At 37.4% G+C, this 144,179-nt stretch overlaps 1 pseudogene across 1 annotated transcript; it reads right to left on the bottom strand.

The window, feature by feature from the left end:
• Window positions 1-37,029: 37,029 nt before the first annotated feature.
• Window positions 37,030-143,099, bottom strand: LOC308415109 (eukaryotic translation initiation factor 3 subunit L-like; annotated as a pseudogene). Its single transcript has 2 exons — window positions 143,069-143,099; window positions 37,030-38,674 (listed from the first exon to the last, which is right to left on the bottom strand). The product of its transcript is annotated as a eukaryotic translation initiation factor 3 subunit L-like (transcript).
• Window positions 143,100-144,179: the final 1,080 nt, after the last annotated feature.

Raw genomic sequence — 144,179 nt, 5'->3', positions numbered from 1 at the left:
TAAATGTACAAATTTTCGGCATTTTGGCATAAAAGTATACAAATACATTTTTAAGGTTGTAATTAAGTATTTGTGGGTACATATACATACACATATGTATATATGTGACAATAATAGAGGAAAAGAGGCTATTAATTTGAGGGGATAGGAGAGAGACTAGGAGGGGCTGTAGGGAGGAAAGGGAGATGTGATACAGTTCTATTTTGATTAAAATATATTCTTTTTTTTTTTTTTTGGTTGAACTACACACAGTCTGTGAGTTGTTTCTGGGGTGTTCAGAGCTTTCTGGGGTTAGTATCCCATTATCAGTGACTGCATATTATGTCTGTCTTTTTGTGACTGGGTTATCTCACTCAGGGTGATATTCTCTAGATGCATCCATTTTCTTAAGAATTTCGTTAAGTCATTGTTTCTGATAGCTGAGTAGTACTCCATTGTGTAAATGTACCACAATTTTTGTATCTATTCATCTACTGAAGGACATCTGGGTTCTTTCCAGCTTCTGGCTAGTATAAATAGAGCTGCAATAAACATTGTGGTGTGTGTATATTTGTTGTATGTTGGAGCATCTCTGGGGTAAATGCCCAGAAGAGGAATAACTGAGTCTTCAGGTAGTACTATGTCCATTTTTTTCGGAGGAACTGCCAGACTGATTTCCATAGTGGTTGTATCAGTTTACAACCCCACCAGCAGTGGAGAAGTGTTCCTCTGTCTCCACATACTCAGCAGCATCTGTTGTCATTTGAGTTTTGATTCTTGGCCAATCTGACAGGTGTGAGGTAGAATCTCAGGGTTGTTTTGATTTACATTTCCCTGATGGCTAAAGATGTTGAGCACTTCCTTAGATGTTTCTCAGCCATTCGATATTCCTTGACTAAGAACTTTTTGTTTAAGTCTGTACCCCATTTTTTAATAGGGTTGTTTATTTCTCCGGTGTCTAGCTTTTTGAGTTCTTTGTATACCTTGGATATTAGGCTTCTATTTGATGTGGGGTTGGTAAAGATCTTTTCCCACTCTGTTGGCTCCCATTTTGGTTTCTTGACAGTGTCTTTAGCCTTACAGAAACTTTGCAATCTCATTAAGTCACATTTGTCAATCTTAACCTTAGAGTTCGAAATATTGGGGTTCTGTTCAGGAAATTTTCTCCTGTGCCTATGAGTTCTAAGGTCTCCCATACTTTCTCATCTAATAGATTCAGTGTACCTGATTTAATGTGGAGATCTTTGATCCACTTGCACTTGAGCTTTGTACAAGGAGATAAGAAAGGGTTTATTTCTTTTCTTCTGCATGCTGAGTGCCAGTTGGACCAGCACCATTTGTTGAATAGGCTGTCTTTTTTCCATTGAATGTTTACAGCTCCTTTGTCAAAAATCAGGTGACCATATACTTGAGGGCTCATTTCTGGATCTTCTATTTTATTCCATTGATCCACATGCCTATTTCTGTACCAGTATCATGCAGTTTTCTGCACAGTTGCTTTGTAATATAGCTTGAAATCAGGGATAGTGATTCCCGCAGATGTTTTCTTGTTTTTGAGAATGGATTTCACTATTCTAGGTCTTTTGTTATTCCAGATGAAATTGCACATTGCTCTTTCCAACTCAATGAAGAACTGGATTGGAATTTTGATGGGGATTGCACTGAATCTGTAGATTGCTTTTGGTAAGATGGCCATTTTTACAATGTTGATCCTTCCTAGCCATGAGCATGGGAGATCTTTCCATTTTCTGAGATCTTCCTCAATTTCCTTCTTTAGAGGCTTGAAGATCTTGTCATACAGGTCCTTCATTGCTTAGTTAGAGTCACACCAAAAATTTTCATATTGTTTGTGACTATTGTGAAGGGTATCTTTTCCCTAATTTCTTTCTCCACATGTTTGTCCCTTGAGTAGAGGAAGGCTACTGGTTTGTTTGAGTTAATTATATATCCAGCCACTTTGCTGGATTTGTTTATCAGCTGTAGGAGTTCTCTGGGGGAATTTATGGGGTTGCTTAAGTACATTATCCTGGCATCTGAAAACAGTGATGTTTTTATTTCTTCCTTTCCATTTTGTATCCCTGTGATTTCCTTTTGCTGTCTAATTGCTCAAGCCAGGACTTCCAGTACTATGTTGAATAGGTAGGGGGAGAGTGGGCAGCCTTGTCTAATCCCTGATTTTAGTAGGATTGCTTCAACTTTCCCACCCTTATGTTTGATGTTGGCTGTTAATTTACTGTATATTGCTTTTAATTATGTTTAGGTAGGGGCGTTAGTTTCCTGTTCTTTCCAAGACTTTTAACATGATGGGGTGTTGAATTTTGTCAAATGATTTCTCAGGATCTAGTTAAATGACCATGTGTTTTTTTTCTTTGAGTTTGTTTATATGATGGATTAAATTGATAGATTTCTGTATAATAAACCATCCCTGCATCCCAGGGAGGAAGCCTACCTGATCATGTTGAAGCCAACCTGATCATGTTGAATGATTGTTTGATATGTTTTTTGATTTGATTTGCAACGACTTTGCTGAGCATTTTTGCATCAATGTTCATTAGTAAGATTGGTCTGAAGTTTTCTTTCCTTGTAGGGTCTTTGTATGGTTTAGGAATGAGGGTTATTGTTGCCCTGAAAAATGAGTTAGATAGTGTTCCATCTGACTCTATTTTATGGAATAATTTGGAGAGTATTGGTATTAGGTTGTCAATAAATGTCTGATAGAATTCTGCACTGAACCTATCTGGACCTAGGCTTTTTGAGGTTGGGAGGTTTTTGATGACTGCTACTATTTCTTTAGGTGTTATGGGATTATTTAGATGGTTTACCTGGTCCAGGTTTAACTTTAGTATCTGGTATATATCTAGGAATTCATCCATTTCCTCCAGATTTTCCAGCTTTGTTGAGTATAGGCTTTTGTAGTAGGATCTTATGATTTCTTGAATTTCCTCAGTTTCAGTTGTTATGTCTCCAATTTCCTTTCTGATTTTGCTAATTTGGATACTCTCTCTTTGCCCTCTAGTTAGTGGGGGTAAGGGTTTATCAATCTTGTTAATTTTCTCAAAGAACCAGCTCTTGGTTTTGTTGATTCTTTGAATGGTTATTTTTGTTTCTATTTGGTAAGTTTCCTCTCTGAGTCTGATTATTTCTTGCCATCTGCACCTCTTGGGTGTATCTGCTTCCTTTGGTTCTAGGGCTTTCAACTGTGATGTCAGGTTTCTAGTGTATGGATTCTCTCCAGTATGTTTTTGGAATCACTCAGAGCTATGAGTTTTCCTCTCAGTACTGCTTTCATTGGATCCCATAGGTTTGGGTATGTAGTGTTTTAATTTTCATTGAATTCTAGAAAATCCTTAATTTCTTTCTTTATTTCTTCTTTGACCCTGCTATCGTTTAATAGAGCATTGTTTAGTTTCCATGTGTATATGGGCTTTTTGTTGTCTTTGTTGTTATTAAAGACCAGCCTTAGCTCATGGTGATCTGAAAGGATACAGGGGACTATTTTGATCTTCTTGTATTCATTGAGGCTTGTTATGTGTCCAATTATATGGTCAATTTTAGAGAAGGTGCTGTGAGGTGCTGAGAAGAAGGTGTATTCTTTTACTTTAGGATGATATGTTCTATAGATATCTATTAATCCCAGTTGGTTCATAGTCTCTGCTAGTTTTACAGTGTCCTTGTTCAGTTTCTGTTTCCATGATCTGTCCATTGGTGAGAGTGGAGTATAAAAGTCTCCCACTATTATTTTGTGGGGTAAAATATATTTTTTGAGCTTTAGTAGGGTTTCTTTCATGAATATGGTTGCTTTTGTATTTGGAGCATATATGTTAAGGATTGAGAGTTCCTCCTGACAGATTTCCCCTGTAATGAGTAAAAAGTGTCCTTTCTTATCTTTTTTTGATAACTTTTGGTTGAAAATCTACTTTATTTGATATTAGAATGGCCACTCTAGCTTGCTTCTTGGGGACATGGGCTTGGAAGGTCTTTTTCCCACCATTTTTTCTGAGATATTGTCTGTCTTTGTCTCTGAGATGAGTTTCCTGTATGCAGCAAAAGGCTGGATTTTGTTTATGTATCCAGTCTGATAGCCTATATCTTTTTATTGGAGAGTTGAGTCCATTTATGTTAATAGATATCAAGAAATAGTGGTTGCTGTTTCCTGTGGGGCGCCGCCTGCACATTCTCCATTACAAGATGGCGCTGACATACGGCTGGAGTTAGCAGTAAATAAGTCATGTGCGCACGTGCTGGGTAACTTTCCACTCCTTGAGCTCTGCCTCTCCCGTGGCGTCATATGGCCTGATGAGTTTCAACCAATCAGGGGGCTCCACGTCCAAGGCAAGGACTGATTCCTATATAAGGGGACGGGCTAGATAGTTCGTGGTCTTCACTTCTACTTGATGTAAGCTTATGCTCTGCCTCTCGAGAGCATTAAAGCTATACCGCAGAAGAATCCTATTTTGTGTGCCGAGTCGTTCTTGCTGGCGAGACGGTTGCGCGGGACAGTTTCCTGCTATTGTTGCTTTGGTAGGATGAATTGTGCCTGTGTACCTTTCTTCTTTTGGTTTTCTTGCTTAGAAGTTTCTTTTTTTACTATGAGGTGGTTCCCTCATTGTATTGGGTTTTCCACCTATAATTCGTTGTAGTGCTGGGTTTGTGGTCAGATATTGTGTAAATTTAGATTTGTCTTGAAATATCTTCATCTCTCCATCTATGGTGATTGATAGTTTTGCTGGGTATAGCAGCTTGGGCTGGCACTTGTGCTCTCTTAGGGTATGCATGATGTCTGTACAGGCTCTTCTAGCTTTCATAGTCTCTGTTGAGAAATCGGGTGTGATTCTGATTGGTCTGCCTTTATATGTTACCTGGCCTTTTTCCCTGACTGCTTTTAGTATTCTTTCTTTGCTTTGGGCACTTGACGTTTTGACTATTATGTGTTGGGAGAAATTTCTTTTTGGTCCACTCTATTTGGAGTTCTGTAGGCTTGTTTTATGCTCATGGTCATCACATTCTTAATGATAGGGATGTTTTCTCCTACGATTTTGTTGAAGATATTTACTGTGCCTTTTATTTGATATTCTTTGCCCTCCTCTATTCATATTATCCTTAGGTTTGTCTTCCCATTGTGTCTTGGATCTCGTGGACATTTTGGGTTAGGAACTTTTTGGTTTTTGCATCTTCTCTGACTGTTTTGTCTATGTTTTCAATGTTGTCTTCAGCCCCCAATTCTCTCTTCCATCTCTTGTAGTCTGTTGGAAGTGCTTGCATCTGTGACTGCTGATTTCTTTTTTAGGATTCCTACCTCTAGGGTTGTCTCTTTTAGTGTTTTCTTTATTGTGTCCATTTCTGTTTTAAATTCCTTCTTCCATTCCTTCATCTCTTTGGTTCTGTTTTCTTCTAGTTCTTTGAGTTCTTTGAGTGTTTTTCTTGTTTCTTCTTTAAAAGCTTCTAATTCTTTATGCTTTTCCTCCCGTTCTTATTTAAGGATCTCTATCATCATCTTGAGGTAGGATTTCATGTCTGAGTCTTCTTTTTCTGGAGTGTTTGGCATTCCGCTCTTTTTTGTGATGAGAGACCTGGGTTCTAGTGTTGCCAGGTTGTCCTGGTTTCCCTGGGGTATGTTCTTTTGCTTTCCTCTTGCCATCTTGTTTTCAGTGATTGGTTCTTGCCTTTCCCTTGTACCTGGCCTGTGTCCTTGAATCTCTGCTGTCCCTAGTTGTGGATGTTCCAAGCACCTGTTGTGCACCCTAGAAGCCGCTGACTGGGAACAGAGGGCCCAATGCTGCCAGGTTCCTGGATCCCTGAATCAAGCTGGGCAGGCGCACACTTTCTGTGTGCCCCGCTGAGATCTCTCTGCTCCCTGGTTAGTTGGATTCCCTTCTCACCTGGTTCTCGCCAGTCCTGTGTGTCTGGGTCTCCTAAACTCTTCTTTAAATCACTTTGGATCATGGTATTTCAACACAGCAACCAAAAGAACTGATTCGGTGTTATTAACCTGGATAAAGAACTACCCCTCTGGAAGGTCAGTTCATATTAATTTACACTAAAGAAATAGACATAATAATGATTTTTAATAAATTATGATTTTAGCTGACAAGGATTTTCACAACCCCTATAACCCCATAAGTCTGTCCACCTTTCCCAGTCCTAACATTTTAACTTTTTCTTTTCCTTTATTCTCTCTTCTTTCAGATGCTCACCAAAACTCAAAATGTGCTTTTGTCTGCTATATTAGGCTGACTTAACCTTTCTCTAAAGATTCTATGTTAACTCTCTACCACAGGACTGCCTGCTATCAAATGGTCGACTTCCATGACAGTCAGGAAAAAAAAAAAAAGGGCAGGTTTCCTTACCACATCCATTTTCTTCCTCCTGATAGATGCTGGTACATACATCTTGTTTGTCTAAGAGTTGTTTTTCTTTTAAACTATAATATTTTCTTTGAGTTACTAAGAATATGATTCTCGCTACATCAATTAATAAAATCAAAATAACCTGTCATACAAGCATAACCGGAGGCCTATCTCCCCGATAAATTTAGATCTTATGAAGCAGAACCCAGTTTCAATCTATATTAAATATATTTTATATTGTATATGGTTTAATATTCTTGTTATACAAATTTGTATTCTCTGTAACAGATGGTACTGGATATTAAACGTTCAAGAATAGGTTTTGTTACAAAAATATTGCGCTCTAAATACACACAAAATAAGAAGTATTTTACTTCTTATATACAAGTAAACAGGCAAACTAATTGCAGCATGGAACACAAAAAACATGAAAATACAACCTAACAATGCTTTCAAACAATAATAATTCTTCAAGTAATGAATCCAACCACACTGGATTCTGAACAAACTTTTCAAAAGTTTTCTAATAAAATTGAAAAAAAAGATTACTTGTAAGAAGATGACCTCTTAAAGAAAGCCAGCCACAATGAGTTAATAAAAAGCACAACAGATGAGAAAATCAATGATAGCAAAGAAAAAGTCAGCAATGTAAAAGAAAAAGCAGCAAGTGAATTGAGAGTTTGGACAAGAACAACAATAAAATAAAAATGTTGACGATCACAAATTGACTCAACCAGGCAGAAGAAAGACTCGGGATGAGTTACAAGTTTAATGATAAACAAAAACAAGCATAAAAGTAATTTTCAAGAATATGGAATGCAATATAGAAGATAGACTAAAGAAACCTTTATATATCCATGTGTTGAAAGAAGTAGCTAAGAGCCTGCAGACTTTCTGCAGTTCTGGAGGGTGGTCCACAGATTGCTAGGCACCCAGAGGACGTGCAGAAGCATTTTAACTCCTGAACCTACTGGGGACTCCACACTTCCTCTCCACTGACTATCCAGAGAGAGACCACCCAGAACTCTCAGGGTGCAGGTAACAGGGCTGCCTGGGAACAGACACTTCTGGCCCAAGGCCAGAGCCAGATCAGTTTCATCAGGACTGGCAGCCTGACTGCACATTGCTGGGCACCCAGAAGACCCGCAGGAACATTCTCACTCCTGAGCCCACAGAGGAGTCCACAAACCCTCTACTGACCATCCTGAGAAAGACCCCCAGGAACACTTAGGGCATAGTGCTGGCTAGGAACTGACTGTTCGGGACCAAATTCAGAGTCTGGACACTGCCATCAGAACTCAAAGCCTATCCAGAGGGCCAAACACTTTGGAGTAAACTCCATCTGGGGCCCACGGGGACCACAAACCCACAGGAAAGACAAGCTCCAGTCAGAGAAAAGAAGATCACCTAGCATCACCAATAACAAGATGGCAGGAGGCAAGGACAAGAACCTAAGAAAGTAAAACCAAGACAACTTGGCAACATCAGAACCCAGTTTTCCCACCACTGCAAATAGTAGATACTCCAACTCAGCAGAAAAACAAGATTTAGACATAAAATCATACTTTATAATGATTATAGAGGACCTTGAGAAGCACATAAATAACACACTTTTAAAAGTACAGGAAAGCCAGGATAACATACACAAACAAGTTGAAGCCCTTAAAGAGGAAACATAGAAAACACAAAAATCACTTAAAGAGCTACAGGAAAGCACAACCAAATAGGAGAGGTAGTTGAAAACAGAAACAGAAACAATGAAAAATATCATAAAAGGAGAAAACCCTGAAGTTGGAAAACCTAGAAAAGAAATCAGGAGTAAATCAGGAGTCATAGACAAAAGCATCACCACAGAATACAAGAGATGGAAGAGAGGATCTCAGGGTGGTCTAAAGACAACATAGAAACAACTGACACAACAGCAAGAGAAAATGCAAAAATTTTAAAGCTCCTAACCCAAAACATCCAGGAAATCCAGGACACAATGAGAAGACCAAACCTAAAGATAATAGGTGTACAAGAGACCAAAGATTCCCAACTAAAAGGCCCAGTAAATATCTTCAACAAAACCATACAAGAAAATTTCCTAACCTAAAGAAAGAGATGACCATGAACAAACAGGAAGGCTACAGAACTCCAAATAGATGGGACTAGAAGAGAAGTTTGTGCTGACAAATAATAGTCAAAACAATTGCTCAAAACAAAGAAAGTATACTAAAAGCAGCAAGGAAAACAGGACATGTAACATATAAAGTCAGACCAATCAGAATTACACCAGACTTCTCAAAAGAAACTATGAAAGATAGAAGATCTTGGACTGACAACATGTAGGCCCTAAAAGAACACAAATGCTAGCCTAGGTTATTAGATCCAGCAAAACTCTCAATTACCATAGATGGAGAAACCAAGATAATTCAGGACAAAAACAAATTTACACAATATCTGTCGACAAATTCAGCCCTACAAAAGATAATAGGTATAAAATTCCACCATAACGAGGGAAACTTCACACCAGAAAAAGCAAAAAAATTAATATTTTTTCAAGAAACCCCAAAGAAGAAAGGCACATAAACATAATTCTATCCCTAATAACAAAAACAGTAAGAAACAACAATCACTATTCCTTAATATCTCTTAATATCAATGGACTTAATTCCCCAATATAAAGACAGAAACTATCAGGGTGTATATGTAAACAGGACCCAGAATTTTGCTGCATACAGAAAACTCATCCAAGAAACAAAGACAGGAACTACCTCAATGTATAATATTGGGAAAAAAACTTTCCAAGCAAATGGTCCCAAGAAACAAGCCGGAGTAGCCATCTACTATTGAATAAAATAGATTCTCAACCAAATTTCATCAAAAAGATAAGGAAGGATACTTTTTATTAATCAAAGAAAAATTTATCAAAATAAACTATCAATCCTAATTATTTATGCCTACATTCATAAAAGAAACTGTACTAATGTCAAAGCATATATTGCACCACACACAATAACAGTGGGAGACTTCAACACCCAACTCTCATTAATGGACAGATCATGGAAACAGAAACTGAACAGTTTCACAGTGATACTAACAGAAGTTATGAACCAAATGGATCTAACAGACATCCATAAAATATTTCATCCTATTCCCTCAAATTGATAGCCTCTTTTCCTACATTATTGTTACATATATACATATGTGTATGTATATGTACCCACAAATACTTTATTACAACCTTAAAAATGTATTTGTATACCTTTATGAAAAAATGCTTAAAAATTTGTACATTTATCTTCGTTTTTTAAAATAAAGTTTTTCGATAATAAAAATATTTCATCCTAAAACAAAAAAATATACCTTCTTCTTGTCAGCACCTCATGGAACCTTCTCCAAAACTGACCAAATAGTCACAAAACAGGCCTCAACAGATACAATAACATTGAAATAATCACATGCATCCTATCAGATCACAATGGACTAAGGCTGGTCTTCAACAATAACAAAAACACAAAAAGCTTACATACTCATGGAAGCTAAACAATGTTCTACACAAAAATCGCTTGGTCAAGAATGAAATAAAGAACTCAAAGACTTTTTAGAATTTAACCTAAATGAAGGTACAATAACTTCATGAAATTCCTAGGCAAATGGATGGAACTTGAAACTATCATCCTGAGTAAGATAATCCCGTCTCAAAAGAACACACATGGTATGTACTCACTGATAAGTAGATACTAGCCCCTAAAGCTCCCAATAGCCAAGAAATATTTCACAGAACTTATGAATCTCAAAGAGAAGGAAGACCAAAATGTGGATGCATTAATCCTTCTTAGAAGAGAGAACAAAACACTCATGGGAGAAAATAAAGGGACAAATAATAGAGAAGCAGGGATTGGAGAAAAGATCATCCAGAGGCTTCATCACCTGGGGATCCACCCTATATGCAGCCACTAAACCCATGTACTATAGCTGATGCCAAGTAGTGCTTACTGGCAGTAACCTGATATGGATGCCTCATCTGAGTCTCTGCCAAAGCCATACTGATACATAAGGGGATGCTTGCAGTTAACCATCAGACTGAACACGGGGACACCAATAAAGGAGCTAGAGAAAGGAATGAAGGTGCTGAAAGGGTCTGCAACCCCCATGAGAAGAACAAAATGATCAACTAACCAAACCCACCACAGCTCCCAGAGACTAAAATACCAAACTTCAAGTGACCCACGGCTCCAGTTGTATATGCAGCAGAGGAATGCATTTTCTGGCAGCAATAGGGGGAGATGTCTTTGTTCTAGCTAAGGCACGTTCTCTCAGTGTAGAGGAATGCCAAGGTGCTGAGGTGGGAGACGGTTTTGGGAGAGGGAGCACCTACATAGAGGAAATAGGAAGAGGAGGGGTATGGTATTGGCGGAAGAGGATAACACCTGAAAATATACAGAATATCCAATAATTAAAAAGAGAAAATTTTAAAGAAGAAAAAAGAAGTAGCTGAAATTAAAAACTAAATGCATTCCAAATGTAATCAATAAAATTAAAACAAATTTCTTGATGTTTAGATGAAGAAATTATTTCCCAAACTCAGGACATATTTATATTGTCCACGTAGATATAACAAGAGAAGAACATTTCCATAGCATACTGTAGTCATGATTCCAAAAAAAGCGATCAAGGAAAGAATATTAATAGCTATAAGACACAACCACAAACTAACATACAAAATCATGAATGTCCCAGTAACAATGATGCCAACACTGGAACTTCTTATAGCCAGAAAACCATTGAATGTCATATATAAAGTTCTAAAGTTAGCGATTATCAAACAGGTTGGTATATCTAACAGAAATATGTTTTATAATTGACAAGTAAATGAGGACATTTCCATTCAGAGAAACACAGAATAATGATAGTTTCAATCATAAAATACAAAACAAATTTATTAGAGGATTATATGAACAAGAATGAACCATGAAGGGATCATCACGTATAATCAATAAACAAATAAACCCCTAATATCAATAAAATATAAAATAAACAGCAAGCAGTAATCTATAACAGTCCCATTAAACCAAAAAATAGAACTATTAATCATCTTTTAATAATACATTTAAATATAAATGATTTCTATTTACCAATAAAAAAATGAATACCAGCTGACAGGGCTGAAATTAAAACCAACTGTCTGTTTTCTCAAAGAAACACAAATCATTGGTACAGCATTGATAGACAAAAAGATGGAAACAATCTAACAAGTAAGCATCTATGAAAAATAAGCCAATATAACTATTGTGATAATGTGTTAAAATAGACTTCAAATCAAAATTAGCAAGAAAAGATAAATACAGTAGCTAAAGTTTAGTAAAATAAATTTTTACTAATCTATTAAGAACATATAGCTATTATGACCAGAAGTTACTAAGTATCTTTGCTCTTAATTTCACACAATGAACACTTTAGAAAAAGTCATATAGGTCCTAGTATAATAATAATAAACAGTAATTTCAATATTAGTAATGATAGTGTCTCCTGTTTTGGTAGCTTGACTGATTTCAGTACTAAAGTACTGAAAAAAGTACTAAAGTACCTGGCAAAAGCAACATAAAATATTAAGAGTTTATCATGACTCACCATTCCAGAGCATGGTCCATCACAGCAGAGAGTCATGGCAGCAGGAGCTTTAAGCAGGTAGTAATTCTGCATCTACAATCAGGAAGCAGAGGGGGATGAATGTTGCTATTCAGGCCCACTTTTTCACTGTAATTCAGTCCTGCAACCAAGGGCATAAAAAATGTGCCTCCTATATTTAGAGTGAGTTTGCCTACTTCACTTAAGCCAATGGAAAGAGAAAAACAATTCCTGACAGATATACCTGGAGGCTAACTTAATCTAGATAATTCCTCATAGGCATGTCCATAGGCTTCTTTCCTTCAACATTATAGGTCTGTTAGATAATGCACATAAAACACCACATCATCCAAATATAAACTAACAAAGAAACATCAGAGCTTGACTAGACCATATATAGAATGGACTTAACAGATATGAAATACATATTTTCTTGGCATCTCACTGAATTTCCTCTAAAATATCCCACATTTTACTTTACAAATTAAGTCTTAATAAATGTAAAACAATAAACATAGTTTATCTTATAAAATATAATAGAATAAAACCAGAAATAAATAACAGGAAAATCATGGAATCTCTGAGTATGTAGATGCTGATCAATATACATGCTTCACTAGATTATTTACCTAATTTCCCTATTTATTTGCTTATTTTATGATTATAGCTATTTTGGTGCACACATGTCTATGCATCACATGCAAAATTATATGCATAATTCTGAAGAAGGTATCGGATCTCACAGGAACTGAAGTTACACATAGTTGTTAGCTAGTATGTGGATCTGAAAATTTATCACAAGTCTAGAAGAGTAGTCAGTTCCTTTAACTGCTAAGACATTCCTCCAGCCTTTCTTTTTCCGTATCATTCATCTGCCTGTATAGACATCCCAGATCCCATAATTTCCACATATTGGTTTCTTTCTTCTTCAGATAGTTCTCTGGTGGTGGTCTGAATGATATGTCTTTCCTGTTCTCAGGTATTTGAATACTTGGCCTGCAGTTGGTGGCTGTTTGAGGGAGTCTTAGGAAGTATGGTCTTGATGAAGGAAGCATGACATTAAGGGAAAAAATTGAAAGTTATAAGGCGCATAGCATTTCAAGTTTTCTCTCAGCTTCCTTCTGTTTGCTTGCAGTGGGAGCTCAGAGCACCATGCCTGTTCCTTGCTACCATAGACGTTTCCCCACCACGATGAACTCCTATCCCTTTGGAATTATAAGCCAAACAAATATGTCCTTGTACCAGTTGCCTTGTAAATGATGTTTTATTATACCAATGAAAGAGTAATAATTATACACCCTTTATGTTTTTACATCATATGTATTCTGTTATGCTTTTCTAGTTTTCCTCTGAAGATTTATTTTCAACTCCCATGCTTTGTTTTCTAGTTTAATGAACAACCCCCACCCAACTATACACATGCATGGAAATCTATAAAAATTAAACCTCAAAGCCTTTGTATTACTTCACCTAACATAATAATCTTTGATTTCATTCATTTTTCTCCAAATGCCATGATTTCGGCTATCTTTTCAACTGACTAAAATTCCATCATATGCATATATATATATATATGTATGTATATATATGTATATATATTCAGCTGAACCTGGAAAGAAATGGGGTTCTATTTTATAGTAATTGCAAATATTGCTGCAATAAGCATGCATTGAAAATATATCAGTAGTAGGACTTAGGTAGGGTCTTTTGTGTATTTGTTCAGAGATATAACAGCTAGGTCACATAATAATTCTATGTTTGGAAATCTATGTACTGATTTACACAGTGCAGGGATACAAATAGGAAAGGAAGAAGTGTAATTATCTATATTTGTAGAAAATGTAATACTGTGCTAAAAAGTCTTCAGCAGAAAACTCAGCAAGCAAAGTGGCATGGTACAAAATCAACATTTATAAATCATCAGCATCCTATATGACAATTAAGAAATTTCTGAGAAAGAAAAAAAGGAAGTAAAAAGCAATTCCTAATAAGATTTTAAAAAATAATAATAGGGGCTAGAAGATAGCTGAGTTGATAAAGCACTTGTCACACAAATGTGAGGGCAAGAGTTAAAATATCCAGTTCTCAATGGAGTGAGTGTGTGGCTAGCTGGTCACCTATACTCTGGAGAGTTGGGAACGTGGCATCCTAGGGACAAGCCGCCTAGCTAGACAAGCCAAACCCCACTTTAGTGAATAATAGGTAGAGTTATCAAAGACACCCAACATTAACATATGGCCTCTATATACACATGCACACACATACCCATACACCCATATATATGCACACTTCTACTTCCATATACGAAAACACATTACACAAACATGCTACTCTCTCTCTCTCTCTCTCTCTCTCTCTCTCTCTCTCTCACACACACACACACACACACACACACACACACATGAGGTGGGGTTAGGGGAACATAAGCAGGAAGGAAAAACTAAGTCAAGCTACCTGAGATGATGTCTTCTCATTTCCAGAGGATTCTACCAGGAGAAATAGCAGAAAAGCACATGGGTGATTATTTAGACAGGCACAATGCTTGAAAGCAAAGGACCCCAGGGCCCTACTACATATCCAGAATCTCTTAACTGCCTTCCAGTCTCAAGTGTCTTCTATCCCAAATGTATAAAGTTCTTAATTTAGTTTTCAATAAGGCTTGATCTTTCAACATTTCCTGTGAGTCCAGGAAATAAATATTGCATTCACCAAGACAACATCTCTCTCCCTCCCTCCGTCCCTCCCTCCCTCTCTCTCTCTCTCTCTCTCTCTCTCTCTCTCTCTCTCTCTCTCTCTCTCTCTCTCTCTCTCTCTCTCTCTCTCACTCTCTCTGTTTGTGTGTGCATATAATGGAAGTGACCATCGTTGTCACTAAGGCAGTGGCACAGCGAAATTAATAGATGATAACAAAGTGTCCCTGTGCTTCTGAATGATGGAAGTCTTATGAGCTGTGTAGCCAAAGGGAAACAGAAATCATTCACAAAACTAAAAGACAGTACACAAACAAACAGACACCTTTCATCCAGCAAGAACAACAACAACAAAAAAAAAAAAATACTGCTCAAAGAAAACCAACAAGGTGTGCAACAAGCAAACCAAATTTCTCTGTCAGTAAAATGGTATCTTCATACATATTCTCAATTTTAGACGTTCTCAGTGTATCACCGGTTACACAAACATGACCTTTCAAAGAATCAACTGACTAAGGCTTTCAAAAATCATTCTGTGCAACTATGCAACAGCTGTGTCATTGGAATGAAAGTGAATGGACCATGCAGAGCCACTAAAATAAGCCATTACACAAATTGTGCCTTCAGGAGAATTATATGACCTTCCAAAAGTAGGGACCCAACATGTTAACTGTGACAGACAAAGAAATTGTCTAAGGCCATAGTGCTACATTCAGGAGTCCAAGCATGTCTGTGTTCTGAATCTGTGCCCTTAATCAAACATCAATAAAGGTATTTGAGAAACAAATTGCATCTGTACTATAAGATTATTATTCTGTCCTTATCTCTGAACAATACCTATAATAGCATATTATTTGCGTAATAACAATATTGCACTAAGTATTATTCAGTCATTCATAGATGTCTTTCAGCATCCAGGAAGACTTTCCCAGTCGTCACAAATTTATCTAGGATAGGTCATCTTTAAAATACAGAATATTTGTAATGTAAATTCCATGGATTCTATATTCTATTCACATACTATCAACTGTTCTTTCCCTATCACAATACACAAGTGACTGTCTACCCCCCAGTCTCTGAGGATCGAGGGTCAGGATCAACCTTTCCCATTCAGTTATGAGGCTCCAACAGACATCACTGCAACACTGACCCTCCGGTTAGAGGGTTCTATCCTGGTGCAAGGGGACTTGGGACCACAGTCTCCTAAGCACCCCCTTCCAGGCATGCTGCTCCTTCAGCAATCCCTTGTCATGACCCCTGACAGTGGGCTCCAGACCAGGTAGCGGTTTGGACCTGAAGGAAGAGGGTCCTCAGCGTCCCTCCTCATTCAGAAATCTTGGGCGATTGCCCCGCTACTGCAAGCAGAACTGCCAGGTGAGGCAGCTCGCAACTGGCGCGTGCAGACCGAGGACATCCTCTCTCGAGCTTTGCTTGATTCCCGAGACCCACGGTCACTCGAGTTCTGTGAACTTCACCTGCAGGACGTGCCCAAAGTTCTCGGGAGAGAGAGCTGCTCTCAAAGGATACTGCCAAGCTGCTTCTTGTGAGCATTGCCTGCTGGACGTGTCCACGGTTCTTGAGAGAGAGCTGCTCTCAAAGGATTCTGCTCAGTTGCTTCTTGCCGCGAATTACTATTGGCAAGTACACTCGCTGCCCGTTCAAGGGGTAGTAGCCCATTTCCCATTTCTTGTTCGATTTCCTTAATGACTAAGTGGTCAGACTTGTGGAGAGAGGCCAGAGAGCCTCAGCCCGGACTTTACCCTCTGATCATAGACTACTGGTTTCCCAGCCTCCATGGCCTAGGACCCCCTTCAGTGTCCCTCAAACAAATTATGCCACCCTACCACAATTGGGGAAGCACTTGGCGAGTTCCCAGCTTCCAGGGCCTGGGACTCCCTTCAGTGTCCCCCAACCGAATTATGATACACCTTACCCCAACAGGGGAAACACTTTAATGGTTCCCAGCCTCCACAGCCTGAGACCCTCTTCAGCGTCCCTCAACTGGATTATAACACCATATCCTAACAGGGGAAGCACTTGAGCAGCAGAGACCCAAGGGACATTGCACCTCTGGGGCTCCTTAGACTGACTCAGCACAAGTATTGGTACCCAAAGTCGAGATTCAAAAAAAAAAAACTTGATGCTCATGTCGCAGAAAGGCTACAGAAAGTCAAAGATCTTATAAAGGCTTCAGCCAATAAGAGGACCCTGGACCCTCTGAGGGAACTGAGAGAGAGCAAGAAAGACATTTCCACTTCCTTTGTGGGTTTCTTAGGGCATGAGTAACCCTGACCAGCCATACCAGACCATCTGCTTTATGGCCTGCTAACAGAAAAAGTGTGCCCTCATCTTCTATGGTCGTACTGGGGAAGGTGAAGAAAACCAAGGTTATGTCCACTGGGTTTGAAGAACCTATGGACTTTGATCAGATGGATGACAGGGTGCCTATCGACAAAACACAGTAAAAAGTTCAAAGAAGATCATACCATACCTGGGCCACCTTCTGCTGACTTTTCTACTGACCAAAATGGACAGATAATTTCCCCACATATTCAAGGTTCCCTACACCCTTCCCTATCTAGTTATGGAAATCTGGGACGTTTTACTTTCCCCAAAATGTTCAGGAATTGTCCCTATCCACTCAAGAGGTTCTGGAACTAACTGAATGTTTCCAAGGGTCTATAGGACCATATCCACCCAGGTGTTCCAAACTCTTTCCACTTGTGCTGAAAGGAAAACCATACAATCTCCTCTCCCAAAAGTCTCAAAAGTTTATCCCCTACCCTACAGGTATCCGATCTTTCCAATTCTCCTCCAAGGTCTGTTAGATAAGACCCCTCTGGTCAAGGGGGTCTACAACAGGTCCCATCAGACAAGGAGGGTTCCAAACCTTCTTCTCCCAAAGCTCAGTGATTTCTCATTTTTCACAAATGGACTAGGTCCTACCACCTCTCTGCAAGAGACTTTAACACCTTTTACAGCTGCCAAAGTAGGGCAGAGCGGTAAGTCCTCTCATAAAGACAGCCAATGATGTTCTCCCTCTCCCTCAAAGTGCCCTATGCAATATGCTTCTAGTAAACTGAGTTTGAGACCAGATCCTGCTGACCAAGTGAATTTCAGAACTTCCCTATTAAACCAAGAGGGCTTTCAAAGTCCACCACTACTAAAATCTGGGCTTAACTTATCTCTTATAGTCGAAAGGAGACAAAATGCCATCATAGTTCCCCAAGTGAACCTCACACTGATCATACCTGCCCGAGCAGAGACAAAACTTTCCACATCTACACCAATAACTTAAGAATCTTTGCCATTTTCAGAAGGGGTTCTTGAGAGTTCTACACATAAAAACAAAATGTGGTAGAAACTCCTGAGTCCACCAAAGGGACTCTTGTGCCTTCTGCACATACACATCTAGCACCTTCACAGTCTTCCCCAGGGGTTCTGAGACCTTCCAAATCTGTCAGGGTAGCACTAGGGTTATCCACCTCTATAGAAGAGGGTCAAATACATCTTCTCAAATCAGCTCTCCCACACAAAAAGAGATTCAAATATTCTCCTGCAATGAAGAAGGACCCTAAACATTCCTATTTTAGAAGGAAAATGAAAAATGCTCCCTTTAAACAAGGGGTCTTCACAATGTCCCTAGATGGCATAGAATTATTCAAATATCCCCTACTAGCCAAAAGGGCCATCCTGACTTGTCATCAGGCCCCAGAGAGCCAATGTTGTGCCAAAACACTCCCAGTGAGACATGCAAGCTTTATATATGTATAGTGTGCTGAGACAATACAACCTTCCCTACCTTCAAAGGGAACACTGAGACATTCTGTATCCACAGGGGAGTCTCTAAAAATATTAACATATACATCAGAAAAACTAGGATTTTTCAAACCAGTTAAGGATTCCCTGAGTACTACCCAATCTCCTAAGGGGTCTGGGTGACTGGATACATCTAAAGAAAAGTTCTAGCCACAGTCCCATCTTTAGAAATGGCCCATAGATATGACATGTCTACAAAAGATGTTCTAGCACATATCCCATCAGGCTTAACAGTTCTGGATCCAATCCTATGTGAATGAGAAGCAGTGGGACATGATATGCATACACAAGTGTCTGTAGCCATGAGGCTCTCAGACCTCTCACATATGTCCATGATGCTTTAGGAGAGGCCACATCTACACAGGTAGCTCTAGTACTTTCCCCTCATTCTGCAGCCACAGTCAAGACTTCCACTCATACACAAGGTACATTAAGACCTTCCACATGGAATAAAGATGCCTTAGGATCTACCATATCTGAACAGGGTGCTTTACAATTGTTGCCATCTACAAAAGAGAGTTTATTTCACATGCACTCTCAGAAAATATTAGATATTCTCTCTCTACCAAAGTGGACCTCAGTCATCTAGTTTCTAGGAAAAACAAACAGGTTAAGAGTTGATCTTTCTGATGGAGACATTAGAACTTTCTCATCTGATGAAGACAGTTTCAACCTTCCTCCTGCTGCAAAAAAAGGGGAGCTTTCACCATCTACTTATGCTAAAGAAATATTAAAAGCTGCAGGTACTCCTCAGGCAAGTCTCACACTTTTCTATATCTGTACAAAATGCCTTGAAATGATCCAGAAATGAACAAAAGACAGTGAGAAGTTGCCAGTCTGCTCAAGGGCATGATGGATATGCCATATTCTCCCAAGAGGCCCATCAGTCTTCTCAAAAGGCTCTAGTATGATCACCATCTGCCCCAGGGTTTCAGGAAATTTCTTCTTCTCTCTCAAGGGTTCCAAATCATGTTCCCCATGCTCAAGGTGATTTATGATTTTGCAAATCAGACTTTAGAGCTGCACAACCTTCTCTATATTTCCAAGGATCTGAGGGAAATTCCACATCTAAAAGAAATGGTCTAGAACTTGCGCCATTAGTCCAAGTGTATTGAAAAACTTCCATGTCTTCCAAACAATCTAAAAATCCTTCTGCCTCTAGCATTTTTCCTGGAGAACATTTACCATCTGCCCTAGAATCTCCAGGACCATCAAAATCTAAGAAGGGTTATTTGGAAACTTTACAAGCTGTTCCAAGGTCCTTAGCATGGTCAGCAACTTCCCCAAAAACTTTGTGTTCTCAGAAAAGAGGAGAACCTTTGCCATCTGCCCAAAGTGTTCAGAAAACTTTTCTGACTTCAATAAGGTATTCTGGAAATTTGCTCCAATTTCTAGGATATCAGCAACCTTTCTGATATTAGCATAAGTTTTAGGACATGTCCCCAATGCTCAGGGGGCCCCTTTTATGTTTTTGCAAAGGCCTGTGGATATTTCCACAACTACCTAGAGTATCACTGCACCTTGACCAACTATTCAAGGGGCTCTAGAAGCTGCGTTCTCTCTCTCAAGAAATCTGGGAACCGGCCAATCTGACAAGAGATGCTAGGACCTTTGCCACCTAGACCAGAAGCTCTGGTATTTCATCTTCAGCTTTTATGTCTCCTGGACCCTTACCAGTGGCTCCAGAGCCTCTGGGTCTCTTTCAATTATGTCAGGAGACTCCATCATATTTGCCTCATGTTCATGGAGTTATAGATTTATCACAGCATTGCTCAGGGTCTACCCTAAATGTAAAGTCACCTATCCAATGGCAACAGGGAAGTTTCTTATACTCAGAAGAAAGTGTAGCACCTTTGTCCTCTGCCCAAGGGGCTATGGAGCAGTCACTATCTTCACAAAAGAAATTAGAAGTCTCCACATTTACACGGGAACTCTAAGAAATTTTCTGTCTTGTCCCGGTGATATGACAACTTCCCTGTCTTCCCGAGGATCCAAAGGACCATTGCCAACTGTGCAAGTGGATATGGTGATTTATTTACATGCTCATAGATCTTTAGGACATTTGACAAATGTCTTAGGTTTTCCAAAACATATCCTGTCTGACAAAGAACCTGTGGGAAATGTTTTTACCTGCTAATTGAAGTCTAACACATTTGCCATCTTCTCAAAGAGCTTATAAACTTTCTCTCTCAGCCTCTCGAGCTCCAGCACTGTCTACCTTAGGACAAGGGTCTATACAACTTTTAAAACCAGCTGAAATGGATTCTGTGAACCCTTCTTCTTCTCAAGATCCTGTAAGACATTTTCAGTGTACCCAAGATGCTGGAGAATATTTTCTCTCTAATGTAGAAGCTCTTAAATACTTCATGATTGATCAGGGAACTCAGAAACTTTTGACATCTGCACAAGAGGCTCATGACACTTTGCCATCTAACTCTAAGGCTGTAGAAAGTTCTCCAGGTGCATGGGGTCTGCAACCCTCTCTGTCTGCTCCAAGGGCTCTTGAACATATGATATCTGCTAGAGAACCTGCAAAACTTTCCATGTCTGCACCAGGGTCTCTGCGTCTTTCACTATCTACCCAATAGTTTCCAGAATGCTTAGCACCTTCACCCTGGAATTTGACACCTTGACAATCTGCCAAGGAGAGACATGGAACTTTGATACTTTCAGAAACTGTTTTGCAATATTCTCCAAGTATTTCAGGGACACATGACGAGTTGTCTTTAGCTTCAGAGCATACAGGACATTTTTGTATTAGAAAATGAGGCACAAGAACATTCAAAATATACTGAAAGGATTGTAAAATTTTCCTTTGCAACAGGCACTCAAGCAACTGTGGTCTTTCCCTGAAAGTCTTTAGAAAATTTCTTATCTGGACAAGGGAGTAGTGATTCATTGACATCTTCTTAAGCAGCAAGAGAACATTTACTTTTTACCTCACTGGCTGTGAAAAAGCCCAAGTTGACAAAAGAACAAACAGAAAATTTATCATCTCCTGAAAGGCCAGTGAAACCTCTTTCTGCTTTATAGGAGCTTTCTATATTGATCCAAGGTCCTCACCAACATTGAAAGTCTTTCTCAGGGCCTCCAGGACCTTACCAATCTGATAGTGGCATTCAAAGACCTTGGCCATCTCTTTGCAGAAAATTCAGCAAGTGCACCAGGTGCTTTGCAACCTTGCCCACCTACCCTACAAGCTGCAGATCATTTGCAAACTGCCGAAGAAGCTGTCAAACTATCTGTGCCAGAAAAGGGAGTGTTAGATTCTTCACCATCTACCCAAGGGTTTCTACAACCTTTGATATATCCTCCAGGAATTGTGAAACTATCAAAATTGTAATACAGAAAGCATGGACATAGGTCAAATGTGCGAAAAGCCATAGAAAATTCTCCATCTGACAGAGGATCCAAGGAGATATATCCTCCACATTCATCACCTGCTACGAAAGCTTTGGTGTCTTCCCCATCTTGCCAAGGATCTCAAGGGTATTTACTGTCCAACAAAGAAAGTGCAAAACACTCACTCTCTGCACCAGATGCACAGAAATCTTGTCCATCTACTGCATGGACCTTAGAACCTTTGGTAACTGCCTAAGGACCATTGCAGTTACACACCTTCTGAACAGAATCTGTATTCTTTGGCATCTATACAAGGGAATTTCCCTTTACAGAGAGGACTCTTGAAATGTCATCACTGGCACAAAGGACCCTAGAGCCTTCGGTATCTGACCAAGGGAAAGGGACAAAATACCAATTAGAAAAAGACTATGTGGGACAGTCTATATCAGTGCAGGGGACTGTAGGACCATCACCATGTAAGACAGGGCTTTAGGATCTACTCGACATGCTCATAGGAAGGCATGAATATTGCCATCTAATCAAGGGGCTGAGAAACATTCTATGTCTTCTAGAGGAGCTATGGAATGATCCAAATCTGAAACTAGGATGCTAAAATATTTGCCATCTGAACAAAGACCTGTGAAAAATTCCACTTCTTTTCAGAAAGCTTCTACACATTCTCTATCTATGCAAGATACTATGCAACATTCACCATCTGCTATAGGAGCTCTGATATCTTCTTCATCTACCCAGGAGACCAAAACATCATTGTTATCCACCTCAGGGAGTATGAAAGCTTCTTCATCTGCACCACATGCTCAGAAATCCACCCAAACAATGTAAGGGACTCAAGCAACTGTGAGACCTAAGCAAGAACCTTGATAACATTCTATGTCCATTCAGGATACTGTGGGTATATTCTTTGCCATCTACCCCAGGGTTTCTAGAGCATTCATCATCTGTCCAAAAGAAGCTAGGACACTCATCATTCACGGTAGAATCTCAGGATACCTTGCCAACTGCATAAGGAACTACAGGGCCCCTTGCCATCTCCCTCAGGGCCTACATGACATTTTCAATTGGATCTCAGTCATATCCTTTAGAAGTCTCAATGGACCTAGCACATTTGTTATCTACAAAACTTTGCATATCTGCTCAAGAAACTCTGGGCCCTTCACCATATAGTCAACAGTCTCTCCAGCAGTGATTATTTTCCCAGAAGATTCTGGGAACATCCGAGTCTGCCCCATGTATACATAAGCATTTGTCTTCTGTCTCGGGTTCTTCGGGAATGACTTTATTTGTGTCAAGAACTACAAGAACATTGCCACATGTCACAAAGTGTCTTGGCCATTCCTCACCAACACAAGCAAGTTTAACCACTCCCCCATCCTTGCAAAAAGCTATGACAAGTTTCTTACATTCAGAAGCAACTCTTGAGATGAATACATCAGGACAAATTTCTGTATTACCCTCACCATCAACTCAGGTGCCTGGACAAACTTTCCTTTATGCAAAAGCCACTTTAGGGCAGCCCATTACTGCATATATGATTTTTTTATTTTTTGGTTTCTTGCTCAGGGACTCTAGGTCATAAAGAAAGTGACAAGCAGGAAGTGAGAATTTTTCCATCTGCCCAAGTTCCTCAGGTAAGATGGAATTCCTTACCTGCAGGAGGAACTTTAGAATCTTTGTAATCTGCACAAGGGCTTCTAGGTACTTCCCTATCTGCTCAAAGGTCTCTGACACTGTCCACATTCAAACAAGAAACAGGAATTGTGCCATCCACTTCAAAGTCTTTGAAATATCCAACTCCTTCACAGAAGGCACTTAAATTCTCTCCATCTGTTCAACATACTGTACAATGCTTATCCCCACAGACTATTTCCCCACAGACATCACATTACCCATAGACTACTGGACCTGTCCCATCTATCCAGAATAATCTGGGAACTGTTTTGTCTTCATAAGGTTATGCAGAATACTACATATCTCTTCCAGGTGTTCAGGTACAAACACTATCTACTCCAGCAGCTGTAGGACCTTCGCTCACTTCACAAGGGCACATGAAAACCTTCACAGCTACAAAGTGAACCTTGACTGTGCAAAACTCTCTGTCACCCATTCAGAGGAATCAAGAATATTCATTACATTCCAAAGGGAAGTTGGGACAGTATGCGCACATCCAGCATATCTTGGGGCATTTGCCATGTGTGGGAGAAGATGTAGAATCTTCTCAATCTACTTCCAGATCTATAGGATCTTTAATATTATCACATCCAGGTGAATATCTGGGTCTTTCTTCACCACAACAAGAGACTGTATCATTTCTATCTGATCAAGGGTATGTGGGAACTTGCCTATCAGCAAAGGGGAATCCAAACCTGACTAAATCTAAACAAGTGGCTCCAGGACCTTCCCAATCTGCTAAGGGCACTGGGGGCATTCTTTATTTACAGAAGCCACAGTAGGACAATCCATGTCTGAAAAGCAGACCATGGGAAGTTTACTATGAAGGCCAGGATCTCTGAGGTCTACCCAAAATATTCATGTGCTCCCAAGATCTTTGATGTCTGATCATAGACCTCTGAAAATTTCTTTATCTGCACAAGGAACTCTAGGCTTTTCTTCATCTTCACAAGAGGGTCTCAGACATGATCTTCCTGACCCAGGGTCTCTAAAACTGTCCTCCACATCTAAACAAGGGACTGTACAAACTGTGTAATCTACTCAAAAGACTTTGTAACCTCCAATGTCTTGCCAGGCAGCTTTGAGATTTTCTTCATCTCACCAACATGCTGTACAAAAATCTCCATCTTCTCCAAGTACCACTGGACCTTTCCTTCCTAGCCAGATATCTCAAGAATCCATTTGGTTTTCACCAGCAGATGTAACATACTCACCATCTGTACTAGGTGCAGAGGAGCATACTCCATCTAGTTCAGAGTCTCAGGGATTTATGCTAACCTCTCAAAAGCCTATGGAACTTTTCACAGCAGAAAAGGGATCTTTGCCTGTGCAAAGTTCTTTGTCATCTATCTGAAGGAGTCTAAAACCTTCAGCATATTCCACAAGGATATTGGGATAATATAACCAAACACAGAGTACCTTGGGTGATGTGGCACGTGTGAGGGAGGATGTATTATTTTCTCAATTTGCTTCAGTGACTCTAGCAACATTGCCACCATCACCTCCAGAACCTGGTAGACATCTGTCTTCTACCCAAGTAGGTGCAGTGATTTTCTTATCTGGTCAAGCATTTCTAACACATTTTCAATCAACCAAGGGACTTCTGAAACTTTCCATCCCAGCCCAGGCAATGATGCACACATCAGGATCTACTAAGGGAACTCTACTGCATTCATCATCTTCCCCAACAGTTTCAGAAAGGTATGACAATTCTCCATCTATTGGAGAGACTTCATGCACTTCCCAATATGCTAGCATACATCTCAATTGTTCTGCATCATTACATGTAAATCCATCATCTTCTCAATATGAGCAAAAGGTGGGGCCTTGTCTATCAGAAGAAGGAACTCTAAAAGTGACTAAATCTTAAGAAGCAACTCTAGCATCTTCTCCATTTGCTCAGGGCATGAGGGTGCATTCCTTATCTGCACAAGCCATGGTAGGACATTTCATGCCTGAAAAGCAGACTCTGGGAACTTTGCCACCATCTCCAGGATCTTTGGGGGTCTACCAAAAATATTCAAGCACCGGAGTCTTTGTCATCAGATCAGGGGCCTCTGGGGATTTCTTTATCTTCACAAGGAGCTCTAGGCTCTTCTTCATCTTCACAAGAGGGTTTCATACATAATTTTCCTGACTCAGGGCCTCTAAAACTGGCCACATCTAAACAAGGGACTGTACAAACTGTGTCTTCTGCTCAAAATGCTTTGCAAACTCCAATGTCTTGCCAGGCATCTACTAGATTTTCTCATCTTCCCAACCTGCTGCACAGAGATCCCCATTTTACCCAAGGGCCACTGGACCTTTCTTTCCTAGCCAGATATCTCAAGAATCCATTTGTACTTCACCATCAAGAATTGGACCTTGCCCACCTGTACTAGATATTCAGGAGCACCTTGTACCGGATCCAGGTGTTCTTGGAACTCTGCAATTTTCTCAAAAGTCCAAGAAACTTTCCAGGGCAGAAGAGGAAATTCTGCCTGTGCAAAGTTCTTTTTTTCTCCAACCAAAAGACTCTTGAACCTTCTTCATATTTCTTGGGGATATTGGGACAACACAAAGAATCACAGAGTGAGTAATTTAGGCCATTTGCCAAAAATGAAAGAGAATGTAGCATATTCTAAGTCTGCTTCAGAGACTTTGCCACCATCACCTCCAGAACCTGGTAGACATTCATCTTTTATTCAAGAAGGTGCACATACTTTTCCATCTTCCCAAGGGTATCTAGCACCTTTGCTATCATCCCAGAGGCTTCTGAAACGTTCCATCTCAGCCCAGGCAATGATGAATGCATCACAATGTTCTGAAGGTTCTCATCCCCTGGGTCTTTTCTCCTAAGAAAAAGGGGCTCAAGCATCTTCTGAATCAGCTCATGGAGCTGTGAGTCCCTGACTATCCACACATGGGACTGTATGTCTATCCATGTCTACACAAAGCTCAACCCAAAATTCTCCATCCGTCCAAGGGCTTTCAAGTTCTACTTTATATACACAAGGTATAGGAACACATTCCACCTCTTCACAATGCACAGTAGCAGATGCACCATCTTCCCCAGTGTGGCAGGGACATACCTATCATGCTCAAAAGATGGCAGGAACTTTGAAATCTGATCAAGGATCTCTAATTATTTCTGCAACTGCACAAGGCTGTGTAGAGCCTTTGTCATCTGCCCAGGGGCCTCTAGGATATCCATCATGTGCACTAGGAGTACAAAATCTTTAACAGTTACCCCAGAATAAGTGATACCTGATGAGTCACCTGTGGAACCTGCAATATCTTACCAACTTAGTTCCTTATTCTCTTCCAAAAGCCTTTTGAATCCTTTTGTTTCCATAGAAGGGACTTTTGATCTCTCTCAACCAACAGAGGGTACTCTGAGACCTCTACTTCATTCCAGAGAACAACTAAATCTTTGAATTCTGTATAAAGGGTCCAACAAATAGCTCCATCTGCGCCAGACTCCTCAGGATCTATGCATTTTTCCAAAGGTCTCATGGCAATTTTATTATCTGGACAAGGAACACTAGAATCAGTATCACCTGCCTGAGGGCCTTTGGCAATGTCCCCAAATGTTCAAGTGAGTCCAGGATCTTTATTATTTGTTCAAAAACTTGGATTCCTTGCCTGTCTTTACAGGGAATCTAGAACATTGCACCTGTACACATGGCAAGCCAGGAATATCCAGTGATTCATTGGGAGATGTGAAAATTTCAGCATCTATCATAGTGAATCTAGTATCTTCCCCATCTCTGCAATTGGATTTGAGAGTGTCTTGACCTGCATTATTGTCTCTGAAACCTCCCCTGTTTTCCCAGGCTGTTCTAGGAATATTGACATTTGCTCATGGGGTTATGAATCTTTCCTCAGAGGCCCTGGGGAGTACAGAAAGTTTGGGATATGCCCAAGATGATTTAGGACTTAGGTCTTCTTGCCTGAGAACTCAGAAATATTCCGAATTTTTACAGAGTAAATTACAGGTATTAACAACGGCTCAAGAGCCTGCACAAACTTCCTTGTTATCCCAAGAGCCTTCGGGAACCTGTTTGGAAAAAGACTCTTTAGGATATTCACCATTTGATCCAGGAGATTTTGGACTTTCTGAATCTGCCCAGAGCACACTAGAAACATTGCCATGTAAGAAAAACACTGCAGAAATGCCACCTGTCACCCAAGAAATTATAAAATCTTTGTCGCCTGTACATTATTCTTTCAGATTTCTACCTCATTCACCACTTAGTCCAGAGGCAGAAGAACCTCTGCCATTTTTTAATCTATCTTTAAGATTTCAGAATTTATGTCAGGGATTCTAGAATCTTAGCCATTTGTATCAGGGGCTTTGGGGCTTGTGAAACCTACTTTTCCTGGGAACACCTACTTTTCCCCAGGAGACTCTGGAACTTTCTAAACCGCCCAAGTGCCTCTCAAACCTATGCCATCCACCCAAGATAGTGTGGGAACTTCCTTTACAACAGAAATTCCAGGACTGCCCCTTTGTGCACCTGGTGGCTTTATCTCTTTCTTTTCTCATGAAAAATGCCTCAGACATTCTTCTTTTACTAAGAAAAACCCTAGACTTTTTAATTCTACCCAATAAATATTGAAATATGTCCCATTTCCTGAAGGGGATATCAGATATTCCCTTTCAGAACTCGATGCCTTAAAATCTGTCTGTCCCTTCTGCCAAAAGTAAGTTCATATCTTCCAAGAATGCCAAAAGGGTACAAGTTCCCCCTCTATGACTCAAAGGAACATCTCCCCCTTAAAATAATCAAAATTGAATATCAGATATAATATCCCTCCTAAAGAAGATCTTAGATAATCAAAACTGAATATAAGATCTAATATCCCTCCTAAAGAAGATCTTAGATGACTCGTCCAGACATTCTAATTCAGAGAAAACAAGATAAAGACATGCTTTTTTAGAACAAGCAGGCCTGAAATCTGTTCCATCATAAACTCTGCCATTCTCCCAAAATGGGGTTAGGAGCTTGCAAATCTGACAAAAAGGGTGCAAAGCTTAAAACTGAGACCAACAGAAACCTCACTACTTGTGATTCTGCCAAAGGAGCCTGGGGAACCTCAAAATCTCATGAAGAGGGCCTCAGAATTTCTCCACCTCCCCAAGGTATTCAGAGATGGCCCAAATCTACCAAAACCACATCAAGAAAGCTCCCTTCTGACCAAAGAGACAATAAATCTTCCCATTCAGAATGTTAGCGTGACAAACCATCCTCTTTATCAAAAAAGGGTCTCAGAGATTCTTCATCTTCCAAAAAAAAAAAAAAAAAAAAAAAAAAAAAAAAAAAAAAAAAGAAAGAAAGAAAGAAAGAAAGAGACTCCACAAATATGTCATCTAATCAAGAGTAGATTAGACCTTCAAATTCTACCATAGGAAGCCTCCAACTTACCCCTTCTACCCAAGGAGGCAGTAGAGCTTCCTAGTGTACCAAATGGAACCTATAAGGCAGCCCATCTCAAGAGGTGGGTCTGGGCCCTACATTCTCTTGTCATGACATTTTCAGTTCTATTTATCCAGAAGTAACCCTCATATTTTCTCACTCTATGCTCCATTTGAACAACAGGAGTTTAGAACTTTTTCTTTTCCTCAACCATATATTAAACTTACAACTTCCACTCCTAGCTGCCTCAGATGCACAGTGAGGCACCAGATAGGATTCTATGACTGAGAGCATGGCAAGTATTCCCTTTTGATAAAGAGTTGATCACAATTTGTAGCCAGAAGAGCATGGTGTATTACTTGTTTCTCATGGAGAATAACATGTGCTTCTTTTGACCAGTGTGTACCTGACCTACTTGATCTGGCCTAATTGGTGACAAATCAATTCCCTTGATCTAAGGTGCACTGACTAGATCTTATTCTGATCCTCTGACCTTATGACCTCTGTTCAAAGGACAGGAACATGGTACCTGAGGTACCCAGAGCCTAAGAATAGAAATCATATCCATAAATCCAGGATATATACCTTAAAGTTGATCAGTAGAAAGAAGGCCATGCCATGTTCAGAAGTAGGCTGCTGATTTATCAGGAGACATAGCTGAAAACTTCCTCCTAGCATGTTGGAGATTGATTACACTGCTGGCGGACCTGCAGAATACAGATGTCCTAGGTTTCCATGAAGCCTGGATATGGAAATGTTCAGGCCTTCTCTACTCTGCAAATTGACCCTTGATCTTTCCCTGATACAAGAGTCTTTGGCATTTCTGCTTTTCTTAAAATAATATGGGACTTTCCACCTCTAAAGAATGGTATTATTAATAGTTTGTTTGTGGATATGTCAATATTCTCATTTTGTCAATAGGTTTTTCAAATCATGTTTCTGACACAGAAGCCTCAGATTTATTTCTTCAGAGCCAAGAAGCCAAACCTTCCCCAATACCTAAAATGGAGCTAAAATCATTCTCAAGGGCTCAAGGTGTCTCCAAGCATACTCTATCTAAACCAGGAAGCCTGAATCTAAGATGACTGCATTGTATACTGCTTCCATGCCTGCCATGGACATTCAGAAGATGTCTATTCTAGATTGTGATTTCAAGTTTGGAGTTGTTGAAGTAACGAGTGACTAGAATGTTCTATGATTCTCAAAGTATCAGTCGACCTTCAATAGCTGCTCCATATGCAGGCATAAGACTCAGAGAGACTGGGGCTATTCCATAAAATGCTAGTGAGACCCTACTTCATCTTTCTACATTAGAGCATCTTAAATCTATCACTTGTCTCTACAGGGCCAGCAGCAATTCTTCTTCTGCACACAGGGCAATTGGCTATGCCTCTACCTGCCCAAAGAAATCTGAGGATCCTCATCTACTAAATTAGATTTTAGACTATTCCCTCTCCCTAATTGTACCCCAACTATTCTGTTCTTACCAAAATAATCTAAGACCTTTCTGTTCTAATAGAGATCTACAGACCACCGACATGCAAAGGGATCTCAGACCTTCTCAATATTCTCCTGTGGGAGTAGACTTACTTAATTGGGCCTCAGAGACTTCTATTGTGAACAAAGGGATTCCAATCTACTGTCTCAGATTTATCAGTTGGTCTCATTTTCCTAAAGGGGTCATCAAATTTGCTTTTCTGACCAAGGAGGACCTTGTATTGTCTTCATCTGATACAGGGACCTCAGACACTCTTCACCCAAACTTTGGGTCCTAAAATATTTCAATCCATTCAGAGAAAACTCCAGACCACCCAAGCATAAAATTCCAGAGCCCACGTTTAGGAAGTACATCCCAGAACAGAAGCTTACAGAAGAAACCAAAATAATATGTTCCTCACTATTCATGCCTAGATCTAGCAGCTGAAAATATCGCTAAGAAGTTGAATTGTGTGGGACTGTCAGCCAGGCTGTTTGATAAATGCTCAGACTCCTGCCCAACTGGGCAGCAGATTCAGTACAGTGGAAAGATGAGGAGCTGGTAGCTGAAAAGGCTGGAATATGCTCCACTTCATGAGGTAGGCTGGAAGTTTGATGTCATGTCAAAGAAAGAGGATGCAATTTAAAATTTTACCCAAACCAACATGCTCTACAAAGGGCTTTCAGATTTCCAATTTTTCCTGAAAAGGCCTTCACTTATTTACCCGCTGACCCTGGGAGAATTGCATATTTTTCATGGCTGGTAGAGTTTTATTTCTTCCCCTTGCCCCTCAACCTCTCACCTCTGACCACTAGTCATACATCTCTGACTAGTGTTGGGGACATTTTTGGTCTGAATATGAGGTCATCAACAGTGTCCACATACTCTGACTGATGGGATCTTTAAAACACCACCTCTGGCCAAGGGTAGTTCATTCAGACATCTACTTCTCATTACATGAAGTCTCTATACTATCATCTATACTCAAGGTGCTATCTGGTTTTACCTTCTGACCAAGCAGGTCTGCCACTTTTCTCAAAGAGATTACATTTACACAATATGAACAGAGAGGTTTTGGGAATTCTCCTGCTCATCAATATCTCACTTCTCACCTCAGGTTTGAGGTCTCCAGAGAAAGGAGAGGCTGGAATAGCAGTCAGTCATCATCTTCAGTACATTCATAATTAATGGAATGGTCCCAACCTAACTGACCAAACATGGATGGTTGACCACAAACCTGCCAGGCTGACAAAGCACTAAATGCCCACCATGTTCTTAGAACTGAGTTCAGATTGCTGCACATCCTTCTGACAATGCCACAGATGATATTGTTATTTTGATTGTTATTGTTTTCTTCTTGGTGTTGTTGTTTTCTTTTAAATTTAGAAGAGGACAACTTCTAAATTTATATAATATATATAATTTATATAATTTTGTTGTTATGGTAGTCATTTGCTGGCATTAAGACCAGCAACCCACTGCTTAACTGTTTCACATTTTCTACTCCATTTGGAAATCACAATGTATGCATCTTACTCCTATTGTTTTCAAGACATACCACTATGCAATGCTATTTTACAAATGTAATTATTTTAACAAATAGTCACACGAATATATATTTTATGTACAAAACTGTTTACTGTTATGCGTTGTGTTCCACCAGATGACAGTTTCATTCAAAAAATTTTGGAAGATCATTTCTTACTGATATGTCTTGAAAAAGATATACCATGGAGATAAGGACATTTGAGTTAATATCTCCAGCATCATAAATATCTTCCTTAGCTGTCTAGTGGATTATAAGTATCAGTTAGTATACAGTAATAACTGAAGCACTGAACAAGTATGAAAAACATTTTTAGGATGTAATCCCTAAATATAGTCACAAGCAAAGGAAAGTCTAGTTCTTTTTTTAAATGACTTTATTTTACAAAACAAAGATAAATGTACAGATTTTAAACATTTTTTGCTTAAAATTATACTTTTTTGTCAGTACTGTTTTTTCAGATATTAAAATAATTTTTCACATAAAACCATGTGAATATATTTTTTTTTTAGTCAGTACTTGATTTTTTTCAAGGGCCCGACAGTACACATTGAAAACCCAATAGTTACAATAAGCGTAAAGTACATGCAAAACAAAACGCAACATGGAAACAGTCAAAGTCTTCTTGTTTGTAAATATATGTATATTTTTTTTGTTTTCTTTATTTCTTGGACTTCATACAGTCTGTGAGTTGTTTCTGGGGGAGTGCAAGCCTCTGGGGTTAGCATCCCACTATCAGTGACTGCATATTATGTCTGTTCTTTTGTGACTGGGTTATCTCACTCAGGATGATATTCTCTAGATGCAGCCATTTTCTTAAGAATTTGGTTAAGTCATTGTTTCTGGTGGCTGAGTAGTATTCCATTGTGTATATGTACCACAATTTTTGTATCCATTCATCTTCTGAAGGACATCTGGGTTCCTTCCAGCTTCTGGCTATTATAAATAGAGCTGCTATGAACATTGTGGTGCATATATCTTTGTTGTATATTAAAGTGTCTCTGGGGTATATGCCCAGAAGTGGAATAGCTGGGTCTTCAGGTAGTACTATATCCAATTTTCTGAGGTATGGCCAGACAGATTTCCAGAGTGGTTGTATTAGCTTGCAACCCCACCAACAGTGGAGAAGTGTTCCTCTTTCTCCGCAGCCTCGCCAGCATCTGCTGTCATCTGAGTTTTGGATCTTGGCCAATCTGACTGGTGTGAGGTGGAATCTCAGGGTTGTTTTGATTTGCATTTCCCTGATGGCTAAGGATGTGGAGCACTTCCTCAGATGTTTCTCGGCCATTCAGTGTTCCTCAACTGAAAACGTTTTGTTTAGCTCTGTACCCCATTTTTTAAATAGGGTTATTTGATTCTCTGGTGTCTAGCTTTTTGAGTTCCTTGTACACCTTGGATATTAGGCCTCTATCTGATGTGGTGTTGGTAAAGATCTTTTCCCATTCTGTTGGTTGCTGTTTTGTTTTCTTGACGATGTCTTTAGCCTTACAGAAACTTTGCAATCTCATTAAGTCCCATTTGTTAATCTTTGACCTTAGAGCTTGAGCCATTGGTGTTTTGTTCAGGAAATTTTCACCTGTACCTATGTGTTCTAAGGTTTTCCCTACTTTCTCATCTAATAGTTTCAGTGTATCTGGTTTAATGTGGAGATCTTTGATCCACTTACACTTGAGCTTTGTACAAGGAGATAAGAACGGGTCTATTTTCATTCTTTTGCATGCTGAGTGCCAGTTGGACCAGCACCATTTGTTGAATAGGCTGTCCTTTTTCCATTGAATGTTAGTTCTTAATCAAATCTATGGACACCAAATGAACATTGCTTGTTCTTTGGGAATGTTTGTAGATGACTTTGCAGTTTGAATGTCCAATTATTTATACCATGTGTGTGTGTGTCTGTGTGTGTGTGAAGTAAATGGCACCATGTCTTAATTGTTTAGATTATCATCACATCTATTTGTCTGCCTATACATTATCTATGTATATGTGTATGTATGTATGCATGTATGTATGTATAAATTGATGAATGAATGTGTTCATGTAGTTATGTATGCAACTTTCTATCATCTATCTATCCCTATCTCTGCCCATCTTTCTCTTTCTCTCTGTTTATCTCTCATACATGAATATATATCTATGCATGAAGCTAGGTAGTTGTTGTTGTTTGAATGTTATTGATCCTCATAGATCCATAGCAGGATTAGGAGGCATAGACTTGGAGTAGGTGTTTCTTTGTTGGAGGAAGAATGTCACTGGAGGAGGTGGGTGATCTTATACATGCTCAAGCCATACCCAGTAGGCATCTTTCTGTCTGTCTAAAATCAGCTGTGGCAGTGTGCTCAGCAATCCAAGGAGGGGATATGGGTTTGGTGGCATAAAAAGCAGTCACAGACATTTTACACACTCTGTTGGAGAAGCAAGCTTTTAAGAAGCTCTAACAATTTTACATATATGCATATACACATACACATTTGGTGGATGGAGAAAAGCTTTAACCACTTTACAGGTATTCTCACATTTGGTAGGTGGAGCAAAGATCCAACTTTATTTTTCCTCACACTGCTTACTTTTCACTGCAAAATCTTCTAAGTACTACCAAAATTACAATATGATTTCATTCTATTTTCTTCTAGTGAATGATTGTGAGTATATGTAAGGAAAAGCATCTCCCCCAATATCCTCTCATAATCATCTGTATATAAGTTATGGATAAAATATACAAAGTATTTCCAAAAACACATTAAACATCTTCTTATACATCACTGATGTGCAAGCAAGCAAGGTATTTTTTTCAGAGAGTTTCTCTTATTGGTAGAATACAATTTGCAGTTATAAAGGGAGGATCAATTACCTTATTATTTATCTCAAAAAATTAAAATTATAAAAATCTTAAATGTATCACAAAACTAAACTTTTATATTAAAACCATCAGCCATTTCTACTTTGAGTCCTCAGGGTGCACATCTATTCATTAACCATTTTTTTAATTAAATCATTTTAGGAAACTGAGGGGGAAAGTGGGTATAAGGAATTAATCATCACCTGATCACCAGCACAGCTTTTGCAAAATGGGATGTTTGTTAGTAGATCTTTCCAAGATGGTAGTTGAATCATTAATCTGCCACAGCAGAAATGCTTGAAAAAGTTCAGTTTATCACTGTGGGTGACAATGACATTGCCCAATGTGTGTCTGGAAACTCCTTTAGAGTTTTAATGACAGAAATGAGGGCACTAGTGGGGTGTTCACAAGTCAATAAACCTGCTTTAGTATCAGATTAGAAAATAATAATGATGATTTACATAAAGCTTATGTTATCCACAACAGTCGCAATGCTTTTACCAGCATTGTAGTACTGAAAATATGATTATTATTGGTAGACTAACATGCGACGGGAAAACAAGGAAGGCCACCTAGCTGCCAAACCAAGTGCTTGCATAAAGTAATGAGTCAACATTTAACAAATATACCAAGTTTATTTAAAAAAACAGTACTGAAAGTATTATACTTGAAGAAATAACTATGAGGTGTAACTTTAATTTTTAAAACCCATCTGAAATGGTAGCTCTTAACCTTAACCTCCATCTTTAGCCCACCATCCACCAGAGGTAGTCGAACAGCAAGGTAATGGGGGAAGTGGACCTGCTTAGAAAGTTTCTTTGGAGTGGCAACTCCCATCTGTGCTGTCTGGAAATCTGCAGTTCAGTTCACAAGTGAGCAGTGGCAGCTCAGTCTCCCCTCCCAAACACTTCATAGCTACACAAGAAGTCCAGTTTGGTAGTTGGGCTAACAAACATGAGTCAGCAGTAGTGACAGCATCTAGCAGAGACAGCCAGGCCTCAGCCTCAGCACCAGTTAACAGGAGGCACCAGGGCCAACAGAGATGCCAGGGAAAGTTTTTGGCTGTGCATCTCTCATGGAAGTAAAGATCAGTGAAGACTCCAGGCCAACAAGCATTTAGCTATGCAAGTGAGCCAAGCTCAGCCTCAGTCACTGTCTATGGAGTTCTATTTATAATCTCTTCTTCCCTGGGTTTGCCTCGGCCTGTGGGTGTGTCTCAGTTGACATCATTCTGCCAAGGAGGGGGAAACTTATCTATGAATTTTGAAACAGGGTTTAGACCACGCTGGCCTTGAACCCTTGGGAAGTGCCCAGGTAGTGGGATTAGAGGTGTGTGCCATCACTTCAGGCATGAAAACTATATTATAGAGTCAGGGTTTCCCTATCTAGTCATGGCTAGTCCTGTACTGTTGAGATCTTCTTCCTTTAGCCACTCTAGTGCAAGAATTATAAACTGTAAAAATTCCTGGCAGGCCCCAACAGGTCAGGTTTGATTTTCTTTTAAAAATTGTACAGGACGTCAGCATTTAAGTTAAAACAGAAAGGTTTTGTATTACAGGAAGGGTAGCACCATGGTTTCCACTAACCCAGCAGGGGGTGGGGGGCTCCTAAGACAATTGTTGGTATAATTAAAATAATTGCATATTATTAGACTCAAACAATAAGCATGAGTTTTATGGCAACAAGACAAAATACAGACATACAGAGGCAGAAATATCACAGTGACATTAAATATCTCACTGGAACACCTTACAGGTAAAAAAAAAAAAAAAGCAGAAAATGTTATCTTTAAAGTTCTAAAAGTGAGTATCAACCATGATTGCCATATTCAGCAGAGTTATCTTTTATATTTACCAAGTAAAAGGGACATCTCATGACAACCATATAAAAGATGACAGCTTTATTCATGAAAGCACAAGAAGAATACATTTTATGGGAGAATTATGAGAACAGAGAACTATGAAGAAATCCATCAAGTAAAACACAGTAAAACTGCAAACCCCCAATACCAGAAAAAGATAAAATAAACACTAAACAATAATCTAAAAAATAAAAAGAACCAACAAAATCACAAGAACTATAAAACACATTCCCCCTCCTTTTATTTTCTCTACAAAGACCCTTTATTGAGAGTGCCATGAAAGATCCAGTCCTTGATTTGAACACGTCTCAGTTCAGCTGATGGCAGACTTAGGTAAGATTTCTTGGTGACATGAGTACTTTCCCATCTATAATATCAAAACAGGTTCTGAGCTCGTGTATGAGTATCTTCAGGGCCTCGGCCCATGTTCTTCAGGGTTCGATTAAGCTCTTCAAACTTGGGCATCTGCCAACTTTGATATCTGCAATATGGATTATGTTCTTACCAATATAGAAGTCCACCTTCGAGGCTGACTGGAATTCACCATCTAGGGCAGAAATGCCACACCAGGTTCTTCATCTTGTGCCTGAAGACAAGCAGTTGGATAAGGAACTCCTCCTGCTCTGTGAGGTCCAGGAACCCAGCCATCTTGGCCACAGGCATGGTGGTGCTGAGCTTGAGGAAGCAGCAGATGGTGGAGAGCTGGGCCTGCTGCTACACTTCATTAGAAAACACCTTCAGCTGCTGCAGGAAGGGCTCTTAGTGGTAGGTAGGATGTACATTGTCATAGTTAGGCACCACATGCAACAAGAACTCTGAGTAGGCATAGCTGAAAAGTTTCTCATAGACCTCAGGGTCACTCTTCTGCATGCTCATCATCTTGTCCCTGTATTTCTCCAGGAGGTGAATGATCTCGTTAATCCTCATTGGCTACATGGTGAGAGCAATGGCCAACTGAGCATGCATCCGTTCATTTTGATTGTTAATCATTTCATACTTCTATGTGGTCCTCTGGATATACAGGAAGATGCTGAAAAAGACCCGCATAGCACCCTTGTATCAAAACATCATTAAATATGCAAAAAACAACATAATAGAAGGTGGTGATCTGGCACTCAGGCACATGGGATACATGCTTGTCTTGTTCAGCTCCATATTCTCCAGCACCTTGATAGCCGGTTGTAAACCCTCAGTAGAGAATGCAGGCACTGAAGTCCTACCAGGCTGAAGTAGCCAAGCATCTTGTAAAAAAAAAAAGTTGTCCATCTTCCCCAGCTACACATTTGGGGTTACCTCCACTGCTGTAGACCTCCAGCTACAAGTTAATGTTGCATTTGTCTACCAGAGAATGCAGCGTGTTGAAGATGCTGTGCACATTCCAGATTTTAGGATTGGATCTAAGGAAGTCTATTGCCTCCTCTGACTCCTTGGATGTCTTGCAGTGGTACTGACTGAAGGACTAGAGCTGGTATAGGAGCTCATTGATGATGTCCCAGAGCCACTGGTTGGGAAGTTCAAGGGGAGCAGGTCCATCAGCATTGAGGATATAGTTAAAGAGAAAGTAGTAGTTGTAATAGGATTCGAACCTCTGTTCTAAGGAGGTTCCCCCACTGACATTTTTGTAAATATGTCTGTAGTAGAGTTCTTTGTACAAAATTAGAAATACAGCAGTGTTGCCAACTTGAAGTGCAATTGCTTCTGCCTCAGGCCAGAATCTTCCAGTTAGCTTGGCCCAGCCATTCTCACAAATGTCCTGGATCTCATATACTTTCTGGTCGGTGACATCACTAGAGATGTGACTGTCCTGAAGCTCACACACTTTTTGGTCAATCAAATGTGTGACAGTCTTGTGGAAGTACTGAATGAAGTTTTTGACCACTCCAGGAATCACCTGATAAGTCTGCTGTTCATACTGTCATTCATAGGCAAGGTCCTGCTTCGCATTCCCTATGTGCATATCATAGCCACCCTGGTAGGCATAGGGATCATACGCAGCCTTAGACTCAGAGTCATCAGCAGGATAAGACGTGACTATGACACCCCAGAAGCCCGAGAGAGAGCTTGAAACATCTCTTACTGATAATGTTAAACATAAATGACTTCTACTCACAAATAAAGAAATGAAGACTAGCTGACAGGGCTGGAAAGAGGAGCCACTGTCCGAGTGTCAGAAAGAAACACAACTGACTGGCACAGCCACTTACAGACAAAGAACAAAAGGATAGAAACAATCTATGGAGTGAGTATCTCTGGAAAATAATCCAATGTATCTATTGTGGTAATGTGATAGAGTAGACTTCAAATCAAAATTAGCAAGAAAAGATGAAGATAATAGCTAAAGTTTAGTAAAAGTAATTTTTACTAATCTATCAAGAACATATAGCTATTATGAACACAAAGATACCCAATATCTTGGCTTCTAATTTTATACAATGAACACTATAAAAAAGTCATATAGGTCCTATAATAATAATAATAATAATAATAATAATAATAATAATAATAATAATAAACAATAATTTCAATATCAGTAATAATAATGTCTCATCATAAGCTAGGTTATCTGTGTTGGTTGCTTGACTGATTTCAGTACTAAAGCAACATAAAATATTAAGAGTTTGTCTTGACGTACCATTCCAGAATATGGTCCATCACAGCAGAGAGTTATGGCAGCAGAATATTTGGGCAGCTAGTAATTCTGCATCTACAGTCAGGAAGTAGAGGGATATGAATGTTGCTATTCAGTCCTACAACCCAGGGCATAAAATGTGCCTCCCACATTTAGGGTGAGTTTGCCTACCTCAGTTGAACCAATGAAAAAGAAAAACAATTTCTGACAAACACACCCAGAGGCTAAACTAATTAAGATAATCTCTCAAAGGCATGTCCTTTAACTCAAGACTTACCAGGAGCCAGGTAGGAGAAGCTATAAAGTAGCAGGTGATCTTCCTAAGATGGTTTCACCATGGACTATAAATTCTGAGTGATTTTCCTTTTATGTGAGGCTGAAGTGATTAAGTAGGATTCCTAATACTAATGTGCTTTTCATATATATTATATATTAAATATTATATATATATATATATATATATATATATATATATATATATATTTCACTAGGTATTAGCCAACTCCTTGAGCAGATTTCTGCAAAACAATGAATATGTAATGTCTTGTAGTGATTCTCTATAGACAAATAAATGATTTAATTCCTAATGATTATTATACAGGAGCTCATACTAGTATACTAAGAACTACTAAGCTTTTTATAATAGGACCGCTATTAAGTCCTCTGTGATATAAAAACTGCAGTGAGAACTCTGTCAGTCGTCAAGTGTCATGAGTTAATTTCTTCTGAGATAGAAAATGGGCCTTTATAACTTAGGAAACACTCCAGGAGATGGTAAAAAAAATTAACCAAGGGTCATAAAAAGGAAACTAACAATTTATTGTAGGTGCAAGGACAGAAGATAAAATATTAACTGTGTTTATTTATGTACATTTTCAGTAATAACTTAGTTATGGTTTTTAAGTCTCCAGGAACCTGTAGAGCAAGTGACAGATAATTCATATCTAGTTTTAATGGATACATATGCAAACACTGTTGTAAACTTCTTATTAAATTTATGATTTGAATTTATGGTTGAACTTTTTGTGAACTTTTGAAAAGATGATAAAGGATCGTTGTAAAAACAATGTGATCTATTCCCCGAAAAAGTTACTAAAGAGTAGGACCATTACATTGCAGAGCATCATTGCATCAGAGCAGGAGGAAAGAACGAGATTAAGCGGGGAAAGGACAAGCACAGAAGAGTAGAATAACTTGGAAGGAAATTTGGGGATTAAGAGAGCAATATGCAGAATGCAGAGAGAAAGGGGGACAAAGAAGCAACTGCAGAGAGCAGAAGGAACAGGCTGGCTTCTCCTTGCCTTGGGACAGAACAGGTTTTTCATAGCAGCAATCCAGATTTAGTCTTAATAAAGAGAACAAAGCCTTTTTCTTACAGGCTTGGGTTTAATTCACTTGACAATAAAATGTAGAATCTTTTTCTTTATGCAGTAAAGATTGTAGCTCATTTTTTCACTTGGAATAAGTATGAGTGAGTTCTTTCTGCAGTGGGATTTGTTCTTTTGCTCCATGTACTTATATAAATATGGATGTGTGTGTGTGTGTGTGTGTGTGTGTGTGTAATTATGAGATAAGTATGTAGCTGAGTCCAATTGGAATGCATCAAAATGTATGAATATGTATGCATGAATTTGTATATGAATTTATGTGAGTTTATTGAATATGCTTGTGAAAGTTTTTCCTTCTGCTAGTGTGGTTTCTTCTCCTGGTTCAATAAAAGTTTACTCCTCCACACCTCCCTCCCTCCTGACAAAGGGGGAATTAAGAATTCTGGCAAAGAGAGAAAAAAGCTCTGGCAATTAATCCTTTACTTAATTCCCTGCTATTAGTCTACAGGTATTAACTGCCCAAGCCAGCAGGTTTTTAACCCTCAGAATGAGCAAGAATAGTTTTAGGAATTTTTTCAATGTTATCAGCAATCATTCAGTATACTTAGAGATCCAGAAAGCCAGAGTCTTTAAAGCTACTTCCGAGTCCCATCAGTCTTTATAACTATACCCCACAACCGTCAGTCTTTAATGAGAACTCTATATCCAACTCTGGGTTCCACTTCAATCCATTCCAGACTGGGTAGGTGTTGGAAAAGATTATAGGTCCAATTGACAATCCTCATAAAACATCACATCACCCAAATTAAAACTAACAAAGAAACATCAGTACTAGACTAGACTATATATAGAATTAACTTAACAGATCCCTACAGAATGTGTTATTAATAGATATATGCACATTCTTCTTGGCACCCCATGGAATACCCTCTACAATATGCCACATTTAATTTTGCAAATTATCTTAACAGATGCAAAATAATAAACAGAGTTTATTTTATGAAATAAAGTAGAATAAAAACAAATCAGTAACAGAAAAAGTACAGAATCTATACATATATGCAAATGCTGATCAGTATACATATGTCACTGTCACTATGCTTAAAAGATAGCATACAAAGAGAGATTCATTAGGCCATTTTTATTCACTCCCTTTCTTTCCATATTTACTTATTTATATTTATAAATCTATTTTAAATACATACATCTGTGCACCACATACATGTCTGATACCTACAAAATTCAGGAGAGGATGTCAGATCTCACAGAAACTTGAGGTACATATTGATGTTAGCTAGCATGTGGATCTGGAAATTGAACACAGGTCTCTGGGAGAGCAGCCAGTTCCTTTAACTGCTTTACAGCCTGTGAGCATACAAAGAGTGGCCTCATTTTTGTGCCCATTCCTTGAAAGGTGAAAGGAAGCCAGCCTATGTTAACTGGGACTATAAAAACTGTCTCGTCTGCTTAAAAGATTTGGAAACACCCAACTTTGTGCCAGGCAGCAATGAGATTTTCTCCATATGCCTAACATGTTGTAAAATGTTCAGCATCTTTCCTAAGAGCCATTGGACACTTATTAAATAGCCAGAAATATCAAGCATCTTTTTGTCTTCATCAGGAGACTTAAAAACTTTCCTATCTGCACTAGGTGCTCAAGAGCCTCCTCTACCTACTCCAGGGATTCAAGGACATTTGCTATCCTCGCAAAAGGTAAGGGAACTTACCAGGAACAGAGAGAAATCCTTGCCTGTGTAAAGTTCTTAGTTCTCCAACTGAAGGAATCTAGAAATTATAGCATATTTCGCAGGGATTTGAGGATAATACAAACACACCCAAAATACCTTGGGACATTTTCCACTTGTGAGGGAGGATGTGAAATTTTCTCAATCTGATTCAGCAACTATAGGAGCTTTGCAACTATTACCTCCAGAACCTGTAGACATTCATCTTCTACCCAAGGTGGTGCAGAAATTTTCCCACATGGCCAAGGGTTTCTAGCACTTTTGCAATCACCCCAGAGGCCTCTGAAACCTTCCATCTCATCCCAGGCAATGATGTATATATCACCAAATTCTGAAGTTGCTCCTTATCCTCTGGGACTTTCCTCCTAAGAATAATAGAGTCAAGCACCTTCTCATTCTACATAACGAGCTTTGGGTCTCTGCCTATATACACAAGGGACTTTAGGACTGTCCACATCTACACAAAGGACTCTGGGAAATTCTACATCCATTCAAGTGCTTTCCCACCCTTTCCTACATATACAAAGTACAGGAACACACAACACATCTACAAAGAGCAACTTAGCACTTTCCCCATCTACCCCAGTGTTTCGGGATATACCCACCATAGTCAAAAGTTGGCAGCAATATTGAGATCTTCCCAAAGGTCTCTAATCTTCACAAGGCTCTATAGAACTCTTGCCATCTCCAGAGTGTCCTTCAGCATATTCATCATCTGCACCAGGTACAGGAAAGTCTTCATCTACTACTCAAGGACATGTGGTATCTGATGACCCATCTCTGCAACTTTCAATATCTGCCCAAGTTAGACCTGTACTTTCTTCCCAAAGTTTTTGCTTTTTTTTCTTACTTTATTTTTTTTAAAGAGGGATACATACACAGATTTTTAAAGGCATTTTGGTATAACACTATATGAATAATTTTGTCAGTACTTAATTCTTTTAGAGGTTTGATAGCATGCATTGAAATCCCACTAGTTACCACAAGCATAAAGTATATGTAGGACAGAACGTAACATGGAAACAGTTTTCTTGGTGAGTATAGATTAAGCATAATGATCTGTGAATGCCAAAAATTACCACAAGGCTATTATCTTAGCTCTTGGATTATTAATGATTTAAGGTCCAAGTGTACCACACTCTGAGAGGGTGCTATACATTTATTTTTTTCCTAAGCAAGACTGGGGCTTTCATTTTTTGGCCTTTGTTTTTCTTAAACTTCATATAGCCTGTGAGTTGTTTCTGGGGTGTTCAGAGTTCCCAAAGCTTTTTGGATCCTTCACTTTCTATTGAAAATATTTTAAATCTCTCCAAACCTATAAAAGGTACTCTAGGACCTTCTGCTTCTTGCCAGGGACCACTTTGAAGTCTGCCCAAAAGGTCCAACAAATAAATCCACCTGCTTCAGACTCATCAAGATTTATGCCTTCTTCCAAAGATCCCATAGTAATTTTTTTAACTGGACACAGGACTCTAGAGTCTCTGCATCATCTGCTCCAGGGCTGGTGATAATTTCCTCATCTGTTCAATTGAGTTCAGGACCTTTGCTTTCTGTCCAAGAAGGTGGAGTGCATTACTTTTCTTCCTGGGGCATTCTGGAAGTTTACACACATGCACACACACACACACACACACACACACACACACACACACACACACACACACACTCACAATATCTAATGCTTCACAAGGAGAATTAGAAACTTCAGCATCTACTCCAGTGAGTTTAGAATCTTCTCCAATTATCCAAATGGATTTTGGAGTGTTCCAACCTGCCCCTGTCTGCCCACAGTGTTTTAGAAATATCAATATCTGCACAGAGGACTGTGAAACTTTCACCAGATAGCATGGGGAGTTCAGAACCTTTGCCATGTGCCCAAGATGAGATGATATATGATTTGGGTCTCCTTGCTTGGGAACTGAGAAACTTTCCCAGTTTTCCAAGAGCAATGTAAAATTATTGCCATCTGCCCAAGGGGATTTCAAGTCTGTCCTATTACCTCAGGATCTGTAGCAAGTTTTCTATCTGCCTCAGGTGCTCCAAGACGTTTTGATTTTGGTCCTCAAAATGCTGGAGTCATTTTCCTATCATTGCAAAACAATATAGGACACTCCACATATTCAGAGAGTTCTCTAGGATCTTCAGTAGATCACCAAATTTCTCAGAAATATTTTCCATCTTCCCAATATTCTCTAGAGTTTACATCTCAGAGTACTCTGGACTGAGGTTTCAAATACATGAATAGCAAGGCAAGGGTAAATCAGACTACTGTCTTTATTCTGGTCCCTTAGGCAGAGATGTCCTGTCCTACATGCAGAGGAGTGTATGGATAGACATATATTTGAGAAAGACTCTGAACATGAGGGTACTACATTGCACTCTCTTAGAAGACTTCTAAGACTGATATGTCTTCCACAGACATTCAGAGGATGTTTATTCTATATTGAGATTTCACGTTTTGAGTTAATGAGAAAGTAAATACCTAGAACTTCCTATAATTCTCAAGGAATCAATCAATGTTCAACAGCTGCCCAATAGGGCTGCAGATATATGACCAAGAGAGGTTGAAACTATTCCATACAACCCTGAGATCCATGGTTCTTGCGATCTCATTTTTTCTCCATGCCCTATAGTAAGACTCAGATATCTATCTCTCTCTCCTCCCTCCCTCTCTCCCTCCCTCCCTCCTTCCCTCCCTCCCTCCCTCCCTCCCCCCCCCCTCTTCCTCCCTCCCTCCCTCCTTCTGTCCCCTACCTCCGCCCCCCTCTCTCTCCTGACCCACGGATACCTCATTGTACATCTCTGACTAGTGTTGGGGGAATTCAAGGTCTGAATATGAGGCCTTCAGTACTGCCAAAATTTTCCATGGGTTTCTCACATCCCATTAGTTACACATTCAAACTTCACCTCTGGCCAAGGATCCTTCAGACAGTCCTTTCTCATTATATGGATTCTCTATATTAGCATCTTAATCCAAACGTTCTCTAGTTTTACCTTCTGGTTAAGCATGTCTCCTATTTTTCTCAGAGACATCACATTTAAACATTGTGTATTCTTCTGTTAGTCAATATAACATTTTTCATCTCAAGTTTGAGGTCTACAGATCAGCAAGAAGAAGCTAGGATAGTACTCATCATTTTCAGGACATTCATCCTCAGTTGAGTGGTCCCAAACTTAGAGCCCAAACATAAATGGCTGAACATAAACCTATGGTATTGACAAAGCAATAGACACCTACCCACACTCTTGGAACCACATTCAGATTGCTGTACATCTTCCTGAAGATACCACAGGTGATATGGTTCTTTTGATTGTTGTTGTTCTCTTCTTGGTGCTGTTTTCTTTTAACTTCAGAAGAGGATATCTTGATACTTTGATACTCTGTTGTTATGGTAGTTATATGATGACATAAAAAACCAGCAACCCACTCCTTGACTATTTCACATTTTCTACTCTATTAAGAAATCACAATGTATGCTTATCTTTTTTTCCTTGTTGCTTCAAAGATATAACACTATGTAATTGTATTTTACAAATGTTACCCTTTTAATCAATATTCACAAGAATATATATTTTATGTGCAGATCGTGCCCTATGGTTTGTTTTTTACCTGAGGACAGTTTCATTTGATGTTATTTGGAAGACCCTTTCTTACAGATGTGTCTTTAAAAGATATATCTTAGAGCTGAGAGTGTATGATTAAATATAATCAGGACCAATACCTTTTGTAGCATTGCTGTCTAGTGGATTATAAGTATCAGTTAGTACACAATAATAACTGAAGCAATGGCAAAGTATGAGGAAGAGTTTTTAGGGTATACGCAGTAAAACTGGCCAGTAGCAAAAGAAAGCATGGTTACTAATCAATCTTTATATACACAATGTTGTTTAGAAGTAAATTTTCTGTTTTCGATGTATAACTTATTTTGAATATACTGTTCGTATGTCTTAATTGGCAATAGTAAACTATATTCAGTATGGGTGAGTAAAGTAAAAAGCATAATTTTTTTGTGTTTATCTTATTGTTAGCATGTGCATTCTGTATACCATACATACATGCATGTTTGTATGTATAGCTATATGTATATATATTATGTATGTTTCTATCTATCTACTTTTTGTATGTTTGTCATTTAACTAATCTGTCTAGTGTTGGTGTAGAGTGCATGACATACATATTGAAGAGAAAAGAACATGTTGTAAAGTCTTTTGTTCTACCCTGTGCATCTTGGGGATTGAACACAGATTACTTGGCGTACCTACAATTACCACTGAGTCACCACTTCAGTGCTCATGCTGTGTTTGTTGTAAAGCTTACTTAAAGAATTATTTAAACTTTTATTCCCCAAGTGTGCAAGTTATCATCGCTATTGCCTGTGATTCATTGAATGGAATGCTTAAATTCATATGTGAAAGATTGATCCAAAATGATGTAGTTTGGAAAGTAGGGCCTAGCTGGAGAGGAGAGTGTTGTGAAGACAGCTTTCAGGAATGAATTATTGCAGTCATAAATGAAGTGGGTTCTGTTGGGATGTGACTGCCCCTCCTCTGGCTTTCTGGTTTCTGTAATAGCCTTCACAAGAATGCTGGCTTCTGCCTCTTGTTTTAAATATTTTTGTTAAGAGTTTTTAGACAAGTTTTGAACCCGTAAACAGTCAAAACTAGCCATTCCCACCTTCTAGATCCCTAAGACATGCCATCCACCTATTCTTCCCATAATCCTGTAACAAATTCATGGCTATCACTATTTTGTGACCCAATCAAATAAACCAGGGTTTTCCGTGTGACCTTAAGTTTGCAAATATCTGCAAGAGTCTGGTGGGCTCAGTAGTGAGTGCACAACTGAAGACAATGGTTTCCCTTACCCAGAGTCAATCAATCACAATGTTTCAGAAGTAGAATATGGGGCCTCAGAAGCCCCTCTACCATGCTTATGTTATTATTGGTGCTTGTTTTGTATGACCTCAGGACAGTAACTAGGGTTGTGAGTCAGTAAATTCATTTTATTGAGACTAGAGAATGGTTTTCATAGTCTTTCACCATATCTTTTACTTTTTACATGTTTTCTTCCCTTCTTCTACAATATTCTCTGACATTCAGAAATAAGCCAAATATCTCAGGTTTTCCTCAATATCTTGTGTAGTATTTTCCGATTAAGAAAGCATTTCTGATTACAATTAGTCCTTTCTCATAATAACTGCGAGCAGCTTTCTTCTCAAGTACAAGTACAGACATGTAGAAAACAATTAGCTTATATTAGAACTGATATAGACCTTGTGGTGGACTGGATATGTGTATGGGCATTGCAAACATGTAGAACCATAGTAAGATAAATGAACTGAGGCAGAACAAGATAGGAGAGGGTTAGCAGGTGTGCCCCTTGGCAGGTTAGCAAACTTACTGGGGAATATGAACCTCTTGGAGGATAGAAGGAGCAAGTCTGGTCAGACTCTCAAAAGAGGTGGACATAACTCATTGGGACAAAGAAACTATGTACAGCTATCATGAAGAGAAATTAGAGGTGTAACTTGATAGCCATGGTCTTGGTAGCATGGGTGTAACTCTCCAGGGTTTAGGGTCATCTGGATGCTTTGTAGAATCCCTCAAGTGAAACAGAGGCTAAGAAGTAAGGGTCTTTGTAGGGATAGTGCAGTCACCAGGGCATAATGAGCCCAATAATCATGGTATAGACATTTTGTGCTGTCAAGATGATGTGGCATTTGAGATGCAAGTTTGTCGCCCTTCTAGCAATGCGCAAAATGGTCAGTAAGTAGCATTTGTCTTGGACACAGACTACAAACATTTCTGGCTTTTCACACTATAGTTGGCAAAGTTTTACTTTTATTAAAGAGACTTATACCTAAACCCTTTCCATAAGACCTTGGAAATTCACCATATGACAGACAGGCCTCAAAGCTTTCCAAAACAAAGCACAAGATCATATGACTACTTCTTATAAGAGGGCTACTTCAGTCAATCACTTAATCAGAGAGGATACACATGAAGCCCCATAAGGACAAAGAAAAATATTAGGATCCCTTAGCTACAAGGTCCAGTTTATTAGCCAATGGATTCAGAGGGGCTTATGCAAAACTCACTGGAGAGAAGAACAGAGCTGAATCCAACTTCTTAAAAGTGTATAGTCATTGGTACCTTTAATACTAAGGGTAGGTTTAGCTAGCTCCTTTGGACCAGACAAGGAAGAACTGAGGCCACAATATTGCAGTTTCCTACACATTCTATTTATTCCTGAAAGACCCCCTCCTGTTTTAGCTGCAGTAACGCCATTTTGTGCTAGACCCAGAACAGGCAGGGATGAAAAAATACTGAAACAAAAGTGAGCCAGAGGACAGCCCAGTCCCTGTCAAAACAAGATATCTGCCGTTGACCACCTGGACTGGGGTAAAGACACAATATTTTAAAGACACAATATTTTAAAGACACAATATTTTGCCATACGTGCTGAGACAAGGACGAAAAACAGCACCCTGTCCCAGAGGAGGGGCCAAGGCCACCCTTTCCGAAGAACTTGAGGCTTGTCCCCAGTTCACCCTGGTTTCATTTAAATTAACCAATTAAAACCCTGTTGCTATGCTTCTGCTTCTGTACCTTGCTTCTGCCCCCCCAAGCCCTATAAAAAGGGGACTGCCCCTTTGTCCGGAGCGCAAGTCCTCCTAGAGACTGTGTGCCCACAGGTACCTGTGTATCTAAATAAACCTCTTGCTACTTGCATCCAAAGTGAGTGGTCTCACTGCTCCTTGGGATGGGTCTCTTCAGACGGAAGATACCCTCTGGGGGTCTTTCATTCCCATACCTCAATAAATAACAAATTTTCCTCATCCAACTGAGGAAGGGGGACTCAGAGCTATTCTTCATGCACGGGTAAGCACCAGACCTTTATCCTCTACTCAGAGGTAGGAGGTCTAATGACCTCTTAGAAAGAGGGTGTGTGTCCAAAGGCCCTTTTAAGTAAGAGGATTATCTAAGCATCTCCTGAGTAAAAAGGAGAAGTCTGAAAGCATTTAATTGGAGCTTTCTTAGAGTTTCAGAGGTTTAGTCCATTCTAATCATGGTAGGGAACATTGTATCACAGAGGCAGACATGGAAGCTGACAGTTTAACATTCAAATCCACAGGGAGTAGGAAGAGAGAAACTCTGGACTTGGAATGGGCTTTTTCAGTTTAAAAGCCCAACCCCAGTGACACACTTTTTCCAATGAAGTCACATCTTCTAACCTTTTCAATAGTATCATTCCCTGGTGATGAAGTATTCAAATTATGATCCTATGAGGGCCATTCTCATTTAAACTGCCACAACCATTATGCCCTGAACACTGGAGCATTTTCCTAATGTAGCATATGGTGTCCCCTCTTCTGCTGCCTCAATAGGACGACCTCCACTCAAGTGGTGCTGAGCATTGCAGCATCAATCGACAGTGACCCCTGCTAGTGGGCCATCTTCTGAAACTGACCATCTAATGGCTTCCTATTAGTTCTGTGCTTCTGCAATACTTCAGTCTTAGCCTGTATAATTTTAAAATCACCTCAGTATTCAGTTGGTCTAAAGAGGGAACCAAAGGGTGCTCTGTGCAGATACAGGGCCCACTAATCCCAGCAGGGTTTGAGGGTACAACTTACTATTAATTTCCCATGTGATAAAGTCTGCAGGCCTCATTCAATGAAACTCTGTGGTAGAACACCCATAAAAGTAGGAGTCACTTCAAATTCCAGCAGGACATGATAACATACTTTTCCTGTTAGTCTCTCAGAAAGTGTAGTACCTCCTGGTTTGTTCAGTGAGCCCATCCTGTAGCAGTCCTCTCCCAACGCAGAAGCCCAATCTAGTTCAACCCAAGAAGGAGCCAGCATGGGTTTAAACAGGGGATATAAATACATGATGGGGCATTCCAGTTTCCATAAAGGGTTTTATAACTCACAAGCTGGTATTTACAAATTAGCAGTCACGATGACTTAGCATGCATTAGCAAAGTGCAGGTTCATGTTCAATGAGCCTAGGAGGTGGCACCCTCTGTCAAGAAAGAGCCAGGTCAGATTACAACATGTTGTTAGAGTACAAAATGAAATATTTCTGGCAGCAGGGATTACATGTTAGAACAAACTGTTTGGCCAATATACATTACCCTAGTTCTGATATTTATTTAGTACCTTTACCAGAGAGTATCTGGTTGCTTCTGTTCCTTTCTGTGTTTCTAGTATGGGAGAATGGAGACTTAGGTCCATTTATTTCTTTAGTATTTGTATAAGATTAAATTATTTTGCAAATGAAAGCTCTTTGAAAAATGTATAAGTATAGACACATTTAAAATGAATAAACTTTAAAGTACACAGAATATTTTTCATTACAAATTATTGTGTGTATGGCCAGTGTATGTGTAGGCTTGGTGGTCATTGCTAGTACATGGAGTTCAAGAAATAACTATACTGCATGCATTCTCTTCTTTGTGAACTCTTTATAGACTCTGGAGGTAAGATTCTGGTCCTAGTACTAAATTGACTTTACATCCTTCAGAGTCAAGAACATCTTGCAAAATGACATTTACCATCTCATTTTGCAAGTTTTGGCCTCTCAGTCTAATGAAACAATACATGTGCTTATTTTTTAGTGGTTATTAGTATTTATATTTGTTGTTATTTTCATAATGATGACCAGTATGAGGCTATTATTGGTTTTCAAATTAACTACATCTATAATTAATTAAAACCAAAGTGGTTGTGTACAACTTGAAGGAATTTTCATAATTAAATCATTTGGCATCCTAAATCCAAACCCATTGAGATGGAAAGATCCATCTTAAATATGTGTCACACCTTCTGATGGCAGTCTCCATGAGGACATAGAAAGAGGACAGGACACCTTTGCTCTTTGCCTGCTTGGCCTTACTATTCCTGGCAAGCTCATTCCTGCACAGGTATTAGAGTCCACTTTATCAGAATTTTGAAATATCCAAAGACCAGCTGAAATATCTAGCCTTCAAAATGAAGTTGATTATATTTGAGGAAGACAGTCTACTTGTGCCTCCACAGTTATATGGGCATACATCACACACACACACACACACACACACACACACACACACACACACACACACACCACAGATAATTTTTAATTCTTCATCAAGAATCTGGGGTTTAAGTTTCTCTGTGAAGAAACATTTGGAGTGGATGATAGGGCTAGAAGTAGGGAGAATGGAAAATTTTTGCAGCAATGGAGATGAGAAGTGGTATCAGGGTGAATTCTGAACAATACAGTAATATGGAAAATAGATGAATTCATGTGGTATTTAGAAAGTACACTACATAAGGTTTTTTGTACTTGCAGTTGCAGGAGACAGAAGAGTCATGTGTCCCACGTAACTTTCCTAAACATAAAATCACCATTTAAAATTGCAGGACCTCCCAGTGGTTACCTAAAGCAAATGCATCAGAATTTCTAAGACACTTTCTTCTTGCTTAAATAGTTTAGAATGTGTGTGTGTGTGTGTGTGGTGTGTTTGTATATATGCTTGTGTTGTATAGTTCATATTATATATGTACTAAATGCATAGCGCTTGTTACAAAATTAGCTAAAAAATTTTGATAGACTACCCTTAAGTATTTATAATATATGATATTTTATCATATTTATAACTTTAAACACATTGTATCTAAGGTTGTACCTGAGTGTGGCTGCTATGTGTTAATAGTATATTGCCTTTTTAGATAATAAAATATCTTTGTATTCTAGTTTGTGGGATGTTTTACTTACTCATAGTTGATATTGAATTCTATGTGACGCATTTATTTGCACACATGAGTTAAGTGTATTTTTAAAAAATGTTTTGTCAATGTGTTCAGTCACATTGACATATTCAGTTGTTAAGCTGTCCTTGTATTCACACTATCAAGTAGCTCTCCACTTAACAATTGTTTTCAAAACCACAAATTCTTGAGTAAATTGTTTTTATTTATATACAGTTGAAAAGTAAGTGTTCTGATTTTATTGACTTCATTTGCTTTATACATAGATATTTCAAGACAATTAAATGGTTATTTTACCATTTAGTCAGCAAATATCTTTCAACAAATCTTCATTTTCTAAACCAATTTCCTACCCTTATGGTATTATTTTATTCTGAGTAGTATCTATAGTTGTTTCCCCTTTAAGTATGTCCTTACTTTCTGTTTTTATTCCATGTCGCTGTCTATGTTCTTACTTTCTCTATCTTTCTTCAGTCTTTAGTTTTTGGCCAACTTAGATAGATATCAATCTATCATATTAATCTTTTTAGTGATAAAAGTATTGTTACCATGGAATCATTCCCCAAAGTGTAAGAATCAAATTAAATGTTTATTTTAGTACGTTTTCTTGGTCATGGTTCTTAGCATTTTGTCTAAACTCCACCCCACAGTTACCTGGCAACAGCCAGCAGTTACCTGGCAACAGCCAGATATGCTTGACTCACTATAGAAGAGGCTGCTTGCCCCCTCCTAACTTTCTTGCTTTCTTGCTCCTCTCTTGCTCTGCTTTTCCCCTCATGACATCCAGGCACTTTTCTTACTGGCCTGGACTAGACAGAATGAAGATTAGCCAAACAGGTGCTTTAGAAAGGATCTTGTTTGGCATGGGTGCAGGAGAAACAGCCTTCTCCAGAGATGGTTCTTAGTGAAACAGCTCTTTCTATTGGGAAGTGAACAGGGCTACTTAAAGCTCCGGGAGTGAGTAAGGATTTTTGGGGTAAGTGAACAGTATTGGCTGAAGCTGAGGTGCTTGAGTGCTTCATTTTCATGAAGACGGGCTAGCTGGACATGTCCTTATAAGGAGAAAGGACATTTAATCTGGAACCTGGACACCAGGCTTAATGACCAAGACAGAGGCAGGCTTGGTAAGGTTTTAGTGAACTGGGACATCCAGGCCCAGAGCAAGAAGAAAGCATTCCTAATCCTGCTCATCTCAACCTCGGTCTTGCTCTGGACTTGCTCCCCTGGTTGTAGGGCTTTCTACTTGCTATATGTCCAAAGACTCATCATCTCACTCCACAGGTAACTTTGCCAATTTTTCAGCTGAATTTGCAATTGGTTTACACATTACTATTAATTTTTTTGTGTGAAGTTTTCTCTCCAGGTACCACTTTAACTACTAATTTTGGTATTCTGTAACAGTTCTGGGATTTTAAGAGATTTATTTTTAAAAAAAAAAACCAGAATTTAGACTACCTTACCATGATTTTTTCAGTGCCTGTCATTATAATCCATTTTAATGTCATATTTTCTCCTATCAAATTTTCTTTTTAGAAAACATTTTCTCCAGTTTCTTTTGGTGTGTGCCCATATGTTCATATTCCCTCCATTTATTTCTCTTCCATTGTCTCTCTTCCTGTTGCTTCTTCTTCCTACTTCTCACTTTTTCTTCTGAACCATATAATTTAATGAATGGAAAACAAGTGAAGTGTACATCATGAGGATCATATCACCACAAGGGAACATAAGAACAAGAAAAATATGGGCTTTCAACATGGCTTAGTAGGTAAAGCCACATTCCAACAACTTTGATAGCATAGCAAGTTCAACCTCTCAGACTCACATAGTAAAAGAGAATCACTTCCTGCAAGCTTTCCACTCTATTCACTAGGCACACCATAGCAAAATGTGCCCATACATATATTGATATGCACCATAAATAAAGCCAGTGTGTTTGCAAACTTTTAAATTCACCAGGACAGACAGAGATATGTAGTAAAACCATGTCCAAAAAAAAAAAAAAAAGAAAGAAAAATAGTATCAGTAAGCAAAATATAATGCCATATTGAAAGATGATATACTGATGGTAAAATGGCTAAAGGGTTAGTAGGAAAATCAAGAAAAGCATTGTAATAGAAAAGAATAAGTTCAGACTTTGCAAGATAAAGGAATTCATAAAGTCTTACCCTGTAAGGACAAGAAAATTGATGGTAATCGTGACTGGTAGTGCAGATAAAATGGTAAAGATTTATTAAAGCTTGTCCTGTATTGTCTGATGTCATAAGAGCTTTCGTTGTGTTTTCCTTTTTGATCAAGACCCAAAACTTACAAGGTTATTAGTGTTATTATTCTCAGTATCACTACACAATGTTCTTTGAACTTGGATAAGAAATGTAAAGACAATCTTTTCTTTGGGCATGATGAAATATTGAGGACAGAATAAAAATTTAAAAAACACTAAAAAAGAATAAATAAAAAGTCTACATGGAGCTAATTGAGTGTACATTAATATTTCTGTTAGTATTTAAACAAGGAAAGTCATACGTTTTCTAAACTAATACACAGAATTATGACACTTTATTTTCTGTGTTCCCATATTATTTAAGATGATAGAAAACTTATCAATCTTACAAATCAAGCTATAAGTACAGCTATGGGAAACAAGGACAGTTTCCATGAGAACTGAGTTAATCTTTGTCTGAGAACCTTGAAAATATGGGTGCAAATGGATGCCACAGCTCATTCTGTGTTGCTATAGAAGAATACCAGACACTGGTTATTTTATAAAAAACAAGAAATTAATTAATAAATTTCCCACTATTCTGGAGGCTGAAAAGTCCAATATCTAGGTAGTAGCATCTTTTAAAATATCAAATATGGTAGACAGCAGGAAGACAGAAGAAAGCAAAAGACCAAGAGAACAAGATGGGACAAAGCTCAGATAATTAATGCATTTATGATGGCATTGACTTCCTGAACTAATCACTTCTTATTAGCGCCCCATGTCTCAACAGTACTCATTGTGTCTAATTCCAGCACATCCACATAGAAGGTGTTGAATCTGTTTCATTTGATGGTTTAGTTAATATAGGTTTTCAAAAAGGTGAGATTTTATGCTGAGTAGGAGGAAACATGTGGTCTAATAGGGCCGATAATAGAATTATGCTACCTAGGGATTTCAAAGCCCTGCTAATCCCACACTATAAGTGACCTTTAAAAAATCTGGCTATTTATAAAGAGTATACTTGTCAGTGCACTTTAAAATTACCTTATTTAATTCTATTTTAAAATGTAGTTAGACTTTATTGTCTATTATAAAGCTGGAACAGATCACGGAGTTGTAAAAAATAGCTCAGGAAAGAGAAGAACTGATACCATATTTAGTTATGGTGATGCTCACAATGTTTCCAGGTTTGCTCCAATATAAACTGACAGGTATGGTTGCTCACACTGATTAACCTCCCTGCTACAACTGTCATTGGGGATTTTGGAATAATGCTGCAAATTGTTACAAAAATATTAAAGATTTATTTGACAAATTTTGATTACTGGATTATGTGAACATGAAATGTGTTACAATTATGTGAACTTTGAAGCTGTAATCTTTTAAAGCACAGACGGAATTTAAAATAAGGGAGGATTCGGACTTCTTTCCCTCATGGCTTATGCATAATTGTGTGCAAACTGGGACATAGTCAGTAGTAAAAGTGAGTGCTAACCAGGTTTATGCTTAGGCAATCACATTGTCATACATATTATTATCTGTGTTAGTTAGGGTTTTACTGCTGTGAACAGACACCATGACCAAGGCAAGTCTTATAAAAGATACTTAATTGGAGCTGGCTTACAGATTTAGAGGTTCAGTCAGTTATCAAGGTAGGAGCTTGGCAGAATCTAGGTAGGCATGATACAGGCAGATCTGAGAGTTCTACATCTTCATCTGAAAACTGCTAGCAAAATACTGGCTTCCAGGAAGCTAGAAAGAGGGTCTTAAAGCCCACATCCACAGTAATGACACACCTATCTTCAACAAGGCCATACCTACTCCAACAGGGCCACACCTTCTGATGGTGCCACTCCTTGGTCCAAGCATATAGAAACATTTATTATTTTGTTGTTTGAACGTGTGCCATATATTGATTAGGACCCTTTCTAGAGAGTTCAAACAGTAATGATAATAATCATCTGTAGCAATTTATGACTGTATGAGAGGACTAAACAGTAAATATGGAGAGTTTATCAGGGACACTCAGTGGGGAAATTTTTTATATTTTCCTCCTTCAGTTCAAGTAGAAATAGAACTTTCTAAGCTATTTACATTTTTTAATTTGTGTTTATCTCACCCCCTTTTCAGAAGATCTCCTTTCTGTTAGTTATAAAAATTATTCCTATCATTTTCATGGACTTATTACATATTTGTGTATAAAATGGCACGTTTCAGGTCTGATTCATATGGATCACTTAATATTTCTGAGCTTCAAGTACCTGATGTGAGAATTCAGTTGGTATTTGGGCTTCCTAGTAGCTCAAATAGTGCTGAATTTTAAGTTCTTTTTATGTGAAAGGGTAAGGAACAAAACATACTACATGTGAGCTTGGTTGAAAGCCTTATTTTTTTTTCTCATTTTTTCTTCCTTCCTTCCTTCTTTCTTTTTTGTGAACACACACACACACACACACACACACACACACACACACACACACACACACACATTCATATGCACATGTACCGTTCATCAGATAGAGAAGCAACAGCACGAATATTTTTTAAAAGGCAGCAGAAAATGATGCAGGAATTGATATTATTATAAAAGTAAGGGGGAGAAGCAGGCTGTCAGGTGAAACAAATAAGATAAAAAAGATAGAGATAAGAACTGTCCAATGAGCAGCATTGTCACACAGTCACACATATTTATAATTGCTACTTATGTCAAATGGACTGTGAAAGGGAAAAAAAAAACAGATGTCTTTTAAAAGTCACTTCCATTTTACATTTCAACCAGTAAGAAGTTTAGAAATATGCAATCAACCCATAATTTGCAAGATCATTAAATGCTTACAATAGAAGAAAAGACATCATTAATTCTCACATATGTTCCTAGTGGCAAGTCTCAAAAATAAATTGTAATGAAAGCTTGTTTCTACACACTGAGATTGCTGAAATTGTGTCCAGAAGACATTCTCACTGAGATCCCTCCAGGATTACAGCTGGAATGGGGAAATCTAAACCACAGACTTATTCATTTTGAAATGACTTTATTTCGTTCCCAATCTAAATCACAAGAAATAGGAAATTGTATAGAATAATATGGTTTGGTCAAAGAGATGAGGCCTCTTTTGTGACTTGAATCTAGACTCACTCTCCACTGTCATTTGATTGGAACTGATCAGTATAGTCCAATGAGCCTTTGAATGAAAACAAAAAGGTAAAGAATTATTTTTGTGTTGAAAGATACTCATGGTGAAGGAGGAAAGCTGAGGTTAGACAAAGTGGGGAGTAAAGAAATATATTCTTATAATCTTAATTTCAGAGTGCATAACTAAAATAAGATTATATAAATGTGATTTAAACTAAGTTTCATATTAAACCTGATTTTAAAAAATGGATCTACAGAAACTCAATGAGACCTGATTATGTGTCACCCATTGAAACTCGTGGTAGGGAAAGAACAGGTAAAAGTATTTGACCAATCAGATAATGTATGGAATAGGGTAAAGAAGGATTGAAACTCTGAAAAAAACAACTAAAATTTGATCATACAATTTTGTAGACCATTTAAGGAGTTAAGAGATTGTTCTGAAATAAGCAGGTAATAATCAATGATTCTTTAAGAGACAATTATTGTCTGTAATGTAACCTTTTATATTTAATATTTTGTCTGTGGCAGGAATGGGGGTGCATGTGGCACAGCATGTGTGGAACTCAGAAGAAATTTGTTGAAGTCAGTTTTCTCCATGTGGGTCCCAGGGATTAAACTCAGGTCATCAGGGCTTTACTGGCTAGGCTCTCTCTCTCTCTCTCTCTCTCTCTCTCTTTCTCTCTCTCTCTCTCTCTCTCTCTCTCTCTCTCTCTCTCTCTCTCTCTCTCTCTCTGTGCACATGTACACATGCACACTGAGGACAATTTTATTATTAAAGTTTAAAAGAACAATACCAGAGAAGGTGAGCTGAACTCTTGACCACTGCTTCAAAGGAGAGTAGGGTCCAGAAGGAGGGGAAAAAAGAAGCATGCTGCTTGAGTTAAGCTAGCAGGGAAGTCTGCCACATGGTGAGAAGCTAAGTTTTACAGGAGTAAGGAAGTATAAAGTGTTAAGGAAACATGAATTAAGCAGAAATAGAAAGAAAAAGGAAAAGGTATGTCTTTTTGAGTAACAAAGAAAAAGTAGGATCTAGGAAGCCACGCAGACTCATTATGTACGAGTTTGCCTAGAAAATGTATTCTAGATCTTTTGGGCTATGTTATAGAACAATTTAGAGGAAATACCTGATTGTTCAAGGAGAAAAGAAATTGAAATAGTTAGGCAGTGATAAGTATTTTGGACTAGTTCTTACAGATCTTAGATACCAGTGGGATAAGGATTAGAAAGGTGGTAATGGTGAAGAAGGTGTCAAGAACAATCACTAAGCTTCTGGTTGGTCTATTAAGTTAATTGTGGTGCTCACACTAAAAGAGTACATAGAATAAAAATGGGGCGGATTCACTGCAGTGAATACAGGGAGAAGAACTGAGTAGTAGACATGTTGCTCTTTGGTTATTTATGAAAAGAAAATTCAGAAATTAAAAAAATATATAAAATTGACTAGGCAGGGAATGTGAGTAGGATGTAAAGTGAATAATTTAAAAATAAAATTAAGAACATGAAATTGGAGGTCATTAGCAGAGGAACTGTACTTCAAAACATAAGTGAAGGCAGGATTTTGAACAAACATGTTGAAAAGAGGAAAGCAGTCATAAGAAACACCCACTCTTTACAGGATAGGCAGACTAAGACTGGGAAGAAAATAAGTATGAAAGCGTTATAGAAATCCAGGACTAGAATGCTTCAGGAGAAGCTAATGCAACCCATTTGTCATTGCAAACATCGAATTCCCTCTCTTTTTCCCCATTAATTTATCCATTGACTCACTCTACATCCTGATTGCAATCCCCCTTCCTCCCAGTCCCGCTCCAAAGCTCCTAAACCCAACCCCCTTCTCTGATGGGAAGGGGAAGCACCCCGCTGGGCACCAACCTACCTTTGTACCTCCAGACACTGCAGGACTCTCCCACTGAGGCCAGACAAGGCATCCTAGGGAACAGCATTGCAGACAGATAACAGGACAGTCCCTGCTCCAGTTGTTGGGAGAGCCACATAAAGACCAAGCTGTACATCTGCTACATATGTGAGGGGAGGGAGGCCTAGATCCAGCCCATGTATGCACTTTGGTTGTTGCTTCAGTCTCTAGGAGCCACCAGTGTCCAAGTTTAATCTCCCTTTCTTAAAATCACCATTATGTGTATAATAAACATGATGTGCTGGACATTATTTATTATTATTTATCTATTTAATTTTTTTTCAGTCTGGTATTATCCCCCTCCCAGTCCCCCCTCCCACCGTTCCTAATCCCATTCCTTCTTCCCTGTCTTCAAGAGGATGACACCCTCACTGCCAGACCTTCCCATTCCCTGGGGCCTCAAATCTCTAGAGGGTTAGGTGCACCTTCTCCCACTGAGGCAAGACCAGGCAGTCCTCTGCTGTGCATGTGTTCCTGGCCTCAGAGCAGCTCTGTATGCTACCTGGTTTGCGACTCAGTATCTGAGAGATCCAGGGGTCCAAGATGCTTGAGACTGCTGCTGTTCTCTCCTTGGCTACTTCTCTAGTTTTTCCCTAATTCAACCACAGGGTTCCAGACCTCAGTCCATTGGTTATGTGTAAATATCTTCATCTACTCAGTCTGCTTGTTAGGCCTCTCAGAGGGCAGCCATGCCAGGCTCCTGTCTGTAAGTACACCATAGCATCAGTAATAGTGTCAGGCCTTGGAGCCTCTGGTTGAGATGGATCCCAAGAGAGTTCCCTGTGGTCAATAGTTCAGCAGTAAAGCATCAGGCCTTGTAAGCCCCCTCCCTCTTCATTGGTAACTGTTAATGGGGCTGGTATTGTGTGAGCCCAGGGTCTATAATTACAGTTTATATGAGTTAGAGTTAATGATTACTGCGTTGTCTCAGGTCCAGGGGATGGCATTTTGTAGCCCTTCCCTCTTTTCACACTTCCACTTCAGGACTCAGACAGGGAAAGATAAGTGACATGTTTAGGGCTGGATGCACATCTGCTGCTTGTTTTCTTTTCTTTCTTTCTGTTTTTTAAATTGGATATTTTATTTATTTACATTTCAAATGTTATTCTCTTTCCTGGTTTCCTCTCCACAAACCCCCTTTGCCATCTCCCCCTCCCCGCTTCTACGGAGTTCTCCCCCACCCACTAAGCTCTGCTGTTCTGCTCTATAAGAGACATGAAATCTCTCTGAGCCAACTGTAGAAAGAACACTAAAAAGGCAGAACTTTAAGAATCATTAACTCTCATCAGTAACCTTAACAAAGCTCCTACACAGAAGAATAATATCTGTAACATAATGATAATATTAAGGCAAATCTACTAAACAGATAGCAAAGAAATAACATATAAACAATTGCAATATATTCCTGAGTATCTAGTGAGAAGTTCTGCCATATTTTGAATTTTAACTAATTTATATAGTATATCTGCAAGATAAATATTGGTGTCCGTTTTTAGAGAATGAAAACTCAAAGTTTTATTGAACATGTACAGTATTAATTTATGGGATAGGAAGATATTGGCTTCACATTTTTCTACTAAGTAGAGCTGTACTTCAAGTAAGGACATTCTAACTCTTTTCATCTCTGACTCTTACACAGAAGATATAAATTCTGTTTTTCTTATTTTATTATCTCATCGGTTATAGTCAAGTTTTCTTTTTTTATTGGTTATTTTATTTATTTATGTTTAAAATGTTGTCCCTTTCCCAGTTTCCCCCACACAAACTCCCCAACCCATCCCTCTCCCTCCTGCTTCTATGAGGGTACTCTCCACCTACTTCTGCTTTATCGCCCTAGCCTCCCCCTATGCTGGGTCATTGAGACTCTACAGTACCAAGGGCCTCCCCTCCCATTGATGCCAGACAAGGCCATCCTCTGTCACATATGCAGCTAAATCCATGGGTCCCTTCATGTGTATTCTATGGTTGGTGGTTTAGTCCCTGGGAGCTCTGGGCCATCTGGTTGGTTGATATTGTTGTTCTTCCTACAGGGTTGCCAACTTCTTCAGTTCCTTCAGCCCTTTCCCTAGATCCTCCATTGAGGTCCCCATGCTCAGTCTGGATGTGAGCTGTGAGCATCTGCATTTGTATTGGTCAAGCTCTGGCCAGAGCCTCTCAGGGAACAGCTATACCGGGCTTCTGTCAGCAAGTACTTCTTGGCATCACAAATACTGTCTGGAGTTAGTGTATGCAGATGTTATGGATCCCTAGGTGGGGTAGTCTCTCAATGGCCTTTCCTTTAGTCTCTGCTCTACTATTTGTCCCTGAATTTCCTTTAGATAGGATCAATTCTGGGTTAAAATTTTTGAAATGGGTGGGTGGTCCCATCCCTCAACCAGGATATGGTCTCTAAAGGTTCTATCTCCCCTTTGTTGGGTATTTTGGCTAAGGCAATCTCCATTTGGCTTTTGGAATCTCTTGCTTCCCTGGCATCTGGGACTTTGTAGTGGCTACTCCCAATTCCCCATCCCCCACTGCTACACACCTCCATTCAATTTCCTGACCCTCTACTCTCCTATCCCTTCCTGCCCCCTTTTCCCTTCCCCTCCTTTTTTCCTCCCAGAGTCCTCCCTCCCTCTACCTCCCATTATTTTGTTCCCTATTCTAAGTAGGACTTCTGCATCAACACTTTGGTAATCCTTCTTCTTGAGCTTCATATGGTCTGTGAGTTGTATATTGGGTATTCCAAACTTTAGGGCTAATATCCACTTGTCAGTGAGTGTGTTCTTTTGTAATTGGGTTACCTCACTCGGGATGAATTTTCTAGTTCTATCCATTTGCCTGAGAATTCCATGAAGTTGTTGATTTTAATAGTTGAGTAGTACTCCATTGTGTAAATGTCTCCATTTTCTGTCTCCATTCCTCTGTTGGTGAACATATTTGTTGCCTCTATCTTCTGGCTATTATTAATAAAGCTGTTAGTCAAATTTTCTAGTAATATAATTAAATCCAGTTAAAAAATTCATCTTTTCTTACAGTAGGCCTGTTTATATTTTCATAGAGAACTGCTCTCTTCTAAGATCATATCAATTGAGATCCTCACAAAAATAGGTATGAGCAATTGCAAAGATATTATCATCCAACCTTTTCTAACACTGAGGGGGATTTTCTATCTTCAGAACATACTTTGCATGCATTTAAGACTCTTTTCCTCTTTCCAATCACCCTTTTGTCATGTAAGTGTCATCCTAAAATGCCTTGACAATTTAGTCTCTGCATTAAAACCAACAGTGTATATACAGAAAGACACACAAAGCAAAGCCAGCAAATATGCCCTGTGGAGGCATCTACATATAAATTAACATGTGAAATTATATATATAATTATATATAAATAAATTATATAATTATTGACTAATAATTTCTTTAGTCCATATACACACACATGCACACATGTTAACACATGTAATATGAAATAGATGTGACTTTTACTTATGTTCTTTTGTATTCTTTCAAGTATGTACCACTGTGACACATGGTGTGATGAGAATGGACCCAAGGCTACATGTGTACTAGTCAAACAATTTACCTACTGAGCCACACACCCATCTCTGTACTTTTTATTTAATTATGAGGGCTTGAAGTAATAACAATAATAAAAAGGACAATATCAATTTTGTCTTGTCATTAATCTGGTAAATCTTTCTTCCCCATAATTTTGTAACATATATCTCAAGGATTTTAATCTGCTTGATTTGAAAACTACCCTCCCACATATAAGGATAAGATCTGATCATTTTGCAAACCATGTGATCAAAGATGGGCATAGGACAATGTAATCAATTTCCTCGTGCTGTGTTTGAAATTGATGTTTTGATGTATTGGCCATAGCCAATTGGTTGAGCAGTGACTGTACTACTTTGAAAACTGTAGATTGATTATCTTCTGTAGTAAAATGGATGTGAAGTGAGTCTTCAAAGAACTCATAAAAGAGAATCAGGAAGGGATACAAACACTATGCATAACAATGGTTCAAAAGAGAAAGTGGGCTGAGAGTGAGGTGATCTTGATTCTTAATTTCCTTGTGCTTTGTTTTCTATTTCTCACAAGGCAAAGGAGTATATAAAACTCTGGTTGCTTTTAATAAGGTTCTTTACGTTGGCTTGAACTACTGTGAATTGGCTTCTGTCCCTTGAGAATAAGAAACTGTTTGCTCAAGAAAACGTATCTGCTGGAGTTACAAGCATACAACAATGTGACTTCAAATGAATGATTCCAAGCACTTCCTATTTCAAAGGCAGAACAAAAGGAATTGATTTCAGATCTGTCATTTCTTCACAACATAATTGCTTTTCACATTGTGTCACTTTATACTATGTGATTAATAGTAGTCTTTAGTCGTTTCTTCTTTTAACTTGTTAAAGAGAAGGATTAATATGGATTATTTAACATAAAATACTCATCTACCTGGGTGTCTAATGGGAATGTAACTAGATGGATTTATTTTTTTTTATCAATTTCTCTAAAGACAATACAAAAGCTCTACTAAAATCTACCGAGACTCACCAGGAAACATGTGGTTTAGAGCTCAAAAGTACAGTGTTTGTACAGCAGCTATAATCACGTGGGTTCAGGTGTCAGAACTGCAAAATTAAAAGTGAAGTCTAATGTGGATGCAGTGTCTATGACACCAGTTCTGTATATGTGAAATATTTGCCTAAGTGAGCAACTTAAATTGCTTAGTCTAATTGAAACACAAAAGATTTTTTCTATAGTATGTTACTGAAGTATTTCATCACACATCCAAAATTCATTTTTTATTCTGCTTTATGATAACTGAGCTATCAATATGCTTATATTTATTCTGTCACGATACAGATTTTTATCTATATATGTATTGTCCTTCTGTATGAAACAGTAATGAAATATTTTTTAAATATCTGACATAAAAAGTGGATTAAAAAGTAATAAAATATACTGCATCCCAATGGTAAAATTCACTCTGGACTTATTGCCCTTCAAATCTTCTTCATCCCTATGTGGCTGCCTTGAATATAGATGCCATTAATCAGACATGAGCACATGAATGTCTGGGGCACTCTGATTTTGCCACCAAGCCAGACAGAATGCACTCTGTTTTATACTGAGTGGTTTGTGTATTTACACACTGTATATTAAAAAATACTGGGGTCAGGCTATCTGGGTGACATGTGTTAACCCAGTGAAATTAGCAATGATGGAAGAAACTGATTTCTTGGAGTCCCTCTTCTAAGGAACCTTCAAATAATCACAGAAGATAAAAATTGAAATAATTGAGGTTGTAATGTAAGAGATGCTTTAAAGACTCTGGTCCTTACTGAAATGCTATGGGCAATTACACAGTGAGAGAGGTGGACGCCTATAAGCCCTGTATCTTAGAAGATTTTGACAGTTGAAGTTGCCATGAGGAGAGGGAGGGGATGAGATCACATCTATAAGATGCCACCTTCATCCTTATTTCAGAGTCTTTGACAAGTCATATAACCAAACCTGTAAAGTAATAGTTCACTGTAGCCATCTGTTTGTACTGCGATGAGATACTATCCTGCTTGTGGTATACCAAGACCTTCATTTCTCCAGTCACACCCTTCGGTCTTGTACTTATCGTCACATTTTATTCTAACAGACACATACAGTAGACTTCCTGCCTAGTCCAATTCCCTCTGTTCCACTCAGTATTGTTGACTGCTACTGTGCTTCATCATTCCATGTAATTTCTTTTATAATTATCCTTTCTTAAATGTACTTCAGCAAAATTGTCTTACATAAGTGGCAGAAGTTGTCCTTAGGCCCTATCCATGATAACTTATTGGTGATTAAAGGTACCTGGCCTCTACCACGTCCTACCTTTTACTGAGAAGCTCGTAGAAGTTGATGCTACTGTAGGGGAGTTGGCTACAAGACCTATCACTTACTGAGGAGTTAATAGTCGTTGATGCCTTTTTGCAAAAGGTATTCTGCAAGGTCTTATTATATACTGAGGAGAGAGTAGCAGTTGATGCCGCATTGGAAGAAGTGATCTTTTTTTTTTTTTTTTTTAACAACTAACATTCACTTTATTCAATTCTGCTCTCTTAACTCAGAAGGCAACAAATGACCACATTAAAAAGGGAGCATTTTGGGTATATACACATAAAATTGGTCTGGGTACAGGTGTTTACTGTATAGAAAACTGACACCCCACATCACTAAGTGTTCTAGTCCACTCCTACAACCCTATCACATATTGAATGGTAAGTGGCAGTTGAAGATGCCATGTATGTGGTTACTCCGTAAGCCCTGTCCCTTACTGAAAAGAGGCTGGCAATTGAAGCTGCAGTGAAGAACAGCTCTCCTGGTCCCATCACTTACTGTGGATTGATCGGCAGTCAAAGCTGAGATGTAAGATGGTTCTCCACCTGGGCTTAACCTTTCCTGAAGCTGCTATGAGGAACTATTCTCTTGGCCCTATCCATTACTTAGAAGATGTTGGCAATTGAAACTGCCAGGAATGTAATCTTTAGACTCCAACTCTTATAGAAGTATTACTAAAATTAGTATGCCATGACGCATCCCACAGTGGCTATCTGTGTGCAGTTGAAGCTGCTGTGGAAGGGGCTCCTGAAGCCCTATCCCTTATTGAGCAGATAAAGGAGATAAAATTCTAATGAAGTGAGATGCCTTACTGGCCACATCCCTCACTTAAATGACATTGTTAGTAAAAACATGTTATGATAAATAAATACTCTCCAGATAATATCCCTCACCGTGAATCTATTGTCAGATGACATTGCCCTGAAGAAAATGATCTACCAGGCCTTATCCCATACAAACAAGCTGCTGACTATACAAGCTGTCATGAGCATATACTCCTTCATGAACCTTCCCTTAATGAGGAGCTGAGGGCAGTAGAATCTTCTATGTTTAAGGTCCCTATAGTTTCTGTCCCTTGCTTTTGAGCTATTAGCATTGAATCTGTCATGGAGAGATTCTCTTGGGATCCTATCTTTTGCTAAATAGTTATGGTATTTGAAGATGTCATGAAGGAGGTGCTTTCTTGGCCTCACCTTTCCATAGGAGTTAGTGCCAGTTGAAGATGCCATGGGGGAAGTACTGAAATTTGCCATATACCTTACTGAGATGTTTTGAGTTGAATTTGCTATGGGAAATGTTATCCAAATTCCATCAGTGACCAAGGAGCTACTATCAGTTATGAATCTTTCACAGGGAGAAGACCCTATCTCAGATCGTTTTGGATAAACACCATAACCAACATCCACTTAGAGAAGAAAGAGCTGACTTATTCTTATGGCTTGCCGTCCATCATCCATGTAGGTCAGTTCATACCACTCAAAGCAGGGACTACGGAGGAACACTGTTTTCTGGCTTGCAGCCATAGCATGCTCAGCTTGCCATCTTATTTCACCAAGGTGACATAAGGCCGTAGGGAATAACACTTCCCGAAATGAGCTGAGCCTTCGCACATTAATTATCAATCAATAAATGCTGTTGTGAGTTAGCTACAGGGCCTAATCCTACCTCTTACTGAGGAGTTGTTGGCAATGAAAAGCTGTGTGGTGAGTGTGGTGAACTCCATGTATTTTTTCTTACTAAGGATCTGTTGGAGGAGAATTTACTATGAGCATATCTTCTCCAGGTTCTCCCCCTTATTTATGTACCGTTGGTAGTTAAAACTGCAATGAGGAAGGGCATGCTCTCCAGGATGTCCCCTACTAATTTCCTATTGGCAATTCACTGTTAGGAAGGCACCCTCCAGTACCTGTCCTTTCTTGAGGAGCTGGTGAAGCTCTTGAGGGGTGGTGCCCTTCCAGTCCTACCCCTTGCTTGGGAGATGTTAATAGTTTAAGTGGCCACAAAGAAACGGTTTTCCAAACCTGATCACTAAGACAAGATCTTTCTCTAGTTAGAATGGCTGTCTGTGAGATGCTCTCTGGGCCCTGTCCTTTGGAGCAGCTATAGTCCATTGAAAGTGAGAGGAGATATATTATTCTGGTCTTTTCACATATGTAAGTTCTATTGGTAATTGAGGTTGTAATGAAGAAGGTGCTTTAAAGACTCTGGTTCTTCCTGAAATACTATAGACAATTACTCAGTGAAAGAGGTAGAAGCCTATAAGCTCTGTATCTTAGAAAATTTTGACAGTTGAAGTTGCCATGAGGAGATGCTCTCAAGGCCCTATGCCTTACTGACTATCTATTGGCATGAAGCTGGAAATAGGGAAGATGCTTTTCAGGCCCTATACCTTGCTTCTGTTAGTAGAAGTTAAAGATGTCCTGGAGGAGGCTCCCATAATGCCATGCATCAATATACTAAGGTGATACTGACAGTTGTAGCTGCTATAGAAAAATGTTCTTCAAGTTCCATTCATCCACTGAGAAACCACTAGCATATGAATTGTTGATTGGGTGAGGTGACTTTCAAGCCCTGTATTGCTTATGATTTCAATTGCTTGGATAAACAATATAAATAAAAACAAGTTGGGGAAGAAAGAAATTATTTCATTAGTCATGAAGCCATAGCAGGAATTCAAGGCAGGAACATGGAAGAAAGCAAAAACTGAGAGACCATAAAGGAATATTGCCTACTGGTTTGTTGGCCATGGTATAGCCACTCTGATTTTTAATGGTAACCAGGACTACTTTCCCAGGAGTGGTATCTACCATGGAGATCTAGCAGCTTCCAAAGTAATCCACAGTCAAGAAAATGCCCCAGGATTTGGCTTCAACTCAGTATTCAGACAGTAGTTTCTGCATTGAATTCCCTGCTTCACAGATGACTCTTGCTTGTATCAAGTTGACACCATCAGCAGCAACAACAACAACAAAACCAAACAGCAAGTACAAACTCTTGTCACTTGTTGCAGAGCTGTAGGCAGCTGATGCTGTCATGAAGGAGGGACTCACATTCTCTTACTGAGAAGCTACTGACAATTGCAGCTTTCATAGGGAAGGTTCACTCCAGGAAATATCTTTTACCAAGCAGCTACTGACAGTTAAAGTAGTCACGAAGGAGATGCTGCTTTCTGTGATGCCTTCTTAACTACATCTAGAATTAACTAAAACAAAAATGGCTAGGCAGACATGTGAGGAATTTTTTTCTTAACGAAATCATTTGATGTGAGAAGACCCACTTTTAAGCAAGGTCTTTGGAGGTGGGATCATACATATTTAATGTAGATCTTTTGAGGGGGAAGATCCATTATCATCTGGGCCACACCTACTGACAGCCTATAGGACTATAGAACGAAAGCTGCTGTCTCTGCCTACTTTCCCTCACACTCTCCTACAAGTCCATTTCGTCACTGGCATTAGACCCCACTTCTTTGGGATTCTGATGTATACTGAAGACAAGCTGAGACATCCAGCCTCACAGACTCAGCAACTACTGGAGTCATGGACCTTCCATTGATTTATATATCCTACTAAATAAAAGCCTTATTAATTCAAATAAATATCATTTATTAAAGTAAATTAAATATTTAAATAAATAACATTTATTTACTTAGTCCTACTTCTTTACTCCAGTTCTATTCCTCTAGAAAAACCCAATACCCTATCCTTACTGAGTAGTTATTGGCTATAGAATCTATGGTGGAAATATCACTCTCCAGGATCTATTCTTTATTTAGATGTCATTAGCAGTTGAAGCTTTCTTGGAGTAAATGCTCTTCAGGAAATAAACCTTAATGAGGAACCGCTGATAGGTGAGGCAGAGGACTTTCTGGTCCTCTACTTTACTTAGGTGATTATTGCAGTAGAGATTGCCAGAAAGAAAGTTATCTGCAGGACCTGTCCATTTCTGCAGAGCATCGCACAGTTGAAATTGTCATGAGTGATGCTCTCCAGAACCTTTCCCTTACTGTAGAGTTATCAGCAATTTAATCCATCTTAGTCAGGTGGTCACCAGGCTCTCTGGCTTACTCAAAAGCTGCTGGCAGTTGAAGCTGCCTTGTGTGAGTTGTTCCTCAGGCCTCATAGCTAACTGAGGACTTAGTGCCAATAGAAGATGCCATGGGTGAGGTGTCATATCCCTTACTGAGGAGGTGTTAGTCAAATCTGTTATGGAAATGCTCCCCAAGTTTGATTCCCGACTGAGGAGTTAACTAGCAGGTGAATCTTCCATTGGGAGAGGTGATCTTCATGCTCTCTCTATCTTAGGCTTTCAGTTTCTTCAATAAACAGTGTGATCAAAATCAACTACTGGAGAACAGGGTTTATTTTATCTCATAGCTTGTATTTCATTTTCCATTGAAGTCACTACAGAAATTCAAGGCTAGAACTTGGAGGCAAAAATTGTGGCAGAAATCATAGAGGAATGGTGCTTTCTGGTTTGCTGAGACTAGCCTGCTTTGCTTGATTTCTTAGTGCACACAGGAACAAATGCCCAGAGTTTCACCTTTCACAATGACCTGGCCCTTCCCACATTAATTTTCAATCAAGAAATGACCCCATGAATTGCCTACAAGTGACCCCAAGGGTTGCCTACAGTCCAGTCTTATGGAGGCATTTCTAAAATTAGTTTCCTTCTCAGATGACTATCTTGTGTTGACTTGACAAATCTCCAGCCACTTCAGGCCCCATCCCTTCATGTGGAGATATTTTTACAGTAGCAGTTGCCATGGGCAAGGTGCACTCTAGGAACAACTCCTTTGTGGAGAATTAATGGCAACTGAAATTATCATCAGATGTGCTCTCTAGCCCCTATGCCTAACTGATGGATTGCTTTGGCAATTGATGCTGTCTTAGATGAGGTGTTTTACAAGCCTTATCCCTTACTGAGTTGCTATTGGCAACTGAGGCTATAATGGGAAGGTGCTCAGCAGGGCCTATCCCTTACTCAGGAGTTAGTGGTAGTTGAAGGTTCCATGGGGGAGATGCTCTACAGGGCTTATTCTTTACTAAGGAGTTAGTGGCAGTTGGGGATGCCATGACAGCAGTGCCCACAATGAAAACTGAAGCTGCTATGTGAAAAGTTCTGCAAATTCTATCCCTGAATTAGGAGCTACTAAGATATGAAGTTTCATCCAGAGGATGTGTTCTTGAGACCCTTATCTTATAGAGTTTCTATTTTTTTACATAAACACTATAACAAAAATCAGTGTTGGGGGGGAATTATTTATATCTTACAACTTGTAGTCCATTTTCAATGGAAGTCAGAGCAGGAATTCAAGGCAATGAGTCTGGAGGCAAGAGCTCTAGAAAAGACTATGAAGAAATGCAGCTTACTGGCTAGCTTCTCATGGCTTTCTCAGTGGTCTTCCTTTATTCTTTTTTGTTATATTTTTTGGGGTTTATACATTTTCCTTTACTGAAAATAGATTTTTTTCGTCACATAACATATCCTGATTACTATTTCCCCTCCTATTTCTCCCAGTTCCTCCTCATTTCCCCTCAGATCTGAATCCACAAACTAGAGGCCTTTGGTCCAGTGAAGGCTTGTTTTCCCAGTGTAGGGGAACTCAAAGGTGCTGAGGTGGGAGAGGATGGTTGGAAGAAGGAGCACCTTCATGGAGGCCATGGGAGGTAGAGGGAGATGGGATTGTGGGAAAGGGATAACATATGAAATGTAAATGCATATAATGTCCAATAAAAAAATTTTGGGGGGAAAAAGAGGCTTCTGGGGGATAATAATGAAATAAAATGCAATCAATAAGATAAAACAAAACTAACATATTAGAATTGTACAAAAAAATAGAAGGAAAAGACCACAAGGAAAGACACAAGAAATAGATACCCACTTGTTTAAACATTCATCAGTCCAGTAAAAACCCTAAAGTAGAAACCATATATGTACCTAAAAAATACAGGATAAAAGGGGAATAAAATATAAAAATAAAATAAAGCAAAAATAAGATAAAAATTAATCTTTTTTAAATTGATTACATCATTTATTTATTTTATATTCCTATCACAACTTCCTATCCCTACTCTTCTCCCAGTTTCTCCCTCTCACCTTCCTCCACACCCCCACCTCTTCCTCTGCCATAAGGTTATCAACCAGCCTTAGCGTATCAATTTCAATAAGATTAAGTATATCTTCTTTTACTGAGGCTAGACAAAGCAGCCCAGTTAGGGAAAAGGGGTCCAAAGGCAAGCATATAGTCAGAGACACCTCGGTTTGCACATTAGGAATCTCACATGAAGACCCAACTGTACAACTGTTACATATGTGCAGAGAGCATGGGTCCTTCCTGCCATGCCCTATGGTTGACAGTTCAATCTTTGTGAGCCACCATGGGCCTAGATTAGTTGATTCTGTAGGTATTCTTGTGGTATCCTTGACCAGTCTGGCTCACTCAATCCCTCCTCATCCCCTCTAACACAGGATTCCCCAAGCTCTAATTAATGTTTGGCTATGGCATGAGTTTTTTTCAATTGATGGGTGAAACCTCTCTGATGACAATTATGATAGGCTCCTGTTATCCTGCAAGTATAACAAAATATAATTAATAACATCAGGGGTCAGCTCCCTCTCTTTGCATTGGTCTCAAGGGGAGCCGGTCATTGGTTAGCCTTTCCTTCAAATTCTACTCCATCTTTATACCCCTGCATAACTTGTAGACAGGACAAATTATGAGTCTAAGGCTTTGTGGCTGGGTTGGTATCCCAGTCCCTCCATTAGAGACTGCCTAGTTCAGGTTCCTCAACTCCTCATTGTTAGGAGTATTATCTAGGGTCACTCTCATAGATTCCTGGAACTTCCATTGCTCTAGGTTTCTAGCTCATCCCAGAGATGACAAGTTCCCCCATCAAGCTTTCTCTCCCAGTGCTCTTTCCCTCTTGTTTCCACCACCACCTGATCACTCCTGTTCCCATCCCCAAAGTGTGCCCCACCTTGGCCTTCCTTGTTACTTAGTGTCTTTGGGTCTGTAAATTTTAGCATGTTTATCATTTACAGTTAATATTCAATAATTAGAGAATGCATGCCATGTTTGTATTTCTAGGTCCAAGTTACCTCACTCAGGATGACCTTTGCCAGTAAATTTCATAATATTACTGTTTTCATTGGCTGAATAGTAATCCTTTGTGTAACTGTACCACATTTTCTTTATCTTTTCTTTGGTTGAAAGACATTTATATTGTTTCAAGTTTCTGGCTATTAGAAATAAAGCTGCTATGAACTTAGTTCAACAAGTATTCCTGTGGGATGATACAGTTTCTTTTGGGTATAAGCCCAGGAGTGGTATTACTGTGTCTTGAAGTAGATCTATTCCCAATTTTCTGAGAAACCGCCAAATTGATTTCCAAAGTGGTTGTATAAGTTTACACTCCTACCAGCAAAGGTAAAGTGTTCCCCTCCCTCCATATCCATTGCAAGATTAACTGTGCCTTAAGGTTTTGTTCTGAGCCATTCTGATGGGTGTAAGAGGGAATATCTCAGAGTTGTTTTGATTTGCATTTTCCTGATGGCTAAAGATGTTAAACATTTCTGTAAGTGCTTCTCGGCACTTGACAGAGATGGATTCCCTCTTTAGATCTGCACCCCTTGTTTAACTAGGTTATTTGGTGTATTGGTGTCTTATTTCTTGAGTTCTTTATATATTTTGAATGTTAGCCCTCTGCCAGATGGGGAGTAGATGAAAATATTTTCCCATTCTGTAGGTTGTCATTTTGTCATATTGACAATGTCCTTTACCTTACATAAGCTATTCAATTTCATGAGGTCCCATTTATTAATTGTTGATCTTAGTGCCTAAGTTAATAGTGTTCTATTCAGGAAGGTGTGTTCAGTGCCAACATATTGAAAGAAATTTCCCATTTTTCTCTTCTATCAGACTTAGTATATATGGTTTTATGTTGGGCTCTTTGATCCATTTGAATTTAAGCTTTTTGAAGAGTGCTAGATATGGATCTGTTTGCCTTCTTCTATGTGTAGACATTCAGTTAAACCAGCACCATTTTTAAAGATGTTGTACTTATTTCTGGTGAGCATTTATGTTTTTTAATAAAAAAAATAACAGGTATCCACAGGCATGGATTTATGTCTGGGTCTTCAATTTAGTTCTATTTATCAGTATGTCTGTTTTGTTCCAATATTATGCCTTTTTTATTACTATAGCTCTGTAGTACAACTCAAAATCAGAGGTGGTGAAGCCACCAACAATTCTTTTATTGTACAGGATTATTTTGGCTATTCTGATTTTTGCTATTTTTGTTGTTGTTGTTGTTGTTTTTCCATATGAAACTAAAAATTGTCCTTTCAAGTTCTGTGAAGAATTGTGTTGAAATTTTAATGGAAACTGCTTTGAATCTATAGATTTTCTTTGGTAGCATGAACATTTTTACTGTGCTATTCCTATTTATCTATGAACATGGGATATCTTTTCATTTTTTGGATATTGTTTTCAATTTCTTTCTTTAACATCGTAAACTTTTTATCATACATGTTTTTATCATATATTTTCCTGTTTGGTTAGTATTACCCCAAGATATTTTATATATTCTTCTAGGTTATTGTGTTTCCCTGATTTCTTTTCTATGCTGTTTGCTATTTGTATATAAAATGGTTACTTATCTACTGATTTTTGTGAGAGTTTTTCCCCAGCTAATTTGCTGAAAGAATTTACCAGTTGCAGAAGTTTCAGACAAAAACATTTTGTTCAGGTTCATACTATCACAACATCTACAAATAGAAATACTTTGATTTTGTTTTCTTTCCAATTTGTATCTCCTTGATCTCTTCCAGTTGTATTATTGCTTTAGCTAGAAATTCAAGTACTATATTAAATAAGTCTGTAGAGAAAAAAACAACCTGTTTTGTTCCTTATTTTGGAGGAATGGCTATGAGTTCCTCCCCATTAATTTGACATTGCCTATTGGCTTACTGTAAATTACCTTTATTATGTTTAAGTATGTCATTTTTATCCGTATGATCTTTAGAACTTTTATTATCAGACCATATTGGGTTTTTAAAGGACCTTTATGAGTCTAATAAGATGTTCATGTGGCTTTTGTCAGTCAGTATGCTTATCTGGTGGATGTCACTTTTTAATTTGCATATGTTGAACCATTCCTACATCTTTAATATGAAATCTACTTGATCATGGTGGATGACCTTTCTAATGCATTCTTGAATATAGCTTGCAAGTATTTCATTGAATTTGCATTTATGTTCATAAGAAAAATTGGTCTGTCATTCTTTGTTGGGTCTTTATGTTGTTTGTGCATTAGGATAATTGTGTCTTCATAAATTGAATATGGCAAAGCTCATTACATTTCTAGTGTGTCGAGTAATTTGAGGAGAATTGGCATTAATCTTTCTTTGAAAATCTGGTAGAATCCCTTGTTAAAACCTGGCCTGGGCTTCTTTTGGTTTGTTTTTTTCTAGCTGTATGTTCTATAGGTTTCCATGAACAGTCAAGGAACAAACAAGGCAATAATCCAAGTATCAAATAAGGCAATAAACAAAGTCTCATGTCATTGTGTCTAGGAATTTATCAGGATAAAAAAGAAATACCATACATTCCTCTGCTGTATTTACCTTGATCCTCTTTTGTTGTCACAGTCCAATATCAAGTTCTTGCCAAATTCTTAGAAGGACCCTCCCACATCAATCACTAATTGAGAAAATGCTCCCACAGTCTTACCTAGAGGATAGTCTTATAGTACCATTTTCTCATCTTTGGTTCCCCCTCCTCAGATAATTCAAGGAGGTGCTCTCTAGTACCCATACCTTAATGATGAGTTATTGCCAGTTGAAGATGCCATAGTGGAAAGAGAATTGTTATGCTTTTTATTTTAATTTATAACCACTGGTAGTTTTCTCAAACTTCAGTGGATGGTCTAACACTCATACACATTCATATGGACAACATTAATTCTAGTTAATGGATTATAAGAAAAAGAGGAGAAAATCTGGGAAGGATTTGTGTCAAGAGAATGTAGTGAGATAGGGGAAGAAATTGGACTTATATACTACCTTGTTTCATTAAAAACTTACATGAAATACTCAAGAATAAAGAATCAACTATTTATCTGATAGATTTAAGAAAACTTTAAAAATATAAGTAGGAAATAAACAAATAAATAAATATGTCTTTCTTTTTAGATCACATGATTTTATACATAAAAGTACTTAAATATTTACTTAGAAAATTCCTAAAGCAGATAAATAGACTTCAAAAAGTAGCAAAATACAAATTTATGGCAAAAGAAAGCCTTCCAACATAAAAAATGGGAACAAAACAATGAAAAGGAAATAGAGGAAGCAATATTATTCACAATAGCTTCAAAATATCTTGAAATAAATCTAATCAAGAAAAAGATCCAAGACAGACAAAATGATATTAAACAGCAACAAACTACTGGCAATATCACCATTCCATATCTCAAGGTTTCCCAAAACTGATAATAAGAAAACAGCATGGTGGCAACATAAACAAAGGCTCACTCATGATTGCAATCGAATTGAGAGTCCAGAGACAAGCCTGAATTCTCACATCCTCCTGGATTTTGACAATGAAGCAAACAAAACACATTGGAGAAAAGATGGCACCTTGACCAAATGTGTTATTCAAAATAAATAGCTCCTTTCAGAAGAATGAAACTTGATTCTTATTTCCCACTCTGAACAAAGCTCAATTCAGATTATATCAAGGATCTCAACAGCAGAGCTGACAACGTTGATCTGAGAGAGGGAATACGCTTGAACTCATTGACACAGTAAAAAATTGTCTGAACAGGATCCAGATAGTGAAGGGATAAAGACCAACAATTAATAAATAGTACCTCATAAAACCTAAATGTTTCTGTACAGCAAAAACACTGTCGCTCAGATGAAGAGGCTGCCTACATAATCAGAAAAACACCTTTATCAGAGATGTATGTGGCAGTGGGTTCATGTCTAAAACTGTACAAAGAACTAAAACATAAATGACACATATTTTCTACTTTTGCAGATTTTAGCTTTGAATCTTCTAATATTTCTGTACCATCTAGAATGCTCACAGAGATCAAGAAATTACTAAGGTTCTAAGGGACTTTCAAAGGAAAGGAGATGGGACACACTAGTATAAAAGATTAAAGGGTAATAATGGAAGCAGAAAGATTAAACTGATGTGTAGGAAGAAGAGGGTGAGGTTGGGGAGGGAGTGTGAGAAGGAGTAATGAACACTAGCAACCTTCTTCAAAAGTCATATGGGCCAGGGTGGGAACACAGGCCTTTACTTCAAGCACCAATGAAGAAGAGGCAGGTGAATGTGAGTTATAGGTCAGTTTAGTGTAGTTTATATTGTGAATTCCAGGCCAGCTAGAGTTACACTCCTCCACTGTTGGTGGGGTTGTAAGCTGGTACAACACTCTGGAAATCAGTCTGGCAGTTCCTCAGAAAATTGGACAGAGTCCTACCTGAAGACACAGTTATCCCACTCCTGGGCATATACCCCAGAGATGCTTTAACATACAATAAGGAAACATGCACTACAACGTTCATAGCAGCCCTATTTGTAATAGCCAGAAGCTGGAAAGAACCCAGATGTCCTTCAGTAGATGAATGGATACAAAAATTGTGGTATATTTACACAATGGAGTACTACTCAGCTATCAGAAACAATGACTTTATGAAATTCTTAAGAAAATGGATGCATCTAGAGAATATAATCCTGAGTGAGATAACCCAGTCACAGGAGAACAGACATAACATGCAGTCACTGATGATTGGATAATAACCCCAGAAAACTCTGAATACCCAAGAAACAACTCACAGGCCATATGAAGCTCAAGAAAAACAAAGGCCAAAATATGGAAGCCTAAGTCCTTCTTAGGAAAAAAATAAGTGTATAGCACCCTCTCAGAGTATGGTACACCTAGACTTTAAATTATTAATAATCCAAGAGCTAGGAATATAACCTTGTGGCAATTTTTGGTATTCAAATATCATTATGTTTAATCTGTACATACCAAGAAAACTTTGACTGTTTCCATGTTATGTTCTGTTCTACATGTACTTTATGCTTATGGTGCTAGTGGGATTTCAGTGCATGCTATCAAACCTTTAAAAGAATTGCCAAAATGCTTTTAAAAATCTGTATATGTATCTCTCTTTTTTAAATAAAATTGTAAGAAAAAAATAATAAACAAAACGCCAGCAACAGTTAAAGGATTCTCTACAGCAGTCATGATGGAACTCACTGACCTCTCTCATTTATATACAAATTTACAGTATACTTTCTGTAAATATTAAAAACTTACTTCCACGTATGATAAACAAAAAGGACCCTGTCTCAAAAAAATACCAAAAAACAAAAACAAAAAACAAAAAGAGAAAATTCATATGAAACCTATTATGTCATGATTCTATATATGTATGGGTGTATGTATATAAATATATGTGTATACATAGATAGATAGATAGATAGATAAATAGATAGATAGACAGACAGGTATACAGGTAGATATATAGACAGATACATAGATTTTAGTTAAAATGGAGCTCCCCCATAACATGTTAACAATTCTACTAGACACCCAATACTAACAAATAAAAGACTCAGTGCCAATGAGTTACTTCTTTTAGATTTGTTGGTCTGTGAGTCCCCTCAGATTCCCAAACATTTCAGGCTATTTTCACTGCTCTTGGTGATCATCCAAAAATACTCTATTGCTGAAGATAGCACATACTTGAGGTAAAGACCACTGGTACTACCCTGGAAGTATCATGCCTTCTGACTATTGTCATAGAGGTGGAAGGTGCTATGCAGACAAGAGGAAGTCCACAGTCAGTCTTACCTGGATCTGAATCCTGGGAGCTATAGTAATGACTGCAATGGGAAGACTTGTCTACTGATACAATAGTGGTTCAAATATCATTGAGGTAACTTGTAGCCAGTATTAGCTACTTTGTGCATTCTTCTTTTTCAACCCTTAATCCCATCAGTTTCACCCTTTCACTAGAAAGGAGAGAGAGAGAGAGAGAGAGAGAGAGAGAGAGAGAGAGAGAGAGAGAGAGAGAGAGAGAGAGAGAGAGAGAGAGAGAGAGAGATATCTGAATCTAATTACTTCTTCTTTGAGTATCACTACTAACAAACCACAACCACTCCTCCTGAATAACAAAAAACCACCTACCCTAACTCTCAGGACCCTAGCTTTTATATGCCCTCTGAAAAGTTCCCATATTTCTAAATGGCACACAATTGCAGAAACTATCTGCAGCTGGCAAAAGCATGCCTCCACTATGATTTGCTTGAGGCGAATCATAGTCAGCTGCTGCAAAGCATCCCCATATCCCAACACCTGGGATCAAATGAAAACATTTTTATACTTCTTTGTTTTGTAAAAAAGCCAGAATTCTCACTACAGTACCTAATTACTTTCTAATTAGATTGAATTCCTACTTCATAAGATGAACCACATACCTGGCACCACTGTTAAGCCAACAACCTATGGTAAGACAAATCATAAGCTCTAGGGAAGAATCTATTAGGATTATTTTGTTTAACATATTTAAACTAATGAATTCTTCAGGATTAATCATGCCATCCACAGATCATGCATCCCTCAACCCTCTTCTGAACAGCTTCTTTCTTTGGTTGATGATGATCAACACAGAGACTTACAGTTGGCCAATGTGCAGAGAATAAGTAATTATGGAATTCTCAGCCCTCTATGGATCATGTATACAATACCCTGTCATTTCAAACCTTGAGTGCCATTGAGAAAAAAGAGACAGATGAGTGTAGAAGACAGAAGTTGTGAATAATGGCTAAAAAACATTGTCTAATGAACATTATCAGGGAAGCTGCAAATATGAACTCACAGCAGTTGTGACAGTGTGCACAAGTAAGACCAAATTCTCACACTGTACATTTTTTATTTCTCTTTGCCTTGTTTGATCTTTTTATTATAAATATGTATAAGAGTGATCATTAATAACCACATGACACAGTCAATACTATTCTCTTTTGAACTCTCCTTTGCCAATGGAGATCATAAAAATCTCCATTTAGCTTCTAGCAGACTTTTAGGACAAGGACAAAAAGAAATCATATTCTTTGCTAACATATCACAAAAATGGCCCATGGCCCACTTACTAATATTCTCCTCTAGGTAGCAGGAAGCAGGCAGAAAGAGAGGGGGGGAATTGGGCCCGGTTTGATCTATTAAAACCTCAAAGCCCACCCAACTCAACACACTTCTCAAACAAGACAACACCTCTCAATCCTTCTCAAGACAGTTTCATTGACTGAGAACCAAGCATTCAAATGTAAGAAGGAATGAGGCCATTTTCATATAAATCACCACAATGAATTAGATAACTTCAAATTATTATATACATAACAATTGCTATGAATTTTCTATACTTTGTATATCACTTTCAGGACTTTGATGGATAAAATTCCTGACTCTCATGATAGTATCAAATTCCAGAATATTTTAAATAAATTGAGAGTTGTATACCAGTATCCATGAATGGCAATTAAAAATATTTTAAGCTAGACTCAGAAAATTTAACGATTATTTTAAAATTAATAAGAAGATTAATTAAAATTTGAAAGTCAAATAAGACCTAGATATACAAAAAAAAGGGACTCAAGATTATAATTCTAACTTGTAACATATCAGGAAGTTCTCAGAATAGTAATTATTTAAAAGGATTTACTCTAAAATTTCTATTCGTTAATAATTGGAACAAGGGGTTGAAGAGGTGGGTTGCCAGATAAAAGACACTTGTTGCTTTTCCAGAGTAGCCAACTTCAGTTTTCAGAACGCACATGGCAGTTCACACCTGTCTGTCGTCCAGTTCCATGGACTCTGATGCTCTATCCGGGCTTCTTTAGGCTACTCCGTACAGGTGGTGCAAATACAGTCACACAAAATACACACATACATATACAAGTAATAAACATAACAAATACATCATTTAGAAATCAAAACTAACTTATACAAAAAATTACTATAGCATTCCTGGATTTAAAACCAGTTGGTTCCATATAAAAATCAATCCAACTTGCAGTTCTACAACACTTTTCTAAGAGAATATTTTTTATCTTACACTTGTCAGCAAGGCAAAAGAAAGAAAAGAAAAGAAATGCATTATATGACTTTGCTAAATTTAAGGTTATAACCATAAATTTATACCGTGGGAGGTAAAAGTTATTACTGTGATTTTTTTCACAGATTTTCTGTCTTAACCCTATGCCTAAAAGTGAATAGGAATCTTAATACCTTCCCTTTATGTGCTCAAAGACCATTAGTTCGCCCCCGCTGAAGAAATTTTAGACTTTATTTTCGCTACAGTTTTTATTCATTTGGAAGGCTTGTGTTAGAGAACACGTGGCAGTCAAAAGACAACCTTTCAGAGTCAGTTTTCTTCCTCAATTTTGGGGATCCAAGTGATAGAACTCAGGTTGTAAATGTACCCACTGATTCATCTTACTATGTCAATTTCTTAGTACATTTTTAAAATGGAGACTTTAGAAGGAAGAAAAATAAAATACTACTATAGCTGGACTTCAGATGTAATAGGCATAATAATTGAAATTTGTTTTTAAGTGTGTAGAGGTTTCAGTTAGAAGAACATTGGAGTCATAGTTATCAAACTAGGGCCTAAATGCAATGAAGAAATGTTGAGGGTTGGTCTGGTGCTTATACTATTGAAATGCTAAATAATAGGTCCATGATCTGGATGCCACCGATGAGCAGATAAGCAAGTACACCAGTTCATCAGTTCTTACAGCTAGGGCTATCCACATTGATTCTACAGAACATCATCTATCCCAGGTCTACAGCTACTCACAGAGATGCTTCCCCCATTGTTTACCATTCTCTTAGCCCTCTCCCATACCGGATCCCCATCCCTGATCTCTTCTACACACTCTCTCTCACCCAGCTCCATCTTTTCATTCACATCTGATGACTATTTTGTTTCTCCTTCTGAGTGAGATTCATGCATTTCTCCCTTGGATCCTCTTTATTAGTTAGTTTGTTTGGGTCTGTGCATCTTTTTTTTTTTTGGCCAAAACCCACTTACATTACATTATATAGACTATAAATCATAGATTATATGAATTTTAGATTATAGATTGTAGATTATAGACTACAAACTAAGTTATAGGTTATAGATTATACACTATTAATTATAGATTATAGGTTGTAGATAATAGATTACAAACTATAAACTATAGGTTATACATTATAGATTGTAAATTATACATGTATGTCTAATGAGTCTAGTAATTGTGAACTTGAAGGATAGTGAAAGGCTAGAAAGTCAGAAAATAGTTAATGCATTTAAGGATGCTTCTGTGATTGGACCAAACTAATTTATATTGTTGAAAACAATCTGGCATACTCAAAATCTCCTGCTTTAAATGTTAATTTTATAGCCAGAGGTAGACTAGTGTTTTATCAAATATCTGATTGCCATGACTAGAAAACCTGATACACAAACTTAAAGTGAGCACATGCCATGCATGTCTTTCTGTATTTTGGTAACTTCACTCTGGATGATATTTTCTAGTTTCATTCATTTGTCCACAAGTTTTGTGATGTCTTTGGGTTTCTTTTGTTCTTCCAATACTGTAGGTCTTCTTATGGTGTCCTTTATCTCACTGGCTTGCTCTATTCTGTCCCACTTTTTCACAAGACTACTTAACCACCACTTGATGTTTAGATATGGGTCTCTGCACCTGCCTCCAATTGCTGCTGAATGAAGCTATGCTAGGCTCCTGTCTGCAAGCATAACAGAGTATCATTATTAGTGTCAAGGTTGGCTCTTTTACATGGGATGTTTCTCAAGTTGGGCCAGTCCCTTGATCTTTGCTCCATCTTTATCCCTGTGCATTTTGTGGGCAGAACAAATTTTCAGTTGAAGGTTTTGTGGGTGGGTTGATGTCCCACCAAAAAAAAAAAAAAAAAAAAAAAAAAAAAAAAAAAAAACCAAAAATACCAAAACTGTGCTTGTCCCACAAAACTCCAGGTGGGTGCTGGGCTATAGGGAAGCACCAAGGCACGGCTCTGAGTGGGAATGCACAGTCTGAGGTACACGACAGCTGTAGCTGGTTTGGAGGTCTGCCAGGCTGCAATAAGGCCAGAGCTGTCTAGTTCTCATGCTGTCACACATCCAGACACTGCTGGGAGCACCAGAAGAGCTGAGAACAGAGTGGTGACCCACAGGTTGGATCTAGCCTGGGGCCAGGGGGAGGGGAGCTCCAGCTTGTCCCATGGTGATTGTCCTTCCTTTGACTTGTTAGCAGGCTTGTCTTGGTTGGGAGAACAGAAAGGCCTTTTCTGGGAGACTAGACATTGAAGGCCTCTATAGCTCCCCACGGCGGATCCCAATGAAAAGGGTTCTAAACCCCTTTATTGCCATGATGGGAAGTGTTTACACCCCTTTCTCAGTGTGGGATTAAGATTAAATACCTTTTGCAGGGAGAAATGTCTGGGAAGGGAAGCTTATTGGCTAAACCCTCCATGTCTCTATGTACCTCAGTAGCATGGAAATCTCTCTCTTGAGCCTACTGACCACAGGTCACATCTCTTCGTGTTGTCTTGGTGTGGAATGTTAGGGATGCCTCATCTACATGTGGAGGGGCTTGGGGCATTGCCCTTATACTACTGATGGCCACAAATCTACAGGGAGCTGTGTTTCGTGACAGTGATCTGGTGCCCAGGAGCAGGTGAAGCTCCTACCTTTCCCTTCACGGTCTCCCGGGCTTCAACTTAACTGAGGACCAGGCTTCTTCTCACATTCCACTGCCCACAGGACCACTAGTATTTGGAGCATATGTATAGTTTAGTCTTCTGACTCAGTTACCTGGCATTGGATCCTTTTCTCTTAACTGAACTGCCGGGTTGGCCCTCTGTGGGAGAGAATGCCCATAGTCCTAATGCATCTGGACATCCCAGGGAAGGGTGGTACCAAGGTACTAAGGGGGAGGTGCTACCCTTCTCTGAAGAGGAGAGCAGGTAATGGGAAAGTGATTTGTAAGGGTGAGACTGGGAGAGAGGAGGAGGGAGCACAGTCGCTGTGAAAAGCGAATAAATTAATTAATCAAATTTAAATTTTATATAAAAAATTCAGCAGTTTTATTTCCTAGAATATAAAATTCTCTCAAAAGCTGATAGTTCAAGCTCTCAACTCCTCTTTTTCTAACTGATCTAGTATGGTGTGCAACATGGAGTTAGTGATAAACATTATTGAAGTAGTATACTTTAACAAAGTCATGCTTAAATATATATGTCAGGTTAAGTAGTCATGGCAATTAGATATTTGATAAAACACTAGCCTATCCTTCAATATAAGATTAGCATATTAAATAAGGAGACATTGGATATACAAGATTCATTTCCATAATATATATGAGTTTAGTCCAAACACAGTAGCAACAATAAATGATAAAAGACTGATACTCCCCAAGGAAGATAGAACTCTGCTTTTGAGCGCGTCAAATTTTTTTCTCACTTGCTAAGTGACTGATATGTCCTTCAGCTTCACAGTTACTAGACTCATTAAAGATAGAGCCATACACTTTATAATCCATAATTTGAATCAATAATCTATAATTAATGATCAATGTGCAATCCATAACCAATAATCTAGTCTATAATCTATGATCAATTATCTATAATTTGTGATATATGTTATATAATTAATGTATAATATAATGTATGATATATAATACATAACATAAAATGTGACATGTAGCATTTTATGTGTAACATATATACTGTAATATTTAATGTGTACTATGTAACATGTAACATGTTACAAGTAGCATGTAATGTGTAGTGTGTATGGTGTAATGTTTAACATGTAACAGACAAGATTCAATTTGCAATAGGTAATGTGCAATATATAATTTATGTTATATGATTATATTATTAATATATGACATATGATATATAACATGTAGCATGTAACATGCAACATATTACATAATATATTTATTGTATAGCCATTATATAATTATATATTCATATATCATAATATAAAATATGATGTATTACAATATATAAATAATATAATAATCATATTAATATATAATTGTAATTGATCATATAATAATATAATACAGAACAGGCAGCATATAATATGTGATGTAATATATATATGTGATATATAACATATGATATAGCATATGTGTATATTCCAGAACCATGCAAATACACATTTATGAATATACATTCATATGTACATGCATTCATGTGTACATTCACACCTGTAAATAATTTTTCTGTAAAAGAGCCAGTGTCAATCCTTTCCACTGATCATAACCAAAGAGAACTAAATTTTGAAATTATACACCAAAGGAATTACACAGATTGTCATCTCTCCACAGTGTGGTTGGCAAGAGATTCTGATTAGAAATTCTTATCCATAGTTTTCTATGCCCTGTTCTTTATCCCCAGGGTAAAATCACTTAGCAATAAAACACTGTTCTCTCTGGGACATAGAAACAAGTGAATTTTAGAGGTATATCTAGGTTCCCAATATCTCTACATAATTTTATGGCTAAGCATGAAGTCAATTTAAGTTATTAAAGTGCACCACACGTCCAGTCACTGTTTTTTTTTTGCTTGTTTGTTTATGAAAATGGGATATAATATTGTTTTTCTTGAATTTTTGCATAATTTCCTATTCTTTTTGTAATTTTTTTTTTGCCCCTAGAAATTATAGTTTTATCCTGGACTGAATATTGCCTTCTGCCAGTATCTTCACAGACTATTGTTTTTCCTTGCCCATACGTCTTCCTGAAGTCTATTTCTGGTCTCATGTGATATCAGTTCTTTCAAAGTATGCACTTCTTTGCTTTGTATGTCTTAATTTGATTGATTCACCTACTCTCAGAAGTGTAATATCCTTCTGCCACTGTGGAGCATGCACCTGACCACAACAGTTCTGGCAGAAAATGATTGCTGCAATTCTCAAAGTGGCCACCAGGTGGGAGGCTGGAAATGCTGTGGAGTGAGAGTGGCACAGATCCCACATTTTTTTCAAGTGGCAAGTGGCAGCAAAGAATTAGTTCACTTGAACCGGAGTTTAGTGTTTTCAAATACATAATCTGTGTTAGTATAAATTTTAATGCACAATTTTCATTGTCTAGGCATCACAATTTACTGAAAGAAAGAAGCTGAACATAAGTGCTTCATTGGGTTCGAAGACTGACCTCGAAATCATAAAGTAAAATACATAATTTCTACAATACATTGTATTATAGAAAAGTGTACCCATATGGTAACTAATTAATCAAAGCCATTGCTTCAAGATACTAAGATAATAACATTATAATTTCAATATTGATCTGTATAGTTCTTTCATTTAAGTCTGTATTAAAAATGACTGAATATTATGACTGTAGAATATAACTTGTAACAGAGATTGAAGGAGTGACTGAAAGGTTTTTCAGTGATTTAGAGTGTTCGCTAAAAAATATTAAGGCCCAATACTCCTACTTAGGCAGCAACACAGAATTGCATTGTGCTGGGTTTCAGTTTGTTAAAACTCTTGCTGTCTGATGAAAATCTTGTTCAGCCACACATTTACTTATACATACTTGCTTTTAGTATTATGTATAAAAATTTTATGTATAAAAATTCCATTTGAAATAATATTATGTAATTAAAAAATGAACATAAATGAAAACAAGGAAATGATAAAGTGTGCCACATCTTCCTGGCATAAGTCTCACACTACACACCTTACATACTATGCGTCCCACATGTAGTATATGCAGTAATACTTTGGGTCTACTGAGGATGCCTGCATCAATTTATATACTAAACTTTGATAAACTTTAAAAGGCATTGCTTTTTAGGTAAAGGAATACATTTTTTTCCTTAAATGACTAGCACCCAAGTAAATAATCTTTTGTTCGTTATTTAAAATGGTGAATTTAGAGAAGAGATTTGTTTTAACACACCTCATTTTCAACCTATGTTCTATTATTTTAACTGTATAACAACAGAGAAGATAAAACCTCCCTAAGATGACTTTTTGCTATCTATAAAATGGAGGTAATAGCATGCTTATCACCTAATATCAGAGAAATAAATTAGAAAATACATGTGTGTCTGAAGGGGTAGTTTAGTCAAGAAGTATATGCCTGGCAGGTGTTAAGGCATGAGTTTAATCTCAAGCACTGACAAGAAATAATACAATAGTATAAATATTGTTATTGTTAATATTTCAATGATGAAAAATAGTGTGTGTGAGAGTGTCACATAAATAACATACAATATTTTTGTCCATTTTTAGCAGAATTATTTTCCTACCACTACCTAGTCTTTCCAAAAATCCTGGGTGAAATTTAAAGCTGATTGAAAATGGAGAAGTGGGGGCTGGAGCAGGAGCGGTGCCACAATATCTGGCAGCTCACAAGGATCTATATCTCCAGTAGCAAGGCATGTGTCACCCACTGCTGGCCTCTGCAGGCACTGCACATCCATGTACATAAAAAGAGAGAGTGTGAGAAAACAAAAAGTGAAAACACTGTGTGGTAGATAGCCAGTTGGGAAGATTCTCTGGGATCCATTCCCAAACTAGCTAGCTTAAGGAATGAATGAGCTCACGGTGAATAAATTCATTGGTCTTGGAGAGAGTATTTTCTTCACAGTTTGATTTTCTAGCTTACGTGCCTCGCTCATTTGAATATTGCCTGTTGGGTTTCTACATCTTAGAGAAATTAATTCACATTGTAAAGATCTGTTAAAAATGGGTGAGAATTATGAAATTCAGTAAATGTTTCGCATAGTTTTCTAGAAGTTATCATTGATTACTCCTCTTTTCTTCATAAGCTTTTTCATCATATTGTTCCATAGCATATCATATTAAAGAAACTCATGTTGCCGTTGAAAATTTAGTTTTTAATGACTTGTACTTTTATTGCCTACCCAGTACTTTACCTCATGGATTCCAGCAAAAATAACCCACATGAAGAAGCACATGAAATTGAAGAAGTGCATGAAATTTCTTCATTAAATATTCTCCCAGAAACTGATCACTGCCAAATCTTACATTTACTTTGTTTTCCTCTCATAATTTGATTGAATATAAGTAAAAGAGTGGACAACTTTCTCATATGATGAATCTGACTACCAGTTGATAAGTTAGTTATTTTACCTCGAAACATGACCCTACAAATGAGGACTGCTATTTCTCTCTGTCTCATCTCTGCTAACAATGGTGTCACCATCAAAGCAGCCTTAAGTGTGCTCATCTTCAGCTCCATTTTTTCCCTAATTGGGTTAAATATGTTCTTAGACACTAATAAAATGAAACCTGTTGATTAGTGATAGTTTTTTGTATCAATAAGAATTATGCTTAAATACTTTCATCATCTATGCTAACAGTTCAGGATGGTTAAAATGGGCTCATAAGAGCGTCTTAAAGAACTATGCTTTATGCTGAACCATGGGATGTAAAATGATTTATCTGAAAAGAAAGCATAGCAATTATGCTGGAGAAATACAGAACAAATCGATTTGGATCCTCCTAGTACTTTAAGACATCAGTCATTCCTGCTTAGAATGCCATAATGGTAGATAGGGAGGAATACTGGGTATATTCCATGACATTTTTATAGCATTGAGAAAGGTCCTGTTTTAGGTCCCCAAATAAAGTCCTACTTTTCCTGTACTGTAAACTTAGTTGACAAATGGCGGTTAAAGCCATGGGACCAAGAGGAAAACCAGCCACTTCCTAAACCAGCATTATATAAAGTTGCACTCTTAAAAATGTATCCTTACCTCCACAGATAAGTTCAGTTTCCTCTGTCATTAAAGAAGGATCTTTTTGCAGCAGAGATGGAGGATATTCCACATACACACAACTAGCCGAACTATACAGAGCAATGGACTGTAGGCTGCCTGTCCTCAGATCCACCCCCACCCGACTTCTTCAACTAAGGCTCAGGTAACATCACAAAAGAAGGAAAGAAAAGATTGTGAGCCAAAGGAAGAGGATGTCTACTGTGATAAAATGTCTTCTAAGAAAGCAAATCCATGAAATTTCAACATGGTTGCCTAAACCAGATCTGCCAAAGGACAACTCCAGTTGACATTCCAAAGTGAATGTGTGAGATCACAGAGTGCTTCCACCCTAGAGTAAGAATTACTGAAAATTAATGGCTTTTGAGAGAAAGAGACCCAGTCTTCTCTGGGGGTGAGTATCCCCACTACATTAGGTAACCTAAATCCAAGTGATCAGCCCCAAATACAAGGACATACGAGTAATACTAAAGAGACTCAGAGAGAGATACATGCATACATATTAATGAAGTTAAAAGGTATTTTCTGGGTAACATGACAGGAATTAAAAGAAAGAGAAAATATGTGAATTGCATTGATCTAAACAAAGTATCATATATGAAATTCTGAAAAAAATTATCCTGCCCTCTATAGAGATGATTTTTATCATTTCCCCACTTCTTTGCCTTATGATCCTAAAACCAAGGGTCCAGGCTGTTTATTATTGTTTCCTTGCCTTACACGTTAGCCCATGCACTTGCTTTGAAAATACACTACAGATTCTAAGCAATCCAATTACAAAGAAAGACTGGAGCACCTATTCTTTCTCAGATTAAAGTTTACCTCAGGTACTTTATCCTGATTTGTTCTAAGAAGGCATTAAGTATATCTGTCATTGCCATCATGAAGGTGAATATTTAGGATTGCTTTATCTGTAAAAATGGGAGAAAGCCACATTACAGTACAATGGTTCTAGTTTCTGCCTCTTGCAACTGTCCAAGCAGTTTATGTGGACCAGTGAAATAGTCTCTTTAAACAGCCACTTGCTTCAAAGCCTTGGTCTTATTCTTTTTCTAATGAATTTTAACTTGACCTGGACGTGGAATCTGACCCCATCCTGGGGACAACAAGCTAAGAAAGTTTTGCTGAGAGCTTTGGTTCTGTGTGTAATTTTGATGTCTGAGGTAAAATAGCAAAATAAATTGGTTCCCAAAAGAGCAATATCAAGTTCACGGTAAAAAAAGAGCCCTCACTGCCTGCCAGTGCAGTCAAATTCCAAACAAGTCTGCAATAAAAATGACTGATTTGTATTCCCTTGTATCCTTATGCTTCATTCTCCCTTCTCACTCAGACCATCTGGTCGGTTTCTGCAGACAATGCCCCGCATGGTGACTGTGAGAGGATTATTGCCTTCTGGGAAAGAAAATCAATTATCAGTTCTGTTTTCTCTTTCTGTTGCGGTGAAGATCTCTCTGCACCATTAAAGAAAGCTTCTGGTGGAAGGTGTTGTAACCTCCATTACATTAAGCATTTTAGAAGTCTTAAACTATAATACCCCATCCTCTTCCTATTCTATTTTTCTCTTTTGTACCTTCTGTACAATGATGTGCAGTATTTTTTTAGCATTTTCGATTTTTTTCCCAGATATCTTTTTTTGCCAGGAAGCACTAAATTTCAGGTTAACATTTTTAAAAGTTTTTTTTTTTGAAAATTTCTTATGTGAATACTGTATTTATCTCATTTCTGTTCTTCTTCCTCCTCTCTCCAACTGTTCCTGTACCTTATCTACTCTGTCCCACATCAATAAATCTTTTTCTTAAGTTATAATTACTGGGTATATATTTATACACATACAACCCACTGAGTTCATTTATTGTTACTTACATGATTGTGGGTTTTAAGACTATTTGGGATTGGGTAACCTATCAAGAAGTTTGTCCCTGGAGAAAACTAGTCCTCTTTCAACAGCCATTGATTGCCTATAGCTTTTCACCTGAGGGTGGGCCTTGTGGAATTTTCCCATCTGTATTTGCATTTCAATTAGAGTTGTAGTTATGCAGGCCTTATTTAAGCAATCATATTGTTAAGGTTTCATGCTTGAGCTTCTCTTCCATGTATAATAGACAGTATCTCACAGGAAACTTTGTGATCCTTGAATCCTGCACATTTTCAATATTGGGTAATCTCACAAGCTTGGTGCCACTGTTACATTAGTGTATCGTGTGCAGGTCCCCACTGTAGATAGAAGGATCTGTAGTTTTGGTTGGAGTTTACCTTTCTCCCTTGGTAATATGCAAAGTACATTCTAATACCCTGAATAGTAGTCAATAGGAGTAAATGGCATGGGTAATACTAGCTTGACCTCTCTGTGCTCAGTGAGTAATGTGGATGTTACTTCAGCAGTAGGGCCTTGCCATCAGTTTGTGGAGAACACCCAGTACCTTCGTCAATGGCTTAGGTTGTTTGTGGACCCCCATTACCAAAAGCAATCTATAGATTTAATGCAATTCCAATCAAACTTCCAATATTCCCTCACAGAATTTAAAAGGATAAATTTCATTTCCATATGGGAACACACAGAAACAAGATAGCTAAATCAGTAATAACAATAAAATAATAATAATAATAATAATAATAATGAGGAGGAGGAGGAGGTATCACATTCTATATCACAAATTAAACTAAAAAACTATAGTGATAAAAATAGCATGGTATATGTATCCATTTCTGTCTCAGTCAGCTGCTGGTATGGTCTCTCAGAGGACAGCCATGTTTTTTAAGCACCTCATAGCTTTGGTACCCTACCTCCCATGAGATGGAACTTATGTTGGACTGGTCACTGAACCACCTTTCCTCTAGTTTCTGCTCCATTGTTGTCCTTGCAATTCTTTTAGGCAGTAATAATTCTGGGTCAGAAATTCTGAGTGTAGGTTGGAAACCCAGTCCCTCTACTTGATGTTCCATCTATCTATTGGAGGTAGACTCTTCATGTTTCCTCTCCACATTGTTGGGCATTTGGGCTAAGGGAACCCCCACTGACTCCTCCTACTTCCCTCACTCCTCTCACTTTCTAGAGGGTTTTCTCAGTTCCCACTCCAAGATGCTCTATATGTTCATTCCTTCTCCTGTACCTCTGGGCTTCTCTCCTGCCTCCCCCAATACTTGATACTGTTCCCCCTTTCCCCTCACCTGCCCCTCCCATCTATCATCTAATTCTCTCACTCTTCCTCCTGTGATTATTTAGGTCCCCTTTCTAAGTTGAATTGAAACATCATTATTTGGGCCTACCTGCTTGTTAAACTTCTTACAGTCTGTGGTTTGTAACCTAGGTATTCTATACCTTTTTGGCTAATATCCACTTATCAGTGAATATATACCATCCATGTCCTTTTGGGCCAAGATTACCTAACTTAGGATAGTATTTTCTAGTTCCATCCATTTGCCTGAAAAATTCATGATGTCCTTGTCTTTAATAGCTTAATAGTATTCCACTGTATAATGAAACCACATTTTACGTATCTATTACTTGGTTAATGGACATCTGGGTTTTTTCTAACTTCTGCCTATTACAAGTAAGGATGCTATGAACATAGTGGAGCATGTGTTTTGTGGTATGATGGGTCATCTTTTGGCAACAAGGAGCCTAGCATGGCTGTCATCTGAGAAGCCCTACCCACAGCTGACTGAGAGAAATGCAAATACTTAAACCCAACCATTATACTAAAGTTGGAGACCTGTATGGTTAAATTGGGGGAGGTATTAAAGAAGCTGAAGGGGAAGATGACACCATAGGAAGACCAGCAATCTCAACTAACCCAGACCCTGGGAGCTCCCAGAAATTGAGCCACCAACCAGGCAGCATACACTGGCTTGTTTGAGTCTTCTGGCACATATATAGCCAGAAGGATTGTCTGGTCTGGTCTCAATTGGAGAGGATGTGCCTAATCCTCCAGAGACTTAAGGCCCCAGAGAAGGGGATGCCTAGTGACATGGAGAACCCTCTCAAAGGCAAGTTGGAAGGGGAATGGGATAAAGAACTGTTGGAGAGACCAGGAGGGGAGGATAATGGCTGGAATGCAACTCAATATTTTTTTAAGTTCAAAAAGTAATAAATGATATCTATTAAAATAAACAGCATGATATTGACATAAAATCAGATGTGCTGATCATTAAAAATGAATTTAAGAGTCAGACATATATCCACACACCTATAGACAAATCTTTACCAAATGGTGCTGGACAAACTCACTGGTTGCATGTGGAAGATGCAAATAGAAACTTACTATCCTGCACAAAATTCAGTTCTTAATGGATGAAAAACTTGAACCTAAGGAGAGCTACACTGAGTATGATAGACAAGAAGGCGGGGAATAGTTAGCACAGGCACTAAAAACAACAAGAAGTAGGAAACCCTGAAACTTAAAAGCTTTGGAATGATAAAGGACACTAATAATTCAAGTAAGGTAGCAGGTTACAGAAGGTGGGAAGATTTTTACAAGCCACACATCTTATATAGGACTAATTTCTAAAATATATAAATAACTCAAAAGACAAAATAAAAACAGAACATCAAGAAAACAAACATCCCAATTTTTAAAAATGGGATACAGACTTAAACAGTGTATTCTCATTAGAATAATCTCAAATGGCTACAACACACATTCAAAAATGTGCAATATCCTCAGACATCAGGGAAATACAAATCAAAACTATTTTGAGATTCCATCTTGCACCTGTTGGAATGGCCAAGAATTAAAAAAAAAAACAAAAAACAAAACAAAAAAAAAAAAAAAAAACAAAGCACAGCTCATGCTGGCAAAGAGATGGAGTAAGTAAAGCACTCTTCCATTGCTGGTTGAAGTACAAGCTTGGACAGCAACTGTGGAAATCAATGTGGTGACTCCTCAGGGAAGTGAGAATGAGCTACCCCAGGTTCCAGCTGTACCACTTTTGTGCATATACCTAAAAGATTATATCATACTAGAGATACACTTGATCATTTATGTTTATTGAACATAGAAGACAGAGCCCCATCTGGACATCTCCCATTGCCAAGTGAAAACTCCAATTCTGGGAACGGGTTATATCTAATTGAGTTGTTGATCAAGTACTTTTAATAACTGTGCCCTCAAAGCTAATTTGTTTTTAGGAATATGGCTTTTATGGAAGAATGCATTCTAGATTTATATACTAGAAATGATAAGGTGTTTTATGTTTGGTATAACAATGAACCAACATGTAAATTTGCTCATGGTTATAGTGCCTCTGGGAAGTGTTACTAGCTGAGAAGAGATTGTTTGTTTTTAAATGATAATGTCTTAATTAAAAATGAAAAGTAGTTCCCATGAATTGATGCCAAACAGCCCATTCACTCTCTGTCTCCTTTTACTTTATTTCTTTTGATTATCAAATCTGTCTGCCATACAGGACACACTTCCTTTGAATTATGAAATGAATTTCATGTCCCATCTCCTGGCTTTTCTCTTTATCTGTTCTCATCTCAATGTGTGACACCTTTGAACTGTAGTAATCTCATCTGTCTCAACTTGAACCACATTGTGATAACCAAAGGAATCTTTGTTCTTTCCTACACACTTAAGTGAATGTGTTTCCAGCTTATTATACATATGACTCATTTGGCATCTGGACAGGAAACATATTCTCCCTCAGTAAGTTTGCTGTATGTTTCTTCTTCCACATTTCTAATCAGCTCGCTGAGTCCATTCAGTTCTAAATGTTTGAAGGCCTGAACTCTACAGAGCAAGTTTTAGGGGACAGAAAAATAAATTTGTGCAACTTGGGTTTTATTACATAGTAAAGAATTTCAAATGACTTGTTCTATTTGGAAAGATATTTTCAATAATTCATGTGGCAAAATGATATGAAAATATTAGGTACTGTAAAAATAACCAGTTCAGAAATAATTGAAGAATGATTAGGATTGAGTTCTTCAAACTAGGGAAACAAAGAAACCAGACTCTTTCCTTATAAAAAAAAAGGGCCAAGTTTAGAGAAAATAGAAAGTAGATATCAAATCTTCTACTTTGTGAACAAGGAAACTCTATTTTTATGATAATAAATAAATGATCAGAGGTCACAATTATAATGTAAACAAGAATTATGTGAATACATGCTTGTAACTAAAATTAGGTTTTCATACAATGTTACTGCCTTCATGATAGCTAAAAAAATACATTGGCATTTTAGGTAGGCAAAAAATATCCTCTGGATGTTTAAAAATCTTTGATGGATTTATTTAGTTAGTCATCTTGTTAGTTAGCTTTGTGTGTGTCAGTGTGTGTGTGTGTGTGTTGTCTGCATGAGTATATGTATGTACACCATTTATGTGACTAGTGCCCTCTCAGGATAGAAGAGGGTATTGGATTCCTTGAATCTAGAGTTCTGGGTGGACATAAACCACCATGTGAGTGCGGGAAGTTAAGCCCCAGTCTTAACAAAAAACAAACAAGTGGTCTGAACTGCTAAGCCACAAGTTAAAAAAATAAGTCTGTATTATAAGGCAAATGCAACTGGATTCTGGGGGAAAAATCACTTTTAATATGATTTGTTGAAACATTTTACAAAAATAGATGAAGCCCAGAGCCTACCTTGTGTTAAATGAAGAAAAAGTCAAAGAATTTCTCCTAAAATCAAGAACAATACAAAAATGTCAGTTCTTTCCACTCCTTTTCAATGTAGTGCTTGAAAACCTATCTACAACACTAAGACAGATGGAAGAGGCAAGGGAATACAAATAGGAAAGGAAAAAGTCCAAGTATCCTCATTTCAAGATGCTATGATCCTGTATATAAGAGATACTAAAAACTAAACTAAAAAACCCACAGCTGATAAATATATTCACCAACAATACAAAATTAATAGAAAAATACAAGTAGTCTTCCTGTATACTAAAAATAAATATATTGAGAAAAAGATCACAACAAGAATCTTATTCACTTTAATCTCAATTTCAAAAATAAAGTATCTTGAAATTATTATAATCAATGAAGTGAAAATTTGCTCAATAAAAGCTTTGAGACACTCATGAGAGAAATTTAAGAGGAAATCAGAAGATGGAAAGATCTCCATGTTAAAAGATTGGTAGGAATCATGAAAATGGCCATTCTGCCAAAAGTAATATACAGATTCATTTTAACCTCAGTCAAAACTTTAATACTCTTCACAGAAATTGAAAAGGCAACTTAAAAATTCACATAAAAACATAAAAGACACAGGATAGCCAAAACAATTCTGAACTATAAAACACCGAAAGACTTATTACCATCTCTAATTTAAAGCTATGCTGTAGAGCATTAACAGAAAAAAAAAACAAACAAACAACAACAAAAATAAAACAGGCAGTGTGACCAATAGAATAGGATTGAAAGTGTAGATATAAGCCCAAGCACCTATAGCCAGTTGAAAATTAACAAAGTGGAAAAAATATACATTCAAGAAAAGATAGCATTTTCAACAAATAATTTGGTTTGACATGGACAGCACATGGAGAGGAATGAAAATAGATAATCTTCTCTCACTCTGCAGAAAACTCAAATTCAAATTAATCATGGATTTTGCCATAATATGCAAAGCCCCAAATAGTTAGAGCAGAAAGTAAGAGACATGTTTCAACTTATGTAGGTATAGGACAGGACGTTTTGAAGAAGAACTCAGTAGCACAAGCATTAATAATAATAACTGATAATGAAATTAAAATTGTCTGTATTGCAACAGATTCCAATATTTAAGTGAAGAGACAACATATAAGATGTAAGCATGTCTTTACCAGGGTGTTACATATAAAAAGAACCCAATAAACCAAATATCAAGAAACCAACCCAACTATCAACTTGGGCATGGAACCAAACAGAGTACTAAAAACAGTCCATATATATGAAATATGTATTTTAAATTTTTTACTTCCTTGGCCTACAGGAAAATGTAAATAAAAATACTTTGAGATTTCACATTACTGTAGTCAAAATGGCTATGATAAAAAGCAAATGAAAAGAAATTCTGGCATGGGGGTGGGAAAGGTAAACACTTATTCACTACTGGTTGGAGTAAAAGCTGTTAGAACTAGAATAGAAATCAGTGTGAATGATACTCAAAAAGCTAGAAATACATCTACTACTTGCCCTAGCTATAGCTATCCAAAACATGTAACCAAAGGACTCTATATTCTACTATAGAAATACTTGTCCATCCATATTCATTGCTGCCCCATTTATAAAAAGCCAGGAAATAAAAATGGCTTAACTGTCTATCAGTTAAGGAATGGATAATGATCATGTGACACCTTTACAAAATGGAATATTATTTTTTAAGAAAAATGAAGTTATAAAATACATAGGCCAATGATGCTTCTGGAAATAATCATTTTAAGTGAATTAGCCAAGAATAATAAAGAAAACATCACAGGTATAATTTATATATGTATGTTAGCTTCAAATCTTAAATATATTTGTTTAAATTGTAGTACCTAAAAAAAGGAAAATAGTAAGGCTGGAGAGTAAGAGAGGAAATAGACTGCTAATAGTATTTAGGAAGACTGAGGAATACATGTAGATCCTGTCACATAGGATACATCTACAAAACACTCTCACAGATAAAGTCAGGGAACATTGTGGAAAGGGGGCAGAAAGATTTAAGAACCAAGCAGTCAGGGTTTACTGTAATGTGAGAATGTGTCTGCTAGTTATATCAGAAGCTATACCCATAAAGTCTCACCAGTTTGAATGCCTACACACGAACTGAACAAGGATGACACCAACAGACATGTCAAACTGGACAGGGAAGAGCCCATAACACCTCAACCCTACACAAAGGACTACAGGCAACCAAGTATTACTTAGAGCAGAAGAAATAGTCTTCCCCAGGGGAAAGCACACCAATAGTTTATCTAATACCAAGTTTTCAGCCCTGAATATGTGTGTGTGGGTGTATGTGTAAATAACATGAAATAAGCAAATTATACTTACATATTTAGGAATATAGATGTACATATTATGTAATTCATAGTACATGTAATTAGGTGATGTTAACATATTTTCTGAGCTTTGCCCTACAGTTACCTGGCAATGGCCAGGTCCGCCTGACTCACTATAAAAGGGGCTGCTTGCCCCTTCCACGCTCTTGCTCTTGTTCTATTGTTTTCCTGTTCCTGCTCTGTCCTCTCATCCCTTCCCCCATTTCTCCCCTTTCCCCTCCCCCTCTCACATCAGAAGCTCATGGCCAGTCTCTTCTCTACTCCTCTTTTCTCCTCTCTCTCTCTCTCTCTCTCTCTCTCTCTCTCTCTCTCTCTCTCTCTCTCTCTCTCTCTCTCTCTGTATCTACTACCCTCTCAACTCTCCTCCCCATGCCCTAAATAAACTCTATTCTATACTATACATCTTGTAGCTGGTTCCTCAGGGGGAAGAGATACCTCAGCATAGACCCATGGAGGGAATGTTTGGTGGAGTGTGGTATGGTGTGGGGAAGAGGGCGCCTTAATCTTTTAAAAATACGACAGGTGATACATTTATAATATAACCTCACAACCTAAAAAGATATTTTTTGATAAGATAGCAATGAAACTTTAAGTAAATAACTTATTTAAAAGATGGTTTTATCACTATTTAGGAAAGTTCTCTGTATTATTATCCAGCATTAAACTTCTCTCAACCTTCTTAGCACTCTGAAAATCTTTAATAGTTGTTCTTTCTTTAAATCTGGCCTGTCCTATGAATAATCTTTAATGTATGCTATATTGACTTATTATGCTATAGTTTAATATAAAATTCAAGTAATAAGAACAGCAAGATTCCATGGTCAAGCTACTAAATACTAATGTTAAAATATACTTTAGACTAAGTGTCACTATTAGCGACTGTAGAACCAAACGAAACCAAAAATATGAGTATGTAATGGGAAAGGAGTTGGCTCTCTCTTATTGTGGTACAGTCGCTTTCTAAAGGTAAATAAATACAACAAAACATAAAAGATGCAAAATTTAGAATTCAGTAAAAGACATAAGCAAAAAGTTTTTACTGAAGTGACTCCTATTTGGATAAAAGAATTTTTCTCTAAATCAAAATACTGGAAAAGATAAATGGCAAAAAAAAAAAGCCCCTAGCTTTGTACTGGAGGTAGGCAACCATAGAAATTATCCGGTGTGCTTTTAGCTAAGTGGGGGCTAGACAAAAGAAAACACATTGCCTAAATTTGAGGACTGATGCAAAGTAAATCATAGGTTATTTTAGCCAAACAGTAGTAAACATGCTGCCATTTCAGGTAAGTATGCTCAAAAATACCCAATACCAAGAAGATAATCAGTTCCCTAAAAGGTAGAAAGTTTATTCTACCTCTTAGAATTTTGTAATTGGTCATACATCTGTATATTTACTTGCTTGAGATTGAGTCTCACAGGGCTTTTCCTTCTGTGAAAATACATTTTCATGGATAATCACCGTAAAAGTGCTCCAAAAAGCCTATTCACCACACTTTTATACTATTTGAAGTGATTTTTTATTATATTTCCACCAGCATGACAAACTACCCTACCATCAAACACCGCTGAAAGGACATAGAAATGATGAATAAAATGCAACAATTTTTAATAATCATGATAAATCTCAAAAGCAAAATTCCTGGTTGCCATGATAAACAAGAAACTTGTACCCTGAGTGCTAAGCACATTAGCTACTACTATGGTTATCTAAGGACATTTTTAATTGCTTGTAGGCATTGACAGTAATGGCTTATGCTGTCAAACGCCTTTTCAGGGAAGCATATTGTGACCTTGTATCTGTGTAAGGAAGAAAGCTATAAACGGAGCCATAAACATTAAAAGCTGTATCTGGAGAGTAGAGAACTAGAAGAAATACCTCTATTGAGTAGCTTCATAGAAACATTTTTGACCTGCGTACTGGGTGACAAACAAACAAATACAGTCTACAAAATGAAAGGAAAGCCTCTATCTCATGATAAATCACCCAAATAAACTCTGAACTCATATTACGTATGGGGTGAACACATACAAAGTAAAATTAACATTGAAATCTGATTCTTGGTGGATTAAATCCCAGCTTCCTCTAGCACAAGTCTGTATAGAAATTACTTTGTAGGGACAACCTTACAAAACATAATACCAGAGACTCCCAAAAGGAAAAAGAGAAGACCAAAGCAAATGGAAGGGAGAAAGCACACAGCAACTAAATGGTATACATATGCTCAAATAATAAACATAGAATAGAGGGCATACACATGTAACCTAGAATAAAGAGATTCTAATGATACATAGTAATTTTAATTTTAAAGTATTACACAAATCTTTGGGTAATAAAAATAGTCATTAAATTAAAAGTAAACTTGATGTATGGCTAAGATATAAATGATTAAGAAGAAATTTAAAGATGCAATTGTAAAAAGGAGAAAGCATAACATGTATATAGGAATCATTCCTACTAAAGATGAGAAAAAAAGAAGAAATAGGGATAGACTCAATTTTCCACAATGTAAGGAAGATACAAGTACTCAGACTGCAAGAATAAAGATCTAATCAAAATAAGTAAAATTAAGTTCATACATAAAAACAAGGGAGAAAAACTACCAGATACCAAAGACAAAAGAAAATCAGAGAGGATATTTTACCACTGTTGAAATGAGAATCATATTTACAATAATTGTTGGATCAATAATACAGGATAATGGCCAATGAGATGGCTCACTTTGGATAACTAGAACCTACATGATGGAAGGAGAAAACAGAATCCCACAAACTCTACTTTGACTTCTGCATGAACATCATAGCACATGTGTGCCTACAATAAACATATGGAATAAATACAATAAAAGTTAAAAATGATACAGGATAAAAGAAGCCATTCATCTAATAGCCAATGGATATAAAAAAAAATAATTGCTAGGATTCTACAGACAGATAAGTACTCAAGTGTAAATGTGACTAAATACATTGTCAGACTAACGCTCAAGAAACTTGATATTGCAAGCATGGACGTATATTATAATAAAATAATGGGCCAAACCTGAAGCAAAGAAATGAATGATATTTGAGTAAGGTTTATTCGGAATATTGTTCAAAATATTTTGGATGTACTACAAAATGATCTCAGAGTTTCTGACCCAAGAAGAAACAGAAGATGTGTGATGGATTTCCCTATTCCTTCAGTCAAACGTCACTGAAAATGCTGATTAACCATGCATGCTTTTTAAGAGAAACTTATTCCAACTAGCTGAAGGGCCGTGGAATGAGAACTTGGTAACACGGAAAGTGAACGGTGGTTTGACCTAGAGGGATGCCTGACATCCACTTTCATAAATCCATTAAAAATGCTCTCGCACACCTGAAATTGCAGGGTTTCAGAGATAGCCAGGTATGCAGCAGGACCTCTCATATTCATGCCCGCCGCCTAGTAACAAACATTAGCTACTCATAGTCAATGACTGTCTTGTGAGTTTTATAATCTCTGATATAAGTGAAGGCCACAGGGAGACCAGTAAATATTATCAAAGAGAATAGGTGAAAGAATAAGATGTGGTAAGATAGAGATGGCTCATCAGTTTAGCAATTGCTACCCTTAGAGAGAATACAAGTTCAATTCCAAGCATCCTTATGATAGGTCAAAACCATTCATAATCCCAATTCAAAAGAATCCAACACTCTCATCTGATCTCCATGGGCACCAGACATGCATGTGGTACTTATACATAGCAAACATGCACATACATAAAATAAAATGTGCCTAAAATAACATTATAATAGAATAAGATGGACATTTTAGAACTTAGAAGTACAAAACTAAATTGAAAGACACTATGGATGATGAACAGAACAGGAAAAAATCAGTGCACTGAAAGACAAACTAGAAATTATGAAATATGAACATGCACAGGGCCTGTGCAAACTTGAGGCATATGAGGGTTCATTGCTGGTAGGGAAAGCAGAAATGAGCTCCTGTTCCTAAGACTGAAGCTATCTCCAAAAATGAGTTTTCATCAATGGAGTCTTATTGAGTATACAAGTCACACTTCAGCATACTCTCATTCTCAGCAGAAGATAGCCAGCACAAAACAAACTCACTAGTAATTTTGGAGCATTATTTCTCCCATCTCACAGTACTTTGTCTGATTTGTTGTTACTGTTTTCTTTTAATTTTACAGGTCCTTTGCATATAGTTCATGGTGTCCAGTTTTGTGTTTTTAAAGGTATTTCTGTGTGATGTTATTATTAGTTTCTAGATACCTGTTTCTTTAGAGTCTAATGAATGAACAGGTATGGATTTGGGTGGGTGGAGAAGTGGGGAGCAGTTAGGAGGAATTAGGAGAGGGCAAACCATAATCAGAATACACTATATGAAAAAAAGATTTTCAATTAAATTTTTTAAAATTTATTTAAAAAAATCAAGAGGCTAGGGAGATGGCTCAGCAGTAATGAGTCCACAATGCTCTTGCAAACAACCTAAGGTCAGTTTCCAACATCTGTGTCAGGTAGCTCACAACCTCCTGTAACTCCAGTTTCAGTAAATCTAATGCCCTCTTCAGTACAATATGGGCACTTGCACATGAACAGACAAAATTCAAAATTAAAATAAATACTCTTTTTTTTTCAGATTACAAAGTAGTTGAGACAGTTATTGCATGTGTTTGGGGTATGTAACAGTCAAAGAAACTGTTTCTTCTTAAAAAAAAAAACAAAGTAGTTGAGAAGGAGGGGAATGGGAGCAGGATGGGTGAAGGGAATAACATTTCAAATGTAAATACAGAGACTAACTAATAAAAAATTAAAAAAGAAGAAGCTGAGAAGCAAGGACTTTCAGAAGTATAATGAAAGAGTGGAGTGTTTGTTGAATTATTGGAGTTACAGGAGAGAAAATGCTGGGTAAAAAAGCAAAAGCAATCAAGGAAAGTGAGGTTTCAAATTTCATAGAACGCTCTCTGAAACAGAAAGTTTCACATTCAAAAAGTCAAGTGATTTTGTGGCACTGAGGTATATAATATTAAGAAGACACAAAAAGGTTAAGGAATTAAGAGAGTGTGATGTGTGTGTGTGTGTGTGTGTGTATGTATATATATATATATACATATGACTACATGATGGTGACCGAATTAATTTGTAAACAATTTATGTAATTGCAGATCATCAAGTAAAGTCAAACAAGCCAGGCTCTTAAGAAATTTAAGGATTGACCATGTTTTCCCATATATGGAAACTAGAGAAAAGATAAAGACAGCAATATATAAGAAAGACAATTAGGAAAGGGAAGGGACTACAAGGAAGAAATAGAGGGATAAGAGGAGGTAATAAAGAGGTGAATATAACCAAAGCATGGCCAGGCATGAATGAAATTGTCACAGTTAATTTGTAGTATTTTTTTTTATTTCAGTGGACCCCAAACAGAATAAACTCAAACAAAAGAAAAGGAAAGAAAAAAGTACCAGTGTACGCTGGAAAAAAAATAAAAAAACATTGGAATGACAATTTCTTACCCGTGGAAGACAAAAAGAGGTACCACAATGTTTTTGTTGGTTGGTTGGTTGGTTGGTTGGTTTTGTTAGTTGTTTTAAATTCACAATTGTATATGCATCAAAAGTAAGCTTCAAAGGTGAAGAAGGACAACAGGCCTCTAATGAAAGGAAAAACAATTTGTTGTCAGAAACATATTTGAAAAAATGAGCAAAGCAAATTCTTCAAGCTAACAAAAAATGATCATGAACTATCAAGTAGGAAGAAAAATTTCAGCAAACAAAAGATGGATAAATACTTTGGGGTCTTCTTTTCCTATGAAGGTTCTTAATTATGTTTTGTGGTTGTTCAGAGTCTAACAATGATATGTTTCTAAATGTGAAAAGAAATATTCAAGGTAATAATATCCTGAAAGGGGGAACATAAAGGAATTAAACTGATATGTTTCTTATCACTCACATAGTATGACAAAAACACATTGTGAAATGACCAAATAACCTTCATTGTCTATATTTAGATAATTATGCACAACCATGCTATGGAGAACTGCTAGGGATTAAAAAGGAATGTACCATTCCACAAACAACTCCCCAAGAATGATGCTTATGTGTAAATTCACAAATATTCACTAAGTACTTAAATTATTCACAATGCCCTTAATGTTTTTCATGGTCTTAAGGTCAAATATATTAATACTAACTCTTTTATCTAGATGAGAATTACTGAGTGACACAGTCAATCCCTAAATGATACACATCATTTCCTCATGTGATATTCTTGAAATAACCGAAGTATAGAAATGATCAGATTACAAATTATTAAGGATTTTGAATAGGGTTAATAGATTTGGCTAGTAGAAAAATTTGTTGCTGTGCTATAATGGTCAAATATTATACCTGCTATGTATCAGGGTCATGTAATGTTTGCTAACACTATTCTATGGTTTATCAAGATGTTTCCACAAGCAAAGGCAAGCTAAGAATATATTTATTCATTCTATTATTTACTAGACTTGCATAAAAATTTGCAATTTTATCAGCAACATGTAATCAAAGAATATCAACAAATTTCAGAAATAGTAATCTACAAGGTGGCACCCAGCATCTTTCAGAAGGATAGTGATATTAATTTTAATCTTCACACTAAATATTTGCATCTTAATTTGAAGAGACAACACTAAATGAATAAATTGTGCCACTAAGTGAATGAAATGTTTGTAAAGCATGGTAAACCCAAAGAATTATTGTACAACAATATCATCTATGTTGTTATTTTCAACAAATATTGTAAGATTTAACTTGCTGATTAAGATAAATTTCAGCTTAGGAAACCCCAAAATACTACCATGTTTCTTTAAAAACGCAATGACACGGAATGCTTAGAATCAATTGACTTAAGTTGCTTCAGGGAAATACTAATGTGGTGTAGATGAAGTCATATTGACATAAAAACAAGCTGTAAAGCAATGGGCATTACTGGAATTTTAATGAATAGTGTATGTACTCTGAAGAGATTGCTTTTATTAGTCACTTTATCTAGGTTTGAGCTACAATATTATCTACTAGCTGCTGATAGATGCCTTTACCTCAAATAACTGTCTTCCTCTGAGCCTTATTTCCTGGGCATTACACACCAATCATGCTTAGTGGTACATGTAGCAAACGATTCACACAGACGTACAAAATTCAACTCACATGCCTCAAGGAAAACAATCTGAATATAATCCATTTTATAATTTTATAATGCTTCATTTTGTTGTGAGGTTGAATTCATATCGTCTCTTATCTATTTTATATTTATTTTTGTCTCCTCAACTGATACGTCCTCAAGACACCTCCAGCACATTAAGCTCAGAGAACTCTGTAGTAGAGGAACAAAGAAAATTGCAAGAGTCAGAGCATCAGCAAGTCTGCTGTGAGACTGTGTCTTCTACATATAAAAGAGAAACTACACTCTAAACAATATAGTTGCCTAAACAAGATCTGAACAGTGACAACAGGAGTTGGCATGCCAACATGGATACGGCATGTGAACATCGATACTCATATAATTATCAAATTACAGAAGGGCGCAACTCATAAATGAAATGCTACAGGCAATTAATCACTGCTGAGACATTAAGAATTTAGTTTTTCACAGGGATAAGTTTCCTATTTGGTTATGCAGTGCCACATGGTCATGTGTGTGTGTGTGTGTGTGTGTGTGTGTGTGTGTGTGTGTGTATACATTTATGCAAATATATATGTATGCTTAAGATGGTTTAAGGGAGAAGAAAGGGACATTATGATGTAAACACTAAATATATATATGAAATTTTTTAAATTAGTGTAATACAACATGAAAATAAATAAAAATTTAATAATAAAAATAAATAGAGAAACATTCTAGATAAACTTACATGTATTACCTTTAAATTTTAGAATATTATTCTCAAATCCCTTTCTATGAAGGTACTAAGTTTGATTGGCTGACTATGATTTTGATTAGGGTAATCTAAGTGTAGGATATATTAGAATTATCATCAATAGTTTTGTAATATCTCTGCAAAGATATATATTCTAAAATAATATATTTATTTAAAATTTGCTAGATTAAAGAGATTTCATTTGCTAAAGGACTAACTCTATTTGAACTAACTCTCTGAACACAAAGAAGCAATAAAAGAATACAAAAGAGATTACAACAACTGATTTCAGAGATTATAAAAATGAATTAAATACATAAATTAAAAAGACAGGTGTATTATATGAAAGGAACATTTATAAAGATGAAGGAAAACAAATGGAAACAATTTTTATTGGTGACTCAATGTAGATATTAGGAAGCAAATAATTATATATTTGTAACTGAATAAGTATACCATATAAGCATCTTTCATACATACTTCAAACAGTATAACATTATTCAAAGGAATTATCCAATTAATGAAGCTCAATGAAGTCTACAGTATAATTAAATATCCACTGCAACATTGAATACAGTGGAAATGAAGTTAAATTAATGAAAAGAGTAAAAGTTTTCCACTGAGTTGAGTTGGAAGAATTCATTAGGTACAAAGAAAACAAAATTGAAAATAAAACATTGTAGCAAAAACATCAACACCAGGAAGATTTCAAAATTGAAGCGAAAAAGCACAAGCATTTTCATATAGAAAAAAATAGAGTAACTTTCTTAGGAGTGTCGTTGGCATGGGAATACAAACATATGAAGCTGAAATTATCAAATAAATGATGAAGATTTTGGTAGTGTGATCATTTAAAATATTTTGCAGATAAATGCAAGTTGAAAGACCCAGGTGAGATGACACCTTTATTCTCAACACTCAGTAGGCTGTTAATGTTTGTGAGTTCTAGGCCAGCCTAGTTTACAGGGCTCTAGGCAAGCAAGAAACAAACAAATGAACAGCATACAAGAAGGTTGGTAAGATGGCTTAGCAAGTAGACTGAAGACATGAGTTCAATCCCCAGGTCTCACATGGTAGAATCAGAAAACTTATCCCCATTAATAATTCTTTTACTTCTACTTGTACATCTTGGCACATGCATGCAAACACACACACACACACACACACACACACACACATGAATATATGTACATGTATGTGCATACATGCACACACAGGGAGACTGAATAAACAATAAATCAGTGTAAAAAATTGTTTAAAAGTATGTTGAAATTAGAAAAAATAACCTATATGAGCCAAGTAGGTGACGAAGAATGGATAATGAGCTTTTACAAATTTGCTTCAAAAACAGTTAAAGGTTGTGTGACCGGTCGCAGCAAACAGTACATTGAAGAGAAGTATGAAATGATCAGTGGGCTCAAAAGATGTTCAAATTTTCTAATAAAAAGAAAAACACAAATTTAAATAAAATATATTTCATACCTCACAAATTGTCTGGAATGGAGTTAGATAACAATTTATCAAGTGCCTTTTAGAGCTGAAACTATGTCTGTTCTACAACCCAATAATAGCACTTTTTAGTTCATGCTCTGAACAAAGGCTGACATGTGTACAAAAAAAAACATGTATAAATATAGTTACTGTAGCATTGTAATATAAATCTGAAAACAGCATACCTGTTCATGATAGTTATCTCTATGATGAAACTGTTGAAGTAAATTCAGGGCAAATTTCTTTTATTGAGTATTTGTGGAACGGAGTTTACACAAGCCGGAGGACATGTGTCCATTCCTTAGCACCTACATAAAAATATCAGAATAATGACCGTCACTTGTAATCGCAATGCAAGGGAGGCAGGCAGAAACCAATTCTTGGAGTTCACCAAACAGTGCCAGATCCCAGTGAACGATCCTGTCTCAAAACCCATGTAGATAGCTTCTGAGGAATGACACAAAAGAAAATGGGGGGGTGGGGACCAGAAGGGTGAGGAATGGAGGGACAGGGGGAAGATCAAGCAAATCTTAACATTTGTAAAGTGGAGATGATGGATTCTAGAGTGCTAATTATTAGTTGGAACATAAATTTCTTCCTGGAAATATCCACTAAAAATTACCGTTGTGAACTTCAGTAGAATTTTCCAGTTTCTCCTCTTTTCCTTTATGGAATTGGTCTCTTTTAGGCACACATGTACTGTGTGCAATTTTATGTTTTGTAAATTTGAGTCCAATACTTCATACACTAAATTTCCACATAATATTTAGTGAGCTTCCGAGTTCCTTTCCTTAGTAACAATACATACTCACTTCAGTACCTGCCAGCCTTATACTGCTTAAATGACCGGAAATTGTGACGTCTTGTGGTACCTTTAGCTTAACTTCTCAGCATTTTTCTTAAGATTTATTTTCGGGTTTAGAATGGCTAGAATGTGAAGATTTCAAAGCTTATACCGTATGTCTTCCTGAGCTGAGTTTAAGAACATTTTATAGTGAGATGGCTGAATTCAGGCAACCAGTCTTTGTTAAAGAAGCAAAGCAACAGGAGAGAACAGGGTAAGCTGAGCTGAGCAGGGTCCTGTGAGAAGCCCGAAATCTGACAGGAGAAGAATGGAGACCTAGAAACAAGTGAGACTACAGCACAGCAAAGGTAATAAAATCTTTTTGGGCACTTCCAATGTGAAGTCCTAGTAAGTTCAGTCAGTATGAATATGCATAATCATAACTTCTGAAAAGCAACTGCAACTCTTACAGGCTTGTTGTACCCAGGATAAATAAACTATACTCAGGAGCCAGGCTTAAGAAAAGGAATTTCCAGCATCTTTCACCTAACCCTCAGGGGGATGTAACCAGAAACCTGCTTGATAAAGGCCCTGTCATTTAACTGTGAACTGTGTTACCAGCATATTCCAATCTCCTAGATCCAATAAACCTTCCCCTGCACTGGCTTGCTTTGTAGCTTCACTGTGGTGGGGGAACATTGGGAGACAAAGGTGGGTGTAGAGCACTCCAACAACTCCTGTTCTCTGAGACTAGGGGCATGGGCAGTCAAGCGCAGCTTCACTCCAAGTGTGAGGCAAGGTGCCCACATAATATCCACCCCCCACACTTCCCTGCACTGAACTTAAGTGCTTGTCACACTATCAAGAAAAGAATTCTTTTGTTACCACCTCCCACCCACAGGCATGCTGAAGTTGTATTGGGCAACGCCTCCACCTTGCCGGTGGCCCTGCCCCACCCCTGGGGCTGTAGCAATGAAGGTCAAGAGGGAAACCTTGATTGTTGTTAGCTACCTTCATCTCTCTCTAGTTCCCACAAGCAATTCGTCAGGGCAGAATTTTCTCAGCATAACTGTGACCCATTCCTGTTAATTGCTGCTGGGCTTGGGGAAAGACCCTGAAAGTCACGTAGATAGTAGAGGGAGTGTGTGACACTGTTCTGGGAAGGCATGTCCATTTGTAATAGCTGAGAGAACATGGCATTTACTATTGCCACCACACCTACACCATCCCACAGTTGATTACTTCTGCTCTTTGTCAGACTCCTAATCACACATTGCTGGCAAGCCTGGGTTTGACCACCAAATAAGGTCTGTTGTGGTTCCAGATACCTCCTTTCACCCTGGAGAAACATGGTCTTCACCAGTGTCTAGACAGAGGATAAGTACCTGTTCAGGTTCCTCACAGTTATTAGAGCATCTGCTACAGAGACTTTTTCAAACAACACAGCCAACATCAATATGCGTTGGGAAATAAATCCCTATCATCTGATAGAAGCCACCACTCCCACTGTAGGTGTGGCCATGTGTGCTGCAACTAACATAGTCTATTGTATACACCATACCTACCACCTACTTCAATTGCTAGTGTCCCCCTCACGTGATCGGCTGAGTCAATAGTTCTTTCCAAAACTAATACTGCATGTACTGTTCTGGGCTGGGTCTCTACTGTTCCCAAACTCAATAATCACATCTAAGAAGCAGAGACAGAGAGGTCAGGAATTTGACTCATATGGGACAGGGGCTTCCCCCCAAACCTGGTGACTTTAGTTCAATACCAGGAACACATGTGGTGGAAGGAGAGAACTGAATTTTGCAGATTGTCTTCTGATAACTGTGTGTTACTGGAATAGCTACACACCCACCCACATGTACACAGAGAATAAATACATATAAAATATTTAAAGACCCAGGGGAAATATAGTACAGTGTCTATACAAAAATAAATTCTACATTGCCTAAAGCATAGATACTGTGAGATACATCTTCAAAAGAAAGCTACTTATTAGAAAGATTATTTCACAAAAATTCTAGGGGCATCTAGTATAGCATATGTGCAGGTATAAATAGAGGAACACAAGAAATAGGAAAGAACACAACAGTATGATGGCCTATAAAAATCATAAATTTCTAGTAACAAATTACAAATACATCAAAATGGATAAAATGACTGAAGACAAATTTAAAAGAATGAGTTTTAGAATGATCAATGAAATATACTGAAGAAAATATACAATACAGGATATTAATAAGAACACATGGAGGGACCCATGGCTCCAGTCACATATGTAGCAGAGGATGGCATTGTTTGGCATCAATGGGAGAAGGCCTTGGTCCTGGGAAGGCTCGTTTCCCCAGTGTAGGGGAATGGCAGGGCGATGAGGTGGGAGTGGTTGGATGGGAGTGGGAGCATCCTCATAGAAGCAGGGGGAAAGGAATGGGAGAGGGGGAAACCGGGAAAGAGGATAGGGAGTCTCTGGAGGGGAACCCAGGAAAGGGGATACCATTTAAAATATGAAAGCATAAAATATCAAATTACAGAAACTAATAGAAAAACGAGATTTCATGAAGGAATAAATGCTTTGTAAAAACTAAATGTGAATCTTAGAAATGAATAGCTCAACAAAATTTTACTTTAGAATTTCAAGAAAAGACTAGGTAAAATGGAAGAAAAAATGTGAGAGCTTAAAGAGAGATCCTCTGAAATGTCACGGTTAGACAAAAGCCAGAAAAAGATAAAATAAGGAAAGTGGGATATGGTTAGGGTTAGGGTGATGCATGTCTATAATCTCAATAATCTCAATAATCAGGAGGCTGAGATAGGACCATTGCCATGAAGCTGTGGCCAGCACAGGCTACACAGCAATTACCAAGCCAGTCAGTGCTAAATAGCAAGATCTAGTTTTTTTCTTTCTTTGTTTGTAAATTAAGAAAGAAAACAAAAAGCCAGAAAACAACACATAAAACAAGGTTTGGGACAGGAGAAAATGATAAAGCATTTATTTTACTGATCTAAAGCAAATGAGGTAAGGATTGACGATGCTGTCAGTCAGTGCTGTGAAACAGGAGGAGAAACTGTCATCTGAGTGACACCTTCTGCAGGAAAGCAGGCAGGAACCTCTGTGAACCAGGGACTGTATGCATCAACCTCACAGAGACCAGACAAGCAAGCTGCCCTTGCAGCTGTGGTGGGAACTGCTATGAAAGTGCTATTCATCTCACATACCAACACTACAAGAACATAAAAAAATGTTGAAGCAGGCTGCAGGGACAAGCTGAGGTCCATAGTAACAACCAGGCAATATCCTAGAGCCTCTGCTTCTCCGTAAGACGTCATCGTAGAACATGGAGAGGGAAGCTGAAGCCAAGGTCTTCCCACTCACAACTTCCCCCACACAGCACCAATCTGCCAAGGCAAGGCAAGGCAAATTGAGAGAGCACTAAGGAGAAATCCGAGAACCACACTAATTAGCTCAGTGCAGGTTTGCCAGAAACTCACTCCAAACATTATTGAACTTAAAGGGACCACTCTTGTGAGCTTACTAATAATGATATTTACATAATGGTTATATCCAGCAGCTGTGGCTTTCCTCAAAGTAAATATTCTACTGTGGGAGAAATATAGAGAGGTTGCACCAGTGACCCCGAGCTCCTGGACTGAATATGTAATGTTGAATGTATGTAACCTCTATGCTACCATAACCTAGACACACTTGAACACTAAAATTACATCAACTGAAAGAACACAGCTGTTAAGAACTCCAAAAAATGAAGCAAGCCCAGATGTACACATCTCAGCACAGTAATATAAGACACATAAAAATCCAAGGGACCAAAACTTCTCTAAAAATTACTAATCCCACAGTAATGGGAACAGGAAGAGTGAATTAGATGAAATCCAAAAGACCTCAAAAAATGTTTACAAGTATGTTCAAAGAAGAAAACAAACACATGAATGAATCCTAAGAGAACATAAAAAACACTAAAAAGACAGAATCCCATAAAGAAGGCAAAACAAGATATTATAGAGGAATTTAACAAAGAAGTAGAAATGGTAAAAATCAAACTAAAACACTAGAAAGAGAAAAAAAATCCCACAATCCAAAGAAAGAGTTCCATGGAAACTCTCACCAATGTAAAGACAGAATGCCTGAGCTTAAAGACAGCGTGCACAAATCAGAACATTGCAACAAAGACAGAGGAAAATTACTAAAGAATGGATGAGCTGTTCAAGGTACTGTGTAAAAATATATCCTGTAAAAATACAAAATCTAACACTAAGAATAGTTCTGACAGTATAAAAATATTCTCAACAAATTTACAGTAGAAAATGTCCCAAAATTAGTGGGAAAGGAGACATATAGAGCACCACAGAGAGAAGACAAAATAAAACCACAGAGCATACACAGTACGTTGAAAATAGCAAGGGAGAATTTCAAAGTCACATATGATTCCTGGCCAATCAGAATAGCTCGAGGTTTCTCAACAGAAATGTTAAATGCCAGGGGAGTTTGGAATGATGTATTTCAAGTTCTGAAAGACAACAACTGATATCCCAGACTACTGTACTGAGCAAAGCTATCTGTCATATTAGATTAAAAAAAAAAAAACTCCCACTGGTTAAAAATAAAGCCCTAAAGAAATTCATAGCCAATAGGACAGCTCAGGTCTACAGAAAGAACTTGAAGGAATCCGTCAGACAGAACACAAAGACACACCTGTGAGGCCATAGGAAAGCATAAGATATGTTTGAATAATGGTTAAGCAAGAGAGGAATTAGAAAGCACAAAACATTACAGAACTTCCAGAGGCAAAGGCAGGCAGATATCTGTGACTTCTAGATGAGCATGGTCTCCATAGTGATTTCAAGGACAGGTAGGGCTATGCATAGAGACCTCAAGAAACAAAAGCAATACACAAAGAAACAACAACAAAAACAATAAAAATAGTCTCCCAACCAAAAGACACAGAGAAGCAAAATGGATTAAGAGGAAAAATGGATCTATGTGTTGCTCTTGAGAAATGGGCCTCAACCAAAAAGGGCAGACAGTGTTATAAAGTGAAAGGATGAAATGGTCTTCCATATAAATAGACAGAAACAACAAACAGATATCACAGTATCTGATAGAGAGGATTTCAAACCAAAACTAGTTAGAAGAGATAAATAAATTGACTTCATACTCATAAAGGAAACAATCCATTAAGAGAACATTATAATTAGGACATTATAATTCTGAACATATACTCACTGAACAGAAGTGCATTCAATTTCATAAAGTACTACTAGTTATAAAATTATAGACTAGCTTTACAGATTAAAGTTGGAGATTAACTAGAACAATAACAGTAAATGTCTTCAATAGTCCACACTCAGCAATTGATGGACATACCAGCAGCAGCAGCAAAAACAACAACAAAAAAAATAAAAACAAAAAGAACAAACACAAAAAAAAACAAAAAAAAACATCTGACTTGAGAATAAATAGACTTGATAGACATTTATATAGCATCATTCAAGTACTACAGAGTACTTAGGCTTCTCAGCAGTCTACAGTACTTTATGTAATGTAGATTATATGTTTGAACACAAATCATGTCTTAACACATAGAGAAAATTGAAATAATCCTGTATTCTAGCTAAACCACAATGGAATATAATTACAAATCAATAGTAAAGAAAAGTATAGAATATACACAAACCCATGGAGATTAAATAATATACAGTGGAATGATGAATAGTCATGGAAGAAACTAAGAAAGAAATAAAATCATTCCTAGATTGGAGTGAGCATTAATACATATCAAACAAAAGCCTTTGAAATACAATGAAAGCAGTTGTAAGAGCAATGTCCTTACATTAAAAAAGATAAGGAAATATCAAATAAAGAACTTGTTGATACAGATTGAGCCCTTAAAAAATATAGATCTAACCTAAAAACCACTGGGCAGAGTGAAATAATGACAATAAATGCAAAACTTAATTAAATGGAAATGAAAAGGAAATGAAAATAAAGAAAAATAGAATTAGTGAAAAAAGGATGAACAAGATTAGTTAGCCCTTAGCCAAGTGATTCCAATGGAAAGAAAACCCAATGAAGAAAATTAGAGGTGGAATAGGAACAAACCCATTACAAGAATCACCAATGAAATTCAGAAACACATCAAGACATACATTAAACTATCTTTTCCACTAAATTGAAAAATCTAAAAGAAATCTTTGAATTTCTAATATTTATAACCTAACAATTTTAAACAAAGAATAGATGAATAAACAGATTCATGGAAAACAGAGGCTATGAAGAGAAATTATTACCCTGGAAGGGTTAGGGAAGACATCAGGAAGGAACTGGAAGGTGGAATGGAGGTTTTATTATGATCAAAAGACACAGTAAACACATGGGAAATTCCCAATGAGTAGTACATTTTTTTTAAAGAAATCTCCCTAGAAATCACACAAATCCTATTGAAAATGGGGTACAGAGCTAAACAAAGGATTCTCAACTGAGGAATATCGAATAGCTGAGAAGCACCTAAAGAAATGCTCAACATCCCTAGTCATCAGGGAAAATGCAAATCAAAGAAACCCTGAGATTCTTCCTCAAACCAGTTAGAATGGCTAAGATCAAAAACTCAGGTGACAGAGATGCTGGTGAGGATGTGGAAAAAGAGGAACACCCCTACATTGTTGGTAGGGTTGTAAGCTGATAAACCACTCTGGAAATCAGTCTGGCCGTTCCTCAGAAAGTTGGACATAGTACTACCTGAGGACCCAGCTATACCACTCCTGGGCATATACCCAAAAGAAACTCCAACATCTAACAAGGACACATGTTCTACAATGTTCATAGCAGCCTTATTTATAATAGCCAGAAGCTGGAAAGAACCCAGATATCTTTCAATAGAGGAATAGATACAAAAAGTGTGGTATATTTTCACAATGGAGTACTATTCAGCTATTAAAAACCATGATTTTATGAAATTCCTAGGCAACTGTCTGGAACTAGAGACTCTCATCCTGAGTAAGGTAACCCAGTCACAAAAGAACACACATGGTTTGCACTCAATGATAAGCAGATACTAGCCCCAGAAAGCTCTTAATACCCAATACCCTAGAAACAACTCACAGACATTCATTATGAAGCACAAAAAGAAGGAAGGCCAAAATGTGGATATCTCAGTCCTTCTTATGAGGTAGAACAAAATACTCATGGGAGGAAATACAGGGTCAAATAGAAGAGCAGGGATTGACGAAAATATTATCCAGAGACTGCCTCACTTGCCACCCCATATGCAGCCAGTAAAATAAAGCACTATTGCTGATGCCAAGCAATGCTTATTGGCAGGAATCTCATATAGATGCCTCCTCAGAGGCTCTGACAGAGCCATACTGATACAGAGGAGAATGCGTCCAGATAACCATCTGACTCAGCACAGGACCTCAATGAAGGAACTAGAGAAAGGACTGAAGGAATTGAAGGGTCTGCAACCCCATGGGAAGAACAAAATTATTAACTAACCAAACCCACCATAGCTCCCAAGGACTAAAACACCAACCAATGAGTACACATGGAGAGACCCATGGCTCCAGGCACATATGCAGCAGAGGATAACATTCTCTGGCATCAGTGGGAGAAGAGGCCTTTGGTCCAGGAAAAGAGGGTTTTCCAAGTACAGGGGAATGCCAAGGGGTTGAGGTAGGAAAGAGGTTGGGAGAGGGAATACCTTTATGGAGGCAATGGGAGGGTGAGGGGGAGTGGATTGGTGGAAAGTGGCTAACACTTGAAATGTAAATACAGAGAATATCCAATTCAAAAGAGAGAGAGAGAAAGAAAATAATATCGTAAAAACAAAAAAGACTGGGAGTTCAAAAAATACCTCCATAACACTGGCCTGTAGGTAACCCCCAGGGCCACTTCTTGATTAAAAATTAATATGGGAAGGTTCAGGTGAATGTGGCAGGTGAGTTCTAGCCTTGGATCTCTGTAGTGACTTCAATGGAGAATAGAATACAAAAGGTATGAGATAAAATGAACCCTGTTCTCCAGTAGTTGATTTTGATCACACTGTTTATTGAAGAAACTGAAAGTCTAAGATAGAGAGAGCATGAAGATCACCTCTCCCAATGGAAGATTCACCTGCTAGTTAACTCCTCAGTCGGGAATCGAACTTGGGGAGCATTTCCATAACAGATTTGACTAACACCTCCTCAGTAAGGGATATGACACCTCACCCATGGCATCTTCTATTGGCACTAAGTCCTCAGTTAGCTATGAGGCCTGAGGAACAACTCACACAAGGCAGCTCCAACTGCCAGCAGCTTTTGAGTAAGCCAGAGAGCCTGGTGACCACCTGACTAAGATGGATTAAATTGCTGATAACTCTACAGTAAGGGAAAGGTCCTGGAGAGCATCACTCATGACAATTTCAACTGTGCGATGCTCTGCAGAAATGGACAGGTCCTGCAGATAACTTTCTTTCTGGCAATCTCTACTGCAATAATCTCCTAAGAAGGTCCCCTGCCCTATGAGAGTGTCACCTATCAGTAGTTCCTCAATAAGGCCCATTTCTTGTAGAGCACTTATTCCTTGAAATCTTTAACAGCCAATAACATATACATAAGGGATAGATCCTAAAAAGTACTTTTCCACAGTAGATTTTATGACTGAAAAGTATTCAGTAAGGACAGTATGTTTGGATTTTATAGAGAAACATAACTTGAAGAATGAGTCCATACCTATAGAAGTGGGATTCATTACAATAAGTAAATAAATAGGACCTAGTATATAAATAAGTTTTATTTATTTAAATTTTTAATTTACTTACATAAAATTTACTAGAATAAACGGGCTTTTATTTATTAGGATATATATGTCTTACAGACTGTGGTCCAGCTAGTCCAAGAATTGCTGTCTTTCAATAGAAGTTCTGTGAATTCATTAGGTATTAACTCTATTAGGCTATATGTCTCAGCTGGTCTTCAGTATACACCAAAATCCCAAAGTGGTTCTATCTCCAGGGAAGGAATGGAGTTGTAAGAGAGGGTGAGGGCAAGTAGGTAGAGAGAACAGGCTTCCTTCTCCCATGTACTCTCTATAGGTTGTCAGCAGAAGGTGTGGCCCAGATTAAATGTGGACCTTCCCACCTCTTGGGAAGAAGTGGATTAGCTTCTCAAGGACTTATTTTGTATCATTATGTAGTAGAAGGGGCTAACAAGAAAGAAATAAAAATCATGACAGTTGAGAAAAAGGACATGCAAATTGAATCAGGGGATCAGTGGCAAGATTACTCCAGTAGAAGATACAATAGCAACACAACATACCCAAACCTATGGGATGCAATGAAAGCAGTATTGAGAGGAAAACTCATAGCCCTAAGTGCTTCCAAAAAGAAACTGGAGAGAGCTTACATCAGCAACCTGACAGCACAGCTAAAAGCCCTAGAACAAAAGGAAGCAGATATACCCAAAAAGAGTAGACGGCAAGAAATAATCAAAATTAGGGCAGAAATAGACCAAATAGAAACAAAAAGAACCATTGAAAAAATCAACAAAACAAAGAGTTGGTTCTTTGAGAAAATCAACAAGATTGATAAACCCCTAGCCAGACTAACTAGAGGGCAAAGAGAGAGTATCCAAATTAACAAAATCAGAAAGGAAAGTGGGGACATAACAACTGAAACTGAGGAAATTCAAGAAATCATCAGATCCTACTACAAAAACTTATACTCCACAAAACTGGAAAATCTGGAGGAAATGGACGAATTCCTAGACAGATACAAGATCCCAAAGTTAAACCAGGACCAAGTAAACCATCTAAATAACCCTATAACACCTAAAGAAAGAAATGGAGGTACTGGAAAACATATATTCTAGAAAACAATGTTCAATATTTAGAAACCCAAATTAATAGCACAAATGAATGGTGTGGACACAGAAGGGTCAATAGATATACGAGCTAATGATAGTGTAGTTTCTCAAAAGTCTTGGAATCCAGATTGACCACTTCAGACAGTTTACACACAATTGATAGGAATTGGTAAATTATCATAAATAAGAAAAAGTGTCCAATAGATTTCCTGTGTGGGATCAAATGATATGCCAACATACCTATGTTCATTACAGTACTATTTATAATAAATATATCCCAGCCGAAGTACCCATCAACAAATAAATGCATAGAAAAAATATCTACACTATAGATCAGTATTGTTTATTCATCCATGAATAATGAAATCATGTCACTTAAAGCAAAATCAATGAAATTGTAGGACATCATATTAAGTAAAAGTATGCTAATTATAAAAATAAATATCACGTAATCTACCAGAACAACCTCACAAGAGCTCCCACATCTGAGCCCACAAAGACAGAACTGAGTCACTGCTACCAGAATTCACTGCTTGCCCACTAAAAGCTGAACACTCAGAAGCAATTTTCTTCCTGAGTCAACAGGCCCTCAGATCCACAGGAGAGACAGGTGCCAGTCCGAGAAAACAGGAGCACATAAAATCACAAATAAGAAGATGGCAAGAAGAAAAGGAAAGAACTTAAGCAATGGAATCCAAGACAACCTGGCAACATCACAACCCAGCTTTTCCACCACAGCAAGCAGTGGAATGCCAAACACTCCAGAGAAAAGAAGACTCAGACTTGAAATCATACCTCAAGATGATGATGGAGATCTTTGAGAAGAGAATAAATAACACCCTTAAATAAGCATGGGAAAACACACATAAAGAAATAGAAGCTTTTAAAGACAAAACACGAAAATCAATCAAAGAAGTTCAGGAAAACACAACCAAACAGATGACAGAATTGAAAATGGACATGGAAACAATAAAGAAAACACAAAAAGAGACAACTCTGGAGATGGAAAACCTAAAAAAAGAAATCAGGAGTCACAGATGCAAGCATCTCCAACGGACTACAAGAGATGAAAGAGAGAATCTCAGGGGCTGAAGACAACATTGAAAACATAGACAAAACATTCAGAGAAGATGCAAAATCCAAAAAGCTCCTAACCCACTATGTCCAGGAGATCCAGGACACAATGAGAAGACCAAACCTAAAGATAATAGGAAAAGAAGAGGGAGAAGCATATCAACTAAGAGGCACAGTAAATATCTTCAACAAACTCTTAGGAGAAAACTTCCCTATTCTTAAGAATGAGATGACCAAGAGCATAAAAGATGCCTACAGAACTCCAAATAGATTGGACCAGAAAATAAATTCTTCCCAATACATAATAGTCAAAATGCCAAGTGTTCAAAACAAAGAAATAATACTAAAAGCAGTAAGAGAAAAAGGTCATGTAACATAGAAAGGCAGACCAATCAGAATCACACCCGAATTCTCAAAAGAGACTATAAAACTAGAGAACCTAGACAGACATCATAAAGACCCTAAGAGAGCACAAATGTCAGCCCAGGTTATTATCCAGCAAAACTCTCAATTACCATAGATGGAGAGACAAAAATATTCCAGAACAAAATTAAATTTATACAATATCTGATGGAAAATTCAGTCCAACAAAGAATAATAGATGGAAAACCCAACATGAGGAGGTAAACTACATCCTAGAAAAGCAAGAAAATAACTAAGCAAGAAAACCAAAATAAGAAAGACACACAGACATAATTCTACCTCTAAAAGCAAAAATAGCAGGAAACAGCAACCACTATTCCTTAATATCTGTTATCATAAATGGACTCAATTCCCCAATAAAAAGATATAGGCTATCAGACTGGATACATAAACAGAATCCAGCATTTTGCTGCATACAGAAAATTCATCTCAGAGACAAAGACAGACACTATTTCAGAATAAATGGCTGGGAAAAAAACCTTCCAAGCAAACAACCCTAAGAAACAAGCGGGAGTAGCTATTCTAATATGTAATAAAGTAGATTTTCAACCAAAAGTACTAAAAAAAGATAAGGAAGGAAACTTTTTCATCATAACAGAGAAAATTTATCAGGATGAATTCTTCATCCTTAACATATATGCTCCACATACAAGAGCACCCATATTCATAAAAGAAAAACTACTAAACCTCAACACATACATTGTACCATACACACTAATAGTGGGACTTCAACACACCACTTTTATCAATGGAAAGATCATGGAAGCAGAAACTGAACATAGACACAGTGAAACTAGCAGAGGTTATGAAACAGTTGGAACTAATAGACATCTACAGAACATAACATTTCACCCTAGACAAAAAAGAATATGAAGTTCAACACCCCTTCGTGTTAAAAGTCTTGGAGAGAACAGGAATCAAAGGCCCATACCTAAACATAATAAAAGCAATATACAGCAAACCAATAGTCAACAACAAACTTAATGGTGAGAAGCTTGAAGCAAGCCAACTAAAATCAGGGACTAGACAAGGCTGCCCACTCTCCCCCTACCTATTCAACATAGTACTGGAAGTCCTGGCTGGAGCAATTAGACAGCAAAAGGAAATCAAAGGGATACAAATCAGAAAGAAAGAAGTAAAAATATCACTATTTGCCGATGACATGATAGTGTACTTGAGTGACCCGAAAAATTCCATCAGAGAACTCCTACAGCTGATAAACAAGTTCAGCAAAGTGGCTGGATATAAAATTAACTCAAACAAATTAGTAGCCTTCCTATATTCAAAGGACAAACATGTGGAGAAAGAAATTAGGGAAAAGATACCCTTCACAATAGTCACAAAAACTATGAAATACCTTAGTGTGACTCTAACTAAGCAAGTGAAGGACCTGTATGACAAGAACTTCAAATCTCTAAAGAAGGAAATTGAAGTAGATCTCAGATGTTGAAAAGATCTCCCATGCTCATGGATTGGAAGGATCAACACTGTAAAAATGGCCAACTTACCAAAAGCAATCTACAGATTTAATGCAATCCCCATCAAAATTCCAACCCAGTTCTTCATAGAGTTGGAAAGAGAAATTTGCATATTCATCTGGAATAACAAAAAACCTAGAAGAGCTAAATCCACCCTCAACAACAAGAAATCTTCTGCAGGAATCACCATTACTGACCTCAAGCTATATTACAAAGCAATTGTGTTAAAACCCGAACAGTAATGGTACAGAGATAGGTAGGAAGGTCAGTGGAACAGAATAGAAAATCCAGAAATGAACCCGCATACCTATGGTTACTTGATTTTTGACAAAGAAGCTGAAGACATTCAGTGGGAAAAGGACAGCCTATTTAACAAATGGTGTTGGCTCAACTGGCACTAAGCATGCAAAAAAATGAAAATAGACCCTTTCTTATCTCCTTGTATAAAGCTCAAGTACAAGTAGATCACTGGTTTCCACAGTAAACCAGGTACACTAAAACTATTAGAAGAGAAAGTAGGGAAAACCTTAGAACACATAGGCACAGGGGAAATTTTCCTGAACAGAACACCAATGGCTTGTTCTCTAAGACCAAGGATCAACAAATGGGATTTAATGAGATTGCAAAGTTCCTATAAGGCTAAGGACACTATCAAGAAAACAAAACAGCAGCCAACAGATTGGGGAAAGTTCTTTACCAATCCCATATCTGATAGAGGTCTAATATCCAATATATACAAAGAACTCAAGAAGTTAGATGCCAGAGAATCAAATAACCCTATGAAAAAGTGAGGTACAGAGCTAAACAAAAAATTCTCAATTGAGGAATATCTAAGGATCTGCACTACATCCCTAATCATTAGGGAAATGCAAATCAAAACAACCCTGAAATTCCACCTCTCACCAGTCAGAATGGCTAAGAACAAAAACTCAATTGACAGCAGATGCTGGCAAGGATGGGGAGAAAGAGGAACACTTCTCCATTGTTGGTAGGGTTGTAACTGATACAACCACTCAGGAAATCAGTCTGGCAGTGCCTCAGAAGATTGGACATAATCCTATCTGAAGAACCAGTCATTCCACTTCTGGGCATATACCCCAGGGATGCTCCAACATACAATAAGGGCACATGCACCACAATGTTCATAGCAGCCCTATTTATAATAGCCAGAAGCTGGAAAGAACCCGATGTCCTTCAGTAGATGAATGAATACAAAAATTATGGTATATTTACACAATCGAGTACTACTCAGCTATCAGAAACAATGACTTTATGAAATTCATAAGAAAATGGATGCATCTAGAGAATATCATCCTGAGTGAGGATACCCAGTCACAAAAGAACAGACGTAATATGCAGTCACTGATCCCTGCTTACTAGCCCCAGAATGCTCTGAATACCCAAGAAATCACTCCCAGGCTATATGAAGCTCAAGAATAACAAAGGTCAAATAATGAAAGCCTCAGTCCTTCTTAGGAAAATAAAATAAGTGTATAGCAAGCACCCTTTCAGAGTGTGGTACACTGAACCTTAAATCATTAATAATCAACGAGCTAGGAATACAGCCTTGTGGCAATTTTTGGTATTCAAAGACCATTATGTTTAATCTATACACACCAAGAAAACTCTGACTGTTTCCATGTTACGTTCTGTTCTACAAGTACTGTATGCTTATGGAAACTAGTGGAATTTCAATGCATGCTATCAAACCTCTAAAAGAATTAAGTACAGACAAAAATATATTCATAACGTTGCCAAAATGCTTATAAAAATCTGTACATGTACTTCTCTTTTGTAAAAAGTTGTGAGAAAAAAAAGTTTAAAAAAAAAGAAAAGAAAATATCTCGCTGACACACCCACATGGCAATCATGTGGAGACAAAATTAAGGCTCCCTCAATTAAGGCTTATTGTCTGATTTTGTGTATGTTATTGTCATTGCAATTAGGTCCTTTGTTTACCCCTGTATTTGCCAATTAATGATTATTAATATGTAAGATTTTTATTCTTGCAGTTACTACTTTCCTTAAAACCTTTTTCATTAACTTCAAGAATTTTATATTTGAACTTTTATAGCTTCTATGTGAACATTTCTTACCGAATTAACTGTAGTGTTTCCAAGGACAGTAGTAAAAAAGGAATAAGATGATCAGATAGTGAACACTGCATGCAGATATGTAAGTATCACAGAGATGCAAAGTTGATGTATAGTAGTAAACATGTTTGTGTATTAAATAACAGTAAAACAAATATACAAGGAAGAAAAAGTGTGTGGTGGTTGAATTTCTGTTGCTGAACTAATATCTATAATAGTACATAGAATTATTATTTTAGGAATCATAAGTGCAAAAACAATGTTAGCATATAAACTTAATTTATTTTTGTTACTGGTTAGGTTGAATATCGCTATATTATTTTCTAAACTATATTTTTTAGTTCAAGTGGTTGATAGTTTTCTAATGGGATATTCATCTTTAGTCTGAGTTTCAGTCTTTTTCCACACCTGCATATTCCTATAACAACATCACAGAATTTTTTTTCAAAGAATGTTTCTTTGATTATTTTTCTGGAAGAAAGTATTTTCTCTGTTACTTGTTTTAAAAAAAAGTTCTTGGCTTTCTCACTTTTAAAAACTTCCAGATGAATGTTAAAATTCTTTCTCAGCTTTCAAAAATTCTGTAGGGATTTTACTCTGAATAACAGTAAACTTACATCTGAGTTTTGGAAAAATCTGGCACGTTTATTATGTTTAGTTTTCCCATCCAGGAACATATTATTCTTCTACATAAATTTACGTAAATGTTATCTCTCTTCCAGAACAGTTTTGGAACTCTGCGCAATTTGGTTTTATGACTTATTCTGAGAATTTTGTACACTTTGTGATCACTGACAATAGGTTCTTTGTTTTCTCCTGTATTTGCCAATTAATGACCTTTAATGTATAAGATTTTTATTCTTTGCACTTGCCACATTTTTAAAAACATTCTCATGAATTCTAAGATTTTAGAGTCTGATCTTCTATAGTTTCTATGTGAATATTTCTTCCTGAATTCACTGCAAAATTAGAAATAGTATTAAACTAATGTACCAATATATCATGCACTTTTTGATTTCTGATTACAGGATTTCTAGTGTATCATTGTTAATTATAACGTTGGCTATCATTTTATCTGAATGTCATCATCTTAAGTACGTATGCTTTCATACCCAGGATTTTTAAAAGCATGTGCTGGAACTGGAGAAATGTTGCTGCAGTTAAGAGCATCTGTTTTTCTTGTAGAAGACCCAACTTTTCTTACCAGCACCCACATGGTGGCTCACAACCACACCTTAATCATCCAGTGAATCCAATGCCTTCTGACCTCCATGTGTACCGAGCCCTTATGCTTTGTCCATTCATAGAAATAAAATACCAATACATATAAAATCAATATTAATATTGATATTTGTTTGTTTGGGTGTTCTGTTGTAGTATTTGTTGTTATGTTAGCTTTATCTGTTCTGGAATTTACTCTGTACACCAGGTTGCCCTCTAACTCACAAAGATCTGCCTGCCTCTGCCTCCAGAGTGCTGGGAATAAGAATGTGTGCCACCAATGTCTGGAAAATTTGTTAAAAATTTTAAAAGCCTGTGCTTTGCATTGCTAATTTAAAATGTCTGTTGATATTCAACATATTCCTATTGTGAAAAATGGTATAGTCTTACAATACAGATTTTAGTTGGTCATATCTTAATGTTAATATTGCTTTTTATGTGATTTCCATTGGTGTTTTATTTTGGAATGCTATTCTCATTTTAAACATACTCATTTTTACCTCTCTTGTGCTGTATATGGAAAGATTTTATGGCACGGATTTTTAATGTTAAAAACATATTAGGAAAATATTTTTATTAAATATAATTTGATATTTTTAAATTGCTAGATACTTATAAATTTATCATGACCATAAAACATCATAAATAATGTCAGTTTTAGAATTTGCATTTTTTTCTTTAGAAATATAACTAGTGGGATGATTTTTGTGTGTTTTATTTAAAGCTGTAAATATAGCATCTCACATAGGACTCCAACAAAAGAGAAATTTAGTAAATGCCCATTGAGAAAAGGTTGAATAATGACTACCCAGACAATTTTTGGAATGTGTTTATAAATGCTTTTCAATTTATGTCACATTTAGCTCTATAAAGTTCTTTTGGGGCAACACACAGATAAGAAAAAAATGATTTTTCCCCACACAATAATAGTGGGAGACTTTAATACCCCACTCTCACCAATGGACAGATCAGGGAAACAGAAACTGAACAAGGACACTGCAAAACTAGCAGAGACTTTGAACCAACTAGAATTAATAGATATATACAGAACATACTATCCCAAAGTAAAAGAATACACCTTCTTCTCACCACCCCATGGCACCTTCTCGAAAATTGACCACATAATTGGACACAGAACGAGCATCCATCGATATAAGAAGATTGAAATACTCCCATGCATCCTCTCAGATCACCATGGTCAACGGCTGGTCTTTAACAACAACAAAGACAACAAAAAGCCCACATACACATGGAAACTAAACAATGCTCTGTTAAAGGATAGCAGGGTCAAAGAAGAAATAAAGAAAGATATTAAGGATTTTCTAGAATTCAACGAAAACGAAAACACAACATACCCAAACCTATGGGATGCAATGAAAGCAGTATTGAGAGGAAAACTCATAGCCCTAAGTGCTTCCAAAAAGAAACTGGAGAGAGCTCACATCAGCAACCTGACAGCACAGCTAAAAGCCCTAGAACAAAAGGAAGCAGATATATCCAAAAAGAGTAGACGGCAAGAAATAATCAAAATTAGGGCAGAAATAGACCAAATAAAAACAAAAAGAACCATTGAAAAAATCAACAAAACCAAGAGTTGGTTCTTTGAGAAAATCAACAAAATTAATAAACCCCTAGCCAGACTAACTAGAGGGCAAAGAGAGAGTATCCAAATTAACAAAATCAGAAAGGAAAGTGGGGACATAACAACTGAAACTGAGGAAATTCAAGAAATCATCAGATCCTACTAAAAAAACTTATACTCCACAAAATTGGAAAATCTGGAGGAAATGGACTAATTCCTAGACAGATACAAGGTCCCGAAGTTAAACCAAGACCAAGTAAACCACCTAAATAACCCTATAACACCTAAAGAAATAGAAGAAGTCATCAAAAGCCTCCCAACCAAAAAAAGCCCAGGTCCAGACTGGTTCAGTGCAGAATTTTATCAGACTTTTATTGAGGATATAACACCAATACTCACCAAACTATTCCAAAAGATAGAATCAGATGGAATATTACCCAACTCATTTTTTGAGGCTAAAATAACCCTCGTACCTAAACCACACAAAGACCCTACAAGGAAAGAGAACTTCAGACCAATCTCACTTATGAACATTCATGCAAAAATACTCAACAAAATCCTTGCAAACCGAATCCAAGAACACATCAAAACCATCATTCATCATGACCAAGTAGGCTTCATCCCTGGGATGCAGGGATGGTTTAACATAAGGAAATCCATCAATGTAATCCACCATATAAACAAACTCAAAGAACAAAATCACATGGTCATCTCACTAGACGCTGAGAAAGCATTCGACAAAATCCAACACCCTTTCATGTTAAAAGTCCTGGAAAGAACAGGAATCCAAGGCCCATACTTAAACATAATAAAAGCAATATACAGCAAACCAACAGCCAACATCAAACTTAATGGCGAGAAACTTGAAGCAATCCCACTAAAATCAGGGACTCGACAAGGCTGCCCACTCTCCCCCTACCTATTCAACATAGTACTGGAAGTCCTGGCTGGAGCAATTAGACAGCAAAAGGAGATCAAGGGGATACAAATCGGAAAGGAAGAGATAAAAACATCACTCTTTGCCGATGACATGATAGTGTACTTGAGTGACCCCAAAAATTCCACCAGAGAACTCCTACAGCTGATAAACAAGTTCAGCAAAGTGGCTGGATACAAAATTAACTCAAACAAATCAGTAGCCTTCCTGTACTCAAAGGACAAACATGTGGAGAAAGAAATTAGGGAAAACGTACCCTTCACAATCGTTACAAAAACTATGAAATACCTCGGTGTGACTCTAACTAAGCAAGTGAAGGACCTGTATGACAAGAACTTCAAACCTCTAAAGAAAGAAATTAAGGAGGATCTCAGAAAATGGAAAGATCTCCCATGCTCATGGATTGGAAAAATCAACATCTTAAAAATGGCCATCCTACCAAAAGCAATCTACAGATTCAATGCAATCCCCATCAAAATTCCAACCCAGTTCTTCATGGAATTGGAAAGATCAATGTGCAATTTCATATGGAATAACAAAAGACCTAGAATAGGGAAATCCATCCTCAACAAAAAAAAAAAAAAAAAAAAAAAAAAAAAAAAATCTGAGGGAATCACTATCCCTGACCTCAAGCTATATTACAAGGCAATTGTGCTGAAAACTGCATGGTACTGGTACAGAAATAGGCATGTGGATCAATGGAATAGAATAAAAGATCCAGAAATGAGCCCTCATGTATATGGTCACCTGATTTTTGACAAAGGAGCAGTAAACATTCAATGGAAAAAGGACAGCCTATTCAACAAATGGTGCTGGTCCAACTGGCACTCAGCATGCAAAAGAATGAAAATAGACCTGTTCTTATCTCCTTGTACAAAGCTCAAGTGTAAGTGGATCAAAGATCTCCACATTAATCCAGATACACTGAAACTATTAGATGAGAAAGTAGGGAAAACCTTAGAACACATAGGCACAGGAGAAAATTTCCTGAACAAAACACCAATGGCTCAAGCTCTAAGGTCAAAGATTAACAGATGGGACTTAATGAGATTGCAAAGTTTCTGTAAGGCTAAAGACATCGTCAAGAAAACAAAACGCAACCAACAGAATGGGAAAAGATCTTTACCAACACCACATCAGATAGAGGCCTAATATCCAAGGTGTACAAGGAACTCAAAAAGCTAGACACCAGAGAATCAAATAACCCTATTAAAAAATGGGGTACAGAGCTAAACAAAACATTTTCAGTTGAGGAACACCGAATGGCCGAGAAACACCTGAGGAAGTACTCCACATCCTTAGCCATCAGGGAAATGCAAATCAAAACAACCCTGAGATACCACCTCACACCAGTCAGATTGGCCAAGATCCAAAACTCAGATGACAGCAGATGCTGGAGAGGCTGCGGAGAAAGAGGAACACTTCTCCACTGTTGGTGGGGTTGCAAGCTAATACAACCACTCTGGAAATCTGTCTGGCGATACCTCAGAAAATTGGATATAGTACTACCTGAAGACCCAGCTATTCCACTTCTGGGCATATACCCCACAGACACTTTAATACACAACAAAGATATATGCACCACAATGTTCATAGCGGCTCTATTTATAATAGCCAGAAGCTGGAAGGAACCCAGATGTCCTTCAGAAGATGAATGGATACAAAAATTGTGGTACATATACACAATGGAATACTACTCAGCCACCAGAAACAATGACTTAACCAAATTCTTAAGAAAATGGCTGCATCTAGAGAAGATCATCCTGAGTGAGATAACCCAGTCACAAAAGAACAGACATAATATGCAGTCACTGATAGTGGGATGCTAACCCCAGAGGCTTGCACTCCCCCAGAAACAACTCACAGACTGTATGAAGTCCAAGAAATAAAGAAAACAAAAAATATACATATATTTACAAAACAAGAAGACTTTGACTATTTCCATGTTGCTTTTTATTTTGCATGTACTTTACGCTTATTGTAACTATTAGGTTTTCAATGCATACTGTCAAGCCCTTGAAAAAAATCAAGTACTGACTAAAAATATATATTCACATGGTTTTACGTAAAAATTATTTCAATGTCTGACAAAACAGTACTGACAAAAATGTATAATTTTAAGCAAAAAATGTTTAAAATCTGTACATTTATCTTTGTTTTGTAAAATAAAGTCGTTTAAAAAAAGAAAAAATGATTTTTTTTAAATTGGGATAGAACATATTTCCTACTCTCTTAGTAAAGGCAATAAATTCTTCCTCAAGTGCCTTAATATGACTCAGATCAAAAGGTCACTAACAATAAGCTTTAAATGTCACTCAAAGTAATAGGCATCTTATTTAGGTCATACAAACCATATTTTCTTTAATCATATAAGCTGTTTTCCAACTTGAATGTAAGATGCTGGTAGAGACTCAAAAGATTTCAATTGTGTTTGCCTTTTTCACAACATGCATAATCTTTATCCATTTTAAAAGAAATAAGAGTATATGATCTAATAATTTTACTCATATATGACTAATTTAATTTCAAAAGGTGTTTTCTTTCTGTGTATAGGCACATGCCTGTGTAAGTTACTTGCAATAGAAGCATGCAAGTGTCAGGACGGGCAGAAAAGGGCACTCAAAACCCTAAAACTGGAGGTAAAGGTAATTTTAAGCTGTATTATTGTGGGTGTTGGGTCTCTCTTGTACCATAGGACTAATTTCAAGTCTCTCTAGCACACAATGCTATGATAATTTATATTCAGTGACCTCTGATTATGGTGTTGTAGATCAGCAACACTCCACTGGTTCACTTGACGGAGTAATATGGTACAACTCTAACTATTAAAGATTATATAGTTAAAAATGTTAGAGAAACACAAATGGATATAGAAATGAACTACTTCTGCAATGCCTTGTGTTGATGAAATGCATGATAAGAGAACGTGTGATCAGAAAGAACACTTTTATTTTAATTGAGATTAGTTTGTAAAAGAAATAGAAAGGACTCATTTTCTGTGTAGTTTGTCAGAAATTATTTTTGTAGGATTTACTTGGCATGCTCTGTTCTTCTCTCAGTCAGCATAAACTTATGGCAGTTAATAGAAACACGTAAACAGGCAATGTAGTGCATCCTAGTGCATGGCCATGAGCGACCATGATCAAGCCAGGTTCTAGCAGAATAAAATAGGGAAAGAAAAACTACTTTTTGACAATTTTCATTAAGCCACGGTTGAAGGGATCAAATGGTGATATACTGAAGTAGTTAATACAACAGTGCTTCTTCTCCCTAATTCTCAAATGTCTATAGAAAGCTTCACCAATGGGTTACCTCATTTGTGGTTAATTGGCGCATGAATATGTGGTTTCTGAAAGCAAACATACTGCACTGGCTGGTTTTGTGTTAACTTGACACAAGCTGGAGTGATCACAGAGAAAGAAGCCTCAGTTGAGGAAATGCCTCCATGAGATTCAGCTGTCAAGCATTTTCTCAACTAGTGATCAAGGGGGGAGGGCCCAGCCCATTGTGGGTGGTGCCATCCCTGGGCTGGTAGACCTGGGTTCTATAAGAAAGAAAGCTGAGCAAGCCAGGGGAAGCAAGTCAGTAAGTAACATCCCTCCATGGCCTCTGCATCAGCTCCTGCTTCCTGACCTGCTTGAGTTTCAGTCCTGACTTCCTCTGGTGATGAACAGCGATATGGAAGTGTAAGTTGAATAAACCTCTTCCTCCCCAACTTGCTTCTTGGTCATGATGCTAGTGCAGGAATAGAAACCCTGACTAAGACACATATATCTTCTCCTAAAAAAGTATAACAGTTAGAGGCATAGTCTAGTGATAATTATCTTTAGTGACATAATCATACATTTTTATCTAGCTGTACTGGTCACTCATTCCTTAACTTTATTTTTAGCAAGCTTCAGCTTTATACATACATTCTGATTAATGGAACAAAAGTGTCAGCATACACAATTTGGCGAGGTAACTAAGTATTCTGGGTCCCAGATGGACTTTTCAGGCTCTCCTTCTTGTGCCAAATTTCCTATCTTGTAATCAACTGTTATTTATTGAAATTATTGTATTTCATGTTTTGTTGTGTAACTCAAGAGAGTGTTTGCATAGTATGTATGGGAAGAACTTGGCTTCAATTCTCAGTACAACATGAACCAGGCATGGTGACACACATTTATAATTTTAGCACTCAAGAGATGAAGCCTGCAGGATAAAAAGTCTAAGATCATCCACTGCTTTGTAACAAGTTTGAGGCCAACCTATGATACTTGTGCCTTTGTTTCTGAATCTCTACTATAGCTAAAACTGAACTTAAATGAAAGAGAAAGATCCATTTTGAAAGAAATCATGATTCTGTTACAATTAAATATTTAGCATATGAGGACCAATTAAAGCATCAAACCATACCTTTTATATGTTTTCTCGATTTCGGTAGCTGTAAAACTCTTAGATACATATGCACAAACAAACAAACAAACAAACAAACAAAACCCAACTATACTACCATAGTACTATTACTGCTGCCAAGAAGTACATACTGGCAGGAACCAGATAGAGATGCCTCCTCAGGGGCTCTGGCAGAGTCATACAGATACAGCTGAGCATGCTTGCAGCTAACTATCGGACTGACTACAGGGACCCCATTGAAGGTCCTAAAGAAAGAACTGAAGGAGCTGAATGGGGTTGTAACCTCAAAGGAAGAACAACATCATCAACCAACCAAACCCTTTACAACTCCCATGGACTAAAACACTGACCATTGAGCACACACTGAGAGACCTATGGCTCCAGGTGCATATGCAGCAGAAGATAGCAGTGTCTGGCATCAATATGAGAAGAGGTCTTTGGTCCAGGGTGGGCAGGTTTCCCCAATGCAGGGGAATGCCTGTGCAATGGGGTCAAGAGGGTGATTAAGAGTCAGTTCACCTTCATGAAGATGAGGGGAGGGGGAGTGGTAAAAGGGTGGGAAAAGGGGATAACATTTCAAATGCAAATACGGAGAATATCTAATAAAAACTAAAAGAAGGATAAAAGAGGAAAATTTCTTAAGTTATATTTAAATTTCTTAATAGCCATTGCCAAACTCTATTTAGTGCCTAATACCACTGTAACTATTAAATCTTTTGTAATGAGCTATTAGAGAATATACCACTTGTAGAACCCTAAAAATAAAAAAATACAAAAAATACAAAAAATGTTAACATCTGAAATGTCTTAAAAACATTGCACTCCTCTGCTGCAGTCCACCTGCCTGCTGCCTCCCTGATGTACGCATGAAATTTTGGGATTACACTTTCATCTTGTTTTGTAACATTAAGAGTTCATGTAAGTGCTTCCCGTATGGACAATGACAGAGTATTTTCAGTTGGTTAAGATGCCTATTTGCTATTTCCATGTTATGTTTGTTTTACATGTACTTTATGCTTATGGTAACTAGTAAGATTTCATTGCATACCATCAAACCTTTAAAAAAATCAAATACTGACAAAAATATGTTCATATAGTTTTTTGCCAAAATGCTTTTAAAAATCTGTACATATATCTCTTTCTTTTTTAAATAAAGTAGTAAGAGAAAAAAAAAAAGATGCCTACTTGCCTCACCCAGTATAGTAACTCTCCCTTTAGGCTATGCTTTGATTGTCCTAATTTGACTTGAAGTTTAATCTCCCATTGCATGTCATATGTAATCAGACACAGAGGAAGAAAAGCACAGACTTGGAGTTGGAGAGCTAACAGCACTGTTAGGGTCCAGGTTGAAGATTAATGGCTTTAACTACTATTTTCTCTCAAAAGACTACTTTCCTGCAAATGCAGTCTCATCTTTTTGAAATCTTAGGAATGACCCTTCCATATACACAGCATACATCATTTGGTCTCTACAAACACAAAATGTGACACTTAGATGCTCTGTGATTTAGAGTACTTGTTGCTCTCTCAAAGGACATGGATTCAGTTCCCAGTATCCACATGGTGATTCAAACCATTTTATAGCTACAGTTCCAGAGAATCTGATACTGTCTCCTAACCTATACAGCACCATGTACACACATAGTTCATAAACACATATTCAGAAAATACACTCATATACTTAAAATCAGTAAATATTTTTACTTATTTTGGGTGTACTTCTCCAAACAGACAAATTGCTAACTGAGTTTCTCTAAATAAGCCACATTAGTGTTTAAAATTCTGCATATTTATTTATTAACAAGGACATTATAATTGTGGAGAGCAGGAGTGTTGCAAAGCAAAAGAAAAATTATGTTGGAGTATCTTTACTTTCTTTGATAGCCAATAACTACTAACTTCCACATCTGACCCAGTATTCTTATTACTAAGTAAAACTTCTAAAATATTCTATAAAACATAGGAAATCTCTGTCTCTCCAGAGATCTCTGACATAGGAGAATTCTTCTAATTCTAAAGTTAGGAATGTTAAAACTTATTGTGACTAGTTAGTAGTGATTCTCAAGTTGATGAAATCTGGAGTCAACTAGGATACAAGTATGGACCTGTGGAAGACCTTTTAACCTCTGGAGATTTGTGTAAGAAATCACTTTGGTTAGTTTGAGGACTCATTCTAAAGTTAGACAGCACTAGTTCCTAAACTGGGGTCCTGTGATGCATAAAAAGGAGAAAACACCATCCACTTCTTTTTCCAGATTCAAGTGCATCATGACCAAGTGCTTCAAGCTCATGATGCTTCTGTTTCCCTACAAGTACCTTGAACATTGAACAAAAATAAACCATAAGTTGCTCTGAACAACAGAAAAGTAATTAAGACACATATGAAAGCCATAAAAGATTTGCCCATTGTACTGCAATGTAGCTACCCAATACTCCTAAATGTATTTGTTAATTCATTTATGACTTCTCTTTTTCTGTGGCAAATTTTTCCATAGTGAAACATGATTCTGTTGTTTGGCTGTGATCGCTCATATTTGGCTCAGAATAAACTCTCTTATCTCTGGAGCAAATGCTATGACTATGCATTGAGAACTTTGGAGCCAACTATATCATTTTCCTAAATTATTTCTTTTTAGTGACAAGCCAAAAGTCCTGGGCAATAAACCAGAAGATGATTAACAGGAAGTATATACTTTAATTGAAATTGCAAAACATCTGAAATATAGAATTATTAATAGAATTGTTAACTTATAACAAACTAGAGTTTTGAATAATAAAAAACTTTATAAAGTTGTGAAAAAAAGAATACAATATTTAGAACTTTAGAGGTTACATGTAAGGAATACTAATATAATAAATATAATAAATACTAATTCTTTCCATCCCTGTTTCTGCCTATTCTCTGTGCTTAGATCTGCACAAAGACAATCTGAATTCCCTCCTCCAAAACTGTCTTCTCCCCTCTTCTCTCTAACATTCACAAAAGGAAAGTTTAGCCTGAAAGGGAAAGATTGTTGCTGTTGCGAACTTATTTAAGATAAAACCTCAAAGTGCAAGAGATCCTTCTGCTAGCTAAGTTCTTTAAACAAAACCTTAACTAGGAGCTTTGCTTTTGAGGTCTCCCAGCCAATCCAGATCTCTCTTAGGTCACAACTGAATAGGAATATCTTTCTGACCTATAAGCAGTGGTTTGCTGACTTATATAAATTACTAGTTATTGGCTTAAGAAAACAATGGCTAAGCGTGGCTCCCTTCAGAAAATTGGAGAAAGACCTTAAGAACTTTAACACAATAATAATTAATGGCAATACTACCTACACACATTGAGATGAAATACTCTGAACCCAAAAATATTTCCAGAAGCTATTCATAAAACTGGGAGGGCAGTGCAAGATAAGGCCAAGAAAAACTGTAACTGACATCCAGAATTTTTTATTATTATTATGCAACGGTCTTTTGCCTGAATGTATATTTGTGCACCATGCACATACCTGGAGCTGACAAAGGTCATAAGGTCAGAAAAGGACTTCTGACACTCTGGGACTAGAGTTAGAGATAATTGGAAGCCAATATAGGAATGCTGGAAATTTAACTTTGATCCTCTATAATAGCAGCCAGTGTTCCTAACAGCAGAGCACTGTTTCTCCATCCTCCAGTTCAGACTTTGAAAATATTTAAGCAGGGCCAGTATTTAAAAGAGCCTGCTACCGTGCAAAATAACCTAAGCTCATTTCCTGGAACTCAAATGTGGATAAACCAAGATAGCTGACGTAGTCAAATGCATGCACATAGTAGATAAAATAATAAGTAATCATAAAATATTCAAACAGCACCCAAAGATTCTTTCTGAGAATTTTGAAGACGTTAGAAGAGATGATTCCTACAGCTCTGCATTTACAGAAGGGCTAGGAGAGGTGTTGGCCAATTTGGTTAAAGGAAACAACACAACATTTAGTTACGCTTGTCTCAAATAACCTCATTAGCTTAGCAGGTAAATTTTAAGGAACTACTATATTTTTTAAGCAGTCAAAACAGCTAAGCTCTCAGGCAAAGGGACATACTGATGCCTTCTATCCTGAGAGTTATTTATTGAGAAAAATTATAAAAAGTCTGACCCTCTCAAGAAAGACTGAAGAAACTTAAATACGTGCTGTTCCTAAGTGACAAAGAATCTAATGAAAGCAAAAGGCACTTTTATGTGGCTACTTGGAAGTAATTTATGGGTTATTTTCTTTTCTATCTTAATAAGATATTAGAAGAGATAACCGTTAACCAAGAAGAAGCAATGTTTCTAATAGAAACATGGGCAATATTTTACATCCCACCAAATAGCTGGAGATGTGCACAGTCTCATCCTAGCAAGGTTCCAGTTTCAATCACCAGCACTGCAAAAAAGAAACAAAAATGTCCAATCATGACCTTCCAGGCTAGCCTTGACTTCGCTGTGAGAATGTCTCTTAATGTAGCAAAAATCAATATTTACATGCTTAAAACATTATCCAAATAAAAAATAAGTTTAAACAATGGAAGTTCTATTTGCCTACAGCTAACTTTATAAGAATCCATGTAACATTGGAATTTTGTAGAAGTGGAATATATAGCTATTGGAGGGTGACATTTTGGAGGGAACTGCAATGATGCTCAGTGATTGAGAACTGGTTGTTCTTCTAGAGGAATCAAATTCAATCCCAAGCTCCCAAATAAAGGTTCACAACTACCTGTAACTCCAGTCCCAGGGAATCAGACACTCTTCTTCAGCCATGGGCACCAGAGACACGTGAAGTGCTCATACATATATGCAGGCAAAACACTGAAATACATACAAAATTAAAAAGAAGATACAGATGGTCTTAAGCACAGAAAACACTCACCATCTACAGCCAGAAATATATACATTGCCTTCTATAAAGGAGTTAAAATGACATCATAGCAAACTATCAAGAGTTTTCTTTCAGCAGTGTGAGAAATATGAGTGAAATACCTAAGTCTATTGTTATGCTAGTCTACCCTTCTGCTTTTGATCAGGATACTTTTTTATTATAGGTTGAACTTTTAAGTGTGAGTCTTTCTGTTTTCCCCTAGTCTCAAGATCACTATGAATATCTGGGTTCTTCTCTGACTTTATATGAACTTTAGGGTTGTTTCTCACTTTTCTATGGAAAACATTCCTAGAACATATTTACTCTAAGGCTTGCTTTGTAGTATATGCATAATTTAGCAATACATAGTCTTCTACTCCATGACCATATAATATCTTCCCATTGTTTTGTGTGTGTGTGTGTGTGTGTGTGTGTGTAACCCTTCTGCATTTTCTATAACATGTTCTCTTTTAACATCTGCAGTATCCGACATACTTTTAAATTTATTTTCTGTGTATGAGTATCTTCATGCATGGATTATGTGCACCAGTTGGGTACCTGGTACCCATGGAGGCCACAAGAAAGTGTAATATTCTCTGGAATTAGAAATTAAAAGTAGTGAGCCATCATGTGGGCATTGGGAACTGAGCCTGGGTCCTATGTATTTGTACTACTTGAATGTTCACAGAGATCAGGAGAGGCTATAGATATCCGATGAAACTCAAGTTACAGATGGTTATATACAAGTAGAACAACCAAGATACAGCTACACTAACGTTATAATATATGTAATATATATAATAAAACATTTAAGTATTTTTAATAAATTAAAAATGCAGTGAAATTATGTCATATTTTCTTCTACTGGCAAATGGATAATAAAATGTGCTAAATAAACACAATGAAATCTTATTCATCTGTAATGAAAAATAAAATTAAGAAATGAAGGAAAAACTATTATGCTGCACAAGGTAATCTATGCCCAATGACAAATACGGTGTGTTCTCTCTCATATGTTGATTATAGCTTTGACTCTTTGGTTCTGGTTCTTTAACACATAGTGCTTGCTACAGCCAGAAAACTAGGAAACTAGGAAAGAGATTTGAGAATAGTGTGGGCTGTAGGTTTAATCAGAAAGGGAGATAGGAGGTATAAGAAGAAAAGTTTGCAAATGGAAGAAACATTAGTAAAGGCTAAAGAGTGTTTAAAGAAGCCAAGAGGAAGTCGACTGACTTGTAAACCAAATACAAAATATAAAAGAGGGATTGAAAATAGTTATGCAGCATGAATAGATGGCAATGCTTCTAGATAATACAGATTACTGAACATAGTTTCCATTCCACATATTGTATTACCTCCCCAGCAGTGGGTCAAGGTGGCCACAGAATTTCCCCAAACAATACAAGCTCCTGTCCGTTCTCCTGGCTGCCCAGCAGAACTAGTGAATCAGATCATAATATGGAAGAGACCACATATCTTGGTTGTAAGATACAGAGAGAACAGATTGGAGCTGAGCGATACACTTCCTCCTCTTTGGCTAGCATTCAAACCGCCTGAGGGTGCAGAGTGGGAAGTTACAGGGGAAGAAAAACCACTATTCATTTTGCTGAGCTGTGAAATCTTTGAACCAGAATGCCAACATTCTGGGCAAAATACGCCCACCTGCATGAGAGCTTTCATTGTGGTGGGTATAACCTCTGATTGGATTCCAGACCTGCTCTGCTGGGAAGTAGGGAAGGCACCAAGTTTCTGATCCTGTAAGCCCTTGTCATAATCACAGAAGGTTTTAGGCCTAGGAAAGGAACTTATTATTGATGTTTAACAGAATTGAGAAAAGTGCTTTTTCCCCCTCTAGTTATTTTTTTCTTGTACAATACTTCACCAACATAGCCTCCCCCTTCCACCCTTACCACTCCCATATTTCCCCTCTTCCCCGGTTCCACTGCTCCTCTATCTCCCTTCAGAAAAGAGCCTACCAAAGGCAAAACACTTCTACAATATTTAAGAGGATAGAAAATCACTCCATTCCATCTATGTGTATATCATTACTTTGATACCAAATTCAGAAATAGTGCTATTAAAAACATGGGATAGCCTTGTGGAAATTTTTGGTATTTAAAAAACAGTATGTTCAATTTTTACATACCAAGAAAACCCTGTTTCCATGTTACGTTTAGTTTTACATGTACTTTATGCTTATGGTAACTAGTAAGATTTCAATGCATACTATCAACCCCTTAAAAAAATCAAGTGCTGGCAAAATATATTCATATAGTTTTATTCTAAAATGCTCTTTAAAATCTGTACATGTATCTCTCTTTTTTAAAAAAAAATAAAGTTGTAAGGAAAAGAAAAAGCATGGACTCGTGTTTTCAAAAGATCTGCATCTTTCACAAAGCATCTGTAAAAAGCATGAACAAAATGTTATGAAATTGAAACTATTCAAGGTTTTGACCTCTCTCTACTTTGGCATATAGAGAAGCTGGGACTTTACCATTCCATGTTTAAATGGCTTTAAAAAGCACTGAGAGCTATAGCCTTTTGCAGATCTGTAAGAGAACGAAGGGCATAAAACAAATGATCTTTATTTGTTTTGCATTTCAGAAGCAATAGGCAAATACAGAAAAATCACAACATAGCAATGAACCTACATAGGAATTCCTTTTAGTGTAGAAAACCCTGAACTAACTGAGAAATGGCTGGAGACTCGGTATAGATATGAGTGAGCACCAAGCTCTGAACTGTGAAGACAATCCGATGGAGAACTCAACACCTTAGTGAGTTGCTCTCCCCGGAAGGCCATCATGCTTTGACAGTGAATGTTGCAGATAAATGCTCCCAAACAAAACAGATAAATAAGATAATGCAATTCAAATAAGACCTCTGAACTTAATCTTTTTAAATGTGGCCAACAAATTTTTAAGACGTATGCCAAGACCATGGCTGCAGAAGCTGTTGTCTTCTCAAGGAATACTGTTGGGAAAATTGTATCGCCTCATACAGCAGGAGGAGGAACTCACCTTTTACCACATATAAACATTAACTCAAAATACTCAAAACAACGTAAACTTATAAAAGTCTTAGAAGAAAATGTATGGGGAAAATGTGGTTACTTTGAGTTTGGCAACAATCTGTGAGATAGGACACCAGAAGTAAGCCCACAAAAGATAAAAGAGATAAGATGAATTTTACCTTCATGTTAGGGCCTAACGTTTAGGTACTACAACACTGGAACAACGTGGATCTGTGTCTTTGGGTCATGCTCACTCATATGTGGCTGATGATAATAAATAGTCTCTCTGGGTTGAGAGTTTTGTTCTATATGTACACTCCTCACTTTGGTTTAGTCTGCAATCCATTGCTTTATTATGAATCAGTTGCTGACTATCCCCTCGTTGATTACAGGGCTTTTGTCATAGCATGGGAATCAGAGCATCTGTTAATTCAGGCATTTTTGTTTTTGTCTTTTCTGTTTTTTTGTTTTGGCTTTTGCTTTGTGTTTGCCTGCTTGTTTGTCACCTTGACATGCTAAAGTCATCAGGTAAAGAAAATCTCAGTTGAGGAAATGCCCATTAGATACAATTCTAGGCAACCTATGAAATATTTTCTTAAGTTTTGTACTATATTAATGGCATAATACCACTATGGGTGGTGCCCAGGCCTGGGAAGGTGGTCCCTGGGGCTATAAGAAAGACAGCTGAATGAGAGTCTGAAGAGCAAGTCAATAAACAAGCATTCCTCTATGACTTTTGCTTCAGTTTACTACCTCTGGGACCTGTCTTCAATTCTTGCCCTCATTTCTCTCAATGATGAATCAAGGCATAGAAACATAAAGGGCCGCTCTCCTCACCAACTTGCTTTTGATTATAGTATTTATCAAAGCAATAGAAAGCAAACTAAGACACAGCATATGTACGGAACATTTTTAAAACCCTTCTTGTCTCTGCACAGTACACTCAATGTGAAGGAATTCATCTACATCTAAATTTCAGCTAATGCTCATAGCCGGATGCCTAACAATTTTATGTCTTCATTGTCTACCTGCAGTTAATTATTTTGTATCTCAGCACGCTTGATATTCAACATACCCAAGATTTATTAATGTCAAATCACACACTTGCTCAATTCTCCTCACACAATTTAACCACAAAGCCAGGCTCTTCACTCTCCTCTGCATCCCATATGTCACCAGCATCTGGGAAGACACCGAGCCCTCTGTTTTTATTTGCTTCAGCGCTTTTAAGTTCACTTCTCTGAATATTTGATAAATGCCTATTTCATATTGAAGAGAACCCACAACAAAAAGAGTCAATTCTTGCACATAATTATACTTGGTGAACAACAGAGCACTCAGTACACAAGTGTTTCACAAACATGTATTTAACTAATAATATTAAAAACCTTGCACTCATCCTTAGGAAACTATATAATACAAAAGAAGTTGAATTCTTTTTATATGTTCATGCACCCAAGAGTTGAGTTATTTCTCAAGGAAATTAGGGATCACACATTGATATATACTAGTGATTTCTTCCATTATTGTCTTCAGTTTAGGGTCTTGAGTTTACCATCACTATTCTCATTTAACCGAGTTTCTTCAATATCACTAACTTGTCTAGTACAATGATTCCTCTGTCTGTTACCTCCTATTTTTATGAATCCAATGCACTGCAATTCTTTGGTTGGAAAATATAAAAAAAAACTTGGTGCTCATGAAGCAGAGTGGAGGTGGAGATGAAGGGATGGAGCTGAAGGAATGTGGATGAGGGAATGGGAACATGTAACTCAGAGCTACAATTCCCTATGGATTAAACATCTGAATCTATTTCCATACATACAAGAAAGCACCCAGAAGTTCAAGAGTCAATGATATTAATATATATAGCATATCTGGGGGCAGGGGCTAGGGAGAGAATCCTAAAGAAGCCATGGGGAGTGGAGAAAATTCTTCTGCTCAGAACCCTGATTCTGCAGTGTTGTTCAACATTTGGCTTCCCACCTTTCACAGTGTTTCTGGTTTTTGTTTGTTCTTTTCAAATCACATTCCTTGTGTGCTTCCTTTTTCGTTTTCCTTTTATTGAAAATAGATTCTTTGTTCATATAATATGCTCTGATTATAGTTTCTCTTTCCTCTACTCCTCACAGCTCCTCCCCACATCCCCTTCCCTCTGGATCCATTCCCTTGCTAACTTTAGAAATGAACAGGCTTCTAAGAGACAACAACCTAACATGACAAAACAAAATATACTAAGATGAAGCAAAATCTGTCTTGTTGAAGTTGGACACAGCAGCCCAACAGGAAAAACAGTTCCAACAGAAGGATCAAGAATCAGAGATACACATGTCCTCACAGTCAGGAGTCCCATAATAATACTAAGTGATTAGTTTTAATATATATGCAAAGAGCCTGGTATAGACCCTTTTATGCCCTGTGCTTGCTGTTTCTGTTTCTGTTAGCTCATATGTGCCTTGCTTAATTGATTCAGAGGCTCTTGTTCTCTTGATGTCCTCCATCCCCTCTGGCTTTTACTGTTACTGACTCCTCTTACATGAACTATATGAAGGTGACCCTATGAGGACTTCTATTAATGGGGGATACCCAGTCTCAACTGGTCATTTTGTCACCAGATAAAGCTTCAAGTGGTAAGTCTGGCTTATATTCAATTGAGTTGTTGGCTGAGAGGGTCCCACAAAAATTCCCCAAACAACACAGACTATTGCTAAGACAATGGTGTGCTCTCTGTAAACTTGCAATGGGACCTCATTACAAACAACAAGTCTACACAACTCATTGAATCTGGAGTGTTTTTTTTTAATGTTTCTCAAGTGAGTGATGGAGATTGTAACAAAGACAAGTATCTTTAAGTAACAATGGAGGGGCACATGCTTTTTACATCACACATTTGATGGATCTATATTCCACAGCATCTTTCTGATGTAAAGCCATCCCCCACCCCCATTGTTTTCTCCATCCTAATAACCGGGTTCTATACCCAGTCAGGAAGTGATCAGGGCACACCTGTCTTCCTGCTATCCTGGATGGTCCTGCCAGAGAGAGGACCCTAATTATGAGGTTGCACATATGTAGACAATGAGGAGCCGTGACGTCACCTGCAGTATATAAGGCAGAGCACCAGGCAGCTCAGGCCAGTGTCACCAGTCCATGTAGGGACATACTTTTCTTGAAACCCTACCCTAGCAGCCTGCCTACTAGATCTGGCAGTTGCTGCTGATTCCTCTTCCTCCTGCCAAGTAGACACCAGTAAATAACCATGATAAACACGAACATCATAGTCTTCCTAGTGGTCGGTTCTCTTCTTGTTATAATTGTTTCGTTATTAAAAATACTGCATCAGGTAAGATGCCTAATATTAGACTGACCTAAGATTAAACTAGCTGAATATGGGAATGGGCTTCTCTTTATAAGAAACAGAGAGGGGAAAGGAACCAAGACAGAGGAAAGGAATCAAGATATTTCTTCTCTAAACTTGAGTGCTCTTTAAAGTAATAACTATTTTATTTTTTTGCATAGGATTTGTTACTGAGCTTGAGGTACTACCATACTTCCAAGGCAAAAACAAGACACTTTGGCTTTCATAGTGACCCACATTTTTTCCGTTGAATCTGCCCACATTTGGAACTTCCCTAGTGGTAGGAAACTATTTAGGTGTAATATCCTTTACAGACAATCATATGAGAAACCACCGGCCTTCTTATTTTTTTATATCAGCAACAAAACTTTGGATATCATTATTGTATTTTCAAACAAAGCAAAACAGTTTGTTGGTTCTCCTCTCTCCTGATGAACCCTATCTCCTCCCTTCCCCCACTTACCCCTCCTTGCAGGCCTTGATGCTCTCCTTTCAGTTTTTCTGTATATTTTCTTTACTACCATCCACTTTCCTGGGAATCTTTTTCTCCTCTCTTGTTCTCCTTTCTAGATGTTTTGACTTTACTTATGTTTCCATCCATTTATATGTATGCTTAGACAGATTACAGACTAAGTCAGTTTGTGAAAGATAGCATACTATTTATTTTTTGTTCTTCACAATTAGAGTCACTTTAGCTAGTATTATACCTTCTAGAGATACCCATTTCCATGCAGATTTCATTTTCCTCATATCAGTGAAAATTCATTGTATATGTGCACCAAATTCTCACTACACAATTTATCTTAGTCTGCATTTATGCTGGTTCCATTTCTTAATTATTGTGAACAGAGTGAGCAAAAAGCCTAATCTTCTTGGTAAGATATCAAAGCTTTTGGCTGTGTGCTCAAGAACGGCATATTTGGTTCAAGAAATACTATAATTTTTAGAGAGACCTCAATACTTATTTCTGTAATTTTTTAATTTGTTTACCCACCAGCAGAGAAAATGGGTTACTTTTTATCTACATATTTGACTAATTTTGTTTTTATTTGTATTCTTCATGGTGGCCATTCTTACTGGCACAGGTTAGAAACTCCAAGTTGTTTTAACTTGTATTTCTTTAGTAGTTAGGGAAATGAACCACTTTCTAAAATGTTTCTTGGCACTTTGAATAGTTTTCTGTTGAAAACTATCCCATTTTACTAACCCATTTATTGATTCATAGGGAAGTTTAGAAATTTAAATTTTGTAGGTCTTTGCAAAATGTGAATATTAGTTCCTTTGTTGACATATATCTGGCAAAGATCTTTTCTCATTCTGTAAGCTATTCGTTCCACTGATAATATACTTTCTGTGAAAACCCTTTTGAATTTCATGTAGTTCTCTTTGTTCATGTTTGTTGCTCTTCCCTGTGTTATTACCTTTTAACACACACAAAATTCAATTTAAAATAGACCATATATCCTAACTTAAAACTACAGTTTCATTTAAGAATTAATTCCTCTTCTCTTGTTTTACTTTGTGTACCACAAGCCACACCCACTGCAATGTCAAGTTACTGTCTTTCATGTTTTCTCTTATGCCAGCGCTCTATTCAACTACATATGAGTAAATTACCCTCATAGGCAACTGCACGAATGGCCACCATGATCCCATTTATTTTATCTTATTAATTTTTATAGCTTGCAAAGTAAGAACTTTAAGTATACTCAGTTATTTCAGGTCTAAATGTGGTGTTTAAAGTTTCAGTGAAGTGCTTTTACATAAAATTCAAGGGCATGGGTAAAAGCTACTACTGGACATCCAGGAAAATTCATGTAAAAAATATAGCACTTTGGATAACAAGGCGACTTCTTTGAGCTTTCCCCCCTACCACCCAATCTATATATAAGTAAAACACTCTTGTGAATTAGTGTTACCCTTCAAAACATTTCTAATCTCTAGCCCCTTCTGTGAATCAGTTGGGTTTTATAACTAAATTGGCATGAGGTGGGATCCAGAAATTGCCAGGATCTGATAAATCACAATATAATTCTATTTACAGTTTATCATGGAAAAAAGAGCATCCAAGCCATTGTATCCAGGAGGGAAAACAGTAACTAATTCAATGCGAAACTACATCCCGTTCATTCCACTTAGCATCAAACGCAAACTTAAGGCCAGTGGTATTCGACCTGTTCCTGGTAAACAACAAGCATCGGCCAACATGAATTCAGTCAACAGCAAGGCTAACAGACTCCAGCAATTCATGTTGATGAAAGGCTTGTACGATTGTGTGAAAGTCATCAAGAAGCCCACCCGAAAACCCGTCAAGGATTCTGACAGCGGTAGTAACAATTAAAACACTGATATTTCAGTTGTTTGTGTCAACTAAAAACTGACACATTAAAAGAAAGTGGGTGTCAGATCCAGATTACAGACATTTATTGCTTTCCTGGCATTTTGTTTTACCACTCAATTACAGGCATTGGCTAACATATTATTAATTAAATATATTATGATTAATTATATAATACACAATTAATAATTTATGTATAGTTAATTATATATTATAGGGAAAGATTACAGAAGCCTATAGTAGAAAATGGGAAGGCAGTTCAAAATGTAAAACTCACAAAATAACAAGAATAACTTCATTTACATTTAAAATTTTTCATCTAAATTATTGCAGCCTAATATTACATTTGTCTACAAGTATCATCAAAGGGAGAGGAATTACATGGAACTG

This window comes from Micromys minutus, assembly GCF_963924665.1.
Source record: "Micromys minutus genome assembly, chromosome: X".
Classification (NCBI taxonomy): domain Eukaryota; kingdom Metazoa; phylum Chordata; class Mammalia; order Rodentia; family Muridae; genus Micromys; species Micromys minutus.
The sequence above is the reverse complement of the archived record's forward strand: the minus strand, read 5'-3'. Positions and strand labels throughout refer to the sequence as shown.